At 37.9% G+C, this 144179-nt stretch overlaps 1 protein-coding gene across 1 annotated transcript; it reads left to right on the top strand.

Moving 5' to 3' along the window:
• Nucleotides 1-34946: 34946 nt before the first annotated feature.
• On the top strand, nt 34947-135044 carry BAZ1A (bromodomain adjacent to zinc finger domain 1A). The gene is made up of 27 exons (XM_082618151.1): nt 34947-36621; nt 37081-37251; nt 48420-48698; nt 72794-72937; nt 75466-75567; nt 82559-82646; nt 86911-87045; nt 87854-87950; nt 88744-88910; nt 90838-90933; nt 91630-91768; nt 93077-93223; nt 97675-97770; nt 97888-98112; nt 100044-100209; nt 100442-100555; nt 103530-103654; nt 106251-106847; nt 109055-109218; nt 109935-110089; nt 112336-112484; nt 127137-127384; nt 127474-127700; nt 129206-129675; nt 131332-131474; nt 133513-133600; nt 134052-135044. Exons 2-27 carry the CDS (start codon nt 37139-37141, stop codon nt 134246-134248), a joined length of 4671 nt encoding a protein of 1556 aa, XP_082474277.1. The 5' UTR covers nt 34947-36621; nt 37081-37138; the 3' UTR covers nt 134249-135044.
• The last annotated feature ends 9135 nt before the right edge of the window (nt 135045-144179 follow it).

Raw genomic sequence — 144179 nt, 5'->3', positions numbered from 1 at the left:
GAGAGAGAGAGACTAACGTGTTCCAGTTGCTTTGTTCCCCTTTATGACCAAGCAGGAAGTTTCAGAGCAAACCTCCACCTCTCAGGAAGTGTACGTCAAACTGAGTATTGACATCCTGTTTAATATAGTCTTAAATTTTTCCCTCAATTCTAGATACTCACTATTTGAATTAAAATGTTTGCGTAATCTGTCCTGAAGTTATGTTTCCTTTGACTTTCAAGAGACTATGTATATCTGTCCTAACCATAAATGGAATATCTCTATGACTAATAATGATAAAAGTTAAAGTTTTTCTTAGTATTAACTGCCTATAGTTATAACTCTATTTATAGCCCTATTCCCTACCCCTTATCCATTTGATCTCTCAAGTAGGTCCTTATTGACCACATTCTGAGTCATTAGTTATGCAGCTTCTACACTAAAAACAAGCAAATAAAACCTTCAATGGAGCATCCTGGGGCTTCCCTCCAGGACATACAATGTAATATTGGAGTGAGAGAGGTAACAGGACAGTGATTCTGGATCTTCTAGAAACTGGCTGTATGACTTTGGCTAAGTCCCTTAACTTTTCTGGCTTCAGTTTTCTCACCTGAAAATATGAGGGATGGGTTAAATCTTTTGTACATCCTGTGAGATTGCACTATGGGGAAGTGGAAATCTTTATCTCAGATACTGTAAAGTCATACTTCTTAAATTTAAAAAAAATTGATAAACCATAATGGAAAAGAATATTAAAAAACAATGTACATATATGTGTCACTGACTCACTTTGCTGCACAGCAGTAATTAACACAACATTGTAAATCAACTATACGTCAATTTAAAAAATTTTAAAAACACATATTCTAAGTGTAAGCCTCAGGATAAATATGGTTTTATCTTCCTAGATGTATTTATTAGGATTCGTTATGACTGCAAGTAATAGAAATCCAAATGGATCTTTTTTAGATAGGAAGATGAATTTATTATAAAGGCATAGAAGGCTCTTGCAAACCAAAGGACGGGAATTCAGCTGCACATAAGGAGCCAGGAATGTCCAAAGGACTCTCCCTCTCCTGTGTCTCCTGCTTTTTGTACGTCTACTTCATACCACCTTTTCTCTGTAGACCAGGTTCTTCTGCTACCCTTGACTACACAATGGAAAACAGGACACTCTGGAAAGCTCTTGAATTCACAAGGTATAGGCACATGAAGAGAGACAGCTCCCAGTCCAAATGCCATTTTTTCAGGAAAAGGCTTTAATTCCCTCATTAGGATAGATGCCCAACCCTGGACTAATCAACCGCCATCTAGGTTTGGGACCACTTAGACTGAACATAATAGCTTTCACCACAATCCTGAGCTGGGGGAGGAGGGAAATTTCTAGAAAGGGGATATAAGTAGAAAATTCAAAAGATGCTCACATACTAAAATACTACTTTACACAATAGAATTTTTATTTTGAAATAATTATAGATTCACGGGAAGTTGAAAAATCAGTACAGAGAGTTTCCACCCTGTTTCCCCCAATGGTAGCATCTTACATAACTGTAGTATAATATCAAAACCAGGAAACTGATTGCACATTGGTGCAATCCACAGACTTCACCACTCAGACTCAGATGTCACCACTTTTACATGCGTTCATTTGTATGTGTGTATAAAAAATCTACGAGATTTTATCACATCTTTGTAGATTTGTATAACTACCACCATAATCAAGATTCAGAACTATTCCCTCACCACAGAGATCCTGTGCATAAAAGCACAGTTCAATGAATTTTCATGAAGTAAATGGACTCATGTAATCCAATTCAAGAAACAAAATCACCATCACCTCAGAAGACCTCATTATACTCCTTTTGAGTTACTACCATCCCTTAAGAGTGAATCACATATCATGTACTCTTTTGTATCTGGCTTTTTTTGCTGAACATTATGTTTGTGGCGTTCATCTATGTTTTGTGTTACTATAGTTCACTCATTCTTCCACGAAGCTACATTTTTTTTTTACAATTTTCTTAGGATATATGATGTACAATAAACTGTACATTTTAAGTGTATAATTTGATGAGTTTTGACATATGTACATACCTGTGGCAATACCACAATCAAGATAATGAACATATGTATTCTGGCAAAAGAGTCCATGATTTTTTGTGGTACGCGGGGCTCTCACTGTCGTGGCCTCTCCCGTTGCGGAGCACAGGCTCCGGACGTGCAGGCCCAGCGGCCATGGCTCACGGGCCGAGCCGCTCTGCGGCATGTGGGATCTTCCCGGACCGGGGCACGAACCCGTGTCCCCTGCATCGGCAGGCAGACTCTCAACCACTGCGCCACCAGGGAAGCCCTTCCATGAATTTTTAAAGCTAAAAATGGGACTTGAAAAAGATGAACATCTTAGGGCTACAGTGGTTTCCAGATCTTTTGTGGAAAGTTGAGATAGTAATATTTACTTTTCTCTATTGTTAGGAGGACTTTAATGAGAAAGATTTATATTACATACATTCTATCAAAAAACAAATCTAGCTTCACAAGACCATAAAGCTAAATAATTATTCTAAGCCGCCTCCTAGAGTGGTTCTGTGAAGTAATGTTATCTGTGACTGCCAGAGACAAATGAGAAATCCCGACGTGAGAGCAAAACCAAAATTTACACACACACCCATGCACACATGTGTGAAAGAACTAACTGGACCAAATTTCTGGATTAACCAAAAGGTCAAAATCCCAAACTGTAGGTATAAAAATGCTGTTTAGAATGATATAGACCAAAGAGGATTTGTTAATTTTGTATACATATAAAATTTAAATAGCACTATTCTTTTTTAAATGTGTACAATGTTTATGTAGCTGTTATAATGAATGGTTTTTCACATTCATTCACATATCCTCAAAACTTCTTGGTAACCTTACTTAACTGACTTGGCCCATTTTGTGGAGGGGATATAAAGAACTCAGACTAAAGTTTAAGAGCAAGTCAAACAGGTAAACATGGAACAGTTTTTCATTTCTCTTCATTGCTTAAGTCATGAAGAACTATCTCTTCAGCTTCAGACCACTTTTGCTCTCCAGAGACGATAAACACCAAACATCTGTAAAGAAGATGTACTAAATTAAGTGAAAATCTTTATACATCCTCTTTTGTTCTGTTCTCTTCATACAGATGTTCTGAAAGGTAACATTTTCATTTATACAAACGTTTACTGAACTCCTCCTGCCCCAGGTACTGGGGCTATAAAGACAAATAGCACAAAGTTCTATGCTCAGAGAGTTTATGCTCTAATAAACCACATCTACCTAGCACTATAAGAGAATAAATAGTCTTTGCATTTTTTTTTTTTTTCTTTTTGTGGTATGCGGGCCTCTCACTGTTGTGGCCTCTCCCGTTGCGGAGCACAGGCTCCGGATGCGCAGGCCCAGCGGCCATGGCTCACGGGCCCAGCCGCTCCACGGCATATGGGATCCTCCCAGACCGGGGCACGAACCCGTATCCCCTGCATCGGCAGGCGGACTCTCAACCACTGCGCCACCAGGGAGGCCCAGTCTTTGCATTTTAATTAAAAACATGGTGCTATACATGCCAGAGGTTTTTAAAGTTTTTCCTTGCTGAAATATGAAATATGTTATAAAAACTAAGAAAAACAAGTTGAAAAATCTAAAAAAATGCAGGCATCTCAATTTCTAAAGAATTGAGGATTTTTTCTCTATATTTTATTTTTTTCATAAAAATATAATTATTAGAAATGTCTATGGCATCTCATTACACAAGTGTCTCTCTCTCTCTCTCTGTATGCAAGTTATTAATGCTGCCCTTAGCAGCTAGAGAGAAAGTTTGCTAACATAGACAAATTTAAATTAAACCAATAATTTGGATGGTACTATCAAGTTTTTAATCATTTAACAAATATCAATTGTAAGTCTACCATGAGCAAGTTTTCCCAAGAGGAGAATAACCATTTCCAAAAATCTTTCTCATTTGACATTTAAAAGTCAGTTTTTAAATTAGTCTTTGTTCAATATCTATATATTCTTTTTTTTTTTTTTTTTTTTTTTTTTTTGTGGTACGCGGGCCTCTCACTGTTGTGGCCTCTCCCATTGCGGAGCACAGGCTCCGGACGCACAGGCTCAGCGGCCATGGCTCACGGGCCCAGCCACTCCACGGCATGTGGGATCTTCCCGGACCGGGGCACGAACCCGTGTCCCCTGCATCAGCAGGCGGACTCTTAACCACTGCGCCACCAGGGAAGCCCTATATATTCTTATATTGTGGAAACAGACTAAATTTATAACCTCCACAAATGTTTAAGAGCACCAGTACCCAAACCAGGAATGTACTTAATTGCATCTATCACACTAAAAGTCTTTCACCAGATTATTGATTAAAAATCATCAAAATTGTAGATTATGCTTCTGTCGCCATATTTTCTTAATTAATGGTATGAGTATAAACTATTCACATGTAAAAATAAGGATTTTTTAGCCTGGAAAGTGATAAATTGTGATAAAAACCTATTCACTGCTGGTTGTGTTGGTTATATATTGGTAAGTCTATTGCCAGTATGTACTTGATCAAAGAGCTCTACACTTCAGAACAAAAATGTTCCTATTGCTCCTCTAGTCACCTTCTAACTTCTTTTAGACTTGTAAGGAAGCTAAGTAAATAAACAATTAAATTGAAAATAATGAAATTTATTTATTTTGTACTTAATCATTGATACAGCCTCCACATATACCATCTACCCCATTCCTCTCACATGATGAAACTACTCTTCGCATTCCTTACTATTAGTCTCTGAGGAATTGAACGTGCCTCACAACCCAGCCTGGACCAAGAGGGTTCCCAGATGAGGCCATTCCTGCTGTACATCATCACAATGATTCACAGCTGAGGAACTGTAAGGAAGAAGAGAGGGATCCAAAGACTGTAAAGTCAGAACAAGACAATTTTCAACAAGGGAAGGAAAATATAATCTGCACACTGTATTCTGGCAAACTTAATATTAGTACCAGGAAAAAGTCTAGAATGTATTTTCATAGGTGATTTGAGAGCACTTAAGGAGAAGACGTTGATCGCTGGCAGCCAGCCTAAGTTTACCAAAAATAACTTAAGCTACACTAACTTTATTTCTTTTTCAGATAATACTTGTATATTGGTAGATTGGTAGTCAAGGAAAATGCTATATGAAGAGCATAAAACATTGAACTCCTTGTGGACAAGATGAAAAACTGTGTCTCAGATTATAACGCAGTTAGATCTTGTTTGAAGGACTTAGGCCTAAGAAAGCAGATAAATGTTCTCTTGGACGAGTCCTTCAGTTATGCTGCAAGGCTCTATTACGGGCTCCATCACACTTAACTTTTTTATTAATGATTTGGGTAGGAACTCACATGTAATTAAGTGTGTAGATCACATGTAGTTAAGGATTATTAATTTGTTCTTTGACATTAAAGAGTTATTTGATAAACCTAATTGTTAAAAGCCAGTATTTTAGTTAAAATTCAACTTTACAGTTATAGCTCAGGTAAACATGTCCTTCAGTACTATTTGGAAGGACAACAATTTAATAGACTACAATCATGGGCTTCCTTAATTAAAATTCAGTGCTTAGAACTAGAGGAATATTGGCCCTACCTATTCTTGCTTGATCAGGCCACACCACATTTTCAAATAAACATTGATAAAACAAAGTTTTCCACAGGAGTCCAACCAAGATAATTGGATTTAGAACTATATCCTATTAAGCTGCTGAAGAAATGGTTTTGTTTGGGGGAGAGGGGGTCAATATATCTTCAAGTATCTGAAGGAGAGTTATGTGGCAGATATTAAACTTAATATTTGTGACTTCAGAAGACAAAGCCTGGGTCAATGCACAAAATGTAGGCAAAGTTTAGCTCAATATAAGAACTTTCTAGCCATTAGGATGTGGGCCACTTTGCGGGGTGTGGTAGGCCCTCAAAGATGTCTGTATGTTAATCCCTGGAACCCCTGCATATGTTGCCATACATGGCAGAAGAGACTTTGCAGATATGATTAATTTAAGGAGATTATTCTGGATTATCCAGATAAGCCTGGTGTAATCACAATGGTCCTTAAACGATGAAAGAGGGAGGCAGAAAAATCAAAGAAGATGTGATGATGGAAACAGAGGGCCAGAGACAGAGGAAGATGTGAAGATGCTATGTTTCTGGCTTTGAAGATGGAGGAAGGGGCCATGAGCCAAAGAATGCAGGTAGCCTCCAGACATGGGAAAAGGCAAGGAAGTAGGTTCTACCCTAGAGCCTCTGGAGGGAACTCAGCCCTGCCAACACTTTGATTTTGGCCCGGTGAAACTCATTTTGGACTTCTGACCTCCAGAACCATAGGACTGTATTTTTGTGTTGTTTAAACCACTAAATTCATGGTAATTTGTTACAGTGACAAGAGGAAACTAACGCGGGGGTAATGAGTTTCCATCATCACAGGTACAGCAGTAGAGCTGGATTTTTTTTGTTCTGGGGAGTTGAGATTTGTGGAAAGGACTGAACTAGAATGATCTATAAAGTCTTTTCCATCTGGATTGAGCTCTCTTTTTTCATTTTTTGATTATTTTCCCACGACTTAAACTATAACCTCTCCATGAGTAACACCAAAATTCATAGCTCTAGTCCTAATTTCTCTTGATTTCTAACCCCACATATCTCATTTGCTGACATTTTCATTTGGATATCCTGAAATCCCTTTAAATCCAATATGCCTCCAGAAGGAAAAGATGCAGGGATTGAGAGTTTAGAATGCAGAGAGGTAAATGTGGTATTTCCTTGAAGGAGGAACAATAAAGCTAACTTGTCTTCCACAAATGAACAAAATTGAGCAGAATCCACGATGAAGAATTCTGATGGCAAAATTTCAAGTGCTCTTATGCAGCAAACTATATAGAGGCTTTTTAACCTCAAAGGGAATAAAGTTAAAGATTTTTTCCCCTTAAGTTATACTTCTTTAAAAATTATTAAAATATTATGTCCTTAACAAAAAAATAGACTAAATAATATCTGAACCTGATATGCATGTCTCTAGCCATCTCTCTCAAGGCTGAGCCTGGTGAAATGGTGATAATTGATAAGCATGAGTTAAAACCGCAGCGAGCCATGTACTATAGTGGTTTAGAGCATAGGCTCTGAGGTCTGCCTGAAATAGAGTCACAGCTCTAATATTTACTGGGTGAGTAACCTTGGACAAGCTGATAAACTTTCTTTGCCTCAGTTTCCTCTATAAAATGCAGATAAATAGATTACTTCATAAGATTGTTATAAAAATTACAAGAGATAATACAAATAAAGTGCTTAGAACACTGATGGCACATACCAAGTGCCCAATAAATATCAGATTTTTTAAAAAGGAAGACAACTGTGGAAAGCTCTTGACATCAATCCAAAGGGAGATTCTAGTTTCCTGGAGGCATTCGTGTGCATACAGGATTTAATACAAGGATACATTGGCTTTTTCCCATGGCAGCCTGACTCAACTTGGTCCCTAATTGCTGCCCTGGTAAGGCATCATTTTTGGTCTCCTAATTTCCTGGCTCATTTTGCTACTGACTTGATGTCAACATTCTCCCTGACATCCCAGTGATTAATGCTGAGCATACCACAACTCCTTTCTGGTTCCTACCCAACCTGCTCTACTTTGGTAATGTGACTCACCTGTTCTTCAGGGCTTTCAGGAATGCACCACTCCAGTAGTTCTGTACTGCCTTCACCTTTCATCCATTCTAATAGCTGCAACATTCCAGCTCTGGCTTCAACTCCAAAAGAACCTTTGATGGTTTTGACAAGTTGTTATTAAAAAGAGTTGAGGACTTCCCTGGTGGTGCAGTGGTTAAGAATTCGCCTGCCAATGCAGGGTACTGGGGTTCGATCCTTGGTCTGGGAAGATCCCGCATGCCACGGAGCAACTAAGCCCATGCGCCACAACTACTGAGCCTGTGCTCTAGAGCCCATGAGCCACAAATACTGAGCCCACGTGCCATAGCTACTGAAGCCCGCGCGCCTAGAGCCCATGCTCCGCAAAGAGAGAAGCCACCGCAATGAGAAGCCTGTGCACCGCAACGAATAAAGAGTAGCTCCCGCTCGCTGCAACTAGAGAAAGCCCGTGCGCAGCAACAAAGACCCAACGCAGCCAAAAATTAATTAATTAATTATTTTTTAAAAAACGAATCCCTTTATTAAAAAAAAAAAGAGTTGAAATTGAGTGAGGAAAGGGCTTTGAATATGTGTTTGTGTGTCTCTATGTCTTATTGAATAAGATATCCAACATATGTCATTAGTCATTAAGTAGGTCATACTTTAGGACTATTATTTTAATAGATATGATAGAAAAAATTGGCTAGGTTATAGACTAATCTATATTCTTTTAACCAAATCAGAGAATATGCTAGCCAGTAAGCCCACACAACCATAAAACAGGCACCACCATCCACTTGGTGGCACCTGAATTGTAAATGTCAAGGCTCACAGAAAATAACAAATTTTCATAAGGTTGGCCTTACTAAAATTAAAGTTATAGAACATGATGACAAAAAACCATTTTAAAGTGGTGTGCAGTGACCAATACAATGATGTAGAGAAAAGGAAAAGTGTCAATGTTGATTATAAAGATAAAAAATAGAAATAAGTGGTTCCGGGAAAAAATGGCTACAGTGTAAGTTGGGTACAAAACACAAATTTGTTGAAAAATTAATATTTATATAGCACTTTACAATATACTTTTTATATACTCTACCTCATTTATTTCTTGTAATGGTATTATAACGTTGATGCTATTCTTATTCTTATTTTAAAGATGACGAAATTAAGGGGGGGAGAAGTTAGGTGATTTGCCCAAGTCGGCAATTTAAAAAGAGGCAGAACCGGGACTCAATTACGTTTGCCCTGATTCCAAGTTCTTGACTTTTCCCGTTATTATCACGCTGCCTTACTCGTACATGAACTACATTTACATGTGTTGAAGAACTTAACTATCTAAATAATCTTTTAAAATCTCCATACTTAGGAATCTTCAAGAAGAGAATACATTTTCTATGATTTTGTCTGTAGGCAGGCTTTTTAGGCATAATCATCTTGAGGTTCGTTTCTGCTTTTTAATTTTTGATGAGTATCAGCCTACTTCTCACTAAAGTTTATGATTTATGATATCCACCCCACATGTACATATTAAAGGAGGTAGCCCGAGCATCTGCTCTGAAAAGGTATCGTTCAGTCAAAGGCAGTGTTGTGTAGGCGACCAGGGGTGGGTAATTGTCTCACTAGGTCATAACCGTCGGACCAGGCCACGATTCATAACCTCACGAGAGGCTGGATTTGTAAACGTGCTCAGGTCCGTTCTGCTTGCCGCCACCCGTTTCCCCATCCCTGTAGCGACCCAGCGACCCAGCCTCTCTTGCTCAACCGCGACCTGCCCCACCTTCTGAAGCTCTGCTGGGGGAAAGAGCAGAGTTAAGCTTCTGTCGTCCCGAGTGTTTTGCTTTTGGCGGGAGACACTCCAAATGCTGTCCGCAGAAATCCCGTCCTGAAAGGTACACGGTGGTCTGAAGAGGTCTGCAGGTCTCCTGGGGCTCACAGCCACACTCCAGGGCCGGGCCCCACGCCGGAGGGCTCGCCCTGCGGGAGCTGGAACAACACAGCCCCCCAAACTGCCACGGGGTTATTCGGGGTGGAGCGCTGGCCTCTGCAGCCGAGCGGCGGCTGCGGAGGAGCCGCGAGATGCGCGAGTCCCGCGGCTCAAGAGGAGCGGCCGACTCCAAGGAGGGCAGGGAGGATGGGAAGGCCCACGGAGGGGCGGCGGACCCCGGGGAGGATGCGAGGACCGCGACCAGGGCGACCCGGACGCGAGGGGTGAGCGCGGGCCCGGCGGGAGGGCGGCCGCGCCGCCCAGCCGGGGTGAGTGGTAAAATTCCCGGGTTAACGCTGGGCAGAAAACAAAACTGATCTGCTGCAAACTACCAAGAAATGCCTTTATTCCACAAGACCATCGGAGGACTCTTCTAGACTGTGTTTCTAATTATAAAAGTCCTTAATGGTAGCTGGGGTCTTAACACTACGTGTCTCCAAACCTATTGGTGAAGACAGCGCTCATCTCTAGAGTTGACTCCTCTTCCTAACAATCCCTGGTGGTATTTTTGTTTGTTTGTTTGTTTAAATTCAGCCCCTGGTCCACTTCTTTTTTCCACGCACCTGGTCTTTTTTTATAGGCCCCTAAGACGCTGTGGTGTAGAGTGTAGTCAACCTACAAAATACAATCAACAAAAAATGTCTTATTGAATTAAAATCTACTTATTAAATTGCCCACAGTGTAGTCATCTTATTAACAGTATGATGTTATATATAATAGGTTTAAAAGAGAATGTAGGATGTAGCTATTACAATCCTGTTTATAAATGAGAAAAACAAATGTTACTAAAAGGCCTGGTGATATCCAGCTGCAAAAGAATAAAGTTGGGCTTTTAACTTCACCATATACAAAAATTAATTCAAAATGGATCAAAGCCCTAAATGTAAGAGCTAAAACTATAAAACTCTAAGAAGAAAATATAGGGGGAAATCTTTACGACACTGGATTTGGTAGGGTTGTCTTGGATGTGACAACAAGAACAGAAGCAGCAGAAGGAAAAAAATAGATAAATTGGACTTTATCAAAATTAAAACCTTTCGCACATCAAAGGACACTTGTCAAGAGAGTGAAAAGACAACCCACAGAATTAAAGCAAACATTTGCAAATCATATATCTGATAAGGGATTAATATCCCAAATATATAAGAGCTCAATAACAACAACAACAAAAAACAAAACCCAATTTAAAAATGGGCAAAGGACTTGTGTCAACATTTCTTTAAAGAAGATATATAATGGCCAATAATCACATGAAAGATGTTAGTCATTAGGGAAACACGAACCACAATTACAATAAGATACTACTTATAATACTTCACACCCATTGCGATGTCTATCATTTTTAAAAGAAGGAAATAAATGTTGGTGAGGATGTGGAGAAATTGGAACTCTCATGCATTGCTGGTGGGAATGTAAAATGGTGCATACTGGGAAACAATATGGCAGTTCCTCAAAAAATTAAACAGAATTATCATAAGATCCAGCAATTCCAATTCTGGATATATACCTAAAAGAATTGAAAACAGGAACTCAGACAGATACTTGTACATCAATTTTCACAGCAGTATTATTCACAATAGCCAAAAGGTAGAAACAATCCAAATGCCCCTCAACAGATGAATAAACAAATGTCATATATACATACAATGGAATATTATTCAGCCTTAAAAAGGAATGAAATTCTAATACATGGTACAACATGGATGAACCTTGAAAACATCATGCGAAGTGAAATAAGCCAGACATTTTTTCTTTTGTTTCAATTTGATTAACTGAACAATCCTCCCCATATTAAATAGCCACTTTTGTCATATTCTAAATTCTTTTGTTTTAAAATGTATTTCTCTAATTACTATTCAGTTTAATTAATCTGTCTATTCATAAGCCATTGCCACAATGTGAAATTATTATTGTTTTATAATATATTATAATATCTTTTTTTTTTCAGAATTGTCTTAGCTTTTAGGATAGATTTGAGATGGTCCCTGTTAAGGAATAAATTTCATCTTGTTTACTTCAGCTTGTGAAAATATTTTTGAATCTTAATTCTGAGATACTGTTTTGCTATCTCTCTTTTTTGTGTGATCATAATATTTGATAACCATGCCTATAGATCTTAATCCAATATAAAATTTTCAACAGAAAAGGGCTAGAACTAGAGGCCTATAGCATTGTCCTAGGCCTTGTTACTCTAAGTATGGCCTATGGACCAACCCCACTTAATATTGTTTGGGAACTTGTTATAAATTCTGAATCTCAGGCCCTAACCCAGACTTACTAATTCAAAATCTGCATTTTAACAAGATTCCCCAAGTGATTTGTACACACGTTAAAGTTTGAGAGCAGTGTACAATAGAGATTTCCCTGTAGGATAGTAATTCACAACCTTCACTACACATTAAATTCACCTGGGGGAGCTTTTAAAAAATACTGAAGGTTGGACTGTACCCCTAGAGATTGATTTAATTGGTCTAGGGTTGGGACCCTTGGCACTGGTATTTTTAAAAACCCCTAATTGCAGCCAGAGATGAGAAACAGTGCTCTAGAATTATAGCTTGCCATTGTTAGGGTCCTGGTTACTTAAAAACCAGGAAGGATGCCTTTATCATCTGATGCGGTGTCGTTAGGGAAAAAAACTGTGATCCAAAAGTGTTATCCATGTACCTGTATCCCCAGAACTTAGTTGTCATGCCTACCTGGCTTGGCTTTTCCCCTCACCATTTCTTTGGTTTCCTTGATAAATGACTCTTGCTTCCTGATAACCACCTCTTCACCTTTCTGTTCTGACACCCAGTAAAGGTTTCTGACTTGTCTGCCATTTCTAATAAGCAGCCATAGATTGATTCCTGTCTGTGTTCCTGTACTACTGCCTTAAATATTCCTGTTCATGAACCTGATATAATTTGATCCCTGCCTACTAGTTCCAGGTTTGATTTGAGAGATTTTATTTCCTTGTACAGTTAAAATTCCATAGTCATGAATGGCTCTCATAGCGGTCAGCTCCTCTTACTGTTCACCCATGGTGATTAGCGAAGGCAAGCTATAGAATTCCCCTGATACACCAAGCCAGTAACTTCAGCAAAAGAGGAAAGGGGGTTCATTTTGAATGACATTCTGAGAGAATACATTTTGGCTTCTAATAATCACTATGTACTTCCATGTTGCAGGCTATCAGAATCAAGCTTTACGTTGCATAATTATTGAAATATATACTATTGAAAATTTGAAAAGTAACCAGTCTACAGTTTTCCAGAAACCTGCTCACCGCTATCCCTTATTAAAACACTATTTCTCAGAGATTACTAACACTGACACTGAAATCAATGGCCAAATTTTTCCAGCATCTAAATGTGTAATTCTCAGGAGTCCTGGAGTCTTGAACTCTGTTGGAATGGCTAATTCTTATTATTTCTTCACATATTGTGAGCTTCTAGTCTGCCTTTAGGTTTGTTCACTTAACATACATGAATGAAGCACCACATTGTGCTGAACTTGGACAGACTTGAATAATCAAGGAGTTTACTTTCCATCTGGAGGTGGCGATATGTATGTCCCCAACCAATACACACTCTTGTGTGAATGAAGTAGATTGGATGGGGTAGATGAAATTCTGTGTGTAGCTGGCCTTAAAGTTCTGAATTTCTGATACTGATATTATAGATTTGCAGATTTTTAAAGCTTGTCCTAGGGGTGTGGATAATGCTCAGAGTTTTATCTTGGTAGTATTTTGATTTTTTTCCAGCTTGAAAATATTTCTTTTTGCTTAGAAGATGGAAGCAATATAGTAATCAAGTAGCTCAACTCTCTTTTTTTCAGCTACTAAAATCATATCATTTCCCTCAAGCAGTAGGCCTCTTTCTTCTTTGAAGTGTTTCTTCCCACAAACTCCTGAAGAGAATCTGCAGGTGAAAGATAAAGAAAGAATATTTATTATCAAGACAGAAATTTAACATCTTCAATATCTTGGACATACAGTTAGAATGCTAAAGGGAGACTTGGCTCAACAAATATTTATCAACAAGTCAGTCGTAACATATTTTATGATCTGCCTCAAAATCTGCCTTTTCCAACTTCAGAATAGTGGTAGGGGAGAGAGCTAATTATGATGCCTGAATAGCTAATATTTACTCCATGCCAGGTGCCTATTTTATTTGATCCTCAGAACAACCCTCTGAGGAAGGCACTAACTTCCATTATTGATCAGGAAACAGGCACAGGATCAGGAAATAAACACTGACACACATTGCTTAGTCACAGCTATTAAAGTGCCAGAGTTAGAATTCAAACCCCAGCCTGCCAGACTTCAGGGCATAAGTGAGGAACCACCATACAAACTGCTTTCTTATATGCTGTTGTTCTTTGCTACACTCGTGGGTAAAGCCTACCTTCCTGCCTGCCTTCAAGTTGTCAGGGAGATATCGAAGACTCAGATTTGAAATGATGCTTGGAAGCTGCTGACTAAGCAATTTCATCTCTTGTGAATTCCATCCTTATTGTGTGTCTGTGGTGGTGGTTTTTGGTTTTTGGTTTTGTTTTGTTTTAATAAAACACTTTGATTTCCTTCAGGGAAATATGAAAAAAAGAAGAGTGGGGGATGGTCCTTTCCTAGGTCCTCTGCTTTACTCTTTGAGGAGAGCTTCATGGGCTCAATAGTGCCCAGAGGGCCTATTGAATATAGGCTTTCTTTTCTGTCTTTGGCATCCCTGCACATATCTGAAACAGACAAAAATATGGACATATACCCTCCCCCAAATACTTTATCTATACTACGTTTTCAGATTTTGAACTCAACACCTGATTATAGCCCATATATCAGAATTGTGTACAAAGAATAACTGAGAAAGAGTAAGAATATGTTTTTCTGCAATAACTTAAAGGTTGAGTCATCTCATCTTTTCTAATAAAAGAGATTAAAAACACATGTATATCTTTACTTCACTGAAACTGACAGTAAATCACCTTACCACTTCAGTATTGGCTCAGCTACTGATTATGGGCAGCTTTAATAGAATGTTGAGATTATACTACTGTTTTCCTGTAAGTTACTGGGGTTTGTTTTTTTTTTTTTTTTGCGGTACGCGGGCCTCTCACTGGTGTGGCCTCTCCCGTTGCGGAGCACAGGCTCCGGACGCGCAGGATCAGCGGCCATGGCTCACGAGCTTAGCCGCTCCGCGGCATGTGGGATTTTCCCGGTCCGGGGCACGAACACGTGTCCCCTGCATTGGCAGGCGGACTCTCAACCACTGCACCACCAGGGAAGCCCCAAAGTTACTGGTTTTTAACTGCTAGAAGGAAAAAACCAGTTGAATAAATATAATACATTCACAGCAATATGAAATTCAGCCTATAACTTTGCAACACCAATAAAAGGTAATTATTTAAGTATTTCTTAGCTGTTTAGAACTTTCGTTATCTGTAACTGCATTTAGTATTTACAGTTGGACTATTTTGAATACTGCTTGGAATCAACTGTCTAAATACTCCAGCTTCTTTGAAAAATTGTGAACTAGGTGAAGTTTTTCTCCATGAATCCTTTATCTCCTTTTCTGTGGCATCTTTCCGCGTTCTCCATTCTTCCAGGGACTGCTCCCCAAACTGCCTACTGTCTCCACTGCAGATTCACTAGCCCGGCAGCTGTCCCTTTCTTTCCCTTTCTGCACTGAGCTCCTGTTTCCTGCAAGTCTTACTCGGGTTGGTAACTGATAAACTGATTCAAACTAACACGTCAGTGGCTGACAGCTGACTTGGGAATCTAGGGAAGAGGTTTGAGAAAGGCCTCTCCCTATGGCTTTCAAATCCCACCTGGGAAACAGATTAACTAGCTTATCTCCAAGAGTGGTCTTGTTCCTAACCAAATTAATTGACAAGTACTTACATTTGGAAAGGATGTATTGTTTAAATATAAAATAGTTCTTTATTATGGGGCTATTGCTTAGCTTTAGTTGTGTCTTCCCTGTGGGAATTTTTTTTTTTTAACATCCAGATTTGAAGTAAGAATTAGGAAACTGATGCCAAAATCACATAGTAGAAACTCATCTTTTTCCTGGCCTTGTTACTAGTAGATATCCTATATGCATTCTTATATTAATCTTTTATAAGATAGGAATAAAATGTGGTCATAGGAATGTAATGGCAATTAATAATTATTCATTACATTATAAATATAAAATAAATAATAATTATGAGATTAAAATCATAATCTTGTGGTTTTCTACAATATTACCATTTATAAAAGTACACAGGTTTAAATATAGCATTATAAATTTCTAATTTAAAACGTGTATAATATGTTAATTCATATCAATATTAAATCAGGGTGGATAAAACTTTGGAAGTGTTAGACACTCAAAATGAATTTGCTATAGAATTTAACTTTTGTGTGTGTGACATTTTTCCCTACTTAACAAGTCAATAAAATAAGAAAACGACTGGCACTTTACATTAGCGCTAATTATAGGTTTTAAATCAATACTGCTGATTGATATAAACTGAGTTATAATTTTAAATTTCATACATAGTATATATATCAATTGTAGACCTCATGAATCTGGTTTTAAACTATAGTACCTAATTTGGGTTTCTCCCTGAGGGAGAAATTGGGGAAAAAATTGACATAGTTTGAAAGCAGAGTTGTTTTCAGTAATTACTTTGGAGGGTTCCTGTACATGTTTACCATCATCCAGATAGTTCAGTTAACTTTCAACACTTTTGTAGACAATTTGAATCATATGTATTTCTTTCAGTTAAATAGAAATTTTTTTGTATTTTCCTATGAGCATGATTAAATATTGTGCGTCATTTTAACATTATATTTGCTCATTTATTTTGCTCGTATGAATGGTGAATCATAACTTTATGACTAATCAGTAATATAGACTTAAATGTGAAGACAGTGATGTTGCTTTTTCATTATTGCATCAAATTGTAAAAATTAAAGTGGATCTATATTTTCAGAACTGAATAAATCAGAGATAAAACTCAGAGGTAATTTGTGAACTCTGCTTATTCTTTCTGATCCACTTTAAGTAGATTTTTCTGTTTGCTTGTGAATTCTTCAGACATTTGCTGTACAATAATCATTCAGTTATTTAACATGGATTTATTAGGTATCTTTTATAGGCGTAGCACTAGGCTAAATGATATTTGAGTATAACGATCCTATTTTCTAAACCAAAAAAAAAATAGGACAGGGCCTCCCTGGTGGCGCAGTGGTTGAGAGTCCGCCTGCCGATGCAGGGGATGCGGGTTCGTGCCCCGGTCTGGGAGGATCCCATATGCCGCGGAGCGGCTGGGCCCGTGAGCCATGGCCGCTGGGCCTGCGCGTCCGGAGCCTGTGCTCCGCAGCGGGAGAGGCCACAACAGTGAGAGGCCCGCATACCGCAAAAAGAAAAAAAAAAAAAAAAAAAAAATAGGACACATGCTCTGGCAAATATATCTTTGGTGACTGTGCTTCTGAATCATAGAAATGAGGACTATCCTGGACAATCTAAAACACAATGTTGCCAAATACAAGTTACTTGAAAAAAATAAAGACACCATATAAGGCAATAATAAAAAGTGATTTATTGACTATCATATGTCAGGCACTTTATATACAGTGTAGTAGTATACCTAACTGTTAGCGCAACCCTGCATGATAGGTGCTATTATTTCCATTTTATACTCATAGAAGCTGAGGGTTGGGGGTGGGAGTGAGGTGGTTATGTAATTCGTCTAACATCAAATGGCTGGTCAGTGCCGCAGCTGAGTCTCAAAGTCAGAGCTGGTCTAACATAGCCTATGATGTCCTAGAACCTCTTAGTATACTGATGTTCGTGGTTAAGAAATGATGGGGAAAGGAATCAGGAGTCAGACAGATCTGGGTTGACTATTGGCTATATGGCCTCTACCACTTAGTCGCTGTCTGACTGAGCAAGTCAAATTAACTTCTCTGAGCCTTAATTTTCTCATGAGTAAAATGGGTTTAATAATACCTCTATCGAGGGTATTATGAAGATTAAATGAGATAATACATATATAGCACTTAACACAGTGCCTGCACATAGTAAGCATTCAATAAATGTCATGTTACTTTTATTATTATTTCATAGTAACAGTTCAAAGGAGAGGGTGACATTGATATGTGCTAGTAAAAATGTTATTGCTGGTGAAAAGTTTTATAACATAAACCTTCTGATCTCATGTAATTCTGTATTAATCAGATTTAATAATTAAACTAATAAAATTATTTCTGGAAAGTGATTTCATTTTTTAGGATTCTGCTTTTCAAAATCTTTATTTATTACTTTAGTGCGGTGGTAAATCTAGATGAAACATTAACAGAATAGAATTAATAAGTATTTATTGAGCATCTATGTGCCAGACACTGTTTAGGAGCTGGGACTCTAATGGTGAACAAATGGTGCCCTCATGGAGTATACAGTCTAGTGGGAGAAGCAGAAGGATCAAATAATCACTCAAATAAATGTAAAGCTGTCCTTGTGGTAAGGGCTATGAAGAGACACACATGGTGCTCTGAGAAATTATAGAAAACAGATTTAATTTAGTTAAGGAAGTCATTCTAGGCTTCCATGAGGAAGAGACAGATGAGCTCTGAAGGATGAGTACAAGTAACTAGCAAAAAACAGTGGGAAAAATATTCCCAGCAGAGAAAGCAGCACCAGGAAAGATCAGGAGTACCAAGGAATGAAAGAAGGTGAGTTTGGCAAAGAAGGGCACCTGAGCAGTGATTGAATAGGAACCTGGAGTAGGTGAGGGACCAGAATGACCAGGATTTCGAAGGCTGTGCTAAGGAGTGTGGGCTTTAAGGACAATGGGAAGACACTGAAGGTTGTAGAGTTGAAAGTGACATGATTAGGTCTTATTTAAAAAGAAAAAAATCTGTAGCATGGAGAGCTGCTAGAGAGAAGGAAGAATAACTACAGGTAGAGTAAGAGGGCATGGAACTATTTTAGGCCAGAGATGATTGGTTTGCGTTTGGACGGTGATCATGGTGATAAGTAGGAAAATTAAATTTGATTTGAGTGATATTTAAAAGAAAAGAAGTATTTTTATGGATTGGATCATGGGAATTAAGGGACAATGAAGTGGTTTTACCATGAAATATTGGCATGCTTTAGAGATAAAGTAATTTGGGAGCTAATTGTGTTAACAACCACTGCAGCAATAAATCAAAACAAAAACCCTCCTAAAATGTAGCTGAACATTAAGTTCTATTAACAAAGATAAAATATTTTACCCAGAAGTCATTGACCATAAAAAGCATTAGTAAAAATCTAAATTATTTCTTTTTTTTGTGGTAGCTGTGATGTGGCACATTTACATGTCTTCTTACAAAATTTGAAATGGTATTTTAGATGTACTTTCAAATTTGTGCATGTAGATTGTGGTTGCCCTGTTGCTAATGATGCATTAGTCTTGATTGTCTTTTATCCCAGCATGGTAAAAGCCTTTGCAGATATTAAAATTCACAACCCCTCTGACAAACAGTTAATAGGTAATTAAATTCTGTGTTCTACCCACTTGATATATGAATCAGTTCCTGGTTAATAAGCTCTCTTACATATTTAAAGTGAAATTTAAAAATTTAAATAACAATAACGGCACAAGCCAAAGAGAAATACAAAGGAGTTTAAAATAACCATGAATGCTCCTAAATTCAAAAATAGAGCTCCTTTAGAAATATGTGAAACCTTATTCTTGCACTAGTTCAAGGTGGACCTAAGATATTGAAAATTAATTCATTCTTCAAGAAATATTTGTAGAGGCCCACTGTGCATCAGACATGTGCTGGAGGGGGTAATACAGGGATGCATAAGATATAGCAGCACTGGCCCCTCTCCTTGAAGAACTAGCTGTCTAATGAGGGAAACCATCAGGGAGGCAAATAATTATATTGGGTTGGCCAAAAAGTTCTTTTGGGGGTTAACATAAGCTCTTACAGTGACAAGTGCTATAACAGGGGTATTTACAAACGTGCTATTCTACTAATGCACAAGGATAATGTCATGTGAAAAGACAAAATACCTTCCTATAATTAATAATAATCACTCCAAAGACTGTTAATAACACCAATTTCTCTAAAGCACAAAGCTACATTTTTGTACTATGGAATAATGAGGGGCCTCACAAAATCAGTGAATCAGCTAGTTCTGTGACAAGCATCTGATTTAAACCTCTTATCTGATAGATTTGTTAACCCACCACCAGAAGTTTGGTGAATAGAGTTAATGGAAGAGACTAAATCTCTTGGCTTCCATTGGTGTTCTTTCCATCCCACCTTTAACATGAATCTATTTCAACCTTGTTCATAATTCAAGAAAGGAAAAACTATTTCAAATTCTCTATAAATTCGTACAATAGAGATGCAAAAATACAGTCCAGATTTTTCATAGCATTCATTCATTTGTATTCCTTCCTTCAGGATACATTAAATAAGGGACTACAGTATGTCAGGTCTTGTTTTAGAGGAGGAAGGCAGGGTCCCTGCCCACCCCTATCCCAGGATGACTGGCATATAAACAAATGGATACAATGTGTCATAGGAGGCCTGTAGGGGAGTAAGGGCCACAGGAGTATTATGGATGTTTGGGGGTGGAGGTACAGCAAGTGCTTCCTTGAGAAGATAGTGCTTAGTCTAATACATTTTCTTAATCTGTACTTGCAAAGCAAGGGCTTGGGCTATGCAAGTATATCTGACTTGTACAAAATTTGGACGCAATAGTAGTTTTTATTCGGGCCAATTAAAGTTATGTAAGAACTTTCCTAGGTCCTGATTATTTTGGAAATTTTAGGCCTACTTATTGCAATTTATGTTTTCTCTGACTGTTGAGACATACTAATGAGCTTTTGTTCTTGAACAGACTGGTTGCAACAGCTTTGGAATGTGTTTGTAAAATTAAAAGGCAAACAAAAGTACTACAGTTCAAAATTTGCTTTTTATTAGACCTGCTACTTTGCTTCAGGCTTTAAACTGTACACAGATAATGCAAAAAACAGATAAGTGCAAGTTGCAGAGAACCTTCTGTGCTGATTGCCTCTTGGGAATCTTAACATTTGAATATACTTCCCAAGGTCCAAGCATACAGTAGGAGTAGACACCAGAAGATACAGGAGCCTACGTAGTTGAGAAACCCCATTATTATGAAGAACAGAGTTACAGCTAAATTACAGCAAAATTTTAGGCTGTCCTTGAGGACATGCATAGAAAGTTATGCTACTAATAGATGATTTGTAAGCCTGAAACCATTCAAAAGACAGAGAAGCAATATTCAGGCTAAAACAAAACCTCCTACTTTGTTAGAATAGAAAGAATATGCTTTTTGTTGGGAAGCTAAATCCTGGGAGAGTCAGAGACTAAATAAATACTCCACAGAGAGCAAGTCCCAAAGAATCTTACTTTTAAAGTGAGTAACATTGAGCTACCATGGGACCCAAGGGCCTTCCTAGAAAAGTAAAGTTTTGCTGTTGCTGTAGCATAGAGGCATCAGAGCAGGTGTTCTTAGTGAGTTAGATCAGGGGGCCTACAGGAACTCTGAGGAAGAACAGAAACAGCATAAGAATAGAGGTGAAATGTGTGAGTGCAGATGTAACTTTGAGGGGAGGACACTAGGACAATTTATAGAGAGGGCTGGGTCCAGATCATGTTAAACTGGGTGCCTGCCCCCCAATTTTTTTTTTTTGCCCAGCGTTTTTTAAAAGGTAAAATCAAGTTAAAATGAACATGAAACCCTAAAAGCAGAAAAGAGATCTCTCAGGTTGCAGAGATAAGGCATGAGTAGTCCCTCTCTTGGTGAGAGGGCAAATAAAAACATTGACCACTTTGACTTTGCTGCTATGTAGAAAGGGTCGTCTGTCTATCTCAGCGTGTTTGTTTTTAAGTCCCATTTTTTCACTGGAGAAAGCATCCTAGGTGAGTCCAGTAAGCGTCTGGTATACCACAGACTCTAGAAGTTCATTTTCTTAGCTTCCACTTGTGGGCTGTGTAACATCTTAAACTTTTTATTTTGAAATTATGGTAGAGTCACAGGAAGTTGTTTAAAAAAATGCCAGAGAGATTCCATGTACCTTCACCCTCAGTTCCCTTATATTTTCCAAATGTTACTGCTACTATATAGGAAAATTTTCTTGTAACCAAATATCTCTCTGAACCTCTCTTGTTAGTAGTAATAGTCTTTTAGTTGACACTTCGTCTTCTGGACAATTCGATCATCTACACATAGTGATAAATTTCTCTCTCTTTTTTTAAGACTTATACCTCTCATTTATTTTTCTTGTCTTATTTATTAGCTAGCTTCCTGAACAGATATGAAGAATAACAACAATAGTGGGGATTTTTTATTGTTCTTGATTTTGGTGGAAATGTAACTAAAGTTTTAATGTTAAGTTTGAAATTTGTTGTATAAAGCATAAGCCTTATTGTGTCTTCATTTACACTTTTGTTTGTTTACAAACCAGAAACAGACATTGAATTTGATCAAGTTCTCTTTTGTTCTCTCTCAAAACACTCTTAGATTTTACTCTTTTGATCCATTAATGTGGTGAAATTAATTTATTGATCTCCTAATGTTGAACAATCTATTCTTTCTCACAATAAGCCCTTATGTTTAGTGTGTGTTACTCTGTTAATATACTACTGAATTTGTTTGCAAATATTTTATTTGGGATTTTTTTGCATCAGTTTTCATAAATGGTGTTAATCTGTGGTTTTCTTTGTGTGTGTGTGCTATGTGCCTCAGATTTTGTTCTCAGGTTATGCTAACTTTATAAAATGAATAATAATAAAGCTTTCCATAGCATTCCATTTTCCATAATAGATTAGATATTATTGATTATAATGTATGTATGCCTCAAAGTTTTGATTGAATTTGCGTAGAAACATTTATGAGCCTGGAATCTACCTCTACACTTTATAGATGAGGAAACTTCATTTCCCAAGGCTTTAGGTGCCAAATGGAAATTTAAAACCCCAGTCTTACCAAGGCATTTGCTTTCTGCAACAGCCTATTGCTTCTCTAGTATAATTAATTATCCTTAACTATTATAGGGATATCTGGCAAATAAGGGATTCTTCTCATCTGATAGAGCAGAATTTACCAAAAGCTTCAATAATCTGATGTGGAGGGGAAATGAAACTTCTGTATTTGTGAATTTCCCATATATGATCACCCAGTGGTTAGCTGTCCCTCCCATCCCACACTCCACCACAGCTTCACTTTTAGCCTATGGGGGAGGGCCAGTCAGGCTTATACTCTCTCTTGAAAATATTCTTTCTGGTTATGAGACTCTCTGCTGCTACTGAAAGCCACTAGAAACTGGTTGAAGTCCATTCTTTAAGCTAATGCCTTCTCTCTCCTCAGGCCTACAAGGGGATATGATAGAGTAGTATCCCTATGGCTCCAGCCTCCTTGTTCTTTTAGACTCCACAAAACTTACAAATGAAGCTTTGAAACATAGTTAAATTTCTCTAAAGCCTGTTGAGAAAATAATATTTTCTCTGTATTTGCTGGCCTCAAGCTCAGTCAATGGAAACAATGACTCTCCTTTGTTGTACAGAGCAACTTTTGGTCTTTTCTTGCCTTGCTCAGAGAGACCAGTAGCAAAATTAAAGCACTTTAATGGCTGTTTTTTGTCCCTGTTCCACCTAACAAAATTTACTCTGTTTATTAACACCTAATATAAAAATCTTTTAAAATGTAAAAAGGGTATTACCAAAGAAAAATCTAAATGGCCAATAAACATATAAAAAGATAACCTCATTAGCAATCAGGAAAATGCAAATTTAAGCTACAGTGAGGTATTACCACATACTCACCAGAATGGCTAAAAAGAGAGACAATACTAAGTATTAGTGAGGATATGCAGTTACTAGAACTTATATAATGCTGCTGGTGAGAGTGCCAATTTGTATGACCGCTTTGGGAGAGTTTGACTATCTATTTTTTTCTTTTTTTCTTTTTTTTTTTTTTTTTTTCTTTTTTTCTTTTTTGCGGTATGCGGGCCTCTCACTGTTGTGGCCTCTCCCGTTGCGGAGCACAGGCTCCGGATGCGCAGGCCCAGCGGCCATGGCTCACGGGCCCAGCCGCTCCGCGGCATATGGGATCCTCCCAGACCGGGGCACGAACCCGTATCCCCTGCATCGGCAGGCGGACTCTCAACCACTGCGCCACCAGGGAGGCCCTTGACTATCTATTAAAGCTAAAAATATGCATATCCTATGACCCAACAATTTCACTCTTGTCTATACATTCACATGTCCAAGAGACATGCACAAGAATATTCATAGGCAAAAACTGGAAACTAATATTCATCAACAGAAGAATGGATAAGTTATGGTGAATGCATATGCTAGAATGCCACATAGTAATGAAAATGAATAAACTACAGCTATGTGTAACAACATAGATGAATCTCATAAACATTGGAGTACAGGCTATATTCTCTTTCTTTACCTGGGTAGTACGTGTGTGTGTGTGTGTGTGTGTGTGTGTGTGATAATTCACTGAGCTGTGTATTTATTTTGTGCGTTGTTCCATGTAATTCACAATAGAAAGGATTTTTTTAAAAATGTGTGTGTATAGATAGTATATACACGCTCAGATTCTTGAATAATATGTTGAATATAATTTTATCTTAATGATTTAGAGGCACTAAATTGTTGGTATTACTGGGCTGGAATACACTTGATTTATGTGGAACTTTTTGTCCTACCATTAAATGACTCCAAATCCATGCTTCTTAAATTCTTGTATCTGGTTCTGAGTGTGTATCTTGAGTCAGAAGCGGTCTGAGTCACCTTCTAAGTGGTAGAAATGAAATCTGACTTTTATACTAGCTTGTAGTTATCTCTACTTTCCAATGAAATACATGATACAATACATATGAATTTGTATCTTCTTGTTTGTATTAGAAAGCTCTTAAAAATGTGAAAGGACAGGGAGATTAGCTCGGTGCTTTGTGACCACCTAGAGGGGTGGGATAAGGAGGGTGGGAGGGAGATGCAAGAGGGAAGAGATATGGGAACATATGTATATGTATAACTGATTCACTTTGTTATAAAGCAGAAACTAACACACCATTGTAAAGCAATTATACTCCAATAAAGATGTAAAAAAAAAGATACTCTTATGGATGTAGAAATACAATTCTTTTAAAGCCAGGATAAGGTCACTTCTCATCAATCAAGAAAGGGCTTTTCAGGAGTGGTCAGAATGGTTAAATGTTGTAGACAAACTGAGAGGCATGAGGACTGTAGACAACCTTTCGAAGGAAAATGAGGTAGCAGATGGTTAGAAGAGTGCTGTGGAATATGGGGTATGGTGTGGAGCGAGAAAAAGGAATGGAAATAGGGACAAGTAGAGTCATTTTTCAAGACGAGACCTGTGTATTTAATGTAGTTGGATGGATCCAATGGAAGAGACAATAATTAAACCAGGTTTCAAAGGAGACTTGCGATAAAAGTTATAAAATCAACAACTTCGGTGGAAGGGTTAATCTTGGGAAAGTAAATTTGTCTTTACTTGTGTAGATGGGTGACAGGGGAGAAGACAGAGGTGTTGTCAGCTAACAGATGTAAACACCAAGAATGCAGGGATCTTCTTCTGTCTTCTTCCCTGATGTAGCCCAAGCCTCCAGAACAGTATCTAACATATAAAAAGGCACTCAGAAGTATTTGTTGAATATATAGACTTTGATGGCTAATCAATCTGAATTCGAATCCCAGCTCTTCCTTCCACTTTCACACTATGGGGTCTTGGATGATTTCTTTACCCTGCTATACCTCAGCTTTATTATCTCTAAGACAAGAATAATAATATAGAATGTAGTTCTCCTATACACATTTGTAACATAGACCTTTAATCTGAGCCATTATAACTTTCTTTTTTTTGAATTTTATTTTATTTATTTTTTATACAGCAGGTTCTTATTAGTTATCTATTTTATACATATTAGTGTATATATGCATTATGAGTTTCTTATATTATACTTAAATATTAAGCTCAGTGCTTGGCAAAGTGCTTTATACCTAGCAGTTGCTCTCTAAATGATTTTTAATTGAATTTTTATACTTAATTATAAGGAATAAACTTGCTTTATTATAGATCATAATATCTTCAGATATTTTTCAGAAGTTTTCTAGCTGCGGGGCCTTAATTTTGTTGAGATAACATAAAATACATATTTTATTGTTGTAAAATTATAAAAATAACTTTTTCTAAAAGTTGGTTATACAAATGAATTAGGTTTTTTTTTGTTTTTTTTTTTTTTTTGTTTTGTTTTTTGTTTGTTTTTTTTGCTGTATGCGGGCCTCTCACTGTTGTGGCCTCTCCCGTTGCGGAGCACAGGCTCCGGATGCGCAGGCCCAGCGGCCACGGCTCACGGGCCCAGCCGCTCCGCGGCATATGGGATCCTCCCAGACCGGGGCACGAACCCGTATCCCCTGCATCGGCAGGCGGACTCTCAACCACTGCGCCACCAGGGAGGCCCAATGAATTAGTTTTTACATAGCTCATTCTTCAGCTCTTAAATCCCAAATACTTAGCAATACACCTGGCATTTTCTCTAACTTCATGAACAATTAGGAAGGCAGCTATAGTGGACCAGGGCGAAAAGGTAGCTTTTTATGATAGAAGGGGAAATGTGGGTGTATGCGTAGCATACAGAGGGAAAGGCATTGTCAACTTTCCTGCTAGAAAGTTCTAAAACATAAATAACTTCTGTGAAGTAGGATTAATTGTATCTAAATTAATAGTGGAAAAAAATTAGTGTTCTCAAGGTGCCTACTAGGTTTAAAACTTGACTGCCCATTTCTTATGCTAACTTCTACATTTGTTGCCGTAGGGATTGCCCAAGACTCTTGTTTACAGCCTTAAATGAGTATAATTGCTATTGTTATAGACATCAGAAAAATCCTGACTTATGACTAAGAGATAACCATCATATGACAACTCTAAGTGCATTTACAATTTTAACTCCTTGGAAACAGATAAAGGCAAAGTAGTATTATATTCTTTATTGTTTCTCAGAAGTCAGCATCCCAAATCTCTCACAACTATTTCTTGATTAGTCATAACTAAAAATATTTTATGATTAATTTATCACATGATTTCTGCCCTACTGAAACTTACATTTTGGAGACTATGACACAAACACGTAGGACATACTCACATAAGTAAAACTGCTCCAGCAAGAATTCAAACCACTATCAAGATGACATATAGTGGTAAAGTTTATATTACTTAGTAACACCAAAAAGGAGGAATAAAATGGTAGCTCTGAGGAAATCAAAGTGAAGGAAAAAAGGTTTTTTAAGGATAAGGTGGGCTTGAATTTGTTAGTAGGCAAAAAAAAAAAAAAAAAAAAAAAAGGAGCAACTGAAATGGGGAGATACAAGAGAAAGAAGTCACGGAATAAGAACCTAGAGGTTGGGGCTTCCCTGGTGGTGCAGTGGTTGAGAGTCCGCCTGCCAATGCAAGGGACACGGGTTCGTGCCCCAGTCCGATCCCACATGCTGTGGAGCAGCTGGGCCCATCAGCCATGGCCGCTGAGCCTGTGCGTCCGGAGCCTGTGCTCCGCAACGGGAGAGGCCACAACAGTGAGAGGCCCACACACCGCAAAAAAAAAAAAAAAAAAAAAAAAAAGAACCTAGAGGTTGAAAGAAATATGATCAAAGGCACAGCTGCAGCCTTGGAAAGGGGAAGACAATAGGGAAAGAAAAGAAGGCGGGGTGAAAAGAAAATCTGGGTTGAGAACAGAAGTTGTTCTCAATCTGAATGGCCCAGATTTTGTAAATAAATTAGGAGTCAAGGTGTGACTAAGAAAGGAAGATCAGGTGAGAGGCTTGAGAAAAATGAAAAGCGGTTTAGAAAAACTGTTGTAGGGTGTTCAATAGATTGTCAACGTAAGATGACTTTAAAGGAGGTTAGCGTGTCTGTGAGGCCCTAAGATGTGTCTGTGAGGCCCTAAGATTAGAGAGCACGTTTTGTAGTACCTTCCAGTGATCAATCAGGAAGAGGCAACAGAAAGCAAATGCTGGGGGTTCCTCATGGTGGGAATAGGAGTGCTGGTGAGTGTCTAGAGCATCCTGCTACTTGAGCTGAGCACTTGAGTAGAGGAAAGAATATCAAGAGGTTTATTTATTTAGCAAGTATTAACTATTTACTGTATACCCGTCAACTTTAGTAGCTTTTAAAATCATATTTCTGGAAACAGTTCCCCAATCTATAGCCTCAATCCTGATTTCTCTTTTGATTTCAGAGCTCAGTCTTCCAACTGCTTTGCTATTCCATATCTAAAATCCAATGCTTCATCTTCCTCCCAAACCTATTTCTATACCCGATTACCCCAATTTTGTTAATGTTATTACATTTCCAGTCTCCTAGATCTGAAATTTTTGAGTCATCTCTGACTTTTCCTCTCCTTTCTTTAATGTGTCATCAAGTTCTGTCACTAAATACGTCCACTGAAATATTTCCCCCTGGCTTTAATTCAGCCTGGCAATAATTCAGGCTGTTGTCATTCCATACTCCTCCTTTTCCTGTGTCTTCTCAATTGTTTCCCTGCCTCCAGGTTCTACCCAATACAGTCAGTCTTACATACCACACCCAGTTTAATCTTTATAAAATGTCAGTTTGATGACTCATTCCTCATCTCAAAATATCTTCAAGAAGCTGTGGTAGAGTCCCCAAGGAAACAAGAAGACCCTAGAAGAGCTCATATTCCAGTGAGGAAAGGGGCAGTTAATGTAGTCAGGAGGAGATATTGGTTTAGAACAGGCTTCCCTGAGGAGTGACAGGAGACGAGAAAGGATGGAAGAAAGCTGGGAAACACCAGGGTTTAGGGGAATAGGCTGAGGAGGAAGAGGTGATGCCAAAGAGACTTGGGGCAGTTCAGAGGGGTAGGAGGAAAACCAGGGGAGAGTGTGTCACAAAGGCCAAGGTAGGAGAGGATGTCAAGGAGCAGTATAAATAAGGTGTACTCTTCCTTCGCTTGAGTCTATTGGATTTGGCAATTAGGGATTCAAGAATCAAAAGCAGCTTTAGGGGAGGATGGGGAGGCTACAGAGGGTTAGGAAATAAAAAAGTAGAAACAAGGAGCATAGGTTTCCTTTTTTAAATGTTGGTTGAGAAGATAAATAGTGCTGAAGATAAAGAAAGATGTACTTAATCCCCCTCCACCCCCATGAAAGAAACTTGCACTAGATTACAGCCTAAGGGCAGAGATCTCAATGGTGAAGGAAAGCCTGATATTGGATAGAAGGAAGATTGATGGAGCAAGATCCCTTTGGAGGTCTGAGGAGATAGAAACTAATGAGGGAAAAAAGTCTTTGTTTATAATCATCCTCTTACTGTATACATGCTAATTCTGCCTCTGTATATGTTATGGTTGTATATGGTTAAGGTGAAGATGCATTATGAAATGACTAGATGAATTTTTTGCAATTTGGAGGAGTAGCAGTTGGATGAATCATGACAGAAAACTCTAGAAATAGGAGTTGCTCATAACCTCAGCTTGAAAAATCTAAATCTTTCATTAAAGTTCAAAGATATCATTCGTTATGATTTTCATTGCTATGAAAATCAGTTGAGAATTAAGAATATTTTCATGCTGGATGTATTCCTTTTCTATTGCTACTTTAACAAATTACCAGAAACTTAGTGGTAGGTCAGAAGTCCAACACAGGTCTCACTGGGCAAAAATAAAGGTGTAGCCAGGTTCATGTTCCTCTCTGGAGGCTTCTAGGAGAGAATCCGTTCCCTTGCCTCTTCCAGCTTCTAGAGACCACCACATTCTCTGGTGTGTGGCCCCCTTTCTCCATTCCAAACCAGCAACATCATATCCCTCTAACCTTTATTCAGTCCTCCTATTTCTGACCACACCCAGAAAAGGTTCTCTACATTTGAGCACTCAGGTGATTAGACTGGGCCCACCTGAGTAATCCAGGCAGCTTCCCCCATCTCGGGGTCCTTAACCTTAATCACATCTGAAAGTTTCTTTTGCCGTGTATGATAACTATTCACAGGCTCTGGGGATTAGGCTGTGGACATCTTTGGGGGCTATTATTCTGCCTACCACACTGGAACTGAGAGTGAGGTCTTTATTTTAAGAGGGAAGTTTGAAATGGTAAAAAGAGAGGTGTTTAGTATTGGGGAATTTGGTTTTTGTACTTGAAATAGGCAAGATGCTTGTTCTGGTAGGTAAACTAGTTCCTAGACGCCAGGTATGTGGTTTCTAGATGCTAAAAAGTTACTGAGAAAGAGTTTACTGGTAGCTAAAAAAGCTTTTTCAGCTGAAAAAGATAAATTTCAGTTGTGTCAAGACACAGTGCCAAGATACACCCAAAGATGGGTGTTTTGACCTAAACATTTAGACTAGCGAAAATAGGATAGTATCATGACTCCTGGGTTCTAGGTATGATGATGGCAACAGAGGTAAAGGGAGAAAACCCTAAATATTTTATCTTATCGTGCCTGTAGCATTAGCACGTGTTTCACCAGGAACTCTTAGATTAGAATTTAGCGGTAATATGTTCAGAACTGGTTTCTGAATTTTAACTGTCTTAATTCTGTCTCTTCATCCATAATTGCCAGGTAGTCCATGTATGCATTACAATATGGGGCTAGTTATCAGTGTCACGCTTGCAGTATACCATGAATACCATGCTTCAACCACTTGAGCTAACTGGTAAAAAAAGACATGGTCCTAATTATAAATATTATAAATTAAAAATTATAAATAATATTTATTTAAATACTATAAGAAAATAAGAAAAAGGAAAGAACTTAGTACTTTTCCATAATAGGTTTTGAGTGCCTACTGTGTTCCAGGCATGGTAGTAAATCTTTTTTAAAGGATTTAAAAAATTATATAGTAATATTTAAAATAATATCTGATAATAGGTTATAGCCTGAACACTAAAGAAAAAGAGGAACAAAGTAATATATTCCAGTATTTTGTACTCAGTATTAACAGAAATTAGTAAATGAGATGGTAAATATTAGTGCAACTTTTATCTGGTAGCTATTTTACCAGATAAACTAAAACTTAAAAATTAGTTTTGCAGTTGATAAAAATAAGAAAAAGAGCCCTGTACTTCAAATTTTAAAACCTTCTACTTGTTCCTTATATGTCTTATTTTAAAAAATAATAATAAATCTATTTGGCTGAATATAGTATGACTTGTTCTGTAAATTGGTATATAGCTAATAATTAACATAAACAGTCTAGAGGGAGTTTCTTGGAAATGTGTAATCTAAATTCTATTTCTAGGTTAAGATGAAAACAGTCACCCATATGACTCTGTTTCTTTTACTATAACCAAATTAAGTTTGTATTTTATATATCCATCTAACAGTTCATCCATCCAACAAATTTGTATTGAACTCCTGTCATGGGAAAAGCACTATACTAGGCCCTGTAAAATATTTAACAGACATTTTTACTTTTTATTTGCAGTTCTAAACTTATTTCCAATTGCTGCATTGAGGACTTTATTACATCAGCTGTCTGTCCTGACCTGCCGCTTTAGCATCTAATCTCTGTATCTTAAAAATTTTTATTCATCTTTCTACGAAGTGAAAAGTCTTCCTTTGATCCCTGTCTCCTAGCAACTCTTTCTCCAGAGGCAACCAATGTGTTATTTTCCAATATATCTTTCCAGGTCCATTTTATGTATCAAGCAAATATGTATATACATTAAGCCCCCCATACATATTTTAATGAACTTTTTTTAACTTTCTCATTCTTTCTTATGTCTGCATACCATTCCATTGTATGAACACATCATAATTTTGTTTAATCATGGACATTTCCATTAATTTTAACATTATGCTATTCCTAACAAAGCCAAACTAAAGTTTTTGTGAGGTTTTTTTGGTTTTTTTTTTAATTTATTTTTGGCTGCGTTGGGTCTTCGTTGCAGCGCGCAGGCTACTCTTCGTTTCTGTGCGCAGGCTTCTCATTGTGGGTGGCTTCTCTTGTCGCAGAGCACCGGCTCTAGGCGCGTGGGCTTCAGTAGTAGTGGCTCGCAGCCTCTAGAGCGCAGGTTCAGTAGTTGTGGCGCATGGGCTTAGTTGCTCCGCGGCATGTGGGATCTTCCCAGACCAGGGCTCGAATCCGTGTCCCCTGCACTGGCAGGAGGGTTCTTAACCACTGCCCCACCAGGGAAGTCCCTAAAGAGCCTTATATTCAAATATACTTGAGGGATATCTTCCTAGAGATGGAACTTTTATGTACATTTGTAATTTTGGATAAATATCACCAATTTGCCCTTTATAGAGGTTGTGCCTGTTTCTCCAGACTTACCAACATATGATGGTGATCTTTGCAAATCTGAAGGATGAAAAATGTCATCTCAGTGTAGTTTTAATTTGAGTGAGGTTGAGAATTTTTTATGTTTTAAAAGCCATTTATATTTCTTTTTCTGTGTCTCTTAGATTATTGTGATTTATTAGTAGATGACAGGGAAATAGGAAATTATATATTAGGGAAATTATCCCTTTGTCAGTGAGTTGCAAATAATTATTTTCCCAGTTTGATATTCATCTTCCAACTTTATGGTAGCTTTTGTCATGCAGAAATTTTTAATTTTTATTTTATAGAATTATCTTTATGGATTCTGGCCTTTGTGTTATGGTACTTAGGCTTTCCCCACTCTGAGATAATTTTTTAAATTCTCCATGGTTTCCTCTAACAAACATTCTTGATCATTACAAGTTCTAAACTGTTTAGTGCATTGGCTCAAGTTCTCTGTTTCAATTTATATCTGAGCTAGATTAGCAAATCAGTCCCATGGAAATATACAGTAGTACAATAGTAAGGAGCTTGGACTCCAGAGTTGATAATTTTGGCTTTCCTGCTTCTGGGCTGTATGACCTTGGGCAAACTATTTAATTAACCTCTCTGAGCCTCAATGGCTTCATCTGTAAAATGGAAGTGATAAATAGTACTTTGTTGTAAGAATTGCATGAGATGATTCATTTAAAGCCCTTAGCACAATGCTTGACAAGCTGGAAGCATTCATTAAATGTAAACTATTACTGTGATAATGATGATGGCCATAGACATTCTTTCACCCCCTCCTACTATCCCATAATTCATGACTTTAATCACAAATGGTTGAATAAAAAATGAATTCCAAATTTGCCAACATTACTACTTCAGCATTAACAATCCAATCTCCTCTAAGCATAGTAGTTCTCAGCCTTGGCAGTACATTAGAATCATCTGAGTAGATTTTTAAACCCCAGATGCCTGGGTCCCTACCCCAGAAATTGTTTTAATTAGTCTAGGGTATGACCCAAGCATCAGTATCTTTCAAAAACCCCTCTGGTGATTTCAATGGGCAGCTAAGGTCTAGCACCACTATCCTAATACTAGGCCAATGGTTTCAGATAGTCATTGCTTCTAAATAACAATATATAAAAATCTTTTATAGGCAAAATGCCATGAATTAGAAAGACATTAAAAAGAGATCATAGAAGAGTTGAGACAGGTCTCAGGTAAAAATACTAAGGAAAGGAGTTACAAAGTTGAAGATATTCCTTGTACATATTTATAAGACATCTTTCTCAGCTATACTCTAAATGCTTGTTTCACTGCTACTTAGAGGTAAGGGACATGAAGTGTTTATATTTGTTAGATGTGTTAACTGAAGCATGGAGATAGGATTTGTCAGCTCTTCAGTTGGACAAATCTAAGATTCGTATTACTCCTATTGTTTTTCTGGATAATTCTCAAAAACTATTATTTCTGATCATGAGTAATATATCTTATCCCCATACACATTTTAGCAGTTCAGGAGGGATTTGTAATAGTATTTTAGCTCATTTACAGATACAGTGCAAGTAGGGTGTGCAAGTAGGGTATACAAGAAAATTAGATATTATCAAATCTACAGAAAGAGCAGTGTGGTCTAAAGAGACTAGACAAGGAGTCAGGAGGCCTAGATTTCAGTTCCTGAGCTTCCATTTCCTCAGCTGCAAAATGAGAGAATTAAGAGTTACCAAAGGTTTCTTTCAGTTCTAAGTAATTACTGTCTCACCAAACCACCTAAGTAAAGCCTTTCTTAATCAGTCAGTAGAAAACAGGAAAAGTATACTAGCTCAAACTTTTACAAATATATATATTTCATAGTCTTGTTTTATCTTTACCTATCCAAGGCAGTATACCTTCTCAAATATTAAACTAGGTCTTGATGATATTAGATTGACATATGCCCTAACTAGTATATTTACATTTTACATTTAAGTGGGGACTACTGGTGTCTTCACCCAGAGAGGTGACAGAGGGTGGAGGGTTGCATCTTGAGATGGGGGAGGATATGCAGGAACATGAACTTTATGTTGCCCTTCAAATCATGCCCTGTGGATAACTTCATTTAGGACCAACCCTGGGTCCCCCTTTTATTGTACATTTTCTTTTAATCTTTTCTACTTCTCTTTTTGCATTATATTACTCATGATCATTAGGACTCATACAATCCTTGTATTGTTTATTTGTCTTTACATCATCTCTTACCTACAAGAGTGTACATTTTTTGAGGCCAGGATACATTTATATTGTATCCCTTACATGAGCTAGTACAGTGTCTTGGCACATAAATGGAGGACAAATGTTTAACTGAATTAAATTATTAAAAATTTAAATTAATTTGTTTCTCTTTTTTTCTTTGTGATACCCTAACTTTCATAGTTTCCTTTACAATATTTCCAATTTTTTTTTACACAAAGTCTTATTTTATGACAGTATCCTTTACTTTCTGAATACAGCAATGAGCTTTTCACTCTCAAAAGTCTAGAAGTAGTAGTAAAGCAAGGAGGTGATCATGATACCAAAATATGAAATAAATAATATATTAGGTAAGTTTTTAGTAGTAAACATGTAGGATAACTTTAAGAGAAGTGTTACTTTGAGGTAACTTAGGTATGCTATCAATTAGATCAAACATTATAAACATATAAAAACTAAACCTTTTAATATAGTATTTATAATTTACTAAACACATTCTGAAATAACTATGTATAACATTGATTAAATATCATAAATTAAAATAAATCCTATGTATGTAACTCAGAGAACCGAGTTATGATGGTATTGAAATTTGAGTATGGTAGTAGGGAAATTGAGCTGATAGTATTTTGAAGTAGAATAAAATTTCCATTTTAGGTTCGCCTAAAAAAAAGAATCCAGTTGTTAAAAAATTTGTATTTAATAAAAGTAAAATCAACATTACTGTTTTTGATGGTGATTTTAACAAGATTATTTTAGCAGCTTAGCAAATAGTGAGATCTAAGAAAGATAAATACTACATAATCAGGTAAAATTTCATCTATTTTTAGCTTAACAGTTAAGGTGGGATTTTGAATTGTGAGAGTGATGCTTCAATATCAGTTGAAAATTATCCATCCTCCTTGTCCCCATTTTTTGTAGGCTCTAAGTTTTTCACCTGGGAAATTACTTTCTGTGAAGGGAATTCTATATTGTCACTCAGTGTACTAGTTGGAGGCCAGTTTAAAACACCAAATCTTTGCATGCATAATTTTCTGAAGAGCTTATCCAGGCTAAGGAATATACTTGCTACTCAGAGCATTTCCAAGCCTCTTTGACTTCTGTATCTGTACACTAAGGTGCATTAATTTTATTAATGATTTTTGAATCACAAAATTTTATTTTGCTAGCCATCATAGAAGTATCTTAAAAGAAGTTTAAAAATAATAACTCGAGATTTGGATAGAGTCCTTACATTTTCTGCTCCAGTGTACACATGTACTTAATTTGAAGATACAAAGATGATCCCACATTGTTTTTACAACTGAGATCATTTCATAGTATTAGTAATTAGTTACATCCTTTGTTGAAGGACTTCTTCAAACTTATTGTCTTTTAGACCCATTCTTACAGGTTAATCTGCACATATGCAAATGTCAAAGGCAGTAGCAAAAATGACCATTTAATACAAAGCTGGCAAACATTTGGAGTTATGTGTAGTTTCGAATATTTTTTACTTCAAAAGTCACATGTATTATATGCATTAAAATTAGTTCAACAAATGGAAATCATAGATATGGGAAAGTTGTTTCAGGGGAAATTTCACTAGTAAATTCATAATCTTTAAAATTCTGAGTGATTGAATTAAATACTGATCCCTTGCATAATATATTCAGCGGCGTATTCTAAATATTACTTTTTAAAGGTGTGGTTTTTAGTTTTAAATATGAGCGGGTCCTATAGGCATGATGACATTTTCTGACGTATACTTTCTTGGTCTTTTCCTCTGCTAAGACTTTGACTGAATTGTCCTAAGTATTAAAGAGCACGGTGTCAAGAAAGGTATTTTCAAGATGAATGTTTATACAAGCAAAGTATTTTTTTAGACAGGTGAATTCTAATTCTGAAGAAGAAAATTTCAAACTGCTGTTCACTTCTTATTCCTCATCTCTCTTCCCATCCTTAAAATACAAGTTAAATCTTAATTGGAATCCTTATCCCATTGTGGAACCAAGCGCTGGTGTCAGACTTGAAGAGGAAGGCTTTACTTTGTTAGCTATTTGTTTGAAACCCCAGCTCTCTCCCCAGATCTTTGCGCTGATAATCGCAAACATGGAGGATGCTTCTGATTCTTCACAAGGGGTTGCTCCATTAATTAATAATGTAGCTCTCCCAGGCTCTCCGCCGTCTCTTCCTGTATCAGTGACAGGCTGTAAAAGTCATCGAGTAGCCAATAAAAAGGTAGAAGCGAGAAGTGAAAAGCTCCTCCCAACAGCTCTTCCTCCTTCTGAGCCGAAAGTAGATCAGAAACTTCCCAGGAGCTCCGAGAGGCGGGGAAGTGGCGGTGGGACGTGATCCCCCGCGAGGAGCCAGGCCGTGGCAGCGGGAGAAGCGGCGGCCGGCGGCGCGGCGGGGCCGGCGAGAAGCGACCCCCCGGGGGGACAGAGCCTCCCCTCGCCGCCTTTCTAGTTGAGAAGGTGGAGAAGTGGCAGCCGGCGTGCTCGCAGGTGACGGGCTTGGTGTGGTCGCTCGGGAGCCGGCCGGCGCCGGCAGATAACTGTAGGCGAGCGGGGGAACAAAGCGGAGCCGCGCCGGGGTCCGCCCGCAGCGAGCTCCTTCGCGGCGTCGGGCCGGCCGGCTGCGCGCCGAGCACGTTGTGAGCCCCGCGGCGGCGGCGGGCAGGGAGCGGGCGCTGGGGGGAGGGGGCGGCCACTGCTCACGCACCGCCTGCCCGCGGCTGGGCGTTCGGCCCCATTGTGAGCCGGCAGCCGGGCGTTCGGAGGTGGGGCGGCTCCGCTGGCTTAATACCCCGACCGCGACAGGAGCGACCTCGGCTCGGGTGGCAGCCGCAGCGCGTCAGTCACACAAAAGGCAGTCGAGCTTCGCCCGGCGTGCGGACCGGCCCACGCCGCCGCCGCCGAGCGCTCCCCACCTTACCGGCTTTCCTTTCCCTCCAATTTTGATAGGGAAGCGGGGCCGGCGCGGGCGGCCGAGGGTCCGGGTGAGCCCGCGGGCGGACACGAGATGCCGCTGCTACACCGAAAGCCGTTTGTGAGACAGAAGCCGCCCGCGGACTTGCGGCCCGACGAGGAAGTTTTCCACTGTAAAGTCACCAACGAGATCTTCCGCCACTACGAGTAAGGGCCGGGCCGGGCGCGGGGGGTGCGAGGGAGTGTGGGGACTCCCTCCCCAGCGTCCTTTTGTCTCTCTCCTTTTCCAAGACCCGGGTTTCTGGCGGGGCGACTGGAAAGTGACGGGTGGCCGCGGGCCCGCGTTTCTCTGGCCCCCGAGTCCGACACGGTGACTGCGCGGGGCCCCCGGGAGGCCCGACCGGCCGAGGCACGCGTGGGGAGAGCCGGCCGGGGCAGAGGAGGCTGGGGTCCCTGGCCGGCCGCGGGGACAGCTTCTAGTCGCGGCAGCCGCCCGGCCGCCGAGCGGCGGAAACTCCCCGCCTCGCCCCTCCCCGCCTCGGCCACACGCGCGCTCCGGGGCCAGTTCCGGGATCCCCGCCCGGCGGCCGAGGGGATCCCCGCTCGGGTCAGCGGCATGGAGCCGCGGCCCCCCGGTCCGGGGAGGGAATCCCTGCCCCCGGGGGCAGGAAACGGGCTGGGCGTCGTTTCCTCGGTCGGGAGTGGAGCCTGAAGTTGGAGCTGCCCAGGGTAGGGGCGGGGGTGGGGTGGGAGCGGTGTTGAGACTCCGGGGAGGGTGCTCCCCGGCAAGCCCGGGACGCTAGAGCCTCCGCCGGCCGCCTCTGGTCCGGTGCGGCTAGGCCTCGGAGTGTGCGAAGCGAGCCGTGCGCTCTGTCACCGCCTCTTCTCGGTGACTAACTCCCGGCCCCGGGGAACTCGGCGTCTCCGCCCCCGGGAGACCGGGTGAGGAAGAAGTCGGGACTGGGCGGGGGAAAAGGAGGGGGAGAGAGCAGGGCCCTGGGCGCCCCCTCGTTTTCGCTTTTGCGTATCCGGGAGCGCGGCGGTGGGAGTTGGGGGAGGGGGCTAAGACAAGTTCAACTCCAACCCCAGCCAGCCTTCTCTTTATCCCCCTGCGCATGGGGCCGCCTGACATGTGCCACTCGCTTTTGTTTTGACAAGAATCCGGAGCTGCTGCCTGTGTAGTTTCAACCCCTCAATTTTTAGTCCCTTGCCTGGTTTATCCCAAGAGATCCCCTTGTCCCGTGACACCAAATAACGGGGCGTTTTAGAGCTCTGTGTTTAAACAGGCTCTCCAAGTGAGAACCTGAATTGATCAGTCGCTGAAACAGCCTGATCCTCCCTTTTTCTTATGCTTTATCCTCTCCACTCAGAAGGAGTCCCTTTGTGGCTTAGAAACCAAGTGTTATAGCAACCAAATAAATTGTGTGTAGGAGACACCTTTTCTGAGTGGGGGCTTGCTGGAGGGAGGGCGTTAAGAAAACTCAGCACCTGTCTGAGAAATGACTAGTGAAGTTAGGACAGTTCCTTTGAGCTTTTATTTTAAGCAAGCCTTCTTTTTTCTTCGGCTCCACAGGAGTTACACGTAAACATGTCATATCCAGAGAAGTTTTTCAGCAGACAGTACTTTTAAATAGGAGTGCACATCTTACTCTGCTCCTGTACAGACTTGTTTTGTTACTCAAATAGAGTTCAGTCTTGTAACTACTTAAGTGAATTTGGATTAAGTAACTTGACAAGGATGATGTCTTATTTTTAAAGAAGATTTAGGTTAAAATCCTTGGTAATTCTGAATTTGTTCAAGAAGTTGCATGTAAAAGCGCCAACAAGATAGGAAATGGGCTTAAATTTAAACTTTTCTTCTCTTATGTAAGCAGTCCTATCTTTTTGAGACACTCTTCTCACTTTAGAAGGGAGCATAAATATGGCCCCTAGCCTCTGAATTTGAACACTTTTCAGATACTTAGGTTCTTGATGATAAAGGAAGAGATTTTTGGTATTCCAAACCTACTTTCCATTAATGTTAAGGAACTGTGTCCCCTGTAGTCTTATGACACTAAATTTACAATGTTTTAATTTTGTCCTGTGTAGTCTTATGACATTAAAATTAAAATGTTTTGTTTTCTCTTTGCTCTGTGCTGAAGCGTTTGGGTTTTTGGAAATTACAAGCAGTTTAGGAGAGGTGATGGTTTGGGAGCAAAGATATTTAATCATTTACCCTGACCAAAGCAGAACTACTGATGTTCTTAGCTATTAACGTTTATGACTTTGAATTGGCACAAAACTGGAAGAAGACTGCCATTTAATTGTGTTAAAATTTGGATTACTTTCTCTTAGATGATTACAAAGAGATCTTTCTAAAAATGCATTCATGGTGGATGGTATATGGTGGTCTGCAGATTATGGTAATCTGACCCTTGCCACAAGTCTGGAGAAACTGTGAAGGAAATATTTGTTTTCACTAATTCGTTAAATCACAAATTGGTTTATGTGAATTTGTTTGAAGATTATCTTTTAAGTACATTATTTTGAATATTTTTCTTTTGTATTTGTCTGAAGATCACTCTGCTCACCTATTTGCTCAGGTTTTTGATTTCTTGAATATAACTTTCTCTAATCAGTCTCAAAGAGTTTTACTACACTTCCGCATCTTTTTCACTTCCCAGCATAATGCAAAGTAACTGCCTCTAACTCTGGTTAGTATAGGTTGCCAGTGACCTTTTAATTGCTAAATAGTGTTTTGTGTGTCTTACCTGATATTATAGCCTAACACTTCCTCCTTTGTCCTTCTAGCAGCAACGGTCACCCTTCATTTTATCTAGTGTAACATCTGCAGTTATTGCACGGTAATGCAGTGTATTTGTTGCATCACATTTTCTCTTTTCCAAGACCCTGAAATCTTTGAGACAGGGACTATGATAAAGATGGTTACTTGGTGATTATACAGTTCAAACTCCTTTATTTATTTATTATTATTATTATTTTTTTTTTTTTGCGGTACGTGGGCCTCTCACTGTTGTGGCCTCTCCCATTGCGGAGCACAGGCTCTGGATGCGCAGGCTCAGCGGCCATGGCTCACGGGCCCAGCTGCTCCGCGGCATGTGGGATCTTCCCGGACCGGGGCACGAACCCGTGTCCCCTGCATTGGCCGGCGGACTCTCAACCACTGCGCCACCAGGGAAACCCTGTTTGTTTTTTTTAACTATATGCTCTTTAATTGCTAGCTCTTGTTTGACCTGCTTTCCATAAATAAAGAAGACTCATTAAAAATAGCGCATTAACTGTAGGTGAATGCATAAGCTAAAGTGCAAAAGAATGAAACTGGGCTACTGTCTTACACCATACACAAAAATTAACTCCAAATGGATTAAAGACTTGAACATAAGACCTGAAACCATAAAACTCCTAGAAGAAAACATAGGTGGTAAGCTCCTTGACATACGTCTTGGCAATGATTTTTTTTTTGAATTCAACACCAAAAGCAATAAAAGCAAAAATAAGCTAGTGGGTGGGACTACATCAAACTAAAAAGTTTCTTCACAGCAAAGGAAACCATTAACAAAATGAAAAGGCAACCTAAGAAATGGAAGAAAATATTTGTAAATCTTATATCTGACAAGGGACTAATATTCAAAATATATAAAGAGCTCATATAACTCAATAGCAAAAAAACCAAAACAACTTGATTTAAAAATGGACAGAAGATCTGAACAGATGTTTTTCCAGAGAAGATATTCAGAGAGCCAACAGGTGCTCTACATCATTAATCATCAAGGAAAGGCAAATCAAAGCCATAATGAGCTATCACTTCACACATGTTAGAATGGCTGTTATCAAAAAGACTAGAAATAAGAAGTATTGGGGCTTCCCTAGTGGCACAGTGGTTGAGAGTCCGCCTGCCGATGCAGGGGACACAGGTTCGTGCCCCGGTCCGGGAAGATCCCACATGCCACGGAGCGGCTGGGCCCGTGAGCCATGGCCGCTGAGCCTGCATGTCCGGAGGCTGTGCTCTGCAACGGGAGAGACCACAACAATGAGAGGCCCATGTACCACAAAAAACAAACAAACAAACAAAAACAAGTATTGGGGAGGATGTGGAGAAAAACAAACCCTCATGCACTATTGATAAGAATATAAATTGGTGCAGCCATTATGGGAAATAGTATGGGGGTTCCTCAAAAAATTACAAACAGAACTGCCATATTGATACAGCAATTCCATTTCTGGGTATTTATCCAAAGAAAATGAAAACACTAATTCGAAAAGATATATGCACCCCCATGTTCATTGCAGCATTATTTATAATAGCCAAGATATGGAAACAACCTAAGTGTCCATTGATGGATAAATGGGTGAAGAAGATGTGGTACATATACACAATGGAGTATTATTCAGTCTTAAAAAAGAATGAAATCTTGCCATTTACAGCAATACCTATGGACCTCAAGGGCATTATGCTAAGTGAAATGTTGGACAGAGAAAAGCAAATACCGTATGATCTCACTTATATATGGAACCTAGGGAAAAAATATAAGAAAAACGAAGCTCGTAGATAAAGAGAACAGAATAAAGTGCATAGTTTAATCTTTTAAAGGAGATAAAAATTTATTCTGTAATTTAGTTAGCAGACAACAATTTTGTTTAAAAAAATTTTTTTTTGGTCTGTGGATTGTTCAAATAAGGAGCAGTCAAGTCTGAACACCAGAAATTCTAGATTTGTGGGCTAAGAAAATGATTTGTATTACCTAGTGACTTTAATCTCCTTAATAAAATGACTTCTTTTTTTAGGCATTTAGACTCTTGGAATTGGAATGTATTTCCCATCTGTGATTGAATCACACTTTTCATATACAATGTGAGGAGTCTCTTCCACAACATCACTGACAGACCAGTTTATGTTTCAACCTGGCTGTCCACTGAAAAGTGTTTGACTAATTTATAAAGCATCCTGTTTTCATTGTTCATCAACTCCTCACTTGTTAATTCAGTGCTTTCAACTGTCCTCTTCTTACAGATGAGGAGGTTGGGATTGAGGAAATAAGAGTAAGTCCAAGATCAGTTCAAAAACTACCTATCTAGCAATTGGTGACACTAGAGTTCTCACTCACATACCTAAGACTAGAGTTTGTGTTCATATTTACCATCACATAGTGCTTATTATAGAGAATTCTTCCTAATATTTGTTAAAGTTTGCATAAGTATGCACCAAAAACATAGGGGCATTGCTTGGAATTCAAGCTGGCTGCCTAGATCTTTGTGTAGGTACCATTATCCACAGTCTGCTCAGACATTTGACTTTTTTACTACACTCCTAAGTGATTAAATTCTAGATACTATATGTAAAAACCAGAATGCCATTAATTTATAGTAGGGAAAAGTGCCCTTCACATAGACCAGTCCCCAAACTGATAATCAGCTATGTATGAAATCTAGTTATTATCAGAAGGCCCTTTCGTGAGAATAGGGTTTTCAAGGAGAGTAGGATAATCTTAATAGCTAGCGTCTTCAAATTAGATGTTCAGCTCCTCTTTAGGAATAAGTCTGCCACATGGCCCAGGTATTTGGGTCTATGAGTCCTTTTTCTGTGGATGGTATAACAAATTCCTAAATACTTTTTTTTTTTTTTGCATTTTAACCTTTTATCTGCTTAGCAGGCTACCATGTTTCTTTTCTGCAGACGGAATATATCAGTTATTTATAACACGCCACTCTAAAACTTAGTGGCTCAGACAGCCATCCATTTTGTTTGCCCACTATTCTTTGGGTTGCCATTGTGGTTTCTGCTCGTCTCTCTGTGCTCTCTCATTTAGGTGAAGTCAGATGAAGTCAGGCTTGGCTGAGGCTAGATGGAGTAAGAGGTGGCCTCAGTCATATGTCAGGGACCTCAGCTGGGATGGCTTTTCTTTGTGTGTGTGTGTTCTCCAGCTTTATTCGGGTATAATTGACAAATAGAATTGTAAGATATTTAAAATGTACTATGTGATAATTTAATATACTGGGATGGCATTTCTCACCATGTGATCTTTCATCCTCAGAAAGCTAACTTGGGCTTCTTCTTCCTGAGACCTTGGGCTCAGGGTTCCAGGAGGGTGAGAGTAGACACCTCTCAATGTCATTTCTGTATTTTGTTGGTCAAAGCCAATCTCAGGTCCAGCCCAGATTCAAGGGTTGGTGAAATAGGCTCTACCTCTTGTGAGAAGAGTGTGAAAGTCATTTCTAAGGAGCCTGCACATCTTCAACCCTCTTTCAAATAGTCTACCACTATGCAGCTGATAAGATTTTATACTTGGGTCATCCAGATTGGATTTTGGATGTTTGCTGATAATCCTTCTACAATTAATCCCTTTTCCTACCCTCCTTCCCAATGCCAAACTTTCTCTTCAAAGATTCTCAGGTCTTATATGTGTTCTTCTGACATTGTTGCTCTACCATACAGGTTATTCTTCTGTGTATTCTTCTAGGATCTCTCTGCGAATAGGGTACCTAAACAGTAAGAATTGATATGTTTATTGAGTGCACATATAGTATGTTGGGCGTACTGTATTATTTAATTTTCATATTAACTGTTTATGGAACACATTGTCCCCATTTTACAGAAGGGGAACCAGGTTCAGTGAAGTTTGTATAAATTACCTAAGTCATATTGTACAAGTGACAAAGCTGAGATTCAGATACTTTCCTTTCTTCTTCCCATTCACATGTGTACTTTCTCTTTTTAGATACACGTAAAAGTAAATGTGGACTGCCAATGAGAATATATTTGCTTATTCTTGACACTGTACTTTGGAAAGTCTTTGGAGATGCTGAGATAATTTGTCCCCCTCTAGTGAGAAGTGAATGTATGTCTATAACACAGTGGCATAAATCACATATGTTCTGAGGAGCCAGTGTAATGGAAACATAGAAAATGGAACTGATAACTGCTGAGGAATTGAGGAAGCCCTCAGATAGGAGATAACAACTGAGTTGGGTCCTGGAAGATGGAGCTATAATGTTTCACCTTTGTTGATTTCTACTTAAGTCTTCATTGTCTAGATTTTAAAAATCTGTATTGCTATTCCTCACCTTAATGTCATCTGCAGATTTTAGGAGCCTGCCTTGTATGTCACTATCTAAGTTTGTCTGAGGCAGCTCTAAGTAAAGTGAAAAGTAATAGTAAAGTGTTTTTTTAAACTAAGCTTTGTAATTGAACTTTCCCCCTCACCATTTATGAATAAATGTAATAAATGTAATTTTCATCTAGCAGTTATTTCTTCCTATAAGGCATGTATAGTCTGCCATGCCCATGATCACCTAATCTCCTGCTCTTGTAACCCCTTCAGTGAAGGAAATTGTTAGAACAACCCATGCTGTCTTGTAGCAATTACTAGTTTTCTAAGCTTATAAACCATACTTTCCTTCTCTTGCATACCATATGCTGTTTTAGTCAAGAATTGTGTTAGTTTTTAACCTATGGCTGCATTTCTCAGTTACTGATTATTTTGTAGACAGAGGAGTTTGCTTATGTCCCTTAGATCTTTTCTGCAGTATTGGGCTGTATCTTTCTTACCTTGCTTTACATCTAGTTAATACATTTTGGGCCACTAAGTAAATAGAGTATGCTTTGCATTTATCTTTTCTGAATTGTATTTGGTTTCTGGTTTTTATGTCACTTCATTCTTAATCTTATTCTCTTAGGTTTTTAGTTTTCCAAATACTCAGCAAGTCAACAGTATGTTGCCCTTTGTTCCTTAATTTGTTGACTTTATTTTAGAAGTGTGTTCTTACCAGTACTTGACCTGGTAACTCAGAAGCAATTTTTCCTTCAGAAATAATGGCAAAGGGCAGAGGTCATCAAACTTTTTCTTAAAGGGCCAGATAGTCAATATTTTAGGCTTTTCAGGCCATTAGATGTCTGTTGCACCGACCCAACTCTACAAATGTAGTGAGGAGGCAGTCATAGGCAATACCTAAAGATGTGGGTGTGGCTGTGTTCCAATAAAACTCGAAAAACAGGTGGAAGTCTGGATTTGACCTCCAGGCCAGTAGTACGCCCATCTCTAGTAAAGAGGATTGTTGAAGGAATGTAGCAATAAATTGGAGACATAATAACCTGTATTAGTCTAAACTGATGTAAAATAGTACTTTGTGTTTTATAAAGTTTTACTCACAATAATAAAAATGTGCTGCTTGTAAAATTTTCGTTATTTATATTCTTATAATATTGAAATTGAAGAGGCGCTGTAACCTATCCCCTGGAGTTCAGCATTATTAACAAAATCCTACACATTTGAATGTGTATGATGAATGGGTGAAGAGCAGAATATAGAAGTGGAAGTAAGGGAAGGTATATAATGTTAGAGATGGTGCCGTGATGAATAGGGAGTGATGAATAGGGAGAAGTAGCCTTGGGCTTTATTTCCCTTGCTTTAAAATGGCCACTGTGAAAGAAAATTCCAGTAAAAATTAATTTAAAAAAATGGCCGCTGTGGTAGTGTGTCCTGCCTCCCTCCTCCTGAGGGTGGATCTTTGTGCACAGCAGGACTGTAATGTAAGACCTTTGTAGGGTAGATAGACACAAAGGAAACAAATAGAACAAACACTTTGCAGGAGGCTCTGGGAACCTGGGTGAAGAAGGGTAGCTGTACTGTCGCTGGTTACTCTCTGTCCACATGTTTAGTGGAGGTTTGTGGCACTTGTACCATTCTTCTCCTTGGTATTTTGAACAATGGTAACAAATCTAAATAGTGTTTATTGCAGCTCAGTCTAAAGTCTGTCGCCCTGCCATGGCACCAAATACCCCAGGCTATCAAATACCCACCTGCTATGGCTAGAGCTGTGCTGTCCAATGCAGGAGCCATTGGTTATTAAGAACTTGAAAGGTGACAAGTCAGTATTAAGATGCGCAGTAAATGTAAAATACATGCTGGATTTTGAAGACTTGGTACCAAAAAAAAAAAAAAGTAAACTATTTCAATATTGATTACATATTGAACTATTTTGGAATATATTGGGTTAAATAAAATATATTAATTTCATTAGTATGTCTTTAAAAATTTTTTAATGTGGCCAGTAGAAAATTTTAAATTATATGTGTAGCTGGCATTCTACTTTTGATAGCACTAGCTTAGAGACTAGTTAATGTATAACATATCTAGATTTGAAATATATTTTTCTTACAGTTGACCATGGATAGGGAGGGCTGATGGTAAAGTTATACACAGATTTTTGACTGTGTGGAGATCAGCACCCCTATCCTCCCCTACCCCCATAGTTCAAAGGTCACCTGTAGTACTAGGTAAATAGTTTAAATTATTAGAATATCTCACACACATTATATATGTGGCTTGGGAATCTGTGTTTGTTTCTAAAGGAAAAAGTTTAAAACTTTTATAAAGCTTTCTAAGTGAACTGCAGTTTTAGGCAGTAAAAATTAAATAAGACCTCTTTCAAGATCCATCCATTCATTCATTTTATTCTGCCCTGTTGATAACCCTCTATTGGGTATGTCTGTTGCCTCTCACTTAGCTATTTATCTCACATAGATTTTATTATAAGAATCAGATTATATTCATTTTTTTTCCCTCTGGCATTTTTTCCTTCAACTCCACTTTTCCTTTTCATCCTAACTCTTCATGCCAGTTCCTCCCAAAGATGTTCTAGCATTTCTTGATCTTTTGTGCCTGCCTCTCCTCCTTCCCTTCCTCTGAATTCCCGAAGGATATCTGCCTCTATTTTGTAAAGATAATCACTTTTTACTTTGTATTTTAATGATATACACCCATTATCCCCATTACTAAACGGTACATACTTCAAAAGGATTTCCTTTGTACTGAATTAGTCATGTAAGTTGGCATATGTATATTATCTCTTTAGATCTCATTTATGTTAAGGTATGATTAGTTTCTCTTTACTTCCATAGATTTCATTTTTTGTTGTTCTCGTAGAATCTACAGACAAATATGCAAATGAAACTATCTTAATGGAATTACTCCAAATCTTCTTTGGAGATCAGACTACAGGGGTAACCTATACAGATATACTAACAAGGAAATAAACATGTAACAGTTTTAATAATTTTTAGAATGATGAGAAGGAAAGGGGTATTTCAGGAAGGAGAAAAAGTTAGAGAATAGTGAATTATGTTGGTTACATATAACTGTTGAAAAGTAGACTGAAATATAGAGGCGGGCAAAATATTTACCCATATCTTAACCACTTAGAGGCAACTACTGTTAATCTTTTTGCATATGTCTAACCTTTTCTGTTTAAAAAATATTTTTATTATAAAAACAATATGAATACATGCTCAGTATAAAAATTCAAACAATATGGAACTATTTAGAATAACAAATTTTCCTCTTCCTTCCTTCCCAGTCCGTCCCTTTCTCCATAGGGAACATCTGTTTATGGTATTTGTATAAATACAAACATTTGCATGTTTTTGCTATTATTATAATTAATGCATATGGAATTATGTCATTCAGTGATTTTAAGTTTTTTTCTCTTTAATATACCTTAGAAATCTTTCCATATAGTAGATCTCTCGCATTTTAAAAATGACTGAATAGAGTTTTTGAAAAGAAATTAGTGCTTATAGTAAGAAATCCCAACAGTGCAGAAAAGCACTGGGTAGAATGGTCCCTAGGTCCCATCCCCATTCTGTAGCTGTTACCTTGATTTTTGTATAACATTCCAGGAATGTTTTATGCTTCCTTAAGTTATCTTTCTCTACTTTCCTTCCTTCCTTCCTTCTTTCCTTCCTTCTACCCTTTCTTTTTCTTCCTTTCTCTTTTTTAATTTTAACACAGGTGGGACCGTATTATATATATTGTTTGGATAAGCTTTTACTTTGAAAAAATACAGGAGGGAAGCAGACTGGAAAGTTGTTTTCCCTGTTTATGTTATTTAAGAACTCTCCTTCTGTTTCATGACTGATTTTTCATTATATGAAGTACTATAATTTATTTAACTTTTCTCTTATTGTTTGATGCTTAGATTTCCCAGTTTTTCACTATTATGTTAAAGCCTTTCAAAATTCATAGTTAAGTGCTTGAATTGACAATGTTTTGACTGCTTTGGAACAAAAAGCTTAAAAATTAGAAGGAAAAAAGAAAGGTTGAGTTAATTTTGTTTCACTTCAGTTTCAAAACTGATAGAAATCAAAGTCCAATTTTGGCTGAATGTACCTGTAAATTGCAAAATATAAATGTCTAGTTTAAATATACTTTTTCTTATGTTTGTAATATTAATGTGTAAGTTGACCAGTTACTAAACTTTTGTTTGAGTTCTATGAGTCTATGTAAAATTTTGCAATAAAGGAACAATCCTTTATCAGCTTTTAATGTAAAATTTGTGAAATGATAGGTAATGGATTTTTGTTTTTGTTTTTTAATCAGTGACTTTTTTGAACGAACCATTCTGTGCAACAGTCTGGTGTGGAGTTGTGCTGTGACGGGTAGACCTGGACTGACCTATCAGGAAGCACTTGAGTCAGAAAAAAAAGCAAGAGAGAATCTTCAGAGTTTTCCAGAACCACTAATTATTCCAGTTTTATACTTGACCAACCTTACCCATCGTTCACGCTTACATGAAATTTGTGATGATATTTTTGCGTATGTCAAGGATCGATATTTTGTTGAAGAAACTGTGGAAGTCATTAGGAACAATGGTGCAAGGTAAAGTACTTTTAATTTTTTCTTTTGTTATACATACATTCACATTGATCAAATTCAAAGTACACACAGGGATGAACTGAGGAAAAGCTTACCTTTTACTATTTTCCACCTACCATGTTACCCTCCCCCAAGATAGCCCTTGTGTTAACAGTTTCTTGTGTATTTTTCCAAAGCTAATTTTTATATAAGACCACCAAAAATATGTACATGTGCGTGTGCGCACACACACACACACAATCAATCTCCTGCTACTTTCAACGCGAAAGGTAACATACTGTAGTTTATACCTTTTTTCACTCAAAATATCTTGAAGATTAGTCCATTACTTAATAAACCACCTTCCTTCTCTTTTTTTATTTACTATATGTTCTATTATATCCAAGTTTCACCTCTATTTAAGAGTAAAAAATCTTAAAGATATCTACTGTGTTCTCATTATGTTACCTATTAGTTTAAATATGCCTGTATTTCTTGCTGGGTTTTAGTAGTTCTTTGATAAGATGAAGGCTGAATTTTATATACTCTATTAAGTTCTCTTCTCTCTTACCCAGGTCTTCAAGAAAAAAGTGGGTTTTTCATATTGCAAAGTTAAATTGAGTTTATCTATGGCACTAAATTAAAAAGTATCATTGCTGGGCTTCCCTGGTGGCGCAGTGGTTGAGAGTCCGCCTGCCGATGCAGGGGACGTGGGTTCGTGCCCCGGTGCGGGAAGATCCCACATGCCGCGGAGCAGCTGGGCCCGTGAGCCATGGCCACTGAGCCTGCGCGTCCGGAGCCCATGCTCCGCGACGGGAGAGGCCACAACAGTGAGAGGCCCGCGTACCGCAAAAAAAAAAAAAAAAAGTATCATTGCTTTCCTGAAATCTTAAGCATTTATGATTGGCTAGTCACTGATATTTATTACAGTAATCCTTATTTGCATTAAAACTTTTTTTTTTTTGCAGTACGCGGGCCTCTCACTGCTGTGGCCTCTCCCATGGCGGAGCACAGGCTCCGGACGCGCAGGCTCAGCGGCCATGGCTCATGGGCCCAGCCGCTCCGCAGCATGTGGGATCTTCCCAGACTGGGGCACGAACCCGCGTCCCCTGCATCTGCAGGCGGACTCTCAACCACTGCGCCACCAGGGAAGCCCTGCATTAAAACTTTTTATAGCCTCCTGACTTTTGAGGCAGTGACTATTTTGGGATGCTTTTTCCCCTTTGTTAACCTGAATGAAAATTCTTTTCTTTTTGAATTTTATTTTTTTAGTATTTATTTATTTATATATTTATTGGGTCTTAGTTGCAGCATGTGGGATCTTTTGTTGTGGTGCATGGGCTCTTCTTTGTGGCACGTGGGCTCAGTAGTTGTGGCACACAGGCTTAGTTGCCCCGCAGCATGTGGGATCCTAGTTCCCAGACCAGGGATCAAACCCACGTCCCCTGCATTGGAAGGCTGATTCTTAACCACTGGACCACCAGGGAAGTCCCTCTTTTTGAATTTTAAACTTTAGCAGTCAAAACTTACTATATATGTTCTTAATTATATGTCAATAATTATGTTCTTTATTATCTTATTTTGGAGAATCATCATGAGTTTTTATATAATTTCAGAATAATGTCTTTAATATAATCCATTTTAGTTATTAAATGCTACTCTGCATGAATCTTAAAAATCCAGAAGGTGTTTATATTAAGATCTGAATTTGCTTGGATTTGATTTTGGTGAAGAATTGAAGAAGTTCCTTTTTTAATTGTAGAAGCAACAAATGATAAAAATTGAAGGATTTTTCATTTGTCTCATGACTTTTGGGAAAAAAGATCTTTATTTTCAAGAGGAAAGATTGATATGTCACCAGTAATCCCACCAAGAACATACCAATCTATATCACCAAAAGGTATAATAGGGCCTGTTTGGGGACCAGGACAATTTTTTTTTTCTCCTTATAGTCATTATTTTATTTGAATTATGCCAAAAGTGTTTTCTAACTTAAAAATCATTGGGATACGTTAACCTTTAACATTAGGTTAAATATTGCTTACGTCTAGAAATACAGTTGTTCAGTGTTTTTTGTATAGCTTTTTTTGGTTGTACCTTAAAAATGGGCTTCAGATAGTTGTAGCTTTAATGACAGTAGTAAACTAGGGTACATTGTAGAAATGGGAAATCTGAGAGTCACAATTTTATTGATTATTCATTAGAAACATACTCCTTCAGACTTCCCTGGTGGCACAGAGGTTAAGAACCCTCCTACCAATGCAGGGGACACAGGTTGGATCCCTGGTCTGGGAAGATCCCACATGCCGTGGAGCAACTAAGCCCATGTGCCACAACTACTGAGCCTGCGCTCTAGAGCTGGTGAGCCACAACTACTGAGCCCTCGTGCCACAACTACTGAAGCCCATGCACTTAGAGCCTGTGCTCCGCAACGAGGGAAGCCACTGCACTGAGAAGTCCACGCACTGCAACGAAGAATAGCCCTCGCTTGCTGCAACTAGAGAAAACCCGCGTGCAGCAATGAAGACCCAACGCAGCCAAAAATAAAATTAATTAATTAATTGTTTTTTAAAAAAAGAATTCTATAATGGATTCAATGTGAACCTCAAAAAGAAAAAAAGAAAACACACTTCTTCTGGCCTACTGGCCATTCTTAATCTTTATGCGGGAAAGGAGAAATCTTGGATGACTCATTGACTTTTTTGCCTTCAGCAGCTGGGTAGATGGTAAGATGCAGAGGCCTCAGGAAGTAATACTATCAGAGTCTAGCCATCTTTGCTCTCATCTCAGACCCAGATATTTCTGACTGCTCTGATTTTGCCTTTCATGGACATATTGCTTAGGTGATTCATGAGTGTCACTTAGAGGCTAGACACTAGTTACTGGGGATATAACAAGGATTAAGATGTCCTTAAAGAGTTCAGTGAAAGGAGAGACAAACATGTCAACTTGCCGGGTATTAAAATAAATGTATGAATGAGGTAATTCAGGAGCATCCAGGTCCAGAGTGCCATAGAGGCTAGGCCTGGGTTCCCTACACTCACACTAACACTGGTTATTTTAGTCTTTTCATCTTTGCCAAATCTGATGATATCTCAATGTTTATTTGCTTTTCAGATCCTTTGCTCATTTTCCTTTTGGCTTTTTTGTCATCAGTAGATTTATGAAAGATCTTTGTTAAATACTAGGCATATTAAACTCTTTGTCACTTTGTTACAAATATTTTTGTTTCATTTTTTGCTTTTTCTTAAATGTGCGGTAAATGTAAAAAGGACTTTGGGGCTTCCCTGGTGGCTCAGTGGTTGAGAGTCCGCCTGCCGATGCAGGGGACATGGGTTTGTGTCCCGGTCCAGGAGGATCCCACATGCTGCGGAGCGGCTGGGCCCGTGAGCCATGGCCGCTGGGCCTGCGTGTCCAGAGCCTGTGCTCCGCAACAGGAGAGGCCACAACAGTGAGAGGCCCGCGTACCACAAAAAAAAAAAAGGACTTAAAAATATGTATAAAGAATAATGATAGAACTAAGGAATAATGAATAAAACTTCAATAAATACACATTCAACACTTGATTTTAATAGAATACCTTTATCTTTGATGTTTGTTTATAGTTTGAGAAAAGTTTTCTCGTTTTATGGGAAGCAGAATTGTGTGATAGTGAAGGGTTTAGGCTTTGGAGTCAGACTGACCTTGTTGGACAATGACATCCTTTCAGGTTATTGTGAGACTAAAATGAGAGTGTGTGTGGGGGGGGTGCACATTTTTGAATTGCTATATAAGTAGAATATAGTGGCATTTTACTAGGGGAATAATGCTCCTGTTGGCCCAAGAGGGTTATATGGAAGTTAGTATTTTTCTTCTATTATTGGCTAGGTTTTCTATTATTTTATATTATAATTAAGCTTCAAGCCTGACTTGAGATTTCTTCAACTTTCGATACTAGTTCCTGCATACACCTTTATCCTTTCACCCTTTTAACTTAAATTTCAGTTAAAATAACTTAAATATATAAACTTGACTAGATTTCCTTTGGTTGGAATTGTACCTCTCCCATCTACGTACTACTTGTGTAACTTTTGGGGAAGTTATTTAACATCACTTATCTCTTCTTTGTGTATGTAGTAGAATTATTGTGAAGATTGACTGAGATGCTGTATGTGATGTTCCATGCACACAGCAAGTATTCAATAAATGACAAGTAAAAAGAGTCCATCTTTTTCCATTTTGATTTTTTTGGTGCTCTGTCATGCTTGTCAACTCTTATTCTATTACACTGATATGAGGAGAGGACTTGGCATGATGTTTTTCATTTGGAAAGTGCTCTAGACCCCAAGGAACATGTGTCCCTTTTGGCTTCACATCTGCTTGTGTAACTTTGGGATTGAGTTCAGTTTTGAGGTGATGATGCTAGTGATAAGGTTCTGGCGTCCTCAGGGGGTCAACTAGGGCAAATCCAGCTTCGGTGATGAGAGAAGCTCCAGGTTGAGTTTCCTCAGTATCCCTGTTGACTTTTATCTGCAGGCTCCTGTGGCTTCTGTATCTGACTGTGGCTTGAGGCTTATCCTTACAGGGCTTATTTAGAGAATTCAGTGGATTTCTCCCAGTGGCTGAGAAATAGCAGGCACTTACTATCTTCATGGGATCCATAGGATCCACAGTATGAGATGACTGTGCTCCTACTCCCACTTTCCACTCTTTGAAAGTTAGAATGTGACGTTAGAAGAATTTGCTTCCACAGGACATACATCTCCCTCTGCTTTTTAAGTTAAATGTGCTTTATTGAGATATGATTCACACACTGTAAAATTTGCCCATTTAAAGTGTACAACTCAGTGGGTTTTAGTTATGTGATGATTTCCACTAATTCCAGAATATTTTCATGACCCCAATAAGTCCTGTACCAATTAGCAGGCCCTCCCCACTGCACTCTCCCCTCAGCCCCTGGCAACTGCTAATCTGTTTTCTGTCTCTGTGGATTTGCCTATTCTGGGCATTTCATATATGTGGAATCATAAAGTATGTACCTTTCTGTGTTTGGTTTCTTTCACTTAACTATAATGTTTTCAGGGTTCATCTGAGTTGTAGCATGTGTCAGTATTTTATTTCTTTTTATTGATAAACACATTCTACTGTATGGATCTATCACATTTTGTTTATCCATTTGTCAGTTAATAGATATTTGAGCTTCCACTTTTGGACAATTATAAATAATGCTGTTACAAACATTTCTGTACAAGTTTTTGTGTGAACATATGTTTACAGTTCTCTTGGGTATATACCTAGAAGTAGAATTGCTAAGTCATTTGGTAACTCTATGTTTAGCATTTGAGGAATCTCCAAACTTTTCCAAAGCAGTTGCATCATTTTACATTCCTACTAGCAATGTATGAGAGTTCCAGTTTGTCCACATCCTCATCAAGCCATATGTATGGACAGTTTATTATTGTCCGTCTTTTTTATTTTGCCATCCTAGTGGGTGTGAAGTGGTATCTCATTGTAGTTTTGATTTGCATTTCCCTAGTGACTAATAATGTTGAGCATCATTTTATGTACTTATTGATCATTTGTGTATCTTCTTTGGAAAAATGTCTTCTCTGGTCCTTTGCCCATCTTTAAATTGGGTTATTTATCTTTTTAGTACCGAGTTGTAAGAGTTCTTTGTGATTTGGGGTATAAGTCCCTTAGCAGATATATGATTTGCAGATATTTGCTCCCATTCTGTGAGTTGTCTTTTCACATTCTTTTTTTTTTTTTTTGGCCTTTCCCCTTGCGGAGCACAGGCTCCGGACGCGCAGGCTCAGCAGCCATGGCTCACGGGCCTAGCCGCTCCGCGGCAGGCGGGATCTTCCCGGACCAGGGCACGAACCCATGTCCCCTGCATCGGCAGGCGGACTCTCAACCACTGCACCACCAGGGAAGCCCTCACATTCTTTATGGTACCATTTGCAGCACCATTTCCCTTTGCTTTTAACTTTTGTGCCACTTGTCAATAACATATACCTTTTGTTTCTATCTGTGTTGGCAGAACTTAGCAGTGGTCCTAAAGACTTCTTCATCCATTAGAATTACTGGATTAGATTTACTGGAAAGAATATGCTATGTTACAGAGAAGTGGATGGGCACATTCTTAGGCTGAATTATTTCAGTATGGGTACTCTGGATCTTCTCACTTCAGTATTCTTATTGTCTCATTTACCTTTAGATATCCCTCCCTCTTTTCCTTTTGCACCTTACACGTATAGATTAGGTGCTTCCCTCCCCACCAAGACTTTCTGTTTTGAAATTGGCAATCTGCAGACAGATTCTTCTAGAAGATCCTTTGTCATTGCTATGGCAGATGAAGTAAAGAGAACAGCAGACTACTTGACTGAACCACACCAGTTTAGTTCTTTACATGCCCCATCCTGATTACCACCAGCTTGCCTGCCAATCATGCTACCATTTGTTTTCTGCTGCTTCCTTGGAGCCTATGGGAAAAGTGAGAGGATGGCTGGTCTTGTGAAGAAAACACTAAACTGGTAGTCAGGTCTGTTAATTCTTAAATAACTACCAGATGCTTTGAATATACATTATATCAGCAGATATGAGACAAGGACTTACAGTTTCTATTTACAGATGAGGAAACAGAGATCCAAAGAAGTTGTGTTTTTTTTGATAGTTGTTTACCATGTATTTAATGATACCTGTTACTTATTGATACTTGCACTGTTCCAGACACTGGAGATACAGCAGTGAACAAGGCAAAGTCATGGAGCGTCCATTCTAATCTTACAAGTAGTAAACTGTAGGATTTAAATTCAGATAGGGCTGACTTACAAAATTATTTCTTTCTCAGTATCACTGTGTCCTTGATTTTGGATTCTGCCATTTGTGATTAGCTGTATGGTTCTGTGCAAGTAATTTAAACTCTTAAGTGTTAGTCTTTTTTCATGTGTTAAATGGACCCCCCGCCTTACAGGGTTGCCTCACAGGGTAAAATGACATAATGAATGTGAATTTTTAAAAGCTGTATTATATAATATTGCCTTTTAAAAAATATTTATTTATTTGGTTGCGCCGGGTCTTAGTTGCTGCAGGCAGGCTCCTTAGTTGTGGCATGCGAACTCCTAGTTGCGGCATGCGAACTCCTATTTGCAGCATGGGTGTGGGATCTAATTCCCTCCCCAGGGGTCAAACCCGGGCCCCCTGCATTGGGAGCACGGAGTCCCATCCACTGCGCCACCAGGGAAGTCCCAATATTACCTTTTGATGTAGGTGTCTTGTTAGTATTTGAATCTGTTTATTGGTGGTCATGCAGTTTTGTTTTGTTTTTGTTTGTTTGTTGGGATATGCCAGTAGTGATGTGAGGCTACAGTAGCTGCCTGGGACACTGTAACTTGGAATCAAATTTCTCTGTTGCAACTCTGAGCAGAAACCCCATAGTTAACAATATCAGTGTCTTAGAAAGACATAGTTGTTTGTTTTTGAAGACAATCATCCCTCATTTGTATGTGATCTTCTAAAAATGCTACACAAGCAGTTTTCAAGACATCCAAGTTTCAAGTAACTTTATCTTTTTTTTTTTTGACAAGGCTGATAACCATTGTTTAATAAAGGATTAGGAGGATGGTGAATTAGAACTCAAATAATTGCATGATAAACTCATCTTCTCTCCCCAGCCCTAGAACTGGTGAATTGAATCAGGAAAAAGGAGGTAGAAATCACACAACAAAAAACATTTTGGACTGTTGAGTCATCATTCAGTGTAAAGAAAGGACTAGAGTTTGAAAGGATTTTTAAAAATGAGTCAGAATATAATTGTATATTTGGTAATTTTTTTTAGTTAAAAGTAGGCTTTGGGCAACTTGTTTTCAGACATTTTATAAGCACAGTCAAGATGTTCTGGGAGCTGAAAGATTCATAGGAAATGTGAAGCAGCAGGTGAGAAGGTACTTCTAAAAGTATTGGGTTGGCCAAAAAGTTCATTCGGGTTTTCCTGTAAGATGTTATGAACTTTTTGGCCAACCCAACAGATATACTGACAGAAGCAAGAAGTGGCACCTTATAGCAAAGGAGGAGATAGAGTAAACATTAACTGCAAAGTATACTGGCCTGGCTCAGTATATAATTTGGTAACGTTAGAAAACGTTGCAGAATAAAAATACGCTAGCATTTATTGAACTTTTTCTGTATGCTAGGCAGTGTGCTAGATGCTTTCATTTTAATTCTCATGATATTGATGGGTGACCCAGAATTTTTGAAAAGGTTATTTGTTTGTTGGTATTTACCTGAAAGAGTTGAAAACTATGTCCACACAAAACCTGCACATGAGTGTTTATAGCAGCTTTATTAATAATTGCCAAAAGTTGGAAGCACCAAGATATCCTTTAGTAGATGAATGAATAAATAAACAGCAGTACATCCAGACAATGGAATATTATTCAGTGCTAAAAAGAAATGAGCCTTCAAGCATGAAAAGACATGGACGAGCCTTAAGTGCATATTACTAAGTGAAAAAAGCCAATCTGAAAAGGATATGTATGGTATGATTTCTACTATATGGCTTTCTAGAAAAGGCAAAACTATGGAGACAATGAAAAGATCGGTGGTTGCCAGGGGTTGAATGGGGTAGAGGGGAGATGAACAGGTTGAGCACAGAGGATGTGTAAAATACCCGGTGGTACTATGATGGATACATTTGTCCAAACCCATAGAATGTACAGCACCAATGGTGAAACTTAATGTAAACTATGGACTTCAGGTGATAATGATGTGTTAACATAGGCGCATTGATTGTTAGCAAGTGTTACTTCTCTGGTGCGGGATATTGATAGAGGGGTTATGCATGTGGCAGGGGCAGGGAGTATATGGGAGATCTCTGTCTTCCTCTCAATTTTGCAGTGAATCTAAAGCTGCTCTAAAAAACCAAAGTCTTTAAATTAAAAAAAAAATTATATGATCTGCTTATCAAGGCTGAAGTTTATAATTTTTTAAAAATCTGCTTTTTTTTTCCTATAAAACTTTATATACAGGAGAGAAAAGTAAAAGGTAAAGGCCTGGAGTGCATTTCCCAAATGCTCCTTTCAGAGATAACCACAGTCAAAAAATTAGTGCATAGTTCTCTTTTTTTCTATACTACACTTAATTAAAAAAAAAAAGTAGCTCTTTCACTTAGTAATGATTTGGATGTCTTCTTACATTAGAAAACCACATGCACCATTTTTAATTGGTTTTGCATAAACTCGCTAAACTGTGTGTTCCTAAAAAGCTTACTTGGAATATTGCCTTTTTCTGAGGATGGAGAAAGTTATTCCTTTTGTTAGCCTTGTGTGAATTTGCTCTTTGAAAATAATGAACTGCGTTTTCTTCCACATAATCTCTGACCTATGACTTAATGACAGACCTTTTCTCCAGTGTAGGTTAAATCAATACAATAGCAGAACTGGATTTGCACCAGAGTTTCACTGATAGCTAGATTTTCCCACATATTATCCCCATACTATTTAGATTTAACAGTTAGAAATGCTATCTAGTTAAGAAGCATAAGATACTACAGTTCAGTATTGGTTTTAGAACTGCCTTGTAAAATGAAGATTATGAAATTCTTTTTAATCTTACAAACTGATATCAATTTTGGCATCAAATAGAGACCAGCCACCTGGAGCTCTTATCTATTCAGATATCAAGGTATATATTCCCTGTGGCTTTCTATGTTGCATTGGTGGAATGCTTCAAGCACTTTAGTCTAATGAATAAAAGAAAATTAGCATAAAAACCTAAAATATAGAGAGTAGGTACTTATTATATATTAGAATTGGAAATGAGAAAATGGACTTTTTAATCTTTGAGCTCTTTTTTGTATTGCTAACCTAAATGATATTAGTGAATCATAATTAAAATGCATTAATGTTGAGGACAAAGGGAAATACTAAATATATTGAGGAGATAAGATGAACATAAAAGGTGTAAGTGAGGAACAGTACAGTTATTTTGATTTAAACATACATGCTTGGATATCAGTGAGTGGATCCAGGTGGGATTAATCCAAGGAGAAGTTTTTGGAAAAGGGTTATTTGACTAGAAATTTGAAGACAGAGAAAAATATAAATTAGTAGAAAGGATTGAGGAGGAAGGCTTCTTATTTAGGTGCAGATATAATATATAACTTTTAACAACATATATTAATTAAGTTTATTATAGTTCTTTCAAATAGAAGGCTTTCTATTGGTCAGCTTATACTACTGCCCTTTTAAGGTCAAAATTCCTTGTTCTTAGCCTAGGAGAGTCCTAAGGAACATCCTCAAATTGTTGTTTTAGTCTTTAGTTCCTGATGACCCTAGTATGCTGATGATATAATTATTAATAGAAAAAAAAAGGCTATTTGGGACAGCTGTTCTTTCTTTGGAATTCCTAGTTAGGGTCTTCTTTAGATATATATTGTTGTGTGTATCAGAGACCCAGACTTAGAGCCTGACTGACTGCTGGATTGTTGTTGCAAGTTGAACAGTTAAAATTTAGAATCCTTATTTACTTGTATAATAATATAAATTGGAGGCCATCCTGGGAAGCCCTTTTTATATCCTAAAAATCCCTATTAAGTAGCCACAAAAATAAATGAAAATGAATTTGTTTTTCTAAACGTGTTTAATTCAAATAACATATAAAGCTTCTGTTGTAAATATTTCTGTATGAATTCAACTGCTCTATTCTTAACAAAATAGTTCAGTGAAGTTTAGACTGATCTCATACAAATGTATTCATTTTCTTCAGTGTTCTCAGGACCTTCAAATTTGCATTGGCCATTAAGAGGATCTGCCTAATGCCTCTCAAAAGTCTTTGAATGGTAAATGTTGGAGGAGGGTGGTTGGTTTCTATGGCAACCTCTTTATTGATCCTCTGCACTAATACCAAGTGCAAAGGGTCAGCTGAGTCTCTACCAGGACTTAAGGTCTTTATTGTGGATGTCTTACTGTAGTAAGAAAAGTGATAAAAATGGGGGATGACAGGACTTCCCTGGTGGTGCAGTGGTTGAGAGTCTGCCTGCCAGCGCAGGGGACACGGGTTCGTGCCCCAGTCCAGGAAGATCCCACATGCCGTGGAGCGGCTGGGCCCGTGAGCCATGGCCCCTGAGCCTGCATGTCCGGAGCCTGTGCTCCGCAACGGGAGAGACCACAATAGTGAGAGGCCCGCGTACCGCAAAAAAAAAAAAAAAAAAAAAAAAAATGGGGGATGGCAAGTAAATTGAGGTTCACTTCTTTTCTATTATAAAAGGAAAACAATGTTTACTTCAATTTGTGTCTCATTGAATTGGTTAGCAGCAGGATGGTGAAGTAGACTAGTAGTAGTCCTGAAGTTCTTAGTTCACTATGGCAGGAGAATATTAGAGACGAATCTCACAAAAGAGAGAAGACTATGTATAGCTACTTCTGTCCTGAAATCCCTGTTAGGAATCAAAGGGAAGTCCATTTCTACGTGGTTATTACACAGGTTCAGGTCTGGGAAGTTAGAGGTCTTCTGAATAAAATCTCTCTCCTACATCATCTTCTACCTCCTTTATGGTCTGTTCCATTCGGCCAATATAAGATCACAGTGGTTCTGAATAACCATTTTTAAAACGGGGTTATCTGGGGCAGAAATAGAGACACGGATGCAGAGAACAAACGTATGGACACCAAGGGGGGAAAGCGGCGGGGGGCGGGTGGTGGGATGAATTGGGAGATTGGGATTGACATGTATACACTAAAATGCATAAAATGGATAACTAATAAGAACCTGCTGTATAGAAAAATAAATAAAATTCAAATAAATAAATAAATAAAATGGGGTTATCTGCCTTTCTTAGACAAATTCAGAGATTGTCCAAAGATAAAAGAGAACTAAGAGAAATGACATAAGCTAAAATAATTTTCAATGAAAGGAAAAGGAGAGATAAAAGTACAAAAAAAGTCTGCTCATCACTAAAGGCCAGGCAAAATCCTTTGTTTAACTCAAAAACATATCCCAAGAGAATAATTCCAAGTAGAGGTTGGCACACTTTTTAAAAAATAAAGGGCCAGATAGAAAATATTCGATGTCCATATGGTCTCTGTCACAGCGAGCCAACTCTGCTGTTATAGTGCAAAAGCAGCCATAGACAATAAATGAATGAGCATGGTTGTATTCTAGTAATTCTTTATTTATAAACACTGAAATTTGAATTCCATGTTATTTTCACATGTCACAAAATATTCTTATTTTTATTTTAAGCCATTTAAAAATGTAAAAGCCATTCTTAGCTCGTAGACCACACAAAACAAACAGTGAGTTGAATCTGGCCCATTGGCCATAGTGTGCTGACTCCTGGTAGAGAGGAAAGATTACTGCTGAAATAAGGGTTAAAGAATACAGTCCCCAGAGATACCCTTTGAATCTAGAACCTCAGAGTAGAGCATGTAGATGTGGCTTGGTATGGTGGAAAAAGCTTTTGGAGCCAAACGGAGTTACTAGTTCTGGGAATCTTTACTAATCTGTAAAGCAAGTAATACCTACATTCATATAGTGGTTGTATTAGTTAGCTTTTGCTGCATAACAGACCACCCCCAAAACTTAGTGGCCTAAATCAATAGTCTCATGATTCCATAGTGGGCTGGAATGTTCTTATTGTCTGGGGCTGTATTGTCTAGGTCGCTTACTCTAGCCTTACTGACATGTCTGAGGCCTCAGACGGGTGGGTATTTTCATGTGGCCTCTTATCCTTCAGGAGGCCAATCCAAACTTGTTCCCAGGGTAGGAATAGAGTTCCCAGCAGCAAGAGAAGGCAAAGCTCCTATGTGCAAGCACATATCAAGCCTCAGCTTGCTCGATGTTTGCTAGTGTTCCATTGACCAAAGCAAGTCACATGAGCAAATCCAGAGTTAATGTGTGGCCAGGGGGATCAAGGAGGCCCGTGACTCAGTGGGGGCCATAACTGCAACAGTCTGGCACAGTGGTTAATATTTTTCAGGAGCCCAGCATAGTGCCTGACACATAAAGCACTCAGTAAATGTTAGATCCTTCTGTGCTTGTCAGGGGCAAGTGAAGAGCCTGCCAGCTGTGATGACTCACCTTTTTTTTTGTAGCCAGTCCCTAATTTTCTTACATCACAGTCACTGTTCTTCAGAGTTCACTATATGCCATTTTAGGGAGATGATGACAATACCAGTAAACTTTTGAGAGCTTATTATATGCCAGGCACTGTCCTAAGCTTTTTACTTATACTGTCTTATTTAATTTCCACAACAGCCATATGTGATAGGTGCTCATTTGCTTATTTTACAGTTGAGGAGTTCATACACAGAGCTTAATTAAGTAAAACTTGCCCAGGGTCACAAGTGATGAAGTTATCGAGCACAGGCAGTGCTTCTGTGCGGGCGGAATGAGTGTGAAAGACATACTAAAAGATAGCCCTTAAGCAGGATTGAAAGATTATAAATTGAATGTACTTATTGATTACTCACTATTTACTTTTCACTTTATTTGCACAGTTTATAATTTCTGTCAAAGTGTGAAGCAACATAGGATTGTATATAAGGTGGTTAGATTAAGTTGTTGATCATCCACTCTGAGTGATCCATATTGTTGAGTGTCTGAAAATCAGCATCATTTTATGATCATTGATTCAAAGGGAAAAAAGCTCCTTCATTTAAACAGGTTCTCCTGCTATTTATATTTTTAACCACTGTGCTTATCAGAGGGTGCCTTAATTATTTTACTTCTGCATTCTGAGCTGATTAAGCTTTCTTCTTTTCAAATATTTTGCTTGCAGGTGAAAGAATGCTATCTAGTGGCAACAAAAGGTGACTGCAAGCATGGGGAAAAATAGAATTTTTTTAATGTATTTTTTTCATAGGATTTTTAAAGTATTTTTATTTATTTATTTGGCTGCATCGGGTCTCAGCTGCGGCATGCAAGACCTTTGTTGGGGAGATCGGGTTTCTCTCTAGTTATGGCGCGGGGGCTCCAGAGCACATGGGCTCAGTAGTTGTGGCATGCGGGCTTAGTTGCCCCATGGCATGTTCCCCGACCAGGGATCGAACTGCATCCCCTGCTTTGGAAGGTGTGTTCTTGACCACTGGACCACCAAGGAAGTCCCAGAATTTTTATTTATTTATTGTTTTTCTATCTTTTGGCACAATTTCCAGGGATGAAAAATGCAATTACTTATGACTTTTTCTTTCTTTTTTTTTTTTTTTTTTTTTTTTTGCGGTACGCGGGCCTCTCACTGCCGTGGCCTCTCCCCTTGCGGAGCACAGGCTCCGGATGCGCAGGCTCAGCGGCCATGGCTCACCGGCCCAGACGCTCCGCGGCATGTGGGATCTTCCCAGACCGGGGCAAGAACCCCTGTCCCCGGCATCGGCAGGCGGACTCCCAACCACTGCACCACCAGGGAAGCCCCTTATGACTTTTTCTTAGAGGTGGTAGGGAATATTCTGATTTAGTACTTAAAAGTATACACAAAGCCAAATTTTTTGTGATTCATTCAATAAACATTGTGTGCTCAGTGCTATTGTAGGTATTGGGAAGAGGGTAGTGAATAAGACAAGGACTAGGGACTTATATTCAAGTGCAAGAGAGAAAAACACAAATCAGGATAATTTCAGATACTGATTATTGCTGTAAAGAAAATAAATCTTGATGGGATAGTTTTGAGTCATTTTTTGTTTTAGCCAATTAAATTCAGTATCTTCTCTGAAACACCACTGTGTTAGATGCAAGCAAATAATCAAATATGAGAAAAGCATTAGTACTTATTGTTCTCAAGCATTATATAGTCCGTTGGTAGTAGGAATAGAATTTGTAGGGCAAAGATAAGTAAAATACATATGAATGACTTAATGAAGGACTAAATAAGATAAATACATTAGGAGGACATAGAGGGGACGGGAATTGGAGGAAGGGTAGTCAAAAGGTACAGACTTCCAGTTATAAGTAAGTACTAGGGATGTAATGTACAACATGATGACTATAGTTAACACTGCTACATGATATATAGGAAAGTTGTTGAGATTAAATCCTAAGAATTTTCATCACAAGGAGAATTTTTTTTTCTTTTCTTTTTTTTTAACTATATGAGTTCCTGGATGTTAGCTGAACCTATTGTGGTAATCATTTCACAATATGTATACATCAAACCATCATGCTGTATGCCTTAAGCTTATACAGTGATATATGTCAATTATTTCTCAATAAAGCTGCAAAAAAAGGGCATAGGGTAAGTCTTACTTGTGGCTAGTGAATATATCACTAACATTGAAATAGAATGAATAAAAGGTACTGTAATGCTAAATTAATTTAGTGCTCCATTAATAATTTGCTGTGATTGGCCATTAGAATGGGCTGATGTTTACCGTTTATCTTTATAAAGATGTTTTTGTATCTTTCTTTATCTACTTCTAGTCAGTCAGTCAGTCAGTCAGCATGTTGATTTCATTGTTGTCATATTAAGAATGCTTATTGACCATAAGGATAATAGAAAATATTTGGGTTATTTTGTTTGAGCTTCCAGCTCAAAAAATTTGAGAATGCAGGAAGTAATAAGTATAATTTTGTCATCTTAATTTGTTAGTTATATAATAATTTCTTTGCAAATTCTTGTAGTTATTTTTTGTGCACTGTATTTTTTAAATAAATTTATTTATTTAATTTATTTACTTTTGGCCGTGTTGGGTCTTCGTTGCTGTGCGCGGGCTTTCTCTAGCTGCAGTGGCTTCTCTTGTTGTGGAGCACGGGCTCTAGGCGCGTGGGCTTCAGTAGTTGTGGCTCGCGGGCTCTAGAGCACAAGCTCAGTAGTTGTGGCGCATGGGTTTAGTTGCTCCACGGCATGTGGGCTCTTCCCGGACCAGGGCTTAAACCGGTGTCCCCTGCATTGGCAGGCGGATTCTTAACCACTGCACCACCAGGGAAGCCCTATGCACTGTGTTTTGATGTACAGAAATCATCTGACTTTATTTGATTTGTTTATCTCACGTTGTAAGAGAGAACACCAATATATTGAACTTCTTTCCATGAAAAATAGGGATTTTAATATGAATTGTTATGGGGTTCCCTGGTGGTGCAGTGGTTGGGAGTCCCGCTGCCGATGCAGGGGATGCGGGTTCGTGCCCCGGTGTGGGAGGATCCCACATGCTATTATGTTTATAGTTGAAATGGAAACAAATTATAGAAAAGGACTCCCTTTATGGAGTTTTTGCATTACAAAGAATTCTCTGGCTAGTCTTCTGATAAGTATAGCGGGACCCATCTATACTTCAATAAGTTCTAACAAGTAGACCTACTTCAGTTAGCCATTTTCATATATATTGTTTTAAGAAAAGGAATAAATGTTTTACTTTTAAGTTAAAGGATAATTTAAATTAAATAACTTACATTCAGATAGGCCTTTATCCTAAGTAGTCTAAATTAATAAGGCTTAAAGTATATTACTTTCTTATGATATAATTTATCCTTTTTATTGTATAGCTCTGACTCTGACTTTTGATACATAGTCGTGTAACCCATCACACATTTTTACTACCTTCCTTTGTGCGCTTTTTTTTTTTTCACTGCACTGCGTGGCTTGCAGGGTCTTAGTTCCCCAACCAGGGATCAAACCCATACTCCCTCCAGTGGCCTTTGTGCCTCTTTGTACTCACCCCTTACCCTCACCTTCTAGACTCTAGCAACCACTGACCTGTTTACTGTCCTTATAATTTTGCCCCTTCCAGAATATGAATATAAGTGGAATTTTGGGTCTATTTCTGGACTCCCTTCTATTGAGCTGTATGGCTATCCTGCCAAAACTACAATGTCATTATTTACTGTAGCTTTTTAGTGATACCTATACATTACTTTCGTCTTTTATTGATTTTCCCCCCGTGATGTGAAATGTATGCTCTTAATTGGAGTTAATATTTTCCTAATGTTTATCATTAGCATTTTTAAACTAAACTTTCTATTTTGAGATAACTGTAGAATCACATAGAGTTGTAAAATAATACAGAATTTCCCCCAGTGGTACAGTATCACAACCAGGATATTGACATTAATATAATCATGGTACAGAATATTTCTGTCACTGCAGGGATCCCTCACATTGCTCTTTTATGCCACACCCACAAATCATAGGTTGTTAAATTTATTTTTCTACTTCAGACTTTGTTTTCTGAAACAAATATGACTTGAAAAATCTGTATTGCCAGTGACACAGTAACTTTCAAGTGTGAAAATCTTATTCAGCATTTTTGGCTGGGTTGAAGAATGCAGTACTCTGACTCAAAATAAATTTAACATAGATCAGGTTATAAACTGATTACTGTTTAATAAAAATACCTAGTATACCTAATAGATTGCTTATATTGCTTTTCCTCAGCTGGATTTTGACTTGGGTGCCTATAATAGGAAAAATTTTAGGTGCATTAACAAAATAGAAATTTCGCTCTCATGTAAAACTAAGTACTTAAGTTGTAGTGTTAGGGCAGGTCTACAAAGTTGTCAGGAACCCAGGCTTTTTCCTATTTTCTGCTCTGTCATCCCAAGGTTGTGACCACTGTTTTCCTTGCTCAGGATGGCAGCAAGATAGAGGAAAGGCAAGAAGCCTGCTTCTCTTCCTTTCCTATCCATCCTTCACACTGAGGCCAAGTTAAGTGTTCTAAAATACTATTATCATTTTGAAACAGAAGTCACTTGCTGCTAAGTCTGTGGTGGCTTTTCATTATATTTCATGTTTTTGTTTTCTCTGATCTGTGTGTGTTTGTCTTGCCTCCTCACGAGGGTATCATCTCTGTTGGCATCAGTATGTCAGATCAACATAAAGCTGAGACCACAAACACTTTGAATATCTATTAACTTGAATACACTAATTGGAATTTTAAAGTATTTTGGTGAGGCTTTCAGTTGGTTGATACCTTAACCAAACTAACTCATGTGGCTTTAAGATGATAATTTTGAATACTGAAGAGTTTAAACAGTATACTGATAATATCCAGATGTTTGAAACTTTAGAGATATGTAGGATTTAACCCATATATCTTATACCTAGAATTTTCTTTCCAAAGATTTTTATTTGTATTATATATATCTTTTAATAACAGATTTAGTTTTTAGCAAGAATCTAATGATTCTAGTTGTCTTATGATATTTAGGCTTATAATAGGTCAAATGCCAACTGGAGAAATAATAAGGTGTGGTTCTCTGGTCCATAAAGAGTCTCAGAACAGTTCAAAATGAAACATTCTTTGAGCTGCTCTGATCAGTTTGTCTAAAAAGTGAGAGGTTACAAACAAAGCAACTTTTTCTGACTGCTTCTTCCCCACTGACAAGTAATCAACATAAAAATTCAGTCTTTTTGTTTGAAGTAGGCAGACTTGTTGAGTGGTCTAGTTTCCTTCACTTAAAATGAGGTATCACTTAACCTCCTTAACTTGAATTTTTTTTAACTCTAAACTTGAAATTAAGCAGGTTTACTCTGTTTCTACCTATAAAGTTGAAGTAATTATTCAAGCATAGCATTTTAAACATAAATGTTCTTGGCACCTGTATTACAAGAAAATAAAAGGTTAATATTAGGCAGCACAGGTGAGCAGATGTGAAGCATGCCACAGATTCAGCATATTCTATTTTTAGAGACCCAAACAGAAAGGGGCAGTCCTTTTATGTCAAGTAGGTCTCCCCAGATTTCTATTCTTCTTTCCTTTTGCTGTTAATTATTTATCTTCTACCCAAACGCCTTGTAAATATTCTGCATATATTTCAATTCTAGAATTTGCTTTTGTTTTAATGAATTTGTATTTTGAGATATAAATTGAACTATAACTATTGTTAAATGACTATTAAAACAGAAACAACATTTGTGGGGAGATATATATACCATTCCAGAATATTCTCATAAAAGGTTATTTCCATGTTTAGCTGGTCACTCTTAGGAATTTATGGCTAACTTCTGCTCTAGCCTCATTCTGTGCTTGCTGCTGTTCCACAGACTTGCTTTCACTCTGAAACATGTTTAAGTTTGAAATGTGTTTTGGAGAGGCTCCAAAAGTGGCTCTTGACTACCTGGACTTAAAGCTCTGAAATACCCTTGAGTCAATATAGTGTTGTGTTACCCCTCAACTCCAGTAGTAGAGTGGAAGATTAGAAAATATATGGGCTTCAGAGCCAAATAGTTAAAGTTTTGGCTGTACTGTTACTGGTTGTGTGACCATAAACAAATGCTTTAACTTCTCTGACCCTGAATTTCATCTACTGAAAAACGTGTACCTTGCAGAGTTGATATGAGGAGAGAAATATGTGAAAGTGATATACTTATCTGGCACACAGGAACGCTAATAATAATAAGGACCTTTCTTTGATTGTCAGCCTCCACTCTGTCCTCAAAGAATGGAGCATAACATTAATTTAGAGTTTCTGTACTCTCCAGGACCCACTAGCTGGGTCTTGATTCGTGATTCTTTAACCTTTTTTTACACCCCCCAATCTTCTTTGGATTCCCTAGGACCAAGAAATTGTAGCAAGTGGATTTGAAAGGCATAGACGAAGTCTCTTTGGAAATCTGTTAGAACGTGTTGACCTGACATTTTGCAGTTAACTGAAGTTTAGCTAAGCACCAGTGAGAGGCCTAGCCTTGATTAGATTAGCAAGAATTGACCTGTGGTTTGGGTGTGGTACAAAGTTAATAGTAGCATTGAAAATAACTAGGATAATTTATATATAAAACATTTACTACATTATAGACAATGTCTCTAAGCTGTACTGGTTTCCTTCTCCCTTATTCCTCTATCAGAGAATTGTATTTCTGTTAATTTTCTGTTAGTTTTAAAATGAATTAGTTCTTAAATTATTGTAGCTCTGTGGGCCCTACTGGGATCATAGACTATTCCCTTCAATGGACTGTCAGACCATTTTAGGCACCACACCAACCGTTCCTGTGCCCAGCGTAGACCCGTTTACTTTTTCTCTAATGACAACCACTACTGCCACTTAGGGACACTCACCTGGACTCTGCCAAGTGAAAACTATCTCTTTTTCTAACTTGAAGAACCTTGTCACAGGTTCACTGAAAAGCTTCCTTTATCACCTCCTGGAACCCTGAGCCATATGATCCCTGGATGTCATACCTAGGCCCTTCAAAAGTGGGTCCAATTGATTCCTTCCTTATTTTCGTGCAGTTCATGTCACTAAATTACAGAACCTTTTAACCATTAGACTACATAATTGCCTGATATAATTTCCTATAGTTGTTCCTCTTTAGAAACACTGGTTTATTTCTATCAGCCAGAGGCAAAAGTTAGCCTGCAGTTCTTTTGACACCATTTCCATTTGCTACCAATGTAGGCTTGGTAATTGGGCCTTCTTCAGATTTACTCTTAGGACAAAAAAATTTTTTTTTTAATTGTGGTAAATAAACATGAACTTTACCATTGTAGTCATTTTTAAGTGTATAATTAAGTGGCAGTAAGTACATTCACAGTATTGTGTAACCATCACTACTATTTCAAGAACTTTTTCATCATCCCAAACAGAAACTCTGTACCCATTAAGCAATAACTCCCCATTTCTCCCTCCTTCCTGCCCCTGGTAACCTTTATTCTACTTTACGTCTCCATGTATTTGCCTATTCTAGATACTTCATGTAAGTGGATTCATACAATATTTGTTTTTTTGTGTGTTTGGCTTATTTCACTGAGCATAATGTTTTCAAGGTTCATCTGTGTTTTAACATGTATCAGAATTTCATCCCTTTTTATGGTTGAATACTATTCCATTGTATGTGTATATACCACATTTGTTAGTCTATTCATTTGTTGATAGATACTTGAGTTGTTTCTGCGTTTTGGCTATTGTGAATAATGTCATTATGAACATTGGTGTACAGGTGTCTGTTGAGTTCCTATTTTCAGTTCTTTTGGGTATATACATAGAAGGGGAATTGCTGAGTCATATGATAATTGTGTGTTTAATTTTTTTAGGAACTGCCATATTGTTTTCCACACACAGCAGCTGCACCATTTTACATCCCCACCAGTAATGCATGAGGGTTCCAATATCTCTATATCCTCCCCAACACTCTTTATTTTCCATATATATATATATATATATATATATTTGTGTGTGTGTGTGTGTGTGGGCCTCTCACTGTTGTGGCCTCTCCCGTTGTGGAGCACAGGCTCCGGATGCGCAGGCTCAGCGGCCATGGCTCATGGGCCCAGCCACTCCGCGGCATGTGGGATACTCCCGGACTGGGGCACGAACCCGTGTCCCCTGCATCGGCAGGCGGACTCTCAACCACTGCGCCACCAGGGAAGCCCCATATTTTTTAATAATAGCCATCTTAGTGGGTATGAAATGGTATTTCATTGCAGTTTTGATTTTGCATTCCCTTTATGATTTAATGACGCTGAGCATTTTTTTTCATGTGCTTATTGTCATTTGTATCCTTTTTGGAGAAGTGTCTATTTAGGTTCTTTGCCCATTTTTGAATTGGATTTTTTTCTCTTTTTTTTTGAGTTTGAAGAGTTCTTTATATTTGTTGCCATATCTTTGTCTGGTTTGTATATCAGGGTAATGTTGGCCTTATGAGTTAAGAACTGTTCTCTCCTTTTCAATCTTTTGGAAGATTTTAAGAAAAATTGGTATTAATTCTTTAGAAGTTTGGTAGAACTCACCAATGAAGCCATCTGGTCCTGGGCTTTTCTTTGTTGGGATATTTTTGATTACTGATTCAACCCTCTTAATAGTTACAGATCCATTTAGATTTTCTATTTCTTCTTGAGTCAATTTGTGTGTTTCTAAGAATTTGTCCATTTCATCTAGGTTATCCAGTTTGTCAGCATATAGTTGTCTGTGGTATTCTCTTATAATCTTTTCCAACTTTACTTCTGGTTTTAGTAATTTGAGCCTTTTCTCTCTTTTCTCAACTCTTTTTTTAGGAGCAAATTATTCAGGAGTCATATATGATACTTTTTTATTAATTAATTTATTTATTTTTGGCTGCATTGGGTCTTCGTTGCTGCACGCGGGCTTACTCTAGTTGCAGCGAGCGGGGGCTTCTCTTTGTTGCGGTGCGCGGGCTTCTCATTGCGGTGGCTTCTCTTTGTTGCAGAGCATGGGCTCTAGAGCGCAGGCTCAGCAGTTGTGGCACACAGGCTTTGTTGCTCTGTGGCATGTGGGACCTTCCTGGACCAGGGCTCGAACCCGTGTCCCCTGCATTGGCAGGCAGATTCTTAACCACTGCGTCACCAGGGAAGTCCCCATATATGATACTTTTAATTGGATGTTTATAAGTCTCAGAGTGAGAGGAAGTGAGTTGAGGGGGGAAGATAAGATACTTTGAGAGTTTTAGATTCACCCACATAGTCTACATTTTGTTGATTCTTAAACCTCAGGGTGCTGTGGAACCAGTTAGTTTCTTCTATTTGTGTATGGTGCAAAGTTCCTAGCAGGAAATCCATGGTCCTGATTTTCTCTGTGCCTAATAGCAATATTAGACTTTGTTGGGGATACTAAAGATGTTCTCCTAAAGGAGAATATAAGCAAGCATACGCTAAAATGTACACTAATGAAAATAAGTGTAATTACCTTGTAAAAATCCACCAGCTTTCCAAAATGAATCAGCTCTAAATATACTGTTTGTCTTTCTGGAATTGTATGATTCTGTTTTGGCTGTAAGTGCAAAAATGTATTTTGAAAACATGTAGGCAAAAGGGCAAACTACTTGTAACCACTCGTCTACTTTCTGTCTCTATGGATTTCCCTATTCTGGATATTTCATATAAATGGAATCTTTTTTTTCTTTTTTAATTTTTAAAAATTTATTTATTGATCGATTTTTGGCTGCGTTGGGTCTTCGTTGCTGCGTACCAGCTTTCTCTAGTTGCGGTGAGCGGGGGGCTACTCTTCATCCTAGTGCATGGGCTTCTTTTTTTTTTTTAACATCTTTATTGGAGTATAATTGCTTTACAATGGTGTGTTAGTTTCTGCTTTATAACAAAGTGAATCAGTTATACATATACATATGTTCCCATATCTCTTCCCTCTTGCGTCTCCCTCCCTCCCACCCTCCCTATCCCACCCCTCTAGGTGGTCACAAACCACTGAACTGATCTCCCTGTGCTATGCAGCTGCTTCCCACTAGCTATCTATTTTACGTTTGGTAGTGTATATATGTCCATGCCACTCTCTCACTTTGTCACAGCATGGGCTTCTTATTGCTGTGGCTTCTCTTGTTGCGGAGCACGGGCTCTAGGCGCGTGGGCTTCAGTAGTTGCAGCATGCAGGCTCAGTAGTTGTGGCTCACGGGCTCTAGAGCTCAGGCTTGGTAGTTGTGGCACAGGGGCTTAGTTGCTCCACGGCATGTGGAATCTTCCTGGACCAGGGATCGAACCCATGTCCCCTGCATTGGCTGGCGGATTCTTAACCACTGCACCACCAGGGAAGTCCCTGGAGTCATATATTATATGGCCTTTTCCATCTGGTTTCTTTAATTTACCATAATGTTTTAAAGGTTCATCCATACTATAGAGTGCATCAGTATTTCATTCCTGTTTTTTTGCTGAATAATGTTCCATTGTATGGCTATAGCAAATCTAAATTACTTATCAATTGAAAATTGGCACAGTAAAAATGAGATTGAGAAATATTTCGGTTGTGGTGAGTGAGTCTGAAATTGCAGCCTATAAAATCCAGATACAGCAGGCAGAGGTAAGGGAAGCCAAAATAGGGTAGAGTTAATGAATAGGAAGCTTTCCAGAGATCAGAAATCACAATATAAGTTACAAAGAGAATAAAAAAGGTTATGATCAGGAGAATTTCAGAATTTAAAATATTGAATGCTTTGAAAAACTCTTGTAAGACCTAATCTGTATAATGAGATATTATGCCAGTACTTGATTTTCTAAACAGTAACTTTAGTGATGAATATACTTGCTAAGAATTGTGATAAATTGACTTTTAAAATAGTCTTGTATTGTGTTAAATTGTAGCTAACCTTTACTTAAATTGGATGTTACAGATTTTCTCTTTTATTAAATTGGTTATAGTAATCAGCCATAGTTTCTACAAAATTGCTTTTCATTTGTTTAAAATAGATTGCTCTGAAATGTTTGATTATAAAATATCAAATGACTTGCAGTTTTAAATGTATCATTTTCTTTCAGGTTACAATGTAGGATTTTGGAAGTCCTCCCTCCATCACACCAAAATGGTTTTGCTAATGGACATGTCAGCAAGATAGATGGAGAAACTATTGTCATCAGTGATAGTGATGATTCAGAAACACAAAACAATTCTTTTCAAAATGGGTAAGTGATTTTTAATAATTTTTAAAATGTATGAATTCCCTGGCTGTCCATGCTTTCACTGCTAAAGGCCCGGGTTCAGCCCCTGGTTGGGGAACTGATATCCCACAAGCCATGTGGCACAGCCTAAATAAATAAGTATGTATATATGAATGTATGTATGTATTTATTTAAGTGAGTATGTATGTATGTCAGATTGGGTACTGATATCCCATTGAAATAATTTTTTCTCTTCCTTTCTAGTCATACACTGGTATACTATGCATCTAAACAATATGGTTCAACAACACCTTAGAATTTGCAAAAACTGAAACTTACCTAGTTAATTCTAGTCAGCTGCTCAAGAACAATTGAAGCTCACTTCATTCAGTTATACATTCCACTTTTGTTTACCTGGGAAAATTCATTCTGTCCTTTATTATTCACTTTATGGTGCATATAGTAAAGAAACTCTGTAAGTCTCTGAGATTTAGTCAGTTGACAGCTTTGGTCAGCTGAGTGCTCTTGGAGAAAAATCATATAAATCCATATAGATTGGCACTGTCTGCAGTGTGTGTACTGTATTTATATCACTTTGACTGTATCTTACTTTCATTACCCAATTGCCCAGTGCTTCTCTTTATCATCCTTTCATATCATTTTCTTCTCTATAACCCCCACTTATATCCCCTTTACATATAGGATTGCATTCACAGAGGCAGCTTTTCCAGAATCTAACCACTCCTCTCTACTGCCACCACTACCCTCTTAGTCTGTACTGCCAACATTTTTCTCACTTAGTTTTATTGCATTAGCTTTCTAACTGGTATCCCTGTTTGCACTCTGTTCCCCTTATCCCAGCCAGAATGATCCTTCTGAAGTGTAAATTAAATCATTATCACCCGATTATTCAGAATCCTCCAGTGTCTTTTTTCTTTTTAAATTAATTAATTTATTTTTGGTTGTGTTGGGTCTTCGTTGCTGCGTGAGGGCTTTCTCTAGTTGCAGCGAGCGGGGACCGCTCTTTGTTGCGGTGTGCGGACTCCTCATTGTGGTGGCCGCTCTAGTTGCGGAGCATGGGCTCTAGGCGCGCAAGCCTCAGTAGTCACAGCACTTGAGCTCAGTAGTTGTGGCGTGCAGGCTCTGTAGTTGTGGCACACGGGCTTAGTTGCTCTGAGGCATGTGAGATCTTCCCGAACTAGGGATCAAACCCATGTCCCCTGCACTGGCAGGTGGATTCCCAACCACTGCACCACCAGGGAAGTCCCTCCTCTGGTGTCTTTACTCAAAGTAAAATTGAAAGCCCTTAAGGATAACCTGTAGTCTGGCCCTGCTGCTGCCTCTCTGACTGAACCTTCCTCTTTTTCTCTCTGTTTATTCTGCTTCTTGTGCAAACCATGCATGCTTCCCCCTCAGGACCTTTATACACTCTTTTCTCTCTTCCTTTAAAAACTCATTTCCCCAAGAGTTTTTTCGTGGGTTGCTCCCTCATTTTTTTCAGATCTCTGCTTAAATGTCAACTTCCTGGAAGGCCTACCTGGTCACTTTATCAGGGATCATCACCCTATATGAAATAGAGACCTTTCACTCTGCACTCTATTCCCTTCATAGCACTTACCACCTACCCTGTTGTCTATTTTGTTTGTCTCCCCACTGTATTTCTGTTTTGTTCACCAGTGAATCCTTATTCTTTAGTATTTGGCACATTGTAGGCTCTTAACTATTTAGTGAATGGATGGATGAATGAATGAATGAATATACCCTCAAAAGAGAAGAAAAAATGAGAAATTGGTAGGGGTGGGAATTAAATGTGTAGCCTCTTTGCTAGTTCTTGAAACAGGGTAAACTACATTATCTCCACCTTTGCTCTTGGATTACGTAGCTAAAAAAGGTTTAAAAGTAAATCCAAGAGCTGTTTATAAATTTATCTAACCTAAATTGGATAGTCTGCTTATTCATCTGGAGTTAATTTCTTCTCCCAAGGAAAATTTATTGAATGAGTAAAGTACCTACCTAACATAAAATAGTGCTTTGTGCTATTTTGGCTAATAAAATAGTGAGGCATATCAGTAACTTATAAAATCATAATTAAAATTAAAATGCATTAGATTCTGTTATCGTATATCCTTAGAAACTAGATTTCATATAAAATATCATGTTTCCAAACAAGTTTTTTAAATTTTTTATTTATTTTTGGCTGCGTTGGGTCTCTGTTGCTGCATGCAGGCTTCCTCTAGTTGCAGGGCTACTCCTTGTTGCGGTGAGTGGGCTTCTCATTATAGTGGCTTCTCTTGTTGCAGAGCATGGGCTCTAGGCACGTGGGCTTCAGTAATTGCAGCGCGTGGGCTCAGTAGTAGCAGTGCATGGGCTCCAGGACACAGGCTCAGTAGTTGTGGCACACGGGCTTAGTTGCTCTGCGGCATGTGGGATCTTCCTGGACTAGGGATCGAACCCGTGTCCCCTGCATTGGCAGGTGGATTCTTAACCACTGCGCCACCAGGGAAGTCCCCCAAACAAATTATTAACTTATTTTTTGTCTTTGCTCTTTTTAGGAAGAAGAAAGATACAATTGATCCCTTATTATTCAAGTACAAGGTACAACCCACTAAAAAAGAATTGCATGAGTGTGCTATTGTTAAAGCAACACAAATCAGGTAAAATTCCATATCTTCTGTATGGTAGTTTAAAGTAGAATAATTATGTTCAGTTAAGGAGATTTGATGTGGAACAAATGGGTAGTAGCGAGTGATTGCTTCCCTTTTTAAAATACATGTATATTTATATGCTCATAGACTGATAATGTGATTCCTAATGAACCATGAGCCCTTCGTCTAGTTTAGTAACTAACTCCAAATAGTCTTCACATCTAAAAAATTAAGAAGGATTCTATTTATGAAGCACTTCTCATGAGAGAACTCAGTTTTCAAAGCTGAGAAACCTGGTGCTTAGAAATACGTCACATTTGTAATATTATGTTCATTAGACACAAACATCTGATCAGTCTCTTCCCATTTCTAAGGAAGTTAAATAATAAAAAATGAGTATGTTTAAAAATTCCTGTTTGTGACCTAATCAAAAGATAGGGGTAGTCATGAAACAACCTAAATGTCCTTTGACAGATGAATGGATAAAGCAGATGTGGTATATATATATACAATGGAATACTGCTCAGCCATATAAAAGAATGAAACAATGCCATTTGCAGCAACATGGATGGACCTAGAAATTATCATACTAAGTGAATTGTCAGACAGAGAAAGACAAATATCATGTGATATCTCTTATATGTGGAATCTAAAATATGACACAAATGAACTTGTCTACAAAACAAAAAGACTCAGACATAGAGAACAGACTTGTGGTTGCAAAGGGGGAGGGGGATGGGGGAGGGATGGATTGAGAGTTTGAGATAAGTAGATGCTTTGCATTCTATACATCTATTATGTATAGAATGGATAAACAACAAGGTCCTACTGTATAGCACAGGGAACTATATTCAATATCCTGTGGTAAACCATAATGGAAAAGAATATGAAAAAGAATATATATATATGTATAACCAGATCACTTTGCTGTACAGCAGAAATTAATACAATGTTGTATATCAACTATACTTCAATAAAATTTAAAAAATAAAAAAATAAAAAGAGAAAGAGAGGTACTGAATGGTTAATATTTAAAAGAACTGGCTCTAGGTTACATTGATATATTTTAGGAAAATCCCTGTTGTTGCCTGTTGAGGTTAGTCTCTTAGTCACCTGAAAGTAAGTAGTTGACATCATCAGCCAACTATCAACTTGCCACCTAGGAATCAGTCTTGCATTTTGTTTTATGTAAAATAATTTTACTTATTCTCTCATCCCTCTTGCCCCCCCACCACCCATATACTCATGAGTCCAAAGAAAAGTGATAACAATATTATAAATATTGAGTGGATCCTGTGTCAGGTATATTACTTTCTATAAACTGTATGGGTCTGTGCAGTTTTTTGTTTGTTTTTGGGGCCTATCATTAATGTAAGATCTCTGGAGCATTCTCCACTTTACTGTATATTGAAAAATAGCATTTCCAAGATAATGCTCATGAATTATTCAAACTTTTAAATTTATTCAGTTTATGGGCTAATGAATAGCATAGTTGAGACAACCAATGTTTTGCTTATTCATTGTTGAGCTTTTTCATTTTTTTTTTTTTGGTTTTAGTTCAAGATATGTTTTTTATGTAATGTAATCCCCTATTTAATATTTTTCACTTTTCTATTTACTTTTTGACTTATACTGTAAATATAATTCTGCTAGATCTTGGTTACAGTTGTATTAACTCATTTTCTTCTTAATTGGTGATGCAAAGAATTATAAGGTGGAAAGTTATACTTGAAAATAGAAGACTTAAATGACTTGCAGCTCTTTGTTAGCACCAAAAGATAATACTGTTCCATAGATGCAAAACTCCTCAACAAAATACTAGCAAACAGGGCCTCCCTGGTGGCGCAGTGGTTGAGAGTCCGCCTGCCGATGCAGGGGATACGGGTTCGTGCCCCGGTCTGGGAGGATCCCATATGCCGCGGAGCGGCTGGGCCCGTGAGCCATGGCCGCTGGGCCTGCGCATCCGGAGCCTGTGCTCCGCAATGGGAGAGGCCACAGCAGTGAGAGGCCCGCATACCGCAAAAAAAAAAAAAAAAAAAAAAAAAAAAAAGAAAAAAAAAATACTAGCAAACAGAATCCAACAGCACGTTAAAAGGATCATACACCATGATCAAGTGGGGTTTATCCCAGGAATGCAAGGATTCTTCAGTATATGCAAATCAATCAATGTGATACACCATATTAACAAATCGAAGGAGAAAAACCATATGATCATCTCAATAGATGCAGAGAAAGCTTTCAACAAAATTCAACACCCATTTATGAAAAAAAACCCTCCAGAAAGTAGGCATAGAGGGAACTTACCACAACGTAATAAAGGCCATATATGACAAACCCACAGGCAACATCGTCCTCAATGGTGAAAAACTGAAACCATTTCCACTAAGATCAGGAACAAGACAAGGTTGCCTGCTCTCACCACTGTTATTCAACATAGTTTTGGAAGTTTTAGCCACAGCAGTCAGAGAAGAAAAACAAATAAAAGGAATCCAAATCGGAAAAGAAGAAGTAAAGCCATCACTGTTCACAGATGACATGATACCATACATAGAGAATCCTAAAGATGCTACCAGAAAACTACTAGAGCTAATCAATGAATTTGGTAAAGTAGCAGGATACAAAATTCATGCACAGAAATCTCTTGTATTCCTACACACTAATGATGAAAAATCTGAAAATGAAATTAAGAAAGCACTCCCATTTACCATTGCAACAAAAAGAATAAAATACCTAGAAATAAACCTACCTAAGGAGACAAAAGACCTGTACGCTGAAAATTATAAGGCACTGATGAAAGAAATTAAAGATGATACAAATAGATGGAGAGATAGACCATGTTCTAGGATTGGAAGAATCAACATTGTGAAAATGAGTACACTGCCCAAAGCAATCTACAGATTCAATGCAATCCCTATCAAACTACCACTGGCATTTTTCACAGAACTAGAACAAAAAATTTCACAATTTGTATGGAAACACAAAAGACCCTGAATAGCCAAAGCAATCGACAGATTCAGTGCAATCCCTATCAAACTACCACTGGCATTTTTCACAGAACTAGAACAAAAAATTTCACAATTTGTATGGAAACACAAAAGACCCTGAATAGCCAAAGCAATCTTGAGAAAGAAAAATGGAGCTGGAGAAATCAGGCTCCCGGACTTCAGACTATACTACAAAGCTACAGTAATCAAGACTGTATGGTACTGGCACAAAAACAGAAATATAGATCAATGGAACAGGATAGAAAACCCAGAGATAAACCCATGCACATATGATCACCTTATCTTTGATAAAGGAGGCAAGGATATACAATGGAGAAAAGACAGCCTCTTCAATAAGTGGTGCTGGGAAAACTGGACAGCTACATGGAAAAGAATGAAATTAGAACACTCCCTAACACCATACACAAAAATAAACTCAAAATGGATTAAATACCTAATGTAAGGGCAGACACTATCAAACCCTTGGAGGAAAACATAGGCAGAACACTCTATGACATAAATCACAGCAAGACCCTTTTTGACCCACCTCCTAGAAAAACGGAAGTAAAACCAAAAATAAACAAATGGGACCTAATGAAACTTAAAAGCTTTTGCACAGCAAAGGAAACTATAAACAAGATGAAAAGACAAGCCTCAGAATGGGAGAAAATATTTTCAAATGAAGCAACTGACAAAGGATTAATCTCCAAAATTTATAAGCAGCTCATGCAGCTCAATATCAAAAAAACAAACAACCCAATCCAAAAATGGGCAGAAGACCTAAATAGACATTTCTCCAAAGAAGATATACAGATTGCCAACAAACACATGAAAGAATGCTCAACATCATTAATCATTAGAGAAATGCAAGTCAAAACTACAATGTGATATCATCTCACACCAGTCAGAATGGCCATCATCAAAAAATCTACAAATAATAAATGCTGGAGAGGGCATGGAGAAAAGGGAACCCTCTTGCACTGTTGGTAGGAATGTAAATTGATACAGCCACTATGGAGAACAGTATGGAGGTTCCTTAAAAAACTAAAAATAGAACCACCATACAACCCAGCAATCCCACTACTGGGCATATACCCTGAGAAAACCATAATTCAAAAAGAGTCAGGTGCCACAATGCTCATTGCAGTTGTATTTACAATAGCCAGGACATGGAAGCAACCTAAGTGTCCGTCAACAGATGAATGGATAAAGAAGATGTGGCACATATATACTATGGAATATTACTCAGCCATAAAAAGAAATGAAATTGAGTTATTTGTAGCGAGGTGGATGGCCCTAGAGTCTGTCATACAGAGTGAAGTAAGTCAGAAAGAGAAAAACAAACACCGTATGCTAACACATACATATGAAATCTAAAAGAAAAAAAAATGGTCATGAAGAACCTAGGGGCAAGACGGGAATAAAGATGCAGACCTACTAGAGAATGGACTCGAGGACACGGTGAGGGGGAAGAGTAAGCTGGGACAAAGTGAGAGAGTGGTAGTGTATATATGGACATATATACACTACCAAATGTAAAATGGGTAGCTAGTGGGAAGCAGTCGCATAGCACAGGGAGATCAGCTTGGTGCTTTGTGACCAGCTAGAAGGGTGGGGTAGGGAGGAAGACACAAGAGGGAAGAGATATGGGGATATATGTATATATATAACTGATTCACTTTGTTATAAAGCAGAAACTAACACAACCATTGTAAAGCAATTATACTCCAATAAAAACGTTAAAAAAAAAAAGAGGTAGAGGGGAACCTTCAGAGACAGATCAACCCATCATAATATGCAGACCTTATTTGGATCTTGCTTCAAATATACTAACTGCAAATGAAGCAAAACAACTAAATCTGAACATTGAAAGGACATTTGATGATATTAAGGAATTATTGTTACTAATTGATAATATTTTACAAAATGCTTTGGTGGTTATGTTTTTTAAAGAGCTACTCTCTTTTAAAGATACATACTGAAAAACTTACAGATGAAATAATATGTCTGGAATATGCTTCACATAATACAGAAAAGAGGAAGTATTTGAGTTGTTGATGCAAAAAAAATGATAATACTGTTCCTATAATAAAGAGATGTTAATATTCCTGTAAGGAAGACTTGATATGATAGAGTTGCTCTGACAAGGAGAACTTTCTGCAGTGATAGAAAGGTTATATGTGTGCTGTCCAGTATGGTGGAAATGTGGCTAGTAATAGTGAGGAACTGAAGTTTTAATTTTAATTTCATTTATTAAAAAAAAAAACAACAACAACAGGGACTTTCCCTGGTGTTCCAGCGGCTAAAACTTCACTTTCCAATGCAGGGGGCGTGGGTTCAATCCCTGGTCCAGGAGCTAAGATTCCACAAGCCTCTTGTCCAAAAAACCAAAAATATAAAACAGAAGCAATATAGTAACAAATTCAGTAAAGACTTCAAAAACGGTCCACATCAAAAAAGTCTTAAAAAAATATGTATGGCTAATACGTGCCAGGTAGGACAATACATTTCTTGAGGACTAGTATATTTAGTCAATAGTCAAAACATAATTACCTTCTCAGATACTGTATGGTGCTGAGATCCTTTTTCAGATCCTTTTATTTGTATAGTCCTTCCCGTAGTTTAGGAAAAGAATATATATTTGGGGGAGGGCTACTACTTAAAAACTCCTATTTGTTTGTTTACTCATAGAAGCTTTTAACTTGGTTTTTTCTTGAAAGGAATACTTTAAATTCAGTTGAAACATTTGCTTTCTTTCCAGAACCTTTCCAGAAATACTTGTGTGCTATTTTTTTGTTCTGCTCTGTGTGTGGTGGTGGTGCTGGTTTTTAATTTGGGAGCAAGGGAAAATGAAAAATAGTGTATTTTTAGAATCATAATAACTCTAACTCTCTTTAATTTTAATCCCATGAATTTGTTGGCTGCCATATGTTTAAATACAGAATATTTTAGAATTTGATAAAATCCCATGTTCAGTTCTATTCACAATATCCTTTTGAATGTTGATTTACATAGTATTATGTGATAATATCTGGTAGTCTACGAATTTTAATTATGTTAAGAATTTTAATGGTGATACTTGTAGGAATGATCATCTAATTTTATAAAATTTGGTTTACTCTGTGGTATATTTTCCTTGAGGTTTATTTGATTTCTAAGTGGTTCCTAAGCAACAACTGCACATGCTGGTTTTTTTGTTTTTTTTTTAAAGGTCAAGGTGCTATGGCGGGGGGTGGGGGAAGGAAAGGTTTTTTTTAAATTAATTAATTTATTTATTTATTTTTGTCTGTGTTGGGTCTTCGTTTCTGCGCAAGGGCTTTCTCTGGTTGTGGCGAGCGGGGGCCACTCTTCATCGCGGTGCACGGGCCTCTCACTGTCGCGGCCTCTCGTTGCGGAGCACAGGCTGCAGACGCACAGGCTCAGTAGTTGTGGCACACGGGTTTAGTTGCTCCGCGGCACGTGGGATCTTCCCAGACCAGGGCTCGAACCCGTGTCCCCTGCATTGGCAGGCAGATTCTCAACCACTGCGCCACCAGGGAAGCCCCATATGCTGTTTTTTTTTTTTTTTTTTTTTTTGTTTGTTTGCGGTACGTGGGCCTCTCACTGTTGTGGCCTCTCCCGTTGTGGAGCACAGGCTCCGGACGCACAGGCTCAGCGGCCATGGCTCACGGGCCCAGCCGCTCTGCGGCATGTGGGATCCTCCCGGACCGGGGCACGAACCCATGTCCCCTGCATCGGCAGGCGGACTCTCAACCACTGCGCCACCAGGGAAGCCCCATATGCTGTTTTTGTAATGGACTTTTATGGTAGATCCACTCAGGCTGATTTTATAACATTCTACATAAATACTTCTATATGAAGTTTCTCGTAACTTCTACATAACTACTATTGGAAAATGAAATTTCTTCTTTTCCTAGACTTGAAATTGAGGTTATGCATTCAAAAGAGATGATGGAGTTCAGATTGAATTCTTTTATACTAACACTTTCTTCTTTCTCCTCCTTTTCCCCTTGTAGCCGGAGAAAACACCTATTTTCTCGTGATAAACTAAAGCTTTTTCTGAAGCAACACTGTGAACCACAAGATGGAATCATTAAAATTAAGGTAATCAGAACAGTGATATTATTTGTTGGAAAGAAGGGGAAAAAAGAGAAAAATGAGCGGTGTTATAAAGTTGTAACATTGCAGAAATGTTACTCCAAATTTGGTTGAAAATAGCTCTCTTTTTATCTGGAGCCAGTTTTAGTAATTTTCATTGGATTAAATACTGTTTTTTGCAATTGCTAGAATTGCTAAGTGGGTCAGGTACTTCCACTTTTTTCCGTGTATAAAAACGATCAACTGGGGCTTCCCTGGTGGCGCAGTGGTTGAGAGTCCGCTTGCCGATGCAGGGGACACGGGTTCGTGCCCCGGTCTGGGAAGATCCCACATGCTGTGGAGAGGCTGGGCCCGTGAGCCATGGCCGCTGAGCCTGCAGGTCCGGAGCCTGTGCTCTGCAACGGGAGAGGCCACAACAGTGAGAGGCCCACGTACCGGAAAAAAAAAAAAAAAAAAAAAAAGATCAACCAAGACAGATGAGAATAGAGGGAAAACTTGGAGAAAGAAAAGTTATGGGGAGAATTCCCTGGTGGTCCAGTGGTTAGGACTCCACCTTTCCACTGCACGGAGCGTGGATTCAATCCCTGGTTGGGGAACTAAGATCCCGCAAGCCACGTGGCTAAAAAAAAAAAAAAGTTATGCTTGTAGGGCAACTAGTGCTTTCCAATAGTGTAGTACTGACTGACTCACAAAAACAGATTCAAAGAACAGTGCTAAAATAGATCCTACTAGATAGGAGAACAATATATATATAATAAAAAGAATCTCAGAGACCAATACTAAGCAGATAGATTATATTTTATTCATAACCATTCAGAAGGAAAAAATCAAGTTTAGAAACCTCACATTGTATACTAAATAAAAAGTTAAATGGTGAAACTAAAACTGATTTTTTTTAAATGAGAAATATTTAACTCATACTGGGAGAGAGACACTAAGTAAAAAAGCAAAAGAATGGGTTAGAGAGATGTATGCATGTGTCAAAAATCAGCTACTGTATGCTTAAGATTTGTGCATTTCATCATATGTAAATGTTATATCAAAAGAAAAGATATGAAGTAAAAGAATAGATGAATTTACTCTATGTGAAAAGTAGCATTTCAAATCTAGAGACCAAGATAGATTATTTAATAAATAGAACTGGGACCCTTGGTTAACTATTTGAAAAAATAAAGTTGGGTCTAACTCCAAAAAAAAACAGGACATGAGATAACTCTTAATGTTATTTATGCTGAAGTACTTAGAAGGAGCAGTAGAAAAGAAGTACCAAAGATGAGACTGATTTGACAATATAAACTTATGTAGGTTTAAAAATGTCATGAATATATTTCAAGGGCAAGTGCTGGAGGAAAAATACTTTCAGTGAATACAGTGAGGAGCTCAAATCAATTATAAAACATAAGCACCCCATTAGAACAATAGACAGACATGATCAAACTTCACAGTGGATGAAGTATTAAAACTTGAAAACACATAAGATAGAATCATCTGAAAGATAATTTTTAAAATATTTGTCTTTGATAAGAGAACATAATTTAAGCATTCTGTCTATATAGTATTGAACAGGTAGCCATGTAGAATGATGCTTGCAAAAAGTTGATTTAGATACTTGTGATAAGTGGCTAGAACAGTGCCTGACACTTGATAGGCAGTCAGTGAATATGTGAATAGTTGCATATGTGTATCATAAATAGCCAGTTGGCTAATTCACCTAACTTTCTAAGATCTCTTACACATCAGTGAACAAAAACAACCTAATTAGGGAAAAAATATCAAAGGACATCAGCAGTTATTCACCAACGAAAACAAAGTCAGTAAACATGAAAAGAAATTCAACTTTACTTAATAAATATTGAAAGTTAAGGTGACAGTAAACATTTTTCTCTTAGAGTATAATGAAAGATGGTTAGTGGATATTCTAGTATACTTGCACACACGCACACACACCCTCAAAACAACAAAGTCTGGGGACTTCCCTGGTGGTCCAGTGGTAAAGAATCCGTCTTCCAATGCAGGGGACGCGGGTGCTATCCCTGGTCGGGGAACTAAGATCCCACATACCGCAGGGCAACTTAAGCCCATGTGCCACAACTACTGAGCCTGTGTGCTCTGGAGTCCGCGAGCCACAACTAGAGAGCCTGTGCACCACAATGAAAGATTCTGCATGCCACAACTAAGACCCGATGCAGCCAAATAAATAAATAAATAAGTAAATAACAACAACAAAGTTTGATACCCTGTGTGTGAGTGTAGACTGTTGTTACGAGTACCTGCAAGAACACAAAGATGTGGTATTTTTGTTTATTGTGTGTGTTGTGTGTGTGAATGAGGACACCTTGGCAATTAATATATTAAAACCTATTCTGACCTCTTTTGGGCATGTATTTGAGAAGAAACCACCCATTCATACTTAAAGGGCAGTTCTCTACATTCACAGGTTATTTAAGTGGGATAGTAGATAGCCATCTTAATGGAATTTACTTTAATGTAAAATCTTAATGGACTCTAGATTTACTCTGCTGGCCAGAACTGATTGACTTTTAGGTGTTAAAAGCTATGTTCTAGGGCCTCCCTGGTGGCGCAGTGGTTGAGAGTCCGCCTGCCGATGCAGGGGATACGGGTTCGTGCCCCGGTCTGGGAGGATCCCATATGCCGCGGAGCGGCTGGGCCCGTGAGCCATGGCCGCTGGGCCTGCGCGTCCGGAGCCTGTGCTCCGCAATGGGGGAGGCCACAGCAGTGAGAGGCCCGCATACCGCAAAAAGAAAAAAAAAAAAAAAAAAAAAAAAGCTATGTTCTACCAAAAGTAAAAATATTATATAGAAAATTGAATTCCAAGTAGAAGCATTCCTATTTTGTTAATAACTTAAAATTTTGTATCATCACATTTTCTGTATTTCTGTAAATGGCATTTTTTTTTTTTTGGAGAGAAAGAAAGAGTGATGATCTTAGCCGTTAGACCAGAAGTAATCTTCAGAATTGCTTAATCAAAAATAAGAAGTTTAGGGACTTCTCTGGTTGTTCAGTGGTTAAGAATCCACCTTCCACTTCCCTAGTGGTGCAGTGGTTAAGAATCCGCCTGCCAATTCAGGGGACATGGGTTTGAGCCCTGGTCCGGGAAGATCCTACATGCCACGGAGCAACTAAGCCTGTGCACCACAACTACTGAAGCCCACGCGCCTAGAGCCCTGCTCTGCAGCAAGAGAGGCAACCGCAATAAGAAACCCACGCACCCCAACGAAGAGTAGCCCCCACTTGCCGCAACTAGAGAAAGCCCGCGTGCAGCAATGAAGACCCAATGCAGCAAAAAATAAATTTGTTTATTTATTTATTTATTTATTTATTTATTTTTAAAAAAAAAATCCGCCTTCCAATGCAGGGGACGCAGGTTCGATCCCTGGTCAGGGAACTAAGATCCCACATGCCGCAGGGCAACTAAGCCTGCACACTCTAGAGCCCACACGCCACAACTAGGGAGCCCGCGCTCTGGAGCCTGCGCACCCCAACTAAAGATCCTGCATGCCACACCGAAGATCCCGCGTGCCACACCTAAGACCTGATGCAGCCAATTAAATAAATAAACATTTTTAAAAAAGAAGAAGTTTAGAGTTGGACATGGATGAAAGGTGAACAAGTTCCAAATATGAAGTAATAGGAGAAAAACTCTTGATTTTAGCAAATTATCCTAGAACCACACCACTCATGGTAAAGATGAGGTTGACTTCTCCAAACTTAAATTTTGAGTTGAAACTTTATAGGAATTGATCAATATTTCTGCTTTTATCCAGACCAACTTTAAAATTTGATACATAAAGTATCTAAGTTATCACTCCAAACTGGGGGGGAAATCTAAATGTTCAGCAATTAGAAATGGCTAAGAATGTATTGATTTAATACAGTGGATTTTTAAATATTAAATATATGGATTATTTACACAGAAAATCTCATACAAAATTAGTCAAAAGCAAACAAAAACGATTATTGTATAAATGTAATTTTGAGATAGTTTTAGAATTCAGGAAACTGTTGAAGCATTCTTGAGTACTTTATGGTGAAGCAATCCTTTGAATTGTTGTTTTCTTTATGGTAAATCTGATTAATTATATAGTTTTTTAAAGGATCAAGAAATAAAATATATGTTACTGCATAATACACATAAAATTCTAATGGTTTTGACCTGGTCTTTAACAGTAATCATATGACATGTTAGAGCTTATCTATATATGGTTTACTAATGTGTTATTATTATACCCTGTGTCTTTTTTTAATGAAGGCATCATCTCTTTCAACATATAAAATAGCAGAACAAGATTTTTCTTATTTTTTCCCTGATGATCCACCCACATTTATCTTCAGTCTGGCTAACCGAAGAAGAGGGAGACCTCCCAAACGAGTATCTGTTAGTCAGGTAAGTAGAGAATAGATAAAAACTACATTGTAGTTCTTAATAAAACTAACTAAAATTAAGAGTGGGATTTGGCTCCCTTCACCTCTGTAGCCTGTAAGAAGGAACACATTCCTTCACACACAAAAAAGGTGGGTACTGTATGTTAATAACTGCTTAGCAGTGAGGCTTGTAGAAGTTTCAAGTGTGAATTAGACATGATTCTCATGCCACAGGGATTTTATACTGAAGTGGAAGCAAGCCTATAAGCAATCACTAAAATGTAAAGCAGAATGAAATACAGGGAATAAATTATGGAATTGAAATGTAAAGATCATTTAAAAGATATGAGATAATGACATCACAATTAAGCAGGCTAGAGACCTTAATCTCCCAAGAAATAGAGTAAAAATAAACTTTTGACATGTTTAATATTGGCTACAAAAATGTCTCTGACATGTCTTTTCTCTGTCTCTTTCTTATTTGACATCAACACCATCTAGTTTATAAAGTACCCTGGAAGATTTTTGTTTGTTTGTTTTTCTAATGCATATTTTTAAGGCTCCTCTTATATATTACTGGTTGTTTTTCATGGGAGGTTTTTGTACTAATTTGTAGAACTGTAAGATTAACTCATATTCTGTATGTTACTATGATTAGAGTTAATAAATGTTCAGTTATACTTTAGAATTAAACCTTAGTATAAAGTATAATTGAATTTTTTGTTTTTTATTTTTACTGTAAGAACAAAGCAGACCATCAGTTTACAACTTCAGTGGTTCTACAACTTTAGTTTTCTGGGTTTTTGTTTTTGGTTTGTTTTTTTTTTTAGGAGGACAGCATTGCTAATAAACAGACGGTTGCAGGTTATAGGAACAGAGCTACTAAAGAAAGAGACAAACTTTTGAAACAAGAAATGAAGTCACTGGGTGAGTTTTAATGTAAAGGATATACCAAAGATCTTGGCAAACAAAACAGGCTTAATAAATGTTAGTTCTCCAATTCCTTCACCTTCATTTGTTGTCTGCATTCTTAACACCTTTTTTCTCCCCAAAAACTGTTAGTTATAGGAAAGAATATTTCTCTGTGCCCAGGCAGGGGGTGTTTCTAAAATGGCATATTTCTGTTTTTGTTTTTCTTAAGCATAGTTTTTTCCCTCAGATTATAATTAATTTCTTTACTAAATGAGACCTCTGTTTATCTCTTAAAACAGTATTTCAGGGTATAACATATGCCCTGTTAAACTGACCTAATGCTAGATTAAGCACAACTTGGCAGTTTCTAGGGCTTTCAAACTGTTTTGGGCCATTTTTGTTTGATTTCTACAGCCTTATAAAACATTGCTTCCCAAATGTGACTGTACACAGGAATCACTTACAAATCTTACTAAAATGAAGATTCTAAATTAGTAGGCCTGGGTGGGAGAAGAGATTCTGCATTTGCAACAAGGTGATACCTTGCTGCTGGTCTTAGGACCACACTTTGAATAGCAGGGCTTTCAAAGGCAGGTATATATGTTTGTCCCACGCAGTAGTTTGTCTTAAACACAGCCAACTTGCTCTTCCCATTTTAATCACTTGCTGACTCCCTCCAGGAATTTACAACCCCTGGGAGTCTCTTGATCTCATTTAACCTTAAGATAGTTCAGGGATTCTTTTGTTACATTAAAAAAATGTGTTATTTTTTGTCTGTGTACCTTTCTAAGTTTGACCTTCTCCACAGCTTTTGAAAAGGCTAAACTAAAAAGAGAAAAAGCAGATGCCCTAGAGGCAAAGAAAAAAGAAAAGGAAGATAAAGAGAAAAAGAAGGAAGAATTGAAGAAAATTGTTGAAGAAGAGAGACTGAAGAAGAAAGAAGAAAAAGAGAGGCTTAAAATAGAAAGAGAAAAGGTATACTCAAGTATATTAGTTAAGCCTTCCACAGATAGTTAATAGTACTTTATATATTTAAATTCATGGTTAATTTTTCAAATGCTTTTATCACTTTCATTTACATTTATAGTTGTGCATAGAGCACTGATAAACAGTACTTGTTTATCTCTCTTTTGCTGTGGAAGATTTAATGAATGATTTAAGGTTCAACATATATGCACGCCTTTACACCTCAAAGCCTCTTCTAAAGTACAATTCTAAAGTTGATTTTCTTCATTATTTAGACTTCCATATTTAGGGAAGACAATATATGTAAAACTTTCAAAAGTAAAGTACATCGTTAGAAAAGTACAGTAAAATGCATGATTAATAAGAATTAGTGCAGTGTTCTTATTCTCCTTAAAGAATAAGGTATCTGTGATAATAGGTATTTCAGCAAATCTTTGATTATAATCTTCAGCGGTGGATATTCCTTAGAGAATTCTATAGCTGGTTTCTTCTAAAGTCAGTCATTGTCATTGGTTTCCTGGGATATTCACAAGTAGCCTAGGTGTTACACATTGTGCTCATTTAAATTGCATGTGTTTTCTTGAATTATTTCATATAGCCCCTTGGGTGGGAGTAGGGAGTGTCTGATACATGTTTACTCCAGAAAAATGTAGAAAACAAGGAAAAAAAACCACTTGTAATCTAAATGGTAACATTTAGAGATAGCATTAATACTTTGATTAATTTATTTCTAGTCTTCATTCTGGGCCTTAAAGAATAAGATCCAGTATTTATAATTTTGTATATATATTTTTTGTTTAACATTATAAACATCATCATGGTATTAAATAAACTAAATAAGTAAGGTGGAATTTTTAGTGACTGCATATAATCGTTAATCAAATAGGTATAGGTAAACGTTTAAAAATTTTTGCTCATAAATAATGATACTTTGTTCAAATTTATGAACAAAAGTCTTTCCTCTTTTTGGATTGTGTTTCTGGATAAATTTGTAGAACTGAAATAATAGGTCAAGGGTAAGAACATTTTAAAAACTTTCTGTACATGGTGGACATAGGTATTTGTTTGCCAGATGTACTTATGTATATTCACTTAGCAACAGTGAATGAAAATACCCATCTCATTACATCCTGCAAGAATTATTTGGGGGGAGGGGGAGCTTATTTCAGCAGACCGCTGGAAGCACAGTTAATAAGTTCTGTAACTAGTTGTTTCATGTTAAATTTGATAAGTGTATATCTGTTTACTTTCAGTGATACTAAATTTCAAAGAGAATATTAACATATATTAAACATATATATTATTACATACATTAACATATATTTATTGGAAATAATTATAATAAAATATTTTGTTTACATTTTGCTTTATTAGAGACTTTTTAGGGTCAGTATTTATCTTGCAGTTTCAAATACCAGAAACAAGAAGTAAGGGTTTCAAAAGACCAAGTGAGCGAAAAGTTCACCAATTGTATACTGTCCCCTCTGTGTGTCTCTAGGCAGTTAGTCAGGTTTAAATGAATCTTGAAAACAGATGTATTACAAATATAAGGGGAGGTTTTATTTTAGGTACTCTAATAACTTCTTACCTCTTTAGTTAAGATCTAATTGATTTAAAGTAGAGGGAGAGCTGCTATAGACAGGGTTGGATTGAATTAATATTTATCCAGGAGCTGCTATGTGTTGAACATTTTTTTGTCTTTGTAGCAGTTCTATCAGGCAGGCATTGTTTTCATCAGTGGTTTTAACACTTCAGTGTGCATCAGAATCACCAGAAGTGCTTATTAAAACATCAGTTGCTGGGTCCCAACCCCAGAGTTCATGGTTCAATAGGTCTAGGTAGGGCTCAAGTAATTGTATTTCTTACTAGTTCTGAGGTGATGCTGATGCTGCCTTATAAATTTCTTATAAGAATTTTTATTAACCTTTTATTTTAGGAAAGAGAGAAATTGCGTGAAGAAAAGAAAAAGTATATGGAATACTTAAAACAGTGGAGTAAACCTAGAGAAGATATGGAATGTGATGATCTTAAGGTATGAGCATGTTCTATGATGTTTCACACACCTGTGTAACAGAGGAAATAGCCAGTTAAGCAAATGCTTATATTTAGAGTCCAAAGTAACATTGTTAGTATTTTATAACAAGCTTTGATAATGATTCTTATTCTGTGGAAATAGTTGGTCATCTGTGCTATCCTTGGTAGTCCAGTAACCACCGGGGCCAGGCATACATTTAGTTTGACTGCTAGACAAAGATTCTGCTCATCTCTAGAAATAACCAAAGTATCCAAACCAAACTCGTTCATCTCAGTTTATAAGGAACCATTTCTAAGTCAGTAGATGATGGATTAATTCTGTTCCATATCCTAAGGAAAACACTGCATTGAAGATCATATTGCCATGGCTAGTGCCTTGACCTCAGAATCTAGGTTAGGAGTCCTTCTTAACTAGGAAAGGTAGTCAGAAGTATGGTTCAGCCTAAAGTTATGTTCTTAGTTTGATGAAGGAAAAAGTCCCTAGAGACCGTGATTTAGTAAAGCTGGAATAAAGCCACAGCATCTATAATTTTTAAAGTTCCAAAGGGGATTATGATAAACATCCAGTGTTGAGAACCACATGAAATAATTCTTTACATGAAATTATTCTTTTAGGTAATGAGTATATCATATCTATCTTTTACAATTTCCTGTACTTGGTTCAAATAGTTATATAAGTTGTTTAATCTTGCAGGAACTTCCAGAACCAACTCCAGTGAAAACTAGACTACCTCCTGAAATCTTTGGTGATGCTCTGATGGTTTTGGAGTTCCTTAATGCATTTGGGGAGCTTTTTGATCTTCAAGATGAGTTTCCTGAGGGAGTTACCCTAGGCAAGTGCTATTGCTGTGTTGCAGTTCGTGCTAAAATTAGTGGCTTAAAGGAACAAGTTATTCTCTCTCAGAGTTCTGTGGAGTCACTGGACCCAGCTGTCCAGTCCTTTCTTGGGAGTCCTTCATGTGATTACAGTCAGACAGTGGCTGGGACTGGAGTCATCTGAAGGCTCACCTGGCTAGATGTTCAAGATGGCTTCTTCACACACGTGCCTGATGCCTCGGTGCTCCTCCACATGGCGTCCCACTCCATCAGAGTAGCCTGCACTTCTTATGTGGCAGCTGAGTGCTCCAATAGTCTGGAAGCAGAAACTGCCAGTTTTCTTAAAGGCCAGGCCTGGAACTAGCAAGCCTTACTTCTGTCATATTTCATTAGTTAGGCCTGCTGGGATTCAAGGAGGCAAAGGAATAGACTCTACTTCTTGAGGGTGGCATGGTATGTAAGTGCAGGGAGGGGAGAAATTGACAGCCGTATTTGGAGACAAGTTATTGCCTAACTTTATGATTCTGTTTTGCCCCTGCACTTACATACTATTACTTTTTATTTACATCATTTATAAGAGCTAAATTAGTATGAGAGGGCTTTGGATCCCATTTTAGATTTTTAGCTGACCAATAGCAAAATAATTTTCTTAAGATCCAAATAAAGATTCTCAAAGACAGAATTATAATGCCACTCTTATTTTATTAAGAGTAAATTCTTCAGGAGGGCTTTCACATTCCCTCAGTTTTTCTTTATGAGCTAGGTGAAGCATGAATCATTGTGCCTTACAGATCAAGAAGGTCTAAACAATGCTGGTTTAGGTAAGAAGCTTAGGTTAGATGAATTAGATGAGAAACATTTATGACTTGAACACAATTTTAGGATTACACCTAATGATGATTACCTCTTATGTGCACTATTTGGTAAACAGTAATGTCCCACATAGCTCTTCAGAACAGTGGGACAACAATAACAAATCTTTGGCATTGTTATTCAAAGTAGAGTAAAATTATAATTTTTAATATATGCCTTAATTTGCGTCTCAAATTTAAACTTAGATGAAATACTGTATCGATCTACTGAGACTAATTTGGCTTTCTTTGAATGCAGTGATTTTGGCTTATGATTTTATTGTATTTTATTGTAATCATTATAAATTATTTTTGATTTTGGCTTGAATAATACTTGGCTCTACTTTGATAAATGGGCAGTTAAGAAAATAGTTACACAGGCTATTGTTGATTAAAATGTTTATTATTCCAATGGAGTTGTTTTTTCAGTACATGACCAGAACTTTAAATTCATTTTAAACATTTTATTCACAGAAGTGTTAGAGGAAGCTCTTGTAGGAAATGACAGTGAAGGCCCACTATGTGAATTGCTTTTTTTCTTCCTGACTGCCATCTTCCAGGCGATAGCTGAAGAAGAAGAGGAAGTAGCCAAAGAGCAAATAACTGATGCTGACACCAAAGGTCAGAATTCAGTGTTACTGCTTGCTGATAGTAGCTTTGTAGTGAAACTAATTTTTGATTAGTTAATTTTTAACTTTACTTGGCTTTTACAGTTATAAAATTACTTGATTTTTGAGTCATATACTAGCAACACATATCAGTTGTCTTAGAACAACTTTGTTTTAATGTATCCTGTTTCTGATGGCCTTAAAAATGCTGCAGCCCCCATCCCACCAATCTGTCTTGCTTTTTACTCCTTTAGATTTCTCCTGCTATTTAGGAGCATTACAGATTTAATTGACTAGTTTCTGTAATTCCAAGAAATTCTACTAAATAGCCCTAATTTTTTCCCCACCTAAGGAATTACTTCAATTGTTGTTATTAATACTTTAAATTGAAAATATTACCACTGATTTCATTTCCTATCTGACAATTTTTAGACCAGAGTTAAGTACAATTTAGTTTTTAAATTTCACTAATTGGTTTGAACTAGAAATTTTGCTCTTTAAATTCTATACAGTTAAGTATCTAGAGTCAGCGTGTGGTACATATTAATGTAGGAATAATTCTTGGGGAAACCCTTTTTTATTTTTAATACAGAGTAGAGTATGTTCACTGTTTTATTTAGGATTTACCTCAATCAGGAATTGTTAAGCATTTATATTTAAAGGTTGATTCAACTTCCTGAATAATGCTCTCTGTGAATTCTGCCACATATGAGATGGGACTATTAAACAATACTTTAGTGTATTCCATAAAAATTTACAATAAGAGATAACTATTTGGAGATATCTTGATAGCAGAATCTTGGTAGAAAAACAATGGGACATTCCTCCATTCAGATAGCATGGTTGGCCATAGATAATTTGAGCTAATTTCCTTTATGCCTGGTCGATGAAGCAATAGGATAATTATGAGTATGTAGCCAATGTCAGCTGCCTTTTGATTTTACAGGCTGAGTTCAAGCAAAATATATTCTCTAGCTTGAGTGCTAATCACCATAGGTCCCTTATCAAGGCCATTTTAGCAATGTGGTCCTCATTGTCACCTCAGATGATTTAGTCAATTAAATGAAACTCTACTAAAGGGAAGACAGAAGGGTACATCCATTTATAAAACATCTAAAGATTTTCTAATGACAAGTATGAGCACTAAAGATGGATTATCTAAGAGAGACAGTGTAACATATATTCATTCTTTTAGCCTTTAGGTTTTCTTAATGACCAGTAACATCACAGTGTTATTGACCAAATTCTGACCTTAATACAAGACATAAAGCTTTTTTTAATTCAGGATTTGAAGCGGGTGAATTTTGTAGTTTTGGAAATCCTGATGACAGACAGTGGAGTCAAAAGGAAATTGTATTGGAAAATCAGCTAAAGTAAAGGAAACAGGGCTTCCCTGGTGGCGCAGTGGTTGAGAGTCCGCCTGCCGATGCAGGGGACACGGGTTCGTGCCCCGGTCCGGGAAGATCCCACATGCCGCGGAGCGGCTGGGCCCGTGAGCCATGGCCGCTGAGCCTGCGCGTCCGGAGCCTGTGCTCCACAATGGGAGACGCCACAGCGGTGAGAGGCCCGCGTACCTCAAAAAAAAAATAAATAAATAAAAATAAAGTAAAGGAAACATATACGTAACTGTTGACGTTTATATTGCCGTTATATTTTCTATTCATGATTTGTTTGATCTGCAATTCTTATAGCTCTACTCCTATGCAGAACTGTCTGCAAATATAAAGTCTACCTCTGAATAAGTATTGACCATTAAATAAAGGCTTTAATGCTCCTTTTGAAACTATGTAAATGTTAGGGAGGGAGAGAAAAAAATACTCCAGGAATTTCACCCTTCTCTCACTTGCATATTATTATTGGCCACATTTTAAATGGTTATTTCAGTTTCATTAAGGGCCCTAGTCTGTTCCCCCGGATATTTTTCATATGTTCTCCCATCTCAGTAACAAAAAAGCTCCTCCATAGTCTTCCTGAAAGCAACTGAATAATCAAATGGGATTGAATATTCTTTTACTTCCTCTTTAGCAGGTCTTATTATGTACAGTGTTTCTTGCTATTTTTAGAAATTGGGAAATTGGGCAGAAGATAAAAGCATGAATTTATCTTAGTGATGAAAAAACTGAGATTCAGTGAGGTTATTTACTGAAGATCACAAAGATAGTAAGGGACCACAAACCTAGTAAGACACTATATATATATGCGTTGTTTCATTTAATCCTCATACCACCCTTGTGAGGAAGATGTAATTATTTTCTGCCTTTTACATATAAAGAAACATAGTCTTAAGGAGTTTAATTAACTTGCCCAAAGACTTTGGCTAATAAGAAAGTGACAGGATAAAAACTCAGGCACTCTGGCCTAGAGCCTCATAATGACTGTTATATTACCTTATTATTTGGCAAAGAAGTAATTATCTGTTTTCAGGAACATCTAATTTCTTTGGTCTTTGGTCTCCCTGTTTTTATATCAAATCTTGGAAATTTTGACCAGCAATTTTTTAACTCTTCTATTAAAAATATCAATTCCTCTCGTTAGTCTTACATCATGAACTTAAATGCCTTTCAAAGTACAGGAAACAGAGCATTCTCCTTATATAGAATAGTTTTGTGTATTTGCTGAGATGTTATTGTTTAGTGTTGAAATTGGGTGTACCTAATTCTAGATTATGATGGTGATAAATGTATCTGTTTCACATAGTCAAGCCATATACAGTTCAGCAATATTCTCTTGGTATGATGTACCTGAGTGACTGTCTCGGCAAATCCTAGAATGATATTTACAGTTTCTTGAGAGTGCAATTTGGTAGATAACTGAGTTAAAGAATACATATTTTAACATGTTAAACACAACTAAAAGTAAGCTGTCATTTTGTTGGTTGTCCATTTCCTAAGGCCTTTGTTCTAGGAAAATTATAACTTACTATAGATAAAATAGGTTGAATTGCTGCAAAGGAAGAGAACCAGTACACTTATACAGCTCTGTAACTAAGACTGTTGTTAATTTTAGACTGCCTGTATTAATTTTCAGTTTGTTTGGCTTTATATGTAAAATGAAAATTGAAAAAGTTTTAGGTCTAGTATTTCCCTAGTGAGGAAGAATATAATGTCGTCATTTTGACTAGATTCATGGCCTGGTAGGAATAACTTATGCATGTATGTAACATGTAGTCAGATAACTTCTCCTGTGTGGTAGTGTTTATGCTTTAAATGCCATGAAATTGTCAATGACTGTAATCAGACATAATCCCAGAGCCGCCTTTTTCCTTCAGTAAAGGACAGCACTTCTGTTCTCTAAGGTTCATTTTTTCAGCTTGTGAACTTTGGGGAGGGAATCATATAGTAGAAAGTTAAGGAACCACAGAACCAGGTTAGCCCAGTGATTTTCCAACTCTAATCCATGGAGCTCTACAAATTGTACAGGGATTCCTCTGTGCTACTGCAGCAGAGTTGGAAAAATGAATGGGCAGGATTGTCATCTCTATTCCCTACTTTAACAAGGGCATCTTTTATCTCTTTTATATTGTACTTCCAAGAAATACTTGAAGAATTTGAAAACTGCTGATCTAGACTTACCCCTGTAAGAAAAATGAAGCCAAATAAGTGACTGGTCTAAAGCCTACATAACTAGGAACTAGGGATTGGCAGAGTTAAGACTAGAATATACGTTATCTGACTCTTAGTCTGAAGCTGCGTCTGCTTTACTTTGGTATAACAGAAGGGCTTTTTATCAGCTTAAAGTTTTTTAATAGGTGACACTTTAATTTTATTATCTATGTAAGGAATAATTATATATTCTAATGGTTTAAATACATTTGTGCCAGTAGATTTGCTCTTTAGTCCTATTTGTAGGCTAAGTTTTCAAAGCTAAAGGAATTTACTTAGAAAATACAGGGATATCTTCCTATTGTTTCATGGATCGGTGAGTTTTCAAAATAAAAACAAGCAATTTAAATGAAGAGGATAAACCTCTGGTTAAGCGACAGCAGTTCTGTCTTTCAGTTCTTTTAGCTCTTCTTCTGTGCTGGTTTTGTGATGATTACAACTTATACTTTGTTATGATTCAATCTTAAAATATTTATATAAGATTTGGGTATCTTCAAATAGATTCTGATTTTCAAAGTAGACTTTTCTAAAGTTATGTTGAGCAAGAAGATTTGTTTTTCATTCTAAAGTGTATTTTACCTTTTTTTTTTAGAATGTGTATGTGCACCTTGTTGGTAACTTGGAAATTGTCTTCTCTCTGTTAAGTAAGGGAAAAATTAGTGTGTAGTGCACGTCTTAGGATTTATAGTTTTAGTTGGATACTAGGCAGAATGTGAAGGATGCTTGTTGTACCTAGCGTTGATTCTTTTGAGGTTCCTGAATGTTAAGCTGTTTGCTGTTTCTTTCATCATTTTAAAAAGGCATTATTCCCAAATATTCAAGATTTGATTTGCACTAGAATAAAGTATTTATTTCCTTAAAGATTTAACGGAGGCTTTGGATGAAGATGCAGACCCCACAAAATCTGCACTGTCTGCAGTTGCATCTTTGGCAGCTGCATGGCCGCAGTTGCACCAGGGTATGTGTAGGTTTTATTTTTTTTGTTTGCTTTTTTATTTTTATAAAGGTATATTTTACATTGCTGAGGACTTATTGTTTATATTCTAAATGACTATATCATTTTTAACAATTATAGGCTGCAGTTTGAAAAGCTTGGATCTTGATAGCTGCACACTTTCTGAAATCCTCAGACTACACATCTTAGCTTCAGGTGCTGATGTAACATCAGCAAATGCAAAGTACAGGTATCAAAAACGAGGAGGATTTGATGCTACAGATGATGCCTGTATGGAGCTTCGTTTGAGCAACCCCAGTCTAGTGAAGAAACTGTCAAGCACTTCAGTGTATGATTTGACACCAGGTAAACTTCGCAAGTTAGAATTTGTATAACCTGCCTACTTCCCACCCTCTTATCCTCTTACGCCCAGAAAACTTGGTAGCTGATGAGAAAATTTTAGGTGATATTCAGTTTTAAAAGAGAAGGAGAGGGATTTCCCTGGTGACGCAGTGGTTAAGAATCCACCTGCCAATGCAGGGGACACGGGTTCGAGCCCTGATCCGAGAAGATCCCACGTGCTGCGGAGCAACAAAGCCCGTGCGCCACAACTGCTGAGCCTGCGTGCCACAACTACTGAAGCCTGCGTACCTAGAGCCCGTACTCCACAACAAGAGAAGCCACCCCAATGAGAAGCCCACGCACCACAACAAAGAGTAGCTCCCGCTCGCTGCAACTAGAGAAAGCCCACGCACAGCAACAAAGACCCAACACAGCCAAAAATAAATAGATAAATTTATTTTTAAAAAAAGAGGAGAGGGCTTCCCTGGTGGCGCAGTGGTTGAGAGTCCGCCTGCTGATGCAGGGGACACGGATTCGTGCCCCAGTCCGGGAGGATCCCACATGCCGCGGAGCGGCTGGGCCCATGAGCCATGGCTGTGGGGCCTGCACGTCCGGAGCCTGTGCTCCGCAACGGGAGAGGCCACAAAAGTGAGAGGCCCGCGTGCCACAAGAGTGAGAGGCCCGCCTACCGCAAAAAAAAAAAAAAAAAAAAAAAGAGGAGAGAAAGCAGTCTTTAAAAAAAAATTGTTGGAATACAGTGATGTAAATTAACTACTGTTGTTATTCATATTAGCTTTAATTATTTATGATTTTTTCTTTTTCTATTTGGATTTTCTATTACTTTAAAAAAATTTATGGGGCCTTCCCTGGCAGTCCAGTGGTTAGGGCTCTGCGCTTCCACTGCGGGGGTCGTGGGTTCAATCCCTGGTTGAGGACGAGGATCCCACATGCTGCATGGTGAGGCCAAAAAAAAAAAACCAAACAAATTGTGGTTAGTTTATTACATCTACTAAGTTTAGAAGGATAAGTGAGAAGTAGCTAGCTTTCACTTTTACTTATTAGTATATCAGAAATTTAAGCTGTAGCTGCAAAATTCTAATATTCACTTGAGTGTTTGTGCCTCAATTTTACATATGAGGCACAATATGTAAAAATAAGATGAAGTTATTTTTCCCTTCCTTTTCTAAATAAAAAATTATAATGTACAAATATATAGAATTGAATTTAATATGCTTAATTAAGAGAACATATAATAAGAGTACCTATGGGGCTTCCCTGGTGGCGCAGTGGTTGAGAGTCTGCCTGCCGATGCAGGGGACACGGGTTCGTGCCCCAGTCCGGGAAGATCCCACATGCCGCGGAGCGGCTGGGCCCGTGAGCCATGGCCGCTGAGCCTGCACGTCCGGAGCCTGTGCTCCGCAATGGGAGAGGCCACAACAGTGAGAGGCCCGCATACCGCAAAAAAAAAAAAAAAAAAAAAAAAAAAAAAAGAGTACCTAATTCCTAAGATTCATATAGTTTAAAAAAAATTTTATTGAGATATAGTTGATCTAACATTCATATAATTTTTATAATTTATAGTAGTGTTTTTGTGCAGTCTTTTCAGAGTAGCAACTTGTGTATTGCCTTTTTTAAAATTCATATGGTTATAACTTAGTTTTGATTTGAACTTCATACGAGCCTGAAAATTAAAACTTGAAAATTAATTCTTTGCAATTAGAAAATTTTTCATGTCTGTTTAATTAGTATATAAGGTAGTAATTAGTATTTGAAATGCCTTGTCTATCACATAACTGTTAATTGGATTCAAAGTTGCTTTTTTTCCATACATGCCACTGGCATGTTTGATCTTAAGAAACTTTCCCTGGTCTTTATTAAACATTTTCACATTGAGCCACAAATTAAAATTTTTCTTGTCATTGATAATCCAGAAGTTATTTACCAATTTTTGACAGGAGAAAAAATGAAGATACTTCATGCTCTCTGTGGGAAACTACTGACCCTAGTTTCTACTAGGGATTTCATTGAAGATTATGTTGACATATTACGACAGGCAAAGCAGGAGTTTCGGGAGTTAAAAGCAGAACAACATCGAAAAGAGAGGGAAGAAGCAGCTGCTAGGTAAGAAATAATTATAGTCAGTTGTGCTAATGAAAGCTGTTTATTTCTTTGCATCTGAAACCATGTTGGGCTGCAGTGTGGCATTGGCTCACACTGAGAGGTTATGAATAGATTAACTGCTTTATGGTTTTGTGATAACATTTGGAGCATTTTCTATAATTTTATGATTAAAGGCAAGATACTAAAAGTTAAAAGTATCAGATAGACTATAATATTTTATTTTAACTTTCAGAATTCGTAAAAGGAAAGAAGAAAAACTTAAGGAGCAAGAACAAAAAATGAAGGAGAAACAAGAAAAACTAAAGGAAGATGAGCAAAGAAATTCAGTTGCAGATATATCTATTGGGTATGGTTTGAATCACACTGCTTATCTGGATCACATAAAGAATAAAAATCAGCACCTTAAACTCTAAAATGCTTTCAGGATTTTTAGAAAACATAAAATAGTGTCAGCAAGCCTATGAAATTTACATAGACAGTCCTCAGATATACATGTGTTATGTTTAAAAAGAAAAAAAAAGCACTTCCAGGGAATCTAGAACTCATTTTCTCACAGAATTAATGTTATACATTATAGTTCCCAGAAAACTTTCAATAGGCTATTGTTACCCAGTTTCTAGCATTACTAGTAGGATCTCTCCACTCCACCACCATCATCACAGTCGTACACTGTGTTTACGGAGCTCCTTCAAGCCTTTTGAGGAATAGAGGTGAGACTGGAACTTTTGGTAGAAGGTGTAAGGAGAGGATGTCAGCACCTTAAATAATTTAATGACTGCCTAAGCATTTCATTGTATTTCAGCATATTAGGGATGAAGATTGGCTGTGAAGACAAGTCAGAATTTTTCCCATACTGTAGATGGCAAATCATATTCAAATTTAGCAGAAATAACCATTTTTAAATAAAATCTGCCAAGGAAGTTCTAAAAATCTCAGTATTCCAAATTTAGTGTATTGACTTTTGATTATACTTTCATGTAGAAATACCTATTACATCTTAAGATCATAGGTCACAACTTGCATCAGTTGTATTTTATATGGCCATCAGTAATACTTTAAGGAATTTATTTGGATACCTTAAGAAAGTTAATAGATATGACACCTAAAGTACAAGCAACCAAAGAAAAAATAGATAGACTTCACCAAATTTGAAAACTTTTGTGCTTCAAAGAACACTATCAAGAAAGTAAAAATAGCAACCCAGAGAATGGGAGAAAATTTTTGCAAATCATATATCTGATGATGGTCTGACGTCCAGAATATATAAAGAGCTCATACAACTCGACAGTAAAAAGACAGCCCAATTTTAAAAATGGGCAAAGGATTTTAATGGACATTTCTCCAAAGAAGATATACATGAAGCACATAAAAAGATGCTCAACATCATTAGTCATTAGGGAAACGTATATCAAAACCACAATGAGATACTACTTCACGCTTACTAGGATGGCTGTAATTCAACTGAGGGACAGTAACATATGTTGGTGAGAATATGAAAGAATTAGAACTCTCATACATTGCTCACAGGGATGTGTAAAATGGTGTGGCTGCTTTGGATAAGTTTGGCAGTTCATCAAACAATTTAAACCATATGTTACCATGTGACCAGCAGTTCCACTCCTAGGTATATACCCAAGAGAATTAAGAACATACATTCACTTAAAAATGCATACACAAAAGTTCATAGCAGTGTTATTCTTAATAGCCAAAAAATGGTAACAACCCAAATGTCTATCAGTGGATGAATAGATAAACAAAATGATATATTCTTTCTGTGGTATATCCATATAGCAGAATGTTATTCAGCAATAAAAGGAATGGAATTCTGATACATGCTACAACATGGATGAACACATTATGCTAAGTGAAAGAAGCTAGTCACAAAAGGCCTTGTATTATATGATTCCATTTATAGGAAAAGTCCAGAATAGGCAAATCCATAGCAGAAAGTAGATGAGTGGTTACCAGGGGCATTGGGGGAAGAGGAAATGAAAATGGCTATGTGGTTTTTCTTTTGGGATGGTGAAAATGTTCTGGAATTAGATAGAGGCAATGATAATATAACCTTGTTAATATTACTAAAAACCACTGAATTGTACACTTTAAAATGGTGATTTTTATGGTACGTGAATTATATCTCAATTTTTTTTACATTTTGTAAACTTTTTCCAATTATATTGAGATGTAATTGACATAAAATATTGTATTCATTTAAGGTGTACAAAACAATGATTTGATAAATGCATATATTGTGAAATGATTACCATAATTTCATTAATATTCATCACCTCACATAGTTACAAATTTTTTTTCCTTGTGATATCTCAAATTATTAAAAAGGGAAAATAGGCATGTTACAGATCCCACCACTTCATATTTTTTGTACTCATCTAGCCTCACTCGTTTACATTATCTCTCTGGTTCCTGAATACATTTGAGTTTACAAAACTGTCTTTGAATGTAGAACATAAATGGTAGAATTAACTCAGGTTTCATACAACTTTAGTTTTGATTTGGACAATATAGTGGATTAGATAAAACATATTGTGTTCATTCTTCCTACTTATTATATCTGAAGTTTGTCTGCTTCTCTCCTCCACTGTTTGTCTGTTTATCTCCTTTATACTCTGAGCCACCATCACCTCCCAGCCAGCTACCTGGACTATTACAATGACCTCTTTACTGGTCTCCCCTCATCTACTTTCTCTCTCAGATGATTTTCCACATAGCAGCGAAAGTGCCTTCTAATCATGTCATTTCCCTTTCCTAAACTCGTCCACTTTTTTCCCATTACTTTTTTTTCCCCATTGCTTTTTGAATGATGCCTTACAAGGCCCAGTATGACCTAGCCCTGCTTTTTCTCATTCATATCTTGAATTACTTCTTTTTTGTTTACACCTTCTCAAAATTATAAGCTCCTTCCTTTTCCCTTGAGCTCAGTGCCTTAGGATGTTATCCCCTTTGCTAGAAATGAAGATTTCTTCTTACCTGCCCCCTTACCCCTCCCCAGTCTCCATAGTCTCGCAGTTTAAATGTCACTTCTTTAAGCAAGCCTCTCTTGACCCCTGAGACTAGATTTGGTTCTCCTGGAAACGCTTTCATAGCATTTTGAACTTCTCCTTTTTTAGTATTTATTACATATTTTAATTTTACAATGATTTATATAATTATCTGTTTTCTCTGCAAGACTGTAAACTCTGTGTTATCTCGTTCACTACTTCCTAAGCATAATGCCTGGCACTTCATACACAGGCAATAAATATTTCATGAATGGAATTATATATTCATTAATGAATATAATTTTTGTTTTCATCCTTAAGGGAAGAAGAAAGGGAAGATTTTGATACTAGCACTGAGAGCAAAGAAATAGAGCAAAAGGAACAAGATCAAGACACAGTTACTGAGGATGAAGATGACCCAGGATCACATAAAAGAAGTAGAAGGGGTAATACAGAATTTCTTAAGGGCATTCTTGCTTGTTTTTAATTGATAAGGCATTTTATTAATTCACTATTCTGAAATATATATTAGATTGCTTCCGTTTGAGATTCCAAGGTGTGTTTGTTGAGTTTTCATATTTACTACTTTATATTGACCAAATAGAAATTTTAATTCTATAACATACTCATTCGACATGCATTGAATGCCTCTTAGTTGCTAGAGGTACAAGAGATCAGTAATGCTTGTAATTGGTGTCATATTGATGGGAATGGATATCTCTGCTGCCTTAAAATAATTTCATAAATTGCTGGATCAAAGGAAATACATTTTTTTGAAAGCTTGGTACAAATTACTTCTGAGGATCTCTAACCGTCTTCATTTGATAAATATTAAAGGAGATCCTTAAGTTTATTCTGTGCCTCTAATTTGGCTGGTATCTTTTTTTTTTTTTTTTTTGCTTTATTTTCTAAATGGTTATTGTAAGTAGACAGAAAATCTCTTGTATCATGGAGGCTGTACTGTCTGATTACAATGCAATTGATTTAGAAATCCAAAGCAAATAAACCTCATATTATTAGAGTTTAAAACAAACTTCCAAGTAATGGGTCAAAGGAGAAACCCTAATGGAAATTAGAAAATATTTAAAACCAATTAATACTGCATATTAACACTTGTTGGATACAGTCCCTCCACTTAAAGGAAAATTTATATAGCTTTAATACAAATTAGGAAAGAAGAAAGGCAAATTGAGCTAGGCATTCATTTAAGAAGTTAGAGGTAGAAACTGGAATAATCTCCCCAAATATAAGGAAACAGTAGATATGAGTAGAAATTAATAGAAGATAAAACTGCAGTAGAGAAGAACAACAAAGCCAAAAGTTTGTTCTTTGAAAAAGACACAGACTGGATAAACCTTTGTTGAAATTGATTTGGGGGGTGGTCACAATAAAAAATTAGGACTAAAAATGGAAGCAACATAACTACAGATGGAGCAGAAATTTAAAGATAAGGGGATAACATAACAATTTTATAGCAGTAAATTTGAAAATAGAGGCCAAAAAGGAGCAAAATCCTAGAAAAGTGCAAATTATAAAAATGGATTAAAGAAAATTAAAAATGTGAATCGTACTAAACCATTAAAGATCTTGAATTCGTATTAAAAGCCTTCCTATAAGGAAAACATCAGTCCTAGGCAACTTTATGGTGAATTCTGCCAAATTTTAAAGAAGCAGATAATTCCAATCTTACACAAACTCTTTCAGGCAAAGGAAATAGAAAGAAGAAACACTCCCCAACCATTTAAGCAATATGACAATGACTGAAACAAGAGAGGAGTCTAATTCTTCAACACAGCATAAAAGTCTAGGCAGGTCACCAGGAATCCAGGCTCCTTCTGTCTTGTTGGTACTGTCATCCTTAGGGTTTTGCTGCCATCCTCATGTTCCAAAATGATTTATCACCTTGTCTCCATTCTACCTAGTTGGAAGAGGGAAAGAAGAAAAAGAGGCATAACCCAGAGGTTACATATAATGCTTCTGCTCCCACGTCTTTGACCAGTAGTTTCTAATGTAACCATGTTTACTAGGGAAAGAGGGTCTGGGAAATGTTGTCCTTCTTTTGGATTGCTAGGTGCCTAATAATTAAGGGTTCTGTTACCTTAAACAAAGGTTAGTAAGCTATAGCCCATTGGCCAAATCTGCCCTGCCCCCTGTTTTAATATTACCCATGAGCTAAAAAGAGTTTTTACAGTTTTAAATAGTTGAAAAAATTTTATGAAGAATGATATTTTATGACATGAAAATTACATGAAATTCAGACTCAGTGACCATAAATAAAGTTTTATTGAATATAGCCATGCTCATTCATTTACATATTGTCTATGGCTGCTTTCATGCTACAGTGGCAGAGTTGAGTAGCTGTGACAAAAACCATATGACCCACACAGCCTAAAATATTTACTAGCTAGCCCTTTACAAAAGTAGTTTGCTAACTCCTGCCTTAGAGGAAGGACTGAATGTATGTTGCAAAATAACTAACAGACTGTGCCCACACTCTCCACTATGGAGATGGAAGATTTTTGTGTGTCCCTTTATATTTAAGTGTGTCAGTTTCTTATTAATATAGTATATTAGTCTATTCATGCTGCCATAACAAAATATTACAGACTGGGTGGCTTAAACAACAAATTTATTTCATCAAAGTTCTGGAGGCTGGAAGTACGATCAAGGTGCCATCAGGGTTGATTTCTGGTGAGGCCTCTCTCAGCTGGTGATAGCACCTTCTCACTGTGTCCTCACATGACCTTTCCTCTGTGCCCACAAGTGGAGAGGGAGCTTTGGTCTCTTCCTTAAAGACACCAGTCCTGTCAGATTAGGGCCCTGCCCTTATGATCTCATTTAACCTTAATCACCTCGTTAAAGGCCCTGTCTCCAAATTCAGTCACATTGGGGTTTAGAACTTCAGCCTATGAATTGGGGGTATGGGGGGTGGCGCATACAGTTTAGTCTAAAATATATAGTAACTTGGGGTAGCTTGTATCATATTTTTCTAATGAAAATTTAAAGTATGATGATGGTGATCAAAGGTTGTTTCGATTATAGGGAAAAGGGGACAAAATGGATTTAAAGAATGTACAAGGCAAGAAGAGGTCAACTGTGTAACAAGAGAGCCTCTTACTGCTGATGAGGAAGAAGCTTTAAAACAGGAACACCAACGAAAAGAGAAAGAGCTCTTAGAAAAAATCCAAAGTGCCATAGCATGCACCAATATCTTTCCCTTGGGCCGCGACCGCATGTATAGGCGGTATTGGATTTTCCCTTCTATTCCTGGATTGTTTATTGAAGAGGATTATTCTGGTCTCACTGAAGACATGCTGTTGCCTAGACCTTCATCATGTCAGGATAATGTACAGCCTCAAGATCCTCAGGTATCCACTAAAACTGGGGATTCTTTGATGTCTGAATCTACCTCCAGCGTTGACCAAGGTCCGTGTGATGATTCTATGCAGCTGCCAAAACCAGTGCATAAGCCAAATCGGTGGTGCTTTTACAGTTCTTGTGAACAGCTGGACCAGCTTATTGAAGCTCTTAATTCTAGAGGACATAGAGAAAGTGCCTTAAAAGAAACTTTGTTGCAAGAGAAACGCAGAATATGTGCACAGCTAGCCCGTTTTTCTGAAGAGAAGTTTCATTTTTCAGGTAAATTTTCAATGGAACCTATTTCCTTTATTTTTCTTTCCCAATAATCTCTGGCTCAGGATTAAACATTTTTCAAACTATTAGAGCTGTGTTTAAAACAACTTCTCTTTCATTTGGACTATGCTCTCAGTTCCTAAGTTAGGGAAAATTTGCCAGTTAGAGAAATAAGGTTTTCTAGATTCCACTGGCTTCCATTTGGATTATGAGAAACACAGCTGACAATGTGAGAAGTTATGTACTCTTCCTGATCTCATTCCTTGATCAGTAGATTGAATACCTGAGGCACTAAGGTTACCAACGGTTTTTGAGATCTAATAGTGAGTTCGCTCACTAAAGGTTTTGGCTGAGGGTCCAGGGAAAGGTTCCATTAGTGATCACGCCTTTGAAGATGGGCTGCAAGGACAGATCAGGTAGCAATATTTCTTATTTGATGGCTGGTCTATTGATGACAGATAAGAGAAAGCAGTAAGGCATTTTTAGGTGTAAATGAAATTTTCTAGGTAGAGAACTCTTAAATTTAGGGTCATATTATTACCATGACTACTTTAATTCTCTTCAGGATTAAAAACTGTTGATCACAATTCTTTTTTTTTTTTTTTTTTTTTTTTTTTTTTTTTCTTTTTGCGGTATGCGGGCCTCTCACTGCTGTGGCCTCTCCCGTTGCGGAGCACAGGCTCCGGATGCGCAGGCCCAGCGGCCATGGCTCACGGGCCCAGCCGCTCCGCGGCATATGGGATCCTCCCAGACCGGGGCACGAACCCGTATCCCCTGCATCGGCAGGCGGACTCTCAACCACTGCGCCACCAGGGAGGCCCGATCACAATTCTTTAACAGCTTTAAAGCTGAGATTTTAATTCATAACACTGTACAATTCACCCATTTAAAATGTACAATTCAGTGGTTTTTTTGTATATTCTTAGATATGTGCAACCATCACACAGTCAATTTTAGAACATTTTCATCATCTCAGAAAGAAATCCCATACCGTTTAGCTGCCACCCCTGTAGACCTAAGCAACCACAAATCTATTTTCTGTCACTGTAAGTTTCCTTGTTTGAATATTTTATATGACTGGTATCATATAGTATATGGTCTTTTGTGATTGACTTCTTTCACTTAGCATAATGTTTTCAAGGTTCATTTAAGTTGTACTTCATTCCTTTTTATGGCCAATTAATGTTCATTGTATACTACATTTTACTTTTCCATATGTTAGTTGATGGACATTTCTGTTGTTTCCACCTCTTGGCTATTACGGATAATGCTGCTATAAACATTTGTGTACAAATTTTTGCTGACACATGTTTTCATTTCTCTTGGGTATATACCTAAGAGTGAAATTACTGGATCGTATGGTAATTCTGTTTAATCATTTGAGGGACTTCCAGACTGTTTCCTAAAGTGGCTCACCATTTTATATTGAGGGTTAAAATTTCTCCATGTCCCTGTCAACACTTGTTATTATCTGACTTTTTGATTCTAGCCATTCTAGAGGTGTGAAATGGTATCTCATTGTGGTTTTGATGTGTATTTCCCAAATGACTAATGATCTTGAACATCTTCACATGGTCTTATTGGCCATTTGTATATCTTCCTTAAAGAAAAGTGTGTTCAGGGGAATTCCCTGGAGGTCCAGTGGTTAGGACTCAGAACTTTTGCTGTTGTGGGCCCCTGGTTGGCAAACTAAGATCCCGCAAGCCTCACGACACAGCCAAAAAAAAAAAGAAAGAAAGAAAAGCGTATTCAGATCCTTTGCTCTTTTTTTTTTTTTTTTTTTTTTTTTGCGGTACACGGGCCTCTTACTGTTGTGGCCTCTCCCGTTGTGGAGCACAGGCTCAGCGGCCATGGCTCACGGGCCCAGCCGCTCTGCAGCATGTGGGATCCTCCCAGACTGGGGCACGATCCCCTGTCCCCTGCGTCGGCAGGCGGACTCTTAGCCACTGCGCCACCAGGGAATCCCCCCTTTGCTCATTTTTAAATTGTATTATTTGTCTTTTTATTGAGTTGTAAGAGTCCTTTACATATTCTAGATACAAATCACTTATCAGATAAATGGTGTGCAAACATTTTCTACTTCTTTTTCCCCCCCCGCACTTGAGGATTTACTGAGTGTTTTTTTATCCATTGTCTCACAATCATACAGTCAGATGGGTAATTATATTTTTTAATGAGAAAATAATAATAAAGGTATTTGATAACTATTTCAGACAAACCTCAAACTGATAGCAAACCTACATATAGTCGGGGAAGATCTTCCAATGCATATGATCCATCTCAGATATCTGCAGAAAGGCAGCTTGAGTTGAGGCTGAGAGATTTTCTTTTGGATATTGAAGACAGAATTTACCAAGGAACATTAGGAGCAATCAAGGTTTGTCCCTGTTCCCATTTTAAATTTGCCTAATTACCAGAATTTTGACCACATTTGTTAATTTATTTGATATAGTCAAGGCATGTGTGTTCTGAATAAATACCAGCAAGTGATATATTTTTTATGAAAACTAACTTTATTCCCCTGTATCAAATTGTTTATATATAGATAGAAATCTTTCTTAAATATGTTATATGACTATCTGCTTTCTTAAACAGAATATAATGAACATAATTGACCTTTTTTAATATTAACTTTTGGTGTTTAAAAAGTATCTGTTTTATTGCATTTTCATCTGAGATGTTGAAATGTGTAAGGATATTTTCTTCTTCCTTGACTAGCTCCTGCCTCCTCTGCTGAGTCTGGTTTGTTTATTGGTTTCTTTGTTACCTTTTTAAAATCTGTAAGTAATTCATGCTTGGTATGTGTATTCTGTTCATTCCTTTGCTATCATCTGTCACTTTTTTGCTACTGTCAGGTGACCAATCTTAGAATTGTTTATGATTTCACTATATAGAGAGTAAGGTATTAAAGCTTCCATCTATGAATGATATGAATTCCATTTTGGCCACTTAGTAACCTTATTTTAAGATCCCTTTTGATTCACGATCTTTTCTAGAATATTCATGACTTTTTCATATGTACATTGAACCTCATACTTCTTAGGAACAGTATATGTCATTTTTCAGGGCTAGTAAATTTGGGTTTTGTTACAGGTTACAGACCGAAACATCTGGAGATCAGCATTAGAAAGTGGACGGTATGAGCTGTTAAATGAGGAAAACAAGGAAAATGGTATAATTAAAACTGTGAATGAAGATGTAGAGGAGATGGAAATTGATGAGCAAGCAAAGGTCATAGTAAAAGACAGGTACAGAAAGGATTTTCTAAAGTAATCATCACTTTTCCTTGCCATTTTATACTTTTTTTTTTAAGTAAAGGTTTCTTTTTCTTCAAAAAATTGTTTTAAAATCTTATTGTGAGGACCTTAATATTTGTAACCACTGAAGTGATGATTTTGCTAAACCGCAGGTTCTCTGTCACTCCACTTAGTACTAAAGCAGCTGAAAGACAACTTTTTAGGATAATGATATTGATAGTTACTCAAGTTTTTAAAAACTCTTTGAACTTAAGGTTTTATTAATTTCAGAAAGTAGCTTTACACTATCCATTTTTCTTTACTGTAGGAAAACTTAGTATACTGTAATAGACCAAAATATTATTTGAGCCATTAATCAGAACCTATTTCTCTATAGACAGATACTTTTACTTTTTCAGAGTTATTTTGGATAGTATCTGCCCTTAAGGATAAGTTTTATTGTCTAGAAGCAAATGGTGGAGAGACGTTAAGCTAACAATTATAGAACAGGATCAGAGTTCTGGTAGTAGTAAATACCCAATGCAAATGTAACACATAGGAGGGCTTCTTATCTTGGTAGAATATGGAAAACAGCAAAGGAAGTGCAAGAGGAAGTGACTGTGAACCTGAGACCTAAAGGTGGAAAGGAAATGAGACTGAGAGGGAAGACATTATACCAAAGGCTTTGAGTGAATGAGCTTGTACTTTTTTTTTTTTTTTAACATCTTTATTGGAGTATAATTGCTTTACAGTGGTGTGTTTCTGCTTTATAGCAAAGTGAATCAGCTATACATTTACATACATCCCCGTATCTCCTCCCTCTTGCGTCTCTCTCCCACCCTCCCTATCCCACCCCGCTAGGTGGTCATGAAGCACCGAGCTGATCTCCCTGTGCTATGCGGCTGCTTCCCACTAGCTATCTGTTTTACATTTGGTAATATATATAAGTCCATGCCACTCTCTCACTTTGTCCCAGCTTACCCTTCCCCCTCCCCATGTCCTCAAGTCCATTCTAATGATCGTTTTAGCTGCAACATGGACATTTATTGCAAAGGGAGTAAGATTGGAGGCGAAGGAACTGGTTAGTTAGGAGGCAGCTATAAGTAAAAGTTGAAGCACAAGAAACAGAGATAAGCTGCCTGAGATACTTATCCCTTAAGGTCCTCTCTGAAACCTTTCCCCTAAGCTTTGTCTCATCCACCTTCCCTCCTCTCGATATTTGCCCTTGTAACGTCCTTAAATGACTTGATAGTTTAGCTCTTGATTCATGTTTTTATCTCCCTTGCCTATTAGCTTATGAGAACTCCTAGAGATTGAGGGAAACTATTTCTTACACAGGTATAAGTAAGCATTTGGATGAATAAGTGGATTCAAGTTTCACCTAATAGTGTTTTTAAGTACTATAAAACGCTTCAGTTTTTTGTGTGTGAATATGATCTTTATAGCACAACATAGAAAAGTATGAAATAATCTGAAAATTAATGATAAATGGAAAAAGAAAATACAACCATGAGTTAAAATATTAGATATATACTTCGATGGGAAATTTTTATGACAAATATAAATATAATTTTATTCTTATATTCTGTTTCCAAGATTTCTTCAACATATAAGACCTTGAAGGTAATCATAGTTTGAAATATATATATGTACTTTTGAAGATCAGCAGAAAGACCTATGGTTTAGGAAAGAAAGCTGAAAGATAATTTGTATTAGTAAATGCCTTACCCGAAATTTAAAAATTCTCTGAGGGCTTCCCTGGTGGCGCAGTGGTTGAGAGTCCGCCTGCCGATGCAGGGGACGCGGGTTCGTGCCCTGGAGCAGCTGGGCCCGTGAGCCGTGGCTGCTGGGCCTGCGCACTCCGCAACGGGAGAAGCCACAGCGGTGAGAGGCCCGCAAAAAAAAAAAAAAAATTCTCTGAAAGATGGAACTGGCTTGCTTTGTACAGTACTCTCTACTTATTCAAGTTTGCTTCAGAGAAAGAATTATTAGCCCAGCCTTATCAATCATATTCTGAGTTACTGGGAGGAGAGAGAATACTGTGAGTCACTGTACCTGCACCCCTGCGTGTGAAATCCTTGTTATATGTGGCTGTAGATATGACAAATTTAAACTGGGAGTATTTTTCAAGTATTCCTTAATTGCCTATTCTTTATTTTGTGGATTCGATTGAAGACTTGCTCTTAATAAAACTTTATGTGTGGTGCTATGGGGAATAAGATAATCCCTGTCCTCACTGTTCAATGTTTTAATTGTAGACTTCTGGGCATAAAAACAGAATCTCCAAGTACTGTCTCAACTAATGCAAGTACACCACAGTCAGTGAGCAACGTGGTTCATTATCTTGCAATGGCACTCTTTCAAATAGAGCAGGGCATTGAGCGGCGTTTTCTCAAAGCTCCACTTGGTAAGTATCTGTTTTTAATTCAAAATATTAGTTATATTTTAAATGCTTTTGAATTGCCCTTTAATTGATAGAACTTTATTGGCTGACATAATAAAATTGATTGACTAATTTGAAAATTTTAAGATTGCATTTTCATTTTAAAATATGAGTTATTTCAGGTGAGATTTATTTTTTTAATAATACTTAAATACTTAAAAAATTTTTTTTTCTAGGTATTCATTCATTTTAATGAATGTCTATTTAACTATTTCTGTCAATCTCTTCTTTTATGAACTTTTCTTCTGAAGAAAGATTACCAAATCCTGTGACTAGCCAGACCCTGAATAATCAAAGACTATACATAAATTTGTTGTTGTTATTTAAAACAGAACCTCAAAGAAGCTACTTAAATGTCCCCCATTAGGGGTATGGTTTAATAATGTGGTCACTCACCCGAGCACTGTGTACGAAGTACCAAATCAGAAATACCAGGTGTTAAAGGGTACACAGATGAGGAAATGCTCTATAATTTATGGTTAGGATGATAGAAATAATTCTATCAGGAATGTGTTTCAGCAATTGTGAAATTAATATGCTTTTAGGGACTAATCTAGGAACATACTCATTATGTCTTTAGGAAAATATATGTGTCAAGTTCCAAATCAATTTTCATGTCATAACTGCCTCTACTTCCCTGTGGTCTTTCTGAAAAATTGAATTAATTTATAATTCATCATATTGAGATAGTTTGTATCTCAGTAGTGGGGTACTAGAAGAAACAATTTTTTTAAACCATATCTTTTTGGTCTCATATTGAGAGAGCAACTTGAGGAGACGAAAATCCTTTTAAAATGATTTGAATGTTACTTTGTTGAGTAGTAAGAGCAAAGCTTTCATAAATAGATGGTACTATCAGAGCAATTTTGGAACGTCAATATATTTGTAAAATGTTATTTTTAAATTGAAGGATTTGTGGCTAGTATCTCATTGTTCTAACAAACCTATCCATATTTTAATATTTTTTATAAATTGATAATTCCACCATGAGCTTAATAACTCACTTTTCACATCAAAAGTAGCACTTGTAAGAAATAAAATACAGGGCCTCCCTGGTGGCGCAGTGGTTGAGAGTCCGCCTGCCGATGCAGGGGACGCGGGTTCGTGCCCCTGTCCGGGAGGATCCCACGTGCCGCGGAGCGGCTGGGCCCGTGAGCCATGGCCGCTGGGCCTGCGCGTCCGGAGCCTGTGCTCCGCAACGGGAGAGGCCACAACAGTGAGAGGCCCGCGTAATGCAAAAAAAAAAAAAAAAAAAAAAAAGAAATAAAATACATGTGATCATAAAGATATTCAAGTTTGTATTTGTTGTATCGCTGCTATTTTGTCTTCAGTATTTCTTAATATTTTCTGTGTTCAAATCAAATTATGTGTACAAGGGATCTCTGTATTGTTTCTTACAAACACTTGTGAATTTACAATTACTTCAATTAGAAGTTATTTGTAAGTCATAGAGCTCTTATAAATGTAAGATGTTATTACTACTCATTAATTCTGTGATTCCTAAAGGAGTGAGGGATAAAATACAATTCTGCTGATTTTTCCACTTCTGAAATTGCCATCAATAAAAGTTATTTATACGTTTGGGGGGGATCACATTAATTATTTAGTGTGTTTGTATTTTCTTCAGTACATTTTATTAAATATTTACACAAAGGGAAAAAGTTAACACTGAGAGATGTTGCAACTTACAGCTCATAGGTTATGTAAGAGCAGAGAACTATAATGTTCCTTATGCTTGATGGTATACAGCAGCATTAGAACATTCATTTCATCCTGAGACATAGAAACAATTTTAATTTGGGATCTTAAAAAAATAAATGAAATAAGACAAGTTCAACTTACCTTACTTACTTTGTAAATGTTGGTCAGAGTCAGATGTTGATCATTTGTAATATGGATATTACCATCTACCATTGCTGCCTCAAAGTTAATAGAAGAACTGGTGTCTGTAACTCTTTATGTTTAAGTCTTTGAACAGTCTGTTTTGAATGAGACCGCAGGAAATAGAGGTACCTCTAGAGTTTTAAGATAGTCTAAATATTTGGAGCAAGGTAATCAAGAATATCCTTAATCCGGAAGAGAAAACGGGGTTCCACTTCATGAATGTTTGAGATAGAATATTTATTAAAATCCTCCATTCTCTTGCTAATTTTTTAACATAACAAATTAACTATAGTAGGAATTTTCCCAGTTTAGCTTCAAAAATTATTTCAGTTTCTTGAGGAAGCAAGTAAGAAATAAAATTTCTACTTATGTTCCACCTTCTCTAGTATGTCCCTCTTATGCTAGTGATCAATCGCATTGATAAAACTAGGTTTTTTAGCTTGGGGAACATAATCATATTTCAGTTAATGATTTTAGGTAACATGTGAGAATTGTTTAAGTTGATAATTTAATCATTTATAAAGTCATCCGTATGGTTAAACCCTTAAGCTATAGGGAAAAAAATTGTCAAACTAACTTTATCAATTTGAAATTAGGTAACACAGAAATTAATAAAGATCAAAAGGGAGATAGGAAAAAAAGACAAGAAAGAGAGGAAGATCAATCTAGTGTGACAGATGGTAAATTTTTAACTTTTTAAAGAATTCTGTATTTTTAAAGAACTATGATTTTACTTTCTTTACTGCTGAATACTGGTTTACGTATTTAGCTTTTGAAGGAAAAACCTTGGATTTGGTTTTTTAGAAGAGAATGGCATTGGGGGTAATATCATCTTCCTAACATTTTTCTTTCTACATTTCATACCTCAGCTAATCAAACTCTTTTAAGCTGGTATATAAAAAATTGACATAATTGATCCTTAGTATACATAGTTATTAGTTAAAAGAATTAACAGCTATGGAATGTATATTTACTTATTCTACATATAGTATTTATTCACAGCATTTTTTTTTCCTTTACTAGCATAGGGAGAATTAAGGAGTAGGAGATGTTATTGTTTTATCTCCTAGAGAAGCTTACATGGCATGGTGACATGGATTAATGTATAGTGGCAGTTAACAGTATAAAATCTCCCAGTGTGATATTTGATTATATGAATCTACCATTATTTTATATTAGTAAAATACTTTTTAAATTTTATTTATTTATTTATGGCTGCATTGGGTCTTCATTGCCACACGCAGGCTTTCTCTAGTTGCGGCGAGCGGGGGCTACTCTTCGTTGCAGTGCGCAGGCTTCTCATTGCAGTAGCTTCTCTTGTTGTGGAGCACGGGCTCTAGGTGCGCGGGCTTCAGTAGTTGTGCCTCACAGGCTCTAGAGCACAGGCTCAGTAGTTGTGGCACAGGGCTTAGTTGCTCCGCGGCTTGTGGGATCTTCCCAGACCAGGGATCAAACCAGTGTCCCCTGCATTGGCAGGCAGATTCTGAACCACTGTGTCATCAGGGAAGTCCCTAGTAAAATACTTTTAATTAGCAATATCTTGAGGAATTTATCTGTGCTAGCATAATGGAAAATAAAACAAGACATTTCTTCCCTTGAGAGCTGTATAATCTGGAGAAGCAAGGTTTAAGATGAAAAAACAATTAACAGAAAAATGGAATCAATTTTATATACTATTTTTTATCCTTATTTAAGTACTTATATGAAAATAGAAAAATATGAACATCCATTTATATCTTATATTTAGAATATTTAAAATGGATAGGAGTAGGTGGGATAAAAATTGATCCTTGAACTACCACTGGTTTAATTTTCTTAAAGCACCTCTTTGATCAAAACCCATAGTGTTTCACCAGCCTTTGAGTTAAGAACCATTCAAACTGACTTTCTAGGTTCCAAAAGTTCTTCATAATTTTTCTTCCATTGTTCCACATTGGCCTCTGCAACCTTATTTCTTGCCATTACCAATAAGAATGCTCTCTGATTTATACAGAAAGATTTCTTCAAGATCTTTGAACTAGCAATTCTTGTTGCCTTCTTCCTTGGAGGTCCCACTCAGGCCAGAGCTTTTCATGAAGACTTATATTAGAAAATCAAGATAAATAGAAAGCTCAAAATGAGAAGGTGGAAATAAATCAAGTGGACTGTATTATTGCATTTATATCCCTTTTTGCTGATATTTCTCTTTAGCTTTGTCTAAAGAGTTATTTGACCCATCCACTTTTTTTCCCTCTCTCGTTGAGTTATAAATCTCAATTATCTTTAGAGGTCCAGATGGTTTTTCAAACATCTTGGTCATTTACTCATACTTTCAAATGTTTATTTCTTTTTTTTTTAATTTTTTTTATTAGTTTCTGCTTTATAACAAAGTGAATCAGTCATACATATACATCCGTTCCCACATCCCTTCCCTCATGCATCTCCCTCCCTCCCACCCTCCCTATTTCTTAAGATATATTAAACATAGTTGTTTTTCTTTACAAGTTTTTGGGGGTTTTTTGTTTGTTTGTTTGTTTGTTTTGGCTGCGTCAGGTCTTAGCTGTGGCACGCAGGATCTTTGTTGAGGCATGTAGGATCTTTCATTGTGTCACTCAGGCTTCCTTCTCGTTGTGGCGTGCGGATTCTCTCTTGTTGAGGCGCATGGGCTTAGTTGCATGTGGGATCTTAGTTCCGTGACCAGGGATCATACCCAAGTCCCCTACATTGGAAGGCAGATTGTTTACCACTGGACCACCAGGGACGTCCCAAACATAGTTATTTTGTATTGTGTCTAATTCTGTGTCTCTTGTCTTTATGGGTCAGATTCTGCAGGCTCTTGCTTAAAATGTTTCCACATGTGCCTTGTGGGTTTTGACTATTAACTCTCATTCCTCAGAACTTAATCTATGGGAATTTCTTCAGAGACCATTTGCAAAGATTTGCCCCTGTTTCTGCCATTTACCTGAGGTCACTATGAATCCTAGACCACTTTAAAATCTTGGTTTGTGTTTTTTCAGGTTTTAAACCTGTTCAAGGCTTTGCTTGTAGTTACATAGTAGTAGACTTATTTCCCCTTTCCACCCAACACCAAGGTCCAGATGAGCATATTTACTTGCTACCTCTTTCTTTGTGGCAGGTGTGTCCACCCTGATGCTTTCAGGTGTAGCCTTTGGGGGTCCTAACTTTTAAGAGAGGACTCGCCACATTGAGTGGGCCCTGGGTCTCATGTTCTGTCTCTCCCTCCCTGCCCAACAGTGAGACAGAAGTTCGAGATCCGCTAGTGTTTAGCAGGTCTGTTGCTTTATGACTTCAACTCACTGTATATCTTCACCCTCCCAGCTATATTAAAATTTTCTTAAAGTCAGGGACCATAGAATAGACTTGTTTCATGTCTTCTAAAGTACTGCATATTGGAGGAACAGTATGATGGAGGAATAATGATAACAACAATAGCGTTTACTCCATGACAGACAGTTTACATGTCTTATATGTATTATCTCATTTAATCTTCCCAACAGCCCTCAGAGGCATAACCTAGCCACCTACTACTGCTGAGGCACCTGAGGCACAGAGGGGTTAAGCAACTTGCCCAGGCTCACTTAGGGAAGCTAGTACTCAACCTCAAGACAGACTGACTCCATAGCCTACATTCTCTTAATTATTATGACATGGCACATGAGGTTTTATTTGAGGATAATAGTAGAAAATATGGTGTGATAGGACCAAACTGTGTGTGGAGTCATATATCTTGCAGAATTTTGACAAGATGTGAGAGGCCCTTTATAATTAAGTGTAATGTCTTAGGAAAACTAAGGTAGTTGCAGTATTGAAGATCGATCGAAGGTGGATATCACAAGCCAGTGTACAATGATAGGCAGGCGAGATTAATGGCATCCAATTAAATGACTTTTTTTTTTGGCGGTGGTTTTTATTTTATTTTTGTTAACATCATTATTGGAGTATAATTGCTTTACAATGGTTTGTTAGTTTCTGCTTTATAGCAAAGTGAATCAGCTATACATATACATGTATTCCCATATCTCCTCCCTCTTCTGTCTCCCTTCCACCCTCCCTATCCCACCCCTCTAGGTGGTCACAAAGCACCGAGCTGATCTCCCTGTGCTATGCGGCTGCTTCCCGCTAGCTATCTGTTTTACATTTGGTAGTATATATAAGTCCATGCCACTCTCTCACTTCGTCCCAGCTTACCCCTCCCCCTCCCCATGTCCTCAAGTCCATTCTCTATGTCTGCGTCTTTATTCCTGTCTTGCCCCTAGGTTATTCATAACCTTCTTTTTTTCTTTTTTAGATTCCATATATATGTGTTAGCATACGGTGTTTGTTTTTCTCTTTTTGACTTACTTCACTCTGTATGACAGACTCTAGGTCCATCCACCTCACTACAAATAACTCAATATCGTTTCTTTTTATGGCTGAGTAATTATTCCTTGCCTGTATGTGCCACATCGTCCTTATCCATTCATCTGTCAGTGGACACTTAGGTTGCTTCCATGTCCTGGCTATTGTAAATACAACTGCAATGAGCATTGTGGCACCTGACTCTTTTTGAATTATGGTTTTCTCAGGGTATATGCCCAGTAGTAGGATTACTGGGTAATATGGTAGTTCTATTTTTAGTTTTTTAAGGAACCTCCATACTGTTCTCCATAGTGGCTATATCAATTTACGTTCCCACCAACAGTGCAAGAGGGTTCCCTTTTCTCCACACCCTCTCCAGCATTTATTGTTTGTAGATTTTTTGATGATGGCCATTCTGACTGGTGTGAGGTGATACCTCATTGTAGTTTTGATTTGTATTTCTCTAATGATTAGTAATGTTGAGCATTCTTTCATGTGTTTGTTGGCAATCTGTATGTCTTCATTGGAGAAATGTCTATTTAGGTCTTCTGCCCATTTTTGGATTGGGTTGTTTGTTTTTTTGATATTGAGCTACATGAGCTGCTTGTATATTTTGGAGATTAATCCTTTGTCAGTTGCTTCATTTGAAAATATTTTCTCCCATTCTGAGGCTTGTCTTTTCATCTTGTTTATGGTTTCCTTTGCTGTGCAAAAGCTTTTAAGTTTCATTAGGTCCCATTTGTTTATTTTTGTTTTTATTTCCATTTCTCTAGAAGGTGGGTCAGAAAGGATCTTGCTGTGATTTATGTCATAGAGTGTTCTGCCTATGTTTTCCTCAAAGAGTTTTATAGTGGCTGGCCTTACATTTAGGTCTTTAATCCATTTTGAGTTTACGTTTGTGCATGGTGTTAGGGAGTGTTCTAATTTCATTGTTTTACATGTACCTGTCCAGTTTTCCCAACACCACTTATTGAAGAGGCTGTCTTTTCTCCATTGTATATTCTTGCTTCCTTTATCAAAAATAAGGTGACCATATCTGCGTGGGTTTATCTCTGGGCTTTCTATCCTGTTCCATTGATCTATATTTCTGTTTTTGTGCCAGTACCATACTGTCTTGATTACTGTAGCTTTGTAGTATAGTCTGAAGTCTGAGAGCCTGATTCCTCCAGCTCCGTTTTTCTTTCTCAAGATTGCTTTGGCTATTCGGGGTCTTCTGTGTTTCCATACAAATTGTGAAATTTTTTGTTCTAGTTCTGTGACAAATGCCACTGGTAGTTTGATAAGGACTGCATTGAATCTGTAGATTGCTTTGGGTAGTGTAGTCATTTTCACAATGTTGATTCTTCCAATCCAAGAACATGGTATATCTCTCCATCTGTTTGTATCATCTTTGATTTCTTTTATCAGTGTCTTATAGTTTCCTGAGTACAAGTCTTTCTCCTCCTTAGGTAGGTTTATTCCTAGGTTTTTTATTCTTTTTGTTACAATGGTAAATGGGAGAGTTTCCTTAATTTCTCTTTCAGATTTTTCATCATTAGTGTATAGGAATGCAAGGGATTTCTGTGTATTAATTTTGTATCCTTCTACTTTACCAACTGCATTGATTAGCTCTAGTAGTTTTCTGGTAGCATCTTTAGGATTCTCTATGTACAGTATCATGTCACCTGCAAACAGTGACCATTTTACTTCTCCTTTTCCGATTTGGATTCCTTTTATTTATTTTTTTTCTCTGACTGCTGTGGCTAATACTTCCAAAACTATGTTGAATTATAGTGGTGAGAGTGGGCAACCGTGTCTTGTTCCTGATCTTAGTGGAAATGGTTTCGGTTTTTTACCATTGAGAACAATGTTGGCTGTGGGTTTGTCATATATGGCCTTTATTATGTTGAGGTAACTTCCCTCTATGCCTACTTTCTCGAGGGTTTTTATCATAAATGGGTGGTGAATTTTGTCGAAAGCTTTTTCTGCATCTATTGAGATGATCATATGGCTTTTCTCCTTCAATTTGTTAATATGGTGTATCACATTGATTGTTTTGCATATATTGAAGAATCCTTGCATTCCTGGGATAAACCCCACTTGATCATGGTGTATGATCCTTTTAATGTGCTGTTAGATTCTGTTTGCTAGTATTTTGTTGAGGATTTTTGCATCTGTGTTCATCAGTGATATTGGCCTGTAGTTTTCTTTCTTGGTGACATCTTTGTCTGATTTTGGTATCAGGGTGATGGTGGTCTTGTAGAATGACTTTGGGAGGGTTCCTCCCTCTGCTATATTTTGGAAGAGTTTGAGAAGGATAGGTGTTAGCTCTTCTCTAAAGGTTTGATAGAATTCACCTGTGAAGCCTTCTGGTCCTGGGCTTTGGTTTGTTGGAAGATTTTTAATCACAGTCTCAATTTCAGTGCTTGTGATTGGTCTGTTTATATATATATATATATATATATATATATATATATATATATATATAGTTGTTGTTGTTTGTTTTGTTTTGTTTTGTTTTGTTTTGTTTTTGCGGTACGCGGGCCTCTCACTGTTGTGGCCTCTCCCGCTGTGGAACACAGGCTCCGGATGCACAGGCTCAGCAGCCATGGCTCATGGGCCCAGCCCCTCCGCAGCATGTGGGATCTTCCTGGACCGGGGCATGAACCCACGTCCCCTGCATCGGCAGGCGGACTCTCAACCACTGTGCCACCAGGGAAGCCCTGGTCTGTTTATGTTTTTATTTCTTCCTGGTTCAGTCTCAGAAGGTTGTGTTTTTCTAAGAATTTGTGCATTTCTTCCAGGTTGTCCATTTTATTGGCATATAGTTGCTTGTAGTAATCCCTCATGATCCTTTGTATTTCTAAAGTATCAGTTGTTACTTCTCCTTTTTCATTTCTAATTCTATTTATTTGAGTCTTTTCCCTTTTTTTCTTGATGAGTCTGGCTAGTGTTTTATCAATTTTGTTTATCTTATCAAAGACCCAGCTTTTAGTTTTATTGACCTTTGCTCTCATTTCCTTCATTTCTTTTTCATTTATTTCTTATCTTTATGATTTCTTTCCTTCTGCTAACTTTGGGGTTTTTTTCTTCTTCTTTCTCTAATTGCTCTAGGTGTAAGGTTAGGTTGTTTATTTGATATGTTTCTTGTTTCTTGAGGTAGGCTTGTATTGCTGTAAACTTCCCTCTTAGAACTGCTTTTGCTGAATCCCATAGGTTTTGGGTCGTCGGGTTTTCATTGTCATTTGTTTCTAGGTATTTTTTGATTTCCTCTTTGATTTCTTCAGTGATATCTTGGTTATTTAATAGTGTATTATTTCACCTCCATGTGTTTGTATTTTTTACAGATATTTTCCTGTAATTGATATCTAGTCTTATAGAGTTGTGGTCAGAAAACATACTTGATAACAGTTTCAATTTTCTTAAATTTACCAAGGCTTGATTTGTGACCCAAGATGTGATTTATCCTGGAGAATGTTCCATGAGCACTTGAGAAGAAAGTGTATTCTGTTGTTTTTGGCTGGAATGTCCTATAAATATCAATTAAGTCCATCTTGTTTAATGTGTCATTTAAAGCTTGTGTTTCCTTATTTATTTTCATTTTGGATGATCTGTCCATTGGTCAAAGTGGGGTGTTAAAGTCCCCCAGTATGATTGTGTTACTGTTGATATCCCCTTTTTATGGCTGTTAGCATTTGCCTTATGTATTGAGGTGCTCCTATGTTGGGTTCATAAATATTTACAATTGTTATATCTCCTTCTTGGATTGATCCCTTGATCATTATGTAGTGTCCTTCTTTGTCTCTTGTAATAGTCTTTATTTTAAAGTTTGTTTTGTCTGATACGAGAATTGCTACTCCAGCTTTCTTTTGATTTCCACTTGCATGGAATATCTTTTTCCATCCCCTCACTTGCAGTCTGTATGTGTCCCTAGGTCTGAAGTGGGTCTCTTGTAGACAACATATATGTGGGTCTTGTTTTTGTATCCATTCAGCCAGTCTGTGTCTTTTGGTTGGAGCATTTAATCCATTTACATTTAAGGTAATTATCGATATGTATGTGCCTATTACCATTTTATTAATTGTTTTGGGTTTGTTATTGTAGGTCTTTTCCTTCCCTGTGTTTCCTGCCTAGAGAAGTTCCTTTAGCATTTGTTGTAAAGCTGGTTTGGTGGTGCTGAATTCTCTTAGCTTTTGCTTGTCTGTAAAGGTTTTAATTTCTCTGTCGAATCTGAATGAGATCCTTACTGGGTAGAGTAATCTTGGTTGTAGGTTGTTCCCTTTCATCACTTTAAATATGCCCTGCCACTCCCTTCTGGCTTGCAGAGTTTCTGCTGAAAGATCAGCTGTTAACCTTATGGGGATTCCCTTGTATGTTATTTGTTGTTTTTCCCTTGATGCTTTTAATGTTTTTTCTTTGTATTTAATTTTTGATAGTTTGATTAATATGTATCTTTGGTGTGTTTCTCCTTGGTTTTATCCTATATGGGACTCTCTGTGCTTCCTGGACTTGATTGACTCTTTCCTTTCCCATATTAGGGAAGTTTTCAAGTTATAATCTCTTCAAATATTTTCTCAGTCCCTTTTTTTTCCTCTTCTTCTTTTGGGACCCCTATAATTCGAATGTTGGTGTGTTTAATGTTGTCCCAGAGGTCTCTGAGACTGTCCTCAATTCTTTTCGTTCTTTTTTCTTTATTCTGCTCTGCACTAGTTATTTCCACTATTTTATCTTCCAGGTCACTTATCCATTCTTCTGCCTCAGTTATTCTGCTATTGATTCCTTCTACAGAATTTTAAATTTCATTTATTGCATTGTTCATCATTGTTTGTTTGCTCTTTAATTCTTCTAGGTCCTTGTTAAACGTTGTATTTTCTCCATTCTATTTCCAGGATTTTGGATCATCTTTACTATCATTACTCTGAATTTTTTTTTCAGGTAGACTGCCTATTTCCTCTTCATTTGTTTGGTCTGGTGAGTTTTTACCTTGCTTCTTCATCTGCTATGTGTTTCTCTGTCTTCTCATTTTGCTTAACTTACTGTGTTTGGGGTCTCCTTTTCGCAGGCTGCAGGTTCGTAGTTCCTGTTGTTGGTGTGTCCCCAGTGGCTAAGGTTGGTTCAGTGGGTTGTGTAGGCTTCCTGGTGGAGGGGACTAGTGCCTGTGTTCTGGTGAATGAGGCTGGATCTTGTCTTTCTGGTGGGCAGGACCACGTCCAGTGGTGTGTTTGGGGTGTCTGTGACCTTATTATGATTTTAGGCAGCCTCTGTGCTAATGGGTGGGGTTGTGTTCCTGTCTTGCTAGTTGTTTGGCATAGGGTGTCCAGCACTGTAGCTTGCTGGTTGTTGAGTGAAGCTGCATCTTAGCATTGAGATGGAGATCTCTGGGATATTTTCGCCGTTTGATATTACGTGGAGCTGGGAGGTCTCTTGTGGACCAATGTCCTGAAGTTGGTTCTCCCACCTCAGAGACACAGGCCTGACTCCTGGCCAGAGCACCAAGAGCCTGTCAGCCACAAGACTCAGAAGAAAAGGGAGAAAGAAAGAAAGAAAGAAAGAAGGAAAGAAAGAAAGAGAGAGAGAGAAAGGAAGGAAGGAAGGAAGGAAGAAAAAAGTAAAAATAAAATAAAATAAAGTTATTAAAATGAAAAATAATTATTAAAAATGAAAAAAAAAGTAATTAAGAAAAGAGAGAGCAACCAAACCAAAAAACAAATCCACCAAGATAACAGTGCTAAAAACTATACTAAGAAAAAAAAAAAACACGGACAGACAGAGCCCTAGGACAAATGGTAAAAGCAAAGCTGTACAGACAAAATCACACAACGAAGCATAGAAGCATACACATACACACTCACAAAAAGAGAAAAAGGAAAAATATATATATATCGTAGCTCCTAAAGTCCACCTCCTCAACTTGGGATGATTCGTTGTGTATTCAGGTATTCCACAGATGCAGGGTACATCAAGTTGACTGTGGAGGTTTAATCCGCTGCTCCTGAGGCTACTGGGAGAGATTTCCCTTTCTCTTCTTTGTTCGCACAGCTCCCGGGATTCAGCTTTGGATTGGGCCCCGCCTCTGCGTGTAGGTCGCCTTAGGACATCTGTTCTTCACTCAGACAGGACGGGGTTAAAGTAGCAGCTGATTCGGGGGCTCTGGCTCACTCAGGCCAGGGGGAGGGAGGGGTACAGAATGAGGGGCAAGCCTGTGGCGGCAGAGGCCGGCGTGACGTTGCAACAGCCTGAGGTACGCCCTGCGTTTTCCCGGGGAAGTTGTCCATGGGTCACGGGACCCTGGCACTGGTGGGCTGCATGGGCTCCCGGGAGGGGAGGTGTGGATAGTGACCTGTGCTCGCACACAGGCTTCTTGGTGGCTACAGCAGCTGCCTTAGTGTCTCATGCCCGTCCCTCGGGTCCGCGCTGATAGCCGCGGCTTGCGCCTGTCTCTGGAGCTCGTTTAGGTGGTGCTCTGATTCCCCTCTCCTCAGCACTCCAAAACAATGGTCTCTTGTCTCTCTGGCAGCTCCAGACGTTTTCCCAGACTCCATCCTGGCTAGCTGTGGCTCACTAGCCCCCTTCAGGCTGTGTTCACGCAGCCAACCCCAGTCCTCTCCCTGGGATCCGATCGAAGCCCAAGCCTCAGCTCTCAGCCCCCGCCCACCCCGGCGGGTGAGCAGACAAGCCTCTCTGGCTGGTGAGTGCTGGTCGGCACCGATCCTTTGTGCGGGAATCTCTCCGCTTTGCCCTCCGCACCCCTGTGGCTGCGCTCTCCTCCGAGGCTCCAAAGCTCCCCCTTCTGCCACCCGCGGCCTCTGCCCTCTTAGGGGCTTCCTAATGTGTGGAAACCTTTCCTCCTTCACAGCTCCCTCCCACTGGTGCAGGTCCCGTCCCTATTCTTTTGTTTCTGTTTTTTCTTTTTTCTTTTGCCCTACCCAGGTATGTGGGGAGTTTCTTGCCTTTCGGGAGGTCTGAGGTCTTCTGCCAGCGTTCAGTAGGTGTTCTGTAGGGGTTGTTCCACATGTAGATGTATTTCTGATGTATTTGTGGGGAGGAAGGTGATCTCCACGTCTTGCTCTTCCGCCATCTTGAACATCTCCTAAATGACTCTTAATAGGTTCAAATGTTTCTGTATAAAAATTGGTGCTGAAAGTTCTTTTTAAGGGGGTATTAACATTTTTTTAATTTACCTTATTTTAAAAATAATATTTTCTGGGCTTCCCTGGTGGCGCAGTGGTTGAGAGTCCGCCTGCTGATGCAGGGGACACGGGTTCATGCCCCGGTCCGGGAAGATCCCACATATCACGGAGCTGCTGGGCCTGTGAGCCATGGCTGCTGAGCCTGCGCGTCCGGAGCCCATGCTCCGCAACAGGAGAGGCCACAACAGTGAGAGGCCCGTGTACCGCAAAATAATAATAATAATAATAATAATATTTTCTTAGGTATAGAAGACAATATAGTTGGCATTTAAACATAATTGATATTTTTAATAAGTTATATTGAGATATATTTCGCATATATAAAATTCACCCTTTTAAATTATACAGTTCAAATGTCATGAAGAACCTAGGGGTAAAACAGGAATAAAGACACAGACCTACTTGAGAATGGACTTGAGGATATGGGGAGGGGGAAGGGTAAGCTGTGACAAAGCGAGAGAGAGGCATGGACATATATACACTACCAAACCTAAGGTAGATAGATAGTGGGAAGTGGCCGCATAGCACAGGGAGATCAGCTCGGTGCTTGGTGACTGCCTGGAGGGGTGGGATAGGGAGGGTGGGAGGGAGGGAGACGCAAGAGGGAAGGGATGTGGGAACAGATGTATATGTATGACTGATTCACTTTGTTATAAAGCAGAAACTAATAATAAAAAATAATAAAAATAAAAATAAATTATACAGTTCAGTGGTTTTTAGTATATTCACAGTTGTACAGCCATCCACCACTATCTAATTTCAGAACATTTTCATTATCCCCAAAAGAAACCTTAAATATGATTTATACTTAGAGAGCAGTCCATCTTTTATCTGAAATGAGGCAGTAACATTCTTGATTGAAATGAATAGTAGCTGACTTGTAATCACATATAGCGAGCTTTCTAAATTACGTCAGGATTTGATACAAAGAACTGGATTACTAGATTGAGAACACATTGCCTAAGTTATTTTTCTCTTTTAACTTTTGAAATCCCCCAGCATTTAGTTTAAGGATTTAAGTAATTCCTTATGTCATAAATAAGATGTGGCTCAGCAAATTTTCTTTAGCACGAGGTTTTTGTTTTTAATATCAATGTGGTCTTTTTGTGAAGTATTAGCAGAGAAGAACTGTGAATTCCAACCTATTTACACTACCAAGAAAATAGTTCTAGGAGATATCTAGGGTTTGCTTAGGAAGTTTAATCACTTTCCCTTTTCGTTTAAGATGCCAGTGACAGTGGGCGTTCTTATAAAACAGTCCTGGACCGTTGGAGAGAGTCTCTCCTTTCTTCTGCGAGTCTATCCCAAGTCTTTCTTCATCTCTCCACCTTGGATCGTAGTGTAATATGGTCTAAGTCTATACTGAATGCCCGTTGCAAGATATGCCGAAAGAAGGGTGATGCTGAAAACATGGTACTTTGTGATGGCTGTGATCGGGGTCATCATACGTACTGTGTTCGACCAAAGCTCAAGGTATTTTTTTCTTCTTCTGCTCAGATTAGAATTGAGACACTGAGATTTTGAGTGACAGATGATTAATGATCATTTATGTGATTTATTAGACTGTGCCTGAAGGAGATTGGTTTTGTCCAGAGTGTCGGCCAAAGCAACGTTCTAGAAGACTCTCCTCTAGACAGAGACCATCCTTGGAAAGTGATTACGAGATGGAAGGTAGTATGGAAGGTGAGGATGATGAAGTTGATGATGATGATGAAGAGGGTCCAAGTGAGGAGGAAGAGTATGAGGTAGAACAAGATGAAGATGATTCTCAAGAAGAGGAAGACGTCAGGTAAGTCTTACCATGCAATAAAATGAGAGTTCGAGTCTTTAACTAGACAGTCTTTTGACTTTTCAAATGCAAACGGAATGGTTGGGGCCCATAATTTAAAAACAAAAAACTAGTGTGCAATATAGTGTCATAAAGTTCCCCTTGCTTTTTATGTTTTATAAACATATGAAATTATTCCCAAGGGAGTATAGTCACTTTGTGAACTTAGCCAGATCATAAAATCAAGTGTAAGTTTAAGTTTGGTTAGGATGTCAATTCAGAGCCACACTGAGGTTGATATTACTTAATTTTTTGCTGAAAGCAGCAAATAAGCAGTCCAGAGGATATTCATGAGATAGAGATGAATGCAGCTCCCGATGCCTCTTTTGCTTTTCTCAAGGAGTTATACCCAAATATTGGTGATCTTGGCAGTCTACAGAGAGAGAGAGAGAGAAATGCCAGGAAGCACATTGTATTTGTATACTCCTACTGCATCAGCACCTAGAAACAACTTCTATACTACTGTATAGCCAAGTATTCTGCAGCTTAGCAAGCTGTGTCAGCCAGGCCTAATGAATGGCTTTGGTTATTCCTGCCGTGGCAGCACTGGGGCAGTCTCCCTGTATTTGTCCCTAAGACCTCCCCTTGTTTTTAACATTTGAACTCCATTCTTGTGGAATCAAGAAAATGAATGGGAAGCAAGGGCAACCTAGAACCAACACAGTACAAAAAGGACAAAGACTGAGGAGGATGAGTAGAGAGAGCCACCCCCTCTACTTTAAACAAGTTGTTCGATAGCTCCAACTAGCAGGAGCCATTTTCCCTGTAGCTTGTAATGGCAGTATTGTGTTAAGCATAAAGATGATAAAGAACTTGGAGAATTTTTGGAAATATTTTAAGTAAACTGGAAGTTCAGGTATGGGGGGAGATGGATATAAGGAGGCTTAATGGGGTTGTATCATCCTTGTCTACAACGTAAAGGCAATTAAAGGGTTGAATCTAGTTTTGTATCTTACAGTAAGAATCAAAAGATGGCAAAGAGATTCCTGGCTTAGTGTTGAGGAACAGTAGGTTTAAGGCCTACTTTTGTGGGATCCATTGGCCAAAACTGTAGGTTCCTCAGTATCAATAGTAATGAAAAGTGACAGTCTCCTGTAGCATAAGGAGACAAAAGATTTGCATTTTAAGTTTTTCAACGTGATTAAGTCCATTTATTCGGTTCTCCTGAGGATTTTATTACAGTTTATCACAACATAGGATTTGATTTTCATGATGATATCCTGGAGTTACCAAGAAATTTTTAAACATTGTCTTTGCATTACAAGGAAATATATGAAAGCACATTTTAGATTTCCATGAAGAGTTTGTTGATTCTAAGTTTAAAGAACTAAGTACAAGATAAGTCTCAGTAACACAAAAGTTATGTATGTAGAACTCATTGGCTGGATAGTAGAACAAGGGGGATAGAAGTAATCATATGTTCATCATTGCTCTGTACAATAATTGTTTTCTAACACTATTTATAGCCCACCAAAACGAGGAAGACCACAAGTTAGATTACCAATTAAAACAAGAGGGAGACTTAGCTCTTCTTTCTCAAGTCGTGGCCAACGACAAGATCCTGGAAGATATACTTCAAGGAGTCAGCAGAATACACCGAAAACAACTGTTTCTTCTAAAGCTACTGGTAGAAGCCTAAGAAAGATAAAATCTGCTCCTCCTACAGAAACTAAATCTTTAAGAATTGCCAGTCGTTCTACTCGCCAGAGTCATGGCCCACTGCAAGGAGATGTATTCGTGGAACTACTTAGTCCTCGTAGAAAACGCAGAGGCAGGAAAAGTGCTAATAATACACCAGAAAATAGTACCAGCTTCCCTAACTTCAGAGTCATTGCCACAAAGTCAAGTGAGCAGTCAAGATCTCTAAATGTTGCTTCAAAACTTTGTCTCCAAGATAGTGAATCCAAGAGAAGAGGCAGGAAAAGACAATCTACAGGTATGAAGAAGTCTAATTTAAGCTATTCTTACCTAAGAAAATTGAGTAATTTGGAAAGATTGAATGTTGAGATACTTTGTATCATTTTTGAAAGGCTGTCCACTATACAGGGTTATTAGGGAGCAACCTGACCTGAAGCATAATGTTCAAGGAAGGGGCAGGTATTTGGAATAAAGGTAAACTACAGTACGAGTATTTCTACTAGTGTAGTAGGGTAGTTGTAAAAAATTTGCAAACAGTGTTCTGTGTTTAATGGAGAGATTTGGCCAATACTTGAACAGCCTCAGTATACCACATTATAATACGTTTCATTCTCTTCCACCTTTGCTTCCTTCAAAACACATGTACTCATCATCACCTAGACAAGCTACGTTAGGTAATTTGATAAGGTTCCCACCTGACATACTGAATTTCAGGGCAGGGAGAGTTGGGAACAGTAATATTGTTAGGGAGTGATCACCAGCTGTCTTTTTGATTCTGATAATTGTTTTAATATTTATATATATATATTATATAAATTGTTTATATATTTATATTATATAAGTTGTTGGTAATATTTATCCATGTAATAATCTCTTTACCCATTTATCTCTAATCCTATCCTCTTTTTTCTTTAATGTCAGTAGTAGTAAAACTTCGATATTTCAAAAAATGAAGTTAAACATAAAAAATGCTACTACTGTTCTTTGAAGAATTTTAGATAGTTTGTATTGCATTATTCAAACCCATGACAGGATTAAGGAATTCACTGGTGGAAGAATGGAACATGATGCAGTTGCCAGGTCGTCAGTTTTGGCAGCGGGGTGGGGGTAGTATCAGGTAGCTTTGCACCGAGATCTAATTTAGCTTTTCCTATCCCCTTATGTGTTTTGCTCTTCTCCAATCCTGAACCCCAAGCTTTTTGGAAAATAGTACACGTGAAGCATTTTTGTTTTAAGAAAGAAAAAAAAAACTGCTGAAAAAAATGTCGTCATTTTTAATTGATTTGTGAACTTACTAACCTGGTTCTAAGGACAAATAAAGGGGGAAATGTGTGGATTAACATTTAAGCAGAGAATTTAAACACCTAGATCTATATATGAACTATACTACTCTTTTCTACTAATTCATTCACCTTAGATCTCATTATATACATTACATTTTATGAGAAAGCATTTTGCTTTAAGAAAATTCTCCATATAAAATTAGATTTATAAGAATAATCTTTTATTTCATCATTGAGAAATATTTTCTATTATGCAAGGTAATTTATAAAGAGGCCAAGTTTCTAAATCTAAAGAGGTTATTTTCATAAGGTTATATTTCAGGAAATACCAGAGGATTTCATTTTACTGTAGTTAAAAACATATTTTTAATAAAATGGAGTAACAACCCACAAACTTTGTGTTCTAGAATTTCCTTTTGTATTACACTCTTTTTACAATCTGTTCCCAATGAGTGTTTATTTCAATTGGAAATTTTTAAGGTCGAAAGGAAATAACGAATACTTGGTCCAGATTTACCTATCTCTCAGAACGTAAGTCAGTTTAACATCTCAGTGTGTAGAGTGTCGATTTTCTGTTTGAATTTAGTTTGTACTTATATGTCCTGATTAGCTTATGGTGACCAAATATTTTGTTTTGTCATCACCTAAAGTTAACATAATTATTTATTCAGAATCATCTCCAGTGACACTTAATCGAAGGAGTTCAGGTCGACAGGGAGGAGTTCATGAATTGTCCGCTTTTGAACAACTTGTTGTGGAATTGGTACGGCATGATGACAGCTGGCCTTTTTTGAAACTCGTTTCTAAAATCCAGGTAATACTACTAGACTTTATAAAATGTATTCATGTGTATTATCTGACTTAGTCTGCATGGCAACTTTAAGGTAGTCAAAATACTTGTTTAGTCACTGTCTACTTAAAAAACAAAACAAATCTTGGAACATTTGTTCCTATATTGAAAAAAATGGAGCTAGCATAATCTCCTCAGTCCCTTCTAGTCCTGTGACTGATTCTTTTTTTTTTTAATTTATTTATTTATCTTTGGCTGCGTTGGGTCTTCGTTGCTGCACGTGGGCTCTCTCTAGTTACGTCGAGCGGGGGCCACTCTTTGTTGTGGTGCACGGGCTTCTCATTGCGGTGACTTCTCTCATTGTGGAGCATGGGCTCTAGGCACGCTGGCTTCAGTAGTTGTGGCACATGGGCTCAGTGGTTGTGGCTCGCGAGCCCTAGAGCGCAGGCTCAGTAGTTGTGGCACACAGGCTTAGTTGCTCCATGGCATGTGGGATCTTCCCAGACCAGGGCTTGAACCCATGTCCCCTGCATTGGCAGGTGGATTCTTAACCACTGCACCACCAGGGACGCCCTTGTGACTGATTCTTATAAATGATGACAGTGTGTTGAAATAACCTCACTTTTTATTCTGTGTAATGAATATGAATAGAGTTGATTGAACTGAGTACCATTACTGGCATTTCTATTATGTAAAACAGTGTTTCTTAAACTTTAGCGTACACCACAATCAAAGGAGGGCTTGTTAAAACACAGCTGACTGGGCCGCACCCCAGTCTATTTCACTAGGTCTGGGATGATGTCCAGCCATTTGCATTACTGACAAGTCCCCAAATGATGCTGATGGTGCTGGTCCAGGGACAGCATTTTGAGAAACACTGATGTAAAAGATGGGTACTCTTGGATAACAGAGATAGCCTAACCTAACTAAGGGATTTGAGCTGTTACTTATATATAGGTATGGCAGAATATGATGTGCCATAGCAGAGGTAGGACAGTGTTAGTTATACTAGAAGTTTAATGGTCTTTCAGGAGTAGAGAAGAGAAGGAATTGATTTGAGCATTTCAGGGGGAAGGAATAGCAGGAACTAGAAAGTTTTTTTATGGAAGAACTATTTGATTTGGTCACTGAAGAAAGATGGAATTTCAACAGTGAGAAATGGAATGAGGACATTTTAGGAAGAGGGGACAACAAGTTAAGACCTTGAAATGAGAATATGGGAATGGTGGATGGTTTGAATGGAGCAGAGGGTGTGTTAGAGGGGCTCAGACACAACTAGATTGTAAAGGGCCTCACTTGTCAGTATCAGGTGAAGGTTTCTGAATGAAAAAGTGACATCAAAATTCTACTTTGAGAATTCTAGAACCAGAATGTGAAAGATTAATTAACATTGAATAGCGTCTTATGAAAATTAACTCTCTGGGACTTCCCTGGTGGTCCAGTGGTTAAGAATCCACCTTCCAACACAGGGGACACAGGTTCCATCCCTGGACGGGGAACTAAGATCCCACATGCCACGGGGCAACTAAGCCCACGTGGGGCAACTAGAGAGAAGCCCACACACTGCAACGAAAGATGCCACATGCCGCAACTAAGACTCGACGCTGCCAAAAATAAATAAATAAATAAATAAATATTTAACAACAACAAAAAAATTAACTCTCAGTTGGACTGTAACTTATTTTTCCTGAGTAGTTTTGTGCTGAATTAATTTTTGTTACATGTATTTTATTCTTTATTACAAATGCAGTCATGGTCATTACAGAAATTTCTTTATAAATACATTTATGTATCTATATATAGAGAGAGAGACAGAGAAAGGAAGAGAACACACAAGCAAACCCATAATCTGTTTTTTCACAATACATTGTTAACATTTTTTATAGTATCAAATAAGCTTTTACAATATTACAACGACTGAAATGTATTATGTAATTTTAATGGAATAATAGTATTCAGAAGTTAATATTCAGTTGCTTTTAAGGGCAAACCTTGCATGTATTTGACTACTTATCTTCAATAAATTTTCTATAGGAGAGATAATATTTGAATTATTTTACAGGTCCCAGACTATTATGACATCATCAAAAAGCCCATTGCCTTAAATATAATTCGTGAAAAAGTGAACAAATGTGAATATAAACTAGCATGTGAGTAATTTATGTTTTTCTCTGATAATTATTTTCCTTTAAGGAGGTAAAGGCTGTTTTTCTTTTTATTTAAATGATATATATTAACGTAATTGTGTAGATGGCACCCCAAGAAATCCCTAAAATGCTTATGTATGCATATATGGAAATGAAAGATGGATGGGGATTGAATGAGTTAAAGATATTTTATAGAATCTCATCTTAATAGATGTTCTTTTTAGTTATATAAAATACATCTAATTAAATAATTGTATAATTTCAATAAAACAGTTTTATAAAGTATTTATAAACAATTTTAAGCTTCAGTTCTACCACCTTGTTTCAGAGTCTTCAATTTCTGAAGAAAAATGTGGACTTCTGTTTTCTTAATGACATTTCCAGATATGATACAAAGATTGTATTTATAATTTACTTTCTTTCATTCTAATCTCATTTGGTTTTTTCATTCTAGCTGAGTTTATCGATGATATTGAGTTAATGTTTTCGAACTGCTTTGAGTACAACCCTCGTAACACAAGTGAAGCAAAAGCTGGAACTAGGCTGCAAGCATTTTTTCATATTCAGGCTCAAAAACTTGGACTCAACGTCACACCTGGGAGTGTGGATCAAGTTAGCACACCACCAGCTGCAAAAAAGTCACGAATCTGATTCTGTCTTTCTAAAGGATATATTTGAAGAAAACAAATTGTTCATGAAAATGGAACATTAAATCATTTTCTAAAGCAGACATATATGTATAAAGCAATAACAACTGATTGACCACATTGAAGTGTGGCCTGCACTATATTCTCAACTTTAATATTAAGCACTCAGGAGAATGTAGGAAAGATTTCCTTTGCTACAGTTTTGTTCAATATCTAATAAATTTGATGGATGTATTGGCTACAGTACTGGTTTACAGAGTTTTTTGTGCATTTTGAGATCATTCATGTGTCCCAGTATCTCAAAAAATACTTTTTCACCCATGATTTATTTTGTCATTGACTTTTTTTTATAAGTGTGGTATTAAGGGAGATTTATCTACACAGGTAAATCTTCCATGACAGCACAGTTTAGAAAAAAGTGTATACATCTAAGAATTGTTTAATGAGCAGATTCTTTCAACACTATACATGAATGAATCCAGCTTTATTCCTTGAAGTGCTGTACCAGTGCTGGCTGGAGGTATTGACTCTGAGTTTATTAACTAGATATTTATTTAGCATTCAGAGTAATTTGTGAATTTGTTTTGTATTTATAAAATTTGTACCTGGAAAATGTTCTTTAATTTTTTAAACATTTTATTGTGTTTTTGTTTTATTTCTCTAACTTCCTTAATGATCAGTTAATAAAAGGTAACACCCTCCCTTTTCCCTGGCAATTCTTTCAGTTTTACAGAACTGTATTATAAGTTTCTTTGTACAACTTAAGTGTACAAATAAAATGATACTTTTTTTTTCAAATATTCTGAATTTCTGGAATTTTTTACAAATCAGAATTGGACTTCTACATGTGATAAATAGACCATAGGAACCAATGTTTCATTGTACCTGAGTCTCTATAGCAGTGATTTGCATCTTTTTCTGCCCAAACCCTTGAGGAGTAAGATACCTCCCATCAGTAACAGTAACATTCTATGGCAGAGATTCTCATTTAAAAGAGAAAAGAAAGTTTGGAATACGCCCACAACCCTGAAAATTTTTTAAAACTAAAATAAATGCTATTTCCTAGGTATGGAAAACATAGGAGCCTCAGTTTTGGAGGAGTAGCTGTTCCTTTTTAGGATGCAGAAGGAAGTCAGGTATCCTCTGTAGGGCTTTGGGGGAGTCAGGAGACAGAACCTTCCCTCTATTTTCTCATCTAAAATCCTGAGGATTTTAACAAGGTTCATTTGGGGACTTCCCTGGTGGCGCAGTGATTAAGGATCCGCCTGCCAATGCAGGGGACACGGATTCGAGCCCTGGTCCGGGAAGATCCCACATGCCACGGAGCAACTAAGCCCATGTGCCACAACTACTGAGCCTGTGCTCTAGAGCCCGCGAGCCACAACTACTGAGGCCTCGTGCCACAACTACTGAAGCCTGCGTGCCTAGAGCCCGTGCTGCGCAACAAGAGAAGCCACCACAGTGAGAAGCCCGTGCACTGCAACAAAGAGTAGCCCCTGCTCACTGCAACTAGAGAAAGCCTGTGTGCAGCAACGAAGACCCAACACAGCCAAAAATAAATAAATAATTAACTAGGTTCATTTGTTTGGGAAGTTATCCCTCTTTGCTTTCATTTCTTTTTCATATACTCTGAGATGATCAATTCCCTGGCTTCTTTACATGAATATGTTCATATCTGTAACCGTTGGTAAATTTGTAATAATTTCATGTGCCAATAACCAAATTTCTTAGAAAGTTTTACTTAATAGCATTTAAGGGAATTCCCTAGTGGTCCAGTGGTTAGGACTCTGTGCTTCCACTGCAGGGGGCACAGGTTCGATACCTGGTCAGCGAACTAGGATCCCATAAGCCATAAGCCACAAGCCATGTGGCCAAAAAGAAAAAAAAAGCATTTAAATATTCAAAAGAGAATTCTAAAATATAATTACATTTTAATAGTAAGTTATCTGATTACTTAATATTCTTCACTCTTTAATAACAAGTAACATATTTGTTTTTCTTCTAAGACAAACGTAAAAAGGGGTCATTTCTGATCAACTGTTGAATTATTCAGTCTGAAAGTCAGTCTTAAAACATGCAGTTTATCTTATATGTTGCCTATGTTGCCTTTCTCAGACTCAGTTAAAATAGAACATTGCCTTTTTGGGGAGAAGGGGGGCACACAGCTTGCAGGATCTCAGTTCCCCGACCAGGGATTGAGCCTGGGCCATGGCAGTGAAAGCCCAGAATCCTAACCACTAGGCCACCAGGGAACTCCCAGGACATTGCCTTTTAACCTCCCAGCCAGACTGTATTTTATACAAAAAGCAGCATTTATTCCCGTACATATCTGCAGTAATTGAAATTTTACAGAGCAACAAGGTTAACACACAAGGACATATGGTAATGGCTGAGAATGTCACATTGCCATGATCAAGAAAGCAGTCAGCATTATTTGACTTCTGTTTTGCTTTTACATTTTTATTCAAGGAGAGAGGACGGCATAATGGAACAAGTAGACCAAAAACATGATTGAGAAAACATAAGACAGTGAAGGAGACATTTCAGTCAGTTGGGTATCTCTTACTGAGTTCAGATGAATTATATTTCTAACAGCACTTGATTTGTAATTGCAAGAGAGTGCCAGAAGGGAAAGGAATTAACACATCCTGCTACATACCAAGCCCATTAATATAAAAGTTTTATCCTTTGTATCTAATAACTATGAGAAATGCTTTTTATGTTAAATAAGGCAAGGACTTCCCTGGTGGCGCAGTGGTTAAGAATCCGCCTGCCAATGCAGGGGACACTGGTCTGGAAAGATCCCACATGCCGCGGAGCAACTAAGCCTGTGCGCCACAACTACTGAGCCTATGCTCTAGAGCCTGCGATCCACAACTACTGAGCCCTCATGCTACAACTACTGAAGCCCGTGGGCCTAGAGCCCATGCTCTGCAATGATAGAAGCCACCGCAATGAGAAGCACGCCAACCGCAACGAAGAGTAGCCCCCGCTTGCCTCAACTAGAGAAAAGCCCACGCTCAGCAACGAAGATCCAACGCAGCCAAAAACAAATAAATTTATTTTAAAAATAATAATAATAAATAAATAAGGCAATTGATTTTGTTATTATTGTTGTTATTCTCTCCATTTTTCAAATGAGGTTTAGACTCAGATGAATTTTGTTTTTCTAAGTACTTGCCCGAGATCACAGAGTAAATGATACCAGGCTGTCAACGTTCCATCTTTCTGGTACACTAGGGTGCCTCCAAGAAGATGAGAAATATGCAGATTTATCTTTGTGAACACTGTAAAAGGGTGGACAAAAGGGAAAATAGAGAATGTATATGTACGTTTATTCATGTCAGATAATAGTCTACATTGCATTTTTTGGAGCAATATTCATTGTAAACACATGATTCTTTTCCTTTTTTATTTGTAGTTCTCAGGATCTCTGTCCTAATGTTCTTTATTCATGTACTGAAGGGTGCATTTGTATTGTAAAAGCTGCAGTCTTCCGAACTTTGGATTTAGTTACCATGTATATTTGGCTACAGGGTCCTTATTAATATTTAAGCATATGCAGAAACGTGTGAGAAGCAGAAATTTAATACCTATGCCAAGCTTTGAAGGTAGCAGTTCTTGCAATATCATTCAGTCTCTTATTTGTTTGCTATTTTTTTCCAGTGTTAGAATATTTTAAAATTTTAGACCTTTTCTTGAGAGGAAAGGAGGTATGGTGAGTTACACACGTGGGTAAGTTGTTTGATTTCAGAAAAATGGGCAGAATGCTTAGGTTAATTTCACTAACAAGAGGAAGATTGTACTTAAGCTACAAATCCCACATTAGCCTTTATACTCACCGTTGAAGAGAACTTGTAGTATTAAGTAAAGATATCAAAGCAAACCTGTAGAAAACATATGCAGGAACATCAGTGTATAAGTAATTTAATGGTATATAAATGACTGAGCAACACTTTATAATCTTTCCATTCATTCTTTTTCTCAGTTAAAGTTTTATCTTGGGAACCAGTAACTCTTACTATCAAAGAAATTAGAGGAAATACATTCAGAGCATTGATGGACAAATCTCTGTGTAAAATTTAAGGTCGTGATTTAAGCCTTTGATTTGGTCAATATTAGAGGTGTATTATTTTTTTCCCCAGTAAAATGAAAAATTTACTTCTTCTAGATATAAAATTAATTAATGGTCATTGCCCCAAAAATAGAAAACAATAAATATATAAGAAATAAATTTGATGTATAATTTTTCAGATTATTTTCTTCAGCAAAAATGGGATCGTGGTATACAAATCATATTTTAAGCAGTTTTTTTCACTTAGTGGAATACATTGTGATACTATATTCATCTATGTGCTGTCTAGTATTCCACTGTGTCTAGGACTCACCTCATTTGGAACCGTTCTCTCAGATTCCCCAATCCTGCATTTACTTAAACAGCTAGCCATTTTCATGTATATAACTGCTTCTGTAATCAGATCATTAAAAATGATCTAATGATCAGAAGAGTGAAAAACTAAAAATTGGATAATGGGGTGGTGTAGCATTTCTACAGCTAATAGACATTTAATCTTAAATATTTTCCTGCCTTGGCTTCTTGTGGTATTTCTTCTTTTGCCTGATCCCATGCACTTTTCACTGTCCAGTCCCCACAGTCCTCTAGGACAGGGCTTAGCAAACTTTCTACAGGATAGGAAATATTTCAGGCTTTGGCAGCCATCTACCTGTGACATAACTATTCAACTCTGACATTGTAGCACAGAAGTAGCCAGAGATGTACATAAATTAATGTGCGGCTGTATTACAGTAAAACTTTATTTGCAAAAGCAAGTGGTGGGCCAGATTTGGCCTGCAGGCTGCAGTTTGCTGATCCCTGATCTGGAATGAATAATAATACACAGAGATAAGTTAAACAAAGGTGTTTGACAAATAGGAAGAACTCCTAATTGTTTTCACTGGTCCTTGCTCTGGCCACTCCTTAAAAGTCGAGATTGACCTGTACTCTCATCCTTGGTTGTCTTTTAACCTAGCTCTATATGTGTAGTCCCTGAGCAATCGCATACAGTCCCACAGTGAAACCTAGCAACTGCCCTATGCTGGTCCTCTGCTTCCACCCATGGAGGAGGAATTGGTGCAGGATTTGACATCCTGCTGTAAACAACTAGAAAACTAAAAATATATCAACAAACTTTTCATACATTGGATAATAGGAAGTGTAGGAGTGTTGCAGGAATGGGGACCCCTTTCAGGGCCCTAGAGTGGGCTCTTGTCTAACAATTGGAAATGAATTGTCCAAGGAGACACACGTGCTGACAAAGCAAGAGACTTTATTGGGAAACAGTGCCCCGGGGGGAAGAGCAGCAGGGTAAGGGAACCCAGGAGGACTGCTCTGCCATGTGGCTCGCAGTCTCAGGTTTTATGGTAATGGGGTTAGTTTCCGGCTTGTCTCTGGCCAGTCACTCTGACTCAGGGTCCTTCCTGGTGGTGTGCATCGCTCAGCCAAGATGGATTCCAGCGAGAAGGATTCTGGGAGGTTGATAGCACATATAGACTGGAGTCCCCTCTCTCCTTTTGACCTCTCCCGAATTCTTCTGGTTGGTGGTCGCTTGTTAGTTCCACGTTCCTTACCAGGGCCTCCTGTTGTAAGATAACTCATGCAAGTGGTTAGTATCGTGCCTGGCCAGGGAGGGTGGTTTCTGTCAGTGGTTCCCCTAACAAGACTGTTATGTCTGCAAGATCTCCCTATTACTAGAGCAATCTTCCTAAATAACAACACTAAGCAACTCAATTTCTTTTTTTTTTTTTTTTTTTTTTTGTGGTACACGGGCCTCTCACTGTTGTGGCCTCTCCCGTTGTGGAGCACAGGCTCCAGATGCGCAGGCTCAGTGGCCATGGCTCACGGGACCAGCCGCTCTGCAGCATGTGGGATCCTCCTGGACTGGGACACGAACCCATGTCCCCTGCATCGGCAGGCGGACTCTCAACCACTGCGCCACCAGGGGAGCCCCCAATTTCTTATTTACAAATTTCCTTTCCCCATTACCTGCAGTGGGATTAGCTTGGCCTGCACAATCTGTCACCATTCTGTCAGCCTCATCTATCAACTTCCCACCACACCATCTATGTACTGGTTCCTGTCAAACTACCCTCCATTGTCTCTCAGGTATTAGGACTCTTCTAAACTCCATCCTTTCACTTGCTGTAACTTCCACCTGAAATGTCTTTTGACTACCACTTCACCAGCAGGAAACAGATAGCCTAAAAACTTGTTCAAAACACCCAGAACAGAGATTCTGTTTGGATGATGAAAAGTTCTACAAATGGATAGTCGTGATGGTTGCATGATAGTATGACTTAATGCCACCGAATTGTATATTTAGAAATAGTTAAAATAGAAAGTTTTATGTTGTGTATATTTTATGACAATAAATTTTTTAAACACCCAGAAATGCTAACTAAAACACAGCAAAGCATCTGTTTAAATTCATAGCTGAGTTCACAAGAGAGTGGTTGAAAAAACATTCTGGCAGTGACATGAGCTGAAGCTGTAGCTGTACTGGGGTGAATGGGCAGCAGCTCAAAGAGAGTTGATGGGCTAGGGGCTTGGGTTTTAAAACTTACATGCAGATAATCCCTGGGGCTCATTCAAATCAGAGTTGGACTGAAAATCTATATAAAGCCAAAACCCTCATAGGATTACACCTTTATTAAAAATGTGAACTGCAAAAAAATCTGCCAATACGTGGTCCAAAAACCTATAAGAAGAAAAGCCAGCCTTAAAAAGTGATCTTTAGGGACTTCCCTGGTGGTCCAGTGGTTAAGACTCCATGCTTCCATTGCAGGGGACACAGGTTCCATCCCTGGTTAGGGAACTAAGATCCCACAGGTCATGCGGCCAAAAAATTTAAAAAAATTTTTTTAAATGTAGAAAGTGATCTTTTAGGCAGACTTCCACTTCCGGGATGATAAAGTTGGCATCCTTTCCCCCAATCCTCCCTCTCAGTAGAACTAAAAACCCTGGACATTATATATAAAGCAAACTTAAGACTGAAAGGTGGAGATGAAGGCAGACTGACTAGGGACCTTGGGATTTGAGGAAAAACACAGTGATGAGTTTCATGGCTTTCCTTTTTTTTTTTTTTTAACACAAATGTTATTATGTATTTTAGAATTTATTTATTTTTAAAAATTTATTTATTCATTTATTTATTTTTTGGCTGCATTGGGTCTTCATTGCTGCACACAGGCTTTCTCTAGTGGAGGTGAGTGGGGGCTACTCTTCGTTGCGGTGCACGGGCTTCTCATTGAGGTGGCTTCTCTTGTTGAGAACACAGGCTCTAGGTGCACAGGCTTCATTAGTTGTGACACGCAGACTTCAGTGTTGTGGCTCGCAGGCTCTAGAGCGCAGGCTCAGTAGTTGTGGTGCTTGGGCTTAGTTGCTCCACGGCATGTGGGATCTTCCCGGACCAGGGCTCGAACCCGTGTCCCCTGCATTGGCAGGTGGATTCTTAACCACTGCACCACCAGGGAAGTCCCCTGGGTTTCCTTTTTGACTCATGCATGTATCCAGACAGTGCGGAAGAAGCCAGCAATCAGAAATTCCAGATGGCATGAGCGAAAAAGCCAGCCTCAACCAAATCCTTCTCTAGCCAAAGAATCAGGAAAGAGCAGTCTAACAAGACAAAGCATGCAAACAATAACCACTCTATGCCAGCTGCAGAAGAAACTGGCCTTAACCCCAACCACACCAGCAAAGACAAAGTGGGGAGCCTAGACCTCCACCCTCAGAAGGATAAAATGAAGTGCCCAATACCGCCCACTGAGATGGTGTCGCAGAAGACCAAGTAGAGATCCTGGACATTCATCCCCACCAGCCAGTGATGAGGTATCCCTCTCTCCCCACACAGTGTCAGTGGAGACCTGGTGAGGGGGCAGACCTCGCCCGGCACTAATGAGGAGCACCCCCTTTCTGGTGTCAACACAAGCTGAGTGGAAAACTGACTTCTGCCTGCATCTGGCAGTCACAAGGTTCAGCCCCAGCTTCTCCTGTCAGTGGGGTCAGAGAAAGCCAGCTACTGACAAACGGTTTAAATAAGATCCAGAGTCTCATAATGCAAAAATGTCCATGATGCAATCAAAAATTATTCATACCAAGAGCCAGGAAGAGCTCAAACTGAAGGAGAAAAAAAAAAAGGCAACACCAAGGTAACCTGTTAGAATTATTTGATGGAGATTTTAAAGCAGTCATGATAAAAATGCTTCATAAGCAATTATAAACACACTTGAAACAGATGAAAAAATAGAAAGTTTCAGTGTACTAGATTTCTACTGATATTTTAACAAATTACCACCAATTTAGCAGCTTAGACAATGCAAATTTAGTTCTAGAAGTCTGACAGGAGTCTCACGGGGCTAAAATAAAGTTTCCAGAGGGCTGCTTTCCTTTCTGGAGGCTCTGAAGGCTCTGTTTGCATGAGGTCACCCACATTCCTTGGCTCATGGCCCCCTTCCTCCGTCTTCAAAGCTACCAACATTACATTTCTCTGTGTCTTTCTTCATTGTCACATCTTCCTTGACCACTGCCAGCAAAGGTTCTCGGATTTTAAGGACCCGTGTAATTAGATTACACCCACCCAGACAATTTAGGATAATTCCCCCATTCAAAGTCCTTAGATTAATCACATTTTAAAGTCTCTTTTGCCATGTAAGTAACATATTCACAGGGATTCCAGGGATTAGGACATGGACATTTTTGGACAACTATTATCCAAAGTATACAAAGAACTCTTTAAAACAAAACAATAGGAAAATGAACAACCCAATTTAAAGATGTACTAAAGACCTTAAGACAACAAAGAAGATATATAGATGGTAGATGAGCATATAAAGAGATGCCCCACATCATATATCGGGGAAATGCATATTGAACAACGAGACACCACTATAGACCTATTAGAATGGCCACAATCTAGAGCAATGACAACACCAAATGCTGGGGAGGATATGGGGTAACAGGAACTCTCGTTCATTGCTGGTGGGAATGCAAAATGGTACAGCCACCTTGGAAGAAAGTTTGGCAGTTTCTTATAAAACATGTCCAGCAACTACACTCCTTGTTATTTACCCAAAGAAATTGAAAACTTAAAACTTATGTCCACACAAAGATCTGTATACAAGTGTTTATTAGCAGCTTTATTCATAATTGCAAAACCTGGATGCAACCAAGATGTCCTTCAGTAGGTGAATGGATAAATAAACCGTGGTACAAATAGATAAATGCTAAATATTCAATGCTAAGAAGAAATGAGCTATCAAAGCGTCAAAAGACACGGAAGAACCTTAAATGCATATTACTAAGTGAAAGAAGCCAATCTGAAAAAGTTACGTACTGTATGATTCCAACTATATGACATTCTGGAAAAAGCAAACCTACTGAGATAGTAAAAGGATCAGGGGTTGCCAGAGGTTAGGGAGAAGGGTGGGATGAATAGGTGGAGCACAGGAGGTTTAAGGGGCAGGGAAACTACTCTGTATGATACTATAATGGTGCATATATGTCATTATATATTTGTCCAAACCCATAGAATGTACACCAAGAATGAACCCTAATATAAATTATGGACTTTGGGTGATAATAATGTGTCAATGTGGGTTCATCAGTAGTAACAAATGCACAACTCTGGTGAGGTATGTTGATAATTTGGGAGGATATGCATGTATTGGGGATAGTGGGTATATGGGGAATCTCTGAATCTTCCACTCAATTTTGCTGTGAACGGGATTTTTAGGGCAGTGAAACTAATCTGTATGATACTATAATGGTGGCTACATGTCATTATAGATTTGTTAAAACCCATACAACATACAACACACAACACAAAGAGTGAATCCTAATGTAAACTATGGACTTCAGTTAATAATAAATAGCGTATCAA

This window comes from Mesoplodon mirus (assembly GCF_964341445.2).
Source record: "Mesoplodon mirus genome assembly, chromosome: 4".
Taxonomy (NCBI): Eukaryota; Metazoa; Chordata; class Mammalia; order Artiodactyla; family Ziphiidae; genus Mesoplodon; species Mesoplodon mirus.
The sequence above is the reverse complement of the archived record's forward strand: the minus strand, read 5'-3'. Positions and strand labels throughout refer to the sequence as shown.

Excerpts from the sequence above, each read along its gene's own strand:
- BAZ1A (XM_082618151.1), top strand. The coding sequence starts at position 37,139 with ATGCCGCTGCTACACCGAAAGCCGTTTGTGAGACAGAAGCCGCCCGCG. Across the intron at positions 87,951-88,743 it reads ACAAGAAATGAAGTCACTGG|CTTTTGAAAAGGCTAAACTA; the intron begins GTGAGTTTTAAT and ends CCTTCTCCACAG. Across the intron at positions 110,090-112,335 it reads AAGGTCATAGTAAAAGACAG|ACTTCTGGGCATAAAAACAG; the intron begins GTACAGAAAGGA and ends TTTTAATTGTAG.